At 41.5% G+C, this 137,500-nt stretch overlaps 2 protein-coding genes across 2 annotated transcripts in view; both read right to left on the reverse strand.

Annotated features, from left to right (window-relative positions):
- Positions 1-18,753: 18,753 nt before the first annotated feature.
- LOC115415928 (glutamate receptor 2-like) lies at positions 18,754-83,481 on the reverse strand. The gene is made up of 18 exons (XM_030129611.1): positions 83,213-83,481; positions 64,625-64,765; positions 58,951-59,190; positions 52,028-52,149; positions 51,806-51,880; positions 51,184-51,237; positions 48,835-48,993; positions 47,508-47,675; positions 45,525-45,629; positions 44,835-44,942; positions 41,536-41,599; positions 38,807-38,949; positions 38,356-38,571; positions 35,032-35,186; positions 31,870-32,068; positions 29,101-29,348; positions 21,077-21,191; positions 18,754-18,860 (listed from the first exon to the last, which is right to left on the reverse strand). The coding sequence occupies exons 1-18, from the start codon at positions 83,280-83,282 to the stop codon at positions 18,825-18,827; spliced, it is 2,418 nt and encodes an 805-aa protein (XP_029985471.1). The 5' UTR covers positions 83,283-83,481; the 3' UTR covers positions 18,754-18,824.
- Positions 83,482-112,254: 28,773 nt separating this feature from the next.
- Positions 112,255-137,500, reverse strand: part of LOC115415929 (glycine receptor subunit beta-like) — a 34,932-nt gene continuing 9,686 nt past the window's right edge. Inside the window, exons 4-10 of the mRNA XM_030129612.1 lie at positions 137,139-137,365; positions 125,979-126,061; positions 122,335-122,472; positions 120,414-120,566; positions 114,675-114,823; positions 113,683-113,844; positions 112,255-112,768 (exon numbers count right to left, since the gene is read on the reverse strand). Of these exons, the coding sequence (XP_029985472.1) occupies positions 112,475-112,768; positions 113,683-113,844; positions 114,675-114,823; positions 120,414-120,566; positions 122,335-122,472; positions 125,979-126,061; positions 137,139-137,365 (1,206 nt within the window). The 3' untranslated portion in view covers positions 112,255-112,474. The remainder of the gene's footprint in view (positions 112,769-113,682; positions 113,845-114,674; positions 114,824-120,413; positions 120,567-122,334; positions 122,473-125,978; positions 126,062-137,138; positions 137,366-137,500) is intronic.

Raw genomic sequence — 137,500 nt, forward strand, 5'->3', positions numbered from 1 at the left:
TGGTCTTTGTCTTTAGTGGATTCTAACAGTTTGTGGTCCATACTCGTATGGTTTCCATAAATTTGTGCGTCCAGGTGGAACCAGTCCAACTGGGTTAAATGGTGTCATACGTAGTCCACACCTATATGTGGCACTGTACACAAACACAGACAGAGCCTATGGTAGGATACACTCAAACCACAGAAGAACGCACTGAGCATGTGCAGGAGGTTCCAGAGCCTATGGCAGGATACACTCAAACCACAGAAGACAGCACTGAGCATGTGCAGCAAGTTCCGTCCTTGGTTTTCTTCTTCTGGTCACATGGTCCTATGGTCGTCATGGTATCCATACTGGTGTTGGTCCTATCCATACACCAACACCAGGGGCAGAGCCAAGACCAGGGGGGCAGAGCTTGGACATGTTTACGCTCTTGGACCCATCGACAAAAATACCGTTTCAGGCACCGACAACGCCGGTGTCATGTGACCAAAGGACCAAACCAGAGTAAACTGTAGTGGTGTTGTTCCTGTTCCTTCCTGTGTTCTGCTCATGTTTTACTCCATGTTCCTACTCATCTTAGTCTCTCTGATGCCTGATAAGCGCTTCCATGTGGTGCTAAGGCCGGTTCTAGGTCGGTTCTAGGTCGGTTCTAGGTCGGTAGTTGGATGATACTGTTCCCCTCTGGGGGTCCTTCATTCTGAGGACTGTCCAGCCCTGAGTTACCCATTCTGGTTGGACTGTCCGGTCCTGGGTTACCCACTCCGGGTGGACTTTCTGGCCCTGGTTTACCCACTCTGGGTGGTTTCCACACATTATCAGCTGGTTCATCTGTGCTTTTCCTCCTTGAACTGCCACCTTACCATGGTGGGGGAGTTTGAGCGCCCGAATGATCCCAGGAGCTATGTTGTCGGTGGCTTTATGCCCCTGGTAGTGTCTCCCAAGGCAAACAGGTCCTGGGTGACAGGCCAGACTAAGAGCAGCTCAAAATCCCCTATGGAAAAGAAACAACTAAAGAATGTGATGTCACCTGGCATGGCGCAGCCAGGGCCCACCCTGGAGCCAGGCCTGGGGTTGAGGCCAAAAGCGAGTGCCTGGTGGCTGGGCCTATGCCCACGGGGCCCAGCTGGGCCAGCCCAAAGGAGTGACATGGGCCCACCCTCCGGCAGTCTCACCATCCACCGAGGGAACCACAGGGGCTGGGTGCAATGTGGATTGGGTAGCAGTCGATGGCAGGGGGCTCAACGACCCAATCCCCGGACGCAGAGTCTAGCTCTTGGGACAAGGAATGTCACTTCGCTGGGGTGGAAGGAGCCGGAGCTTGTGAGGGAGGTTGAGAGATACCGTCTACATATAGTCGGGCTCACCTCCACACAGCTTGGGCTCTGGAACCCAACCCCTTGAGAGGGGCTGGACTCTCCACTTTTCTGGCGTTGCCCATGGTGAGAGATGGCGGGTTGGTGTGGGCTTGCTCCTAGCCCCTCAGCTCAGCTGCCATGTGTTCGGAGTTCACCCTGGTGAATGAGAGGGTCGCGTCCCTGTGCCTTCGGGTCGGGGACAGGTGCCTCACTGTTGTTTCAGCTTACGGGCAGAACAGCAGTGCAGAGTACCCGGCCTTCTTGGAGTCCCTGGGAGGGGTGCTGGATGGTGCTCCAAATGGGGACTCCATTGTTCTCCTGGGTGACTTCAATGCCCACGTGGGCAACGACAGTGAGACCTGGAGGGGGGTGATGGGGAGGAACGGCCTCCCTGATCTGAACCCCAGTGGTGTTCTGTTATTGGACTTCTGTGCTAGTCACAGTTTGTCCATAACGAACACCATGTTCGAACACAGGGATGTCCAGAAGTGCATGTGGCACCAGGACACCCTAGGCCGGAGGTCCATGATCGACTTTACTGTCATGTCATCAGACCTCCGACTGCATGTTTTGGTCACTTGAGTGAAGAGAGGGGCGGAGCTGTCAACCGATCACCACCTGGTGGTGAGTTGGATCCACTGACGAAGGAGGAAGCTGGACAGACTCGGCAGGCCCAAACGTGTTGTGAGGGTCTGCTGGTAACGTCTGGCAGAGCCTGATGTCAGCACGCTCTTCAACTCCCACCTCCGGGAGAGCTTCTCCCAGATCCCAGGGGAGGCTGGGGACATTGAGTCCGAGTGGACCATGTTCTCCACCTCCATTGTCAAAGCAGCTGCTCAGAGCTGTGGTCGCAGAATCTCTGGTGCCTGTCGTGGCAGCAATCCCTGAACCCGTGGTAGACCCCAGAAGTAAGGGATGCCGTCAAGCTGAAGAAGGAGTCTTATCGAGCCTTGGTGGCTTGCGGGACTCCCGAGGCAGCTGATGGGTACCAGCAGGCAGGCATGCTGCAGCCTGAGCTGTTGTGGAGGCAAAAAACTCAGGTCTGGGTGGAGTTTGGGGAGGCCATGGAGGAGGACTATCGGTTGACCTCGAGGAAAAGGAAGGTGGAATGTGAGATTGACAGACGGATCGGTGCAGTGTCTGCAATGATGCAGTTGCTGTATCGGTTGGTTGTGGTGAAGAAGGAACTGAGCCGAGAGGAGAAGCTCTCGATTTACCGGTCAATCTATGTTCCTCCCCTCACCTATGGTCATGAGCTGTGGGTCATGACCGAAAGGACAAGATCCCGGATACAAGTGGTCGAAATCAGCTTCCTCCGTAGGGGTGGCTGGGCGCACCCTTAGGAATAGGGTGAGGAGCTCAGTCACCAGGGAGGAGCTCGGAGTAGAGCCGCTGCTCCTCCCTGTCGAGAGGGGCCAGCTGAGGTGGCTCAGGCATCTGTTTCAGATGCCTCCTGGACACCACCCTGTTCCAGGCATGCCACTGGGAGGAGACCTCAGGGAAGACCCAGGACACGTTGGAGAGACTATGTCTCTCGGCTGGCCTGGGAATGCCTCGGGGTCCCCCCGGAAGAGCTGGAGGAGGAGTCTGGAGAGAAGGAAGTCTGGATCATTTCTGCTTCTAGGCGTTCATGGAGTGCAGTCGTCTCTTAATCCAGTTGGTATAGATCATGTCGGGCCTGGTGCTGTCCAGCTCTTCATTTGGACACTCTGGTTTGGATGTCTGTTGGGTGATGACTACTGGGTCTGGTTCTGGATGTTGGCTGTGCTCTGCCTGTAAGTCCATCATCCATTGGGCGTTAGTGTTCTGTGTTGCCTCTTTGCCCAGATACTCTTCCAGTATTGGTCAGTTCCAGTCCTGGGTGGGGCTGTTGTCCCCTTGTTACCCTGGGTGGGTCTGCTGTCACCTTGTTACCCTGGGTGGGTCTACTGTCACCTTGTTACCCTGGTGGGTCTGTTGTCCCCTTGTTACCCTGGGTGGGTCTGTTGTCCCCTTGTTACCCTGGGTGGGTCTGGGGTCACCTTGTTACCCTGGGTGGGTCTGTTGTCACCTTGTTACCCTGGGTGGGTCTGTTGTCCCCTTGTTACCCTGGGTGGGTCTGGGGTCACCTTGTTACCCTGGGTGGGTCTGTTGTCACCTTGTTACCCTGGGTGGGTCTGCTGTCCTTGTATCCTGGTGGGTTGCTGTCACCTTGTTACCCTGGGTGGGTCTGTTGTCCCCTTGTTACCCTGGGTGGGTCCTGGGGTCACCTGTTACCTTCCGTTGACAGTAGACCTTATCTGGGTTGGTAGAGAACACATTGTTTCTTCTCCTTGCCTCTGCTTCTCTTGTAGACTTCTTGGGGGTACCTAGGGCTGTGAGCCTTTGCTCAACAGTCTGCAGGTCGTCAGTTGTGGACAGTTGGTTCTATTTCTGGGCAGCTCTTTCTCAGGCTCACACCTGCTCAGTTCTGTTCAAAGGAGGACTACGACTGCTCCTGCTGTTCATCTGTAGATGACTGTTACTGCTGCATACATCAGCTGGTTGGTCTCAGTGATGGTAGTGGTAGGGATGGTTAGCAGTGTGGCGTTCAAGTCCTCCAGTAGTCTGGTCTGGTACTTTGTTGTAGCCTTGGCAAGAGGTAGTTGAGTTCTCCAGGACTTCATGATTCTGTCTCTCAGGTCAGCTGTCCTTGCATTCAGTGTCTGTCTTTGGGGCTTGGTACCCAATCTCAATATTTGGGGGTGATGGTTTAAAACCACCCCAAGCTGATGTCGTCCTGGCTCCTCCACCTCGCTGTAGCATCTTTGTACCGTGGTTGAGGTCCAACGCTGAACCTCATCGATCTCCAGCTGTGATAGAAACTTCTTATTGTGGATATTCGAACACTGAGCTAGCAGCCGTTTGTACGTCAGTGAGGAGGTGGGGTTTAAAGTGTTGAGCTGTTCTCCCACATCCTCTGCATGTACCCTCTGTCACTGGGGCAGTTACATAGTAACACACCGTCAGTACCATGTTCTCTGCCTTGTTCGGTAGTTGATTTTTATCAGGATGTCCTGGTTCCCCAAACTCGTGACGTGGACCTTGTTCCAGGTGTGGCCGGGCCGGTTTGACTATACTTATGGTATCACTCATTGTACAGCAACTGTAACATACAAGAATTTACCAGAGAGATGCAAAAATATTTGGATTCTGATTATTATAAATGATCTTCCACTCCATTTTCACATCCCCACTCATGGTCTGCTCCTGCTGACTGTCTACAAGTAAACAGGAGGATACACATGGGGAGCTATGCTGCGTTCAAGGCCGGTTTTTGACCCGTATAGTCACAACTTCAAACCACAACTCACGACTTTGTAACGTTCCAGGCAAGTCCCACCAAACTGCCTGAGCGCAAGGAATTGTGGGAGTTAGATGTAAACAAACCAGCATGGTGGACCGTACTTTATGTTCATTTATTGTCATTTCTATCATTAAATGTGTTTGTTCTTCACTTACTTGAGGGAAACAGAGGAGGAAGAACGGAGCATAAGGACAGAGAAGCTGTTCTACCTTTTATGTTCTTTGTAGATTTGGACTCAGATTTGGTTTGAATTTATTCTTTCACTCATTGGACTGAAAACTAGCTAACACTAGAACAGCTGAAGTTCTAGTGTTCTGTAGTTCAGTTGTACTGAAGTACAACTGAACTACAACTAAACTACAACTAAAGTACAACTGAACTACACTAAACTACAACTGAACTACAACTGAACTACAACTAAACTACAACTAAACTACAACTAAGCATTTAGAAAAAATGAAAACTAAAAAACTATCAAACCTGCTCTAAAAACGAATTAAAATGAACTGAATTAGAGAAAAGTCCAAAGTAAATAAAACTAAATTAGAATGAAAAATCCCAAACTATTAGAACCTTGGTCGTGCTAATGACAGCTGTGGCCTATATGTTCACTCTGGAAGAGTAAACGGTTCTGAGGAGACCTTCTCTTTTTTTGTGTTGATGATCGTCATCCAAATTGTTATTAAAAGATTCATTGTCTAGTCCAATAACTTGCCAACAGTCCAAGGTTGACATAAAGCAAGGTTCTAATAGTTTTGGGATTTTTCATTCTAATTTAGTTTTATTTACTTTGGACTTTTCTCTCTAATTCAGTTCATTTTAATTTGTTTTTAGAGCAGGTTTGATAGTTTTTATTAGTTTTAATTATTTCCTAAATGCTTAGTTTTAGTTCAGTTGTAGTTTAGTTGTAGTTTAGTTGTAGTTCAGTTGTAGTTTAGTTGTAGTTTAGTTGTAGTTTAGTTTTACTTCAGTTTTAGTTGTAGTTTTAGTTTAGTTGTAGTTCAGTTGTAGTTTAGTTGTAGTTCAGTTGTAGTTCAGTTGTAGTTCAGTTGTAGTTCAGTGGTCTCTTTCTCTTCTTCTCTGTGCTCCTATTCAATCAATCCCAGACAGGACTCTGCTGCTTTAGTCTCCATGTTTCCAGGTAGAGTGGGGACCAGAAGACGACTGGAAACCACAAGTGAACACAAGTGACGGAGCAAAAAGTGTCGTATGGAGACAGCACAGAAAACTGAGAGAGACAAAGAAATCCATTGAACATCAATCTGACATTGACAAAGACCAAAACCAAGGGGAATTGGATCCAGAATTTTGATCCGTTTTAGTTAGTTTAGTAAACACACAATAAAATTTCAGTTGGTTATGGTTTTTGTCTTTTAATTATAGTTTTTATTTATTTCAGTTAATGAAAATGTTTTTTACAACTGTAGTTTGGGTCATTTGTTTAGTTTTCGTTAACGATAATAATCTTAGCTTAAAGTCTGTAGTGTAGGTTTTTTAATAGTTTGCTGAAGCATATGTGATGAAAAAGAAGAGCTATTTGTTGTTATATACAATAAAAGTTAAATATTTAACGTCCATGACTGAAATATTTGACCAATGTACAAACTCAGAATAAATGACTGCAGCGCTAGTTCTCCATGAACTCTAAGAAAAATGGCGTGAAATGACATTATGTTGGTAAATGACCTCCCTGCTTTCAAGCAGCAGAAACCTACGGCGGCGTATTAGAGCCACGTAAGAAAATACAAAACACTGTCACTATGAGAATAATGTTGTGAAATATTGAGATAAAACCCATAATTTTATGAGAAAAAAGTCAAATACAAAAACAGTCATAATTTTTACAAGAATGAAGTCAAAATATTATGAGAATAATGTCGTAATAGTTCAAGAATAAAGCCATAAAATTAAAAGAATAACGTAATTTAAAAACAGGTGGGAAAAATATCACAATTTAGCAGAATAAAGTGGTGGTGTACCCACCGCTAGCCCTGCAGCCGACCACTTCAGTCATTTACTCCAAATCTGTTCAGTTTTTACGACAAACCCCAAACGTGTGCGAATTGTCTCCAAAGTCCTTCAATTAATGCTAATGTGCTGATGGTGGGCGGGGCTAATAGTCTCAGTATTTGGTGGGTGGTGCTAATAGACTCAGTATTTGGTGGGTGGGGCTAATAGTCTCAGTATTCAGTGGGCGGTGCTAATAGTCTCAGTATTTGGTGGGAGGGCTTAATAGTCTCAGTATTTGGTGGGCGGGGCTAATAGTCTCAGTATTTGGTGGGTGGGGCAAATAGTCTCAGTGTTTGGTGGGTGGGGCTAATAGTCCTCAGTTTTGATGGGCGGGCTAATAGTCTCAGTATTTGGTGGGTGGGGCTAATAGTCCTCAGTTTTTGATGGGCGGTGGCTTAATAGTCTCAGTATTTGGTGGGTTGGGCTAATAGTCTCAGTATTTGGTGGGCGGGGCTAATAGTCTCAGTATTTGGTGGGTGGGGCAATAGTCTCAGTATTTGGTGGGCGGGCTAATAGTCTCAGTATTTTGGTGGGTGGGCTAATAGTCTCAGTATTTGGTGGGCAGGGCTAATAGTCTCAGTATTTGGTGGGTGGGGCAAATAGTCTCAGTATTTGGTGGGCGGGCTAATAGTCTCAGTATTGGTGGGTGGGGCTAATAGTCTCAGTGTTTGGTGGGTGGGGCTAATAGTCTCAGTTTTTGATGGGCGGGCTAATAGTCTCAGTATTTGGTGGGCGGGCTAATAGTCTCAGTGTTTGGTGGGTGGGGCTAATAGTCTCAGTTTTTGATGGGCGGGCTAATAGTCTCAGTATTTGGTGGGCGGGCTAATAGTCTCAGCATTTGGTGGGTGGGCTAATAGTCTCAGTATTTGGTGGGCGGCTAATAGTCCTCAGTATTTGGTGGGTGGGCTAATAGTCTCAGTATTTGGTGGGCGGGCTAATAGTCTCAGTATTTGGTGGTGGGCTAATAGTCTCAGTATTTGGTGGGCGGGCTAATAGTCTCAGTATTTGGTGGGCGGGCTAATAGTCTCAGTTTTTGGTGGGCGGGGCTAATAGTCTCAGTATTTGGTGGGCGGGGCTAATAGTCTCAGTATTTGGTGGGCGGGGCTAATAGTCTCAGTTTTTGGTGGGCGGGGCTAATAGTCTCAGTATTTGGTGGGTGGGCTAATAGTCTCAGTTTTTGGTGGGCGGGCTAATAGTCTCAGTTTTTGGTGGGCGGGCTAATAGTCTCAGTATTTGGTGGGCAGGGCTAATAGTCTCAGTATTTGGTGGGCGGGGCTTAATCTTGATATTTTCTGACTTCCTCCTCGTAGTGACAGTGTCTGTATCTTCTTCTGTGGTCCACACACGCTGTCGTACAGATCAGTGGGTCACAGTGTGACGTACATGCGACTGTCACACATGGTTTGTGCTGGTGACTGGACATGATTCTGGTCATTTGACGTAATCGCAGTATTGTGATTATGACGACCAAGTATAAAACATGAGTACATGAAGTGTGCTAGGACAGACTTCCCCATCAGAGAGAGACGCCGAATCAGTCAAGTATTGGAAGGAACGACAAGACACAACCATCAGTATGTAGACCAACCCCCCTAAGACACACAGGTCCCTCTGGTCCATCTGTCCTAAACGGTCCCATATTTAATATTTATATAAATGTGTTCCAAACACATGTGTGGAATGTTGGTTTGTCCATTCAATCCCTGCTGTGCTGATGAGTTTCTTTAGTTGTGACATCTACCACAACTAAAGAAACTAAAGGGCTGACACTGACATCTACACTGTAAAAAAATCTGTAATTTAACAGAATTTTTACTGTTTATTTGACAGATTTTTCCTGTATTTTTCAGATACAGGAAAATATCAATGAAATGACAAAAACAGACTGTGATTTTACATGTCAAATGGAAAAGAACACGAAAAAACTGTAACTGTGAAGAACCACAAAATTTAAATTTTTTAAAAGATTTTTTTTTCTTTTTTCACAGAAAAATACAGTTCAAATACATTTGCAAATGTATCATAGTTTCACAAATATTTCTTTTCTATTTATGAGATTAAACTGTTAACTTAAAGTTTAATACTGTAAAAAAAAAACAAAAAAAAAACCATAAAATTACTGACAGTTAACAGTAACAGAAGTATTAGTTCTGTCAGTTGAACCAGACTTGTTTGTTCATTGACAAATATCTTGTGTAATTACAGGAGGTTTCACAACAAAACTGTTGAATAAATGTATTTTTGTGAATGTATAACATGTATAAGCACTGATAAACTGTCCAAATACAGTTTTTATCAGTGGATTGGACATCTGAGTCTCACTGAAAATTATTTATATATATATATATATATATATATATATGTATATAGGGAATTGGATTGTTTTAATACATGTAAATATTCGTTATTAAACATTAAAAAGTAAAAAAAAAAAAAAAAAAAAAAAAAAAAAAAAAAAGCAAAAGCTCATGTAAAGTTAGGGCAAAAAACTGTATTTGAATTATGGAAAATTACTGTATTTTTATAAGATGGTTATTTTCTGTTATTTTACAGTATTTTTTCGGCGCCCCTGCTGCCGGAGTAATACTGTTTTTAATGTTTTTTTTTTACAGTGTACCACAAGAAAGAAACTCATCAGCACAGCAGAAACTGAATGGATGAACCAACATTCCACACTAGTGTTTGGAACGCATTTATATAAATATGGGACAGTTTAGGACAGATGGACCAAAGGGACTACAGAGACACACACACACACACACACACACACACACACACACACACACACACACACACGCACACACACACACACACTTCTGTTGGTTTTCACCATCTGTGAATGTCATACACATGATCCAGTGTTCGTGTCATGAATCTAATGTACTGGTGGAGTCCTTCACATGTGAATGGAACTAGGGATGGAACCGTTACCGGTAGAACCATAAACTGCAGTAAAATCACAGTTAGTATTAGCGTTTAAATTCTAATTCTCATGATAACTGTGTTTGATTACTGCACTTTTAGGGGAAAAAACCCTCTGTACAGATCTGCTTTAATGTCAAATATTTGAGTAGAGTTTGAATTTATTACAGTTTTTATTTTCTATACCTAATATTTGGAACCAATATTCACTTTTAAAGTCTGTGAAAAGGTTCGTTAAACATCTGTGTGTTATTTACGCAATAAATTATATACATTTTTCAAATCTGATTATATATATATATATATATATATATATGTATGTGTGTTTTTTGTCCTTTTGTGTTTTTATTGTAGGTTAAAGTGAAAAAATAACAGACAGATGATGTAGATGAAGTTGTGCTGAAAAAACAGATCCAAACATGGGTATAGTAAACATTTGTTTCTATAGTATATAAAGGCCAAATCAAAAGGACTGAAAAACAGACAGAATAGACTCAGACCACAAAGGGTTAATATTGGAATGTTTCTGACACAGAAGGGACAGTGGGACTGGTATTTTATTTGGATTTTTTGTTGTTGTTTTTTTTAATCCAACTTGGTTAAATTCTTTCAGTGTGTGTATCAGTACTTTTTGAACATTCTGAGCACAATTTCAACAATACCACAATGATAATAACTGTGATAATTTTGGTCACAATAACCATGATATGAAATTTTCATATGGTTCCATCCCTAGATGGAACTAATCTGACTTTACATATATATGTGTGTGTGTGTGTGTGTGTTTCTGTTTCAGACAGAAACTGTTGTAGTCTTGGATCTCCTGTGCATGTGGAATCAGTTTGACTCTGTGTGTTCAGTGTGTGTTTAACAGACAGTTGGCTCATTCCATAGAATTTCATCCAGTGGTTCCACCTGACCCTCTCAGATTTTTCTACATTTTTACACACTTCCAGAACATTATATATGATGGAAAATCCTAAATTTCAAGGTTTAATTGTAAATAGTTCCACAGTTCTGTCCATTTGTAGTAGGTAGGGGCTACCCGACAACTGCGACCCAAATTCAGACTGTAAATGTTGGTCTGTTTTCAGCTTCTGTAACTTCTGAACAACAAGAGCCAGAGGTCTGAAATTTAAGAATCGTTTCACAGAATCTATAGTCCTAAGAAATGGGAAAAGAGTTACTTCAAATGTATAATTACATGTTACAGAGAAGGACCAAGTTGAGATCTGATCCATGGTGAACCTGTAAACTGCTCCTTTTGTCCACTCATTCCACACAAACTCCTCCTCAGACTCAGTGTAAATGTTCTGTGTTCTATCTGTTCTACTGAGGGAATGGATCTGTGCAAAATGAAGGTTCTATGTTCTGTTGTGTATGATATATGAACAGATGAAAATCAAAACTATCTGTCCGACCTTCGGATTCACAGTTCAATATCAGCATGTGGGATAGGTAGGATCGCAAAATATAAGACCCCATGTGAAAGGACAGGAAGTGACTAAATTTGGACACCAAGCACAACTGGCTTCTGTAAATCCTTCTATGTTAAATGTTCACATTAAATCTGGACGTTTTCGCCCTCATATTTCAGCCATATAACAGAAAATGTAGTGATTTTCAAGTGTTCAAATGTATGTATTTTAGATTCCAGAAGATCCTTTTATTTGGTTCAGAACATGTGTCTTCTCTTGGTTCATCAGATGGATCTTCTTCAGTCCTCTCAGTTTCTCTGGCTTTTTTTTGGCTCAACATTTTGGACAAAGCTTTGGAGCAGGTCTGATGTCCTTTCCTGTTGTAGAACTGGCCTCATGTGCTGTTATAATATCCAGTCCAGGCCAGGCCCCTGTCACAGACTAGTGTGAAGGCAGAACGGATTCCAGCAGAAGTTTAACCAGTGTTCATACTCATCAGATGAAGTTTGTTGTGGTGCAGACACAGTCATACCTGAGGTCACTGTCGTGTCCATAAGTCCACATCCTGCAAAGACCAGATCCTTTTCTTCTACTGATAATTCAGATATGTGAAGAAGGTTCTCACTCCTGCAGTTAGTTTTCTTCTGACATTTGGACTCATCAGACATGTGCTGTCCAGCTGGACATGCTGACAGTCTGCTGGCCGTGGTACAGTTAGGCTTCATTTCTCCACAGCGCTAACACTTTAATTCTACTGCACACGTGTGGCATTAAAGAAGTGGATCAGTCCAAACTGTAAATATGCATGTGGTTCTATCTGACAGTCTATGACTAAGAACTAAAAACACAAATGTTACTGAATGCTGATATTGTGTGGTTTTCCAAGAACTTTGTGGTTACAAAGATCTGATGTGGTTCTACTGTGGGTATGTCAGTCAAACACTGTTCAAAAAGTGAACTATTAGCACTGTTATACATGATACTGTTACAGAGATGCTAAAATATGAGGGCGAAAACGTCCAGATTTAATTTGAACATTTAACATAGAAGGATTTATAGACGCAAGTTGTGCTTGGTGTCCAAATTTAGTCACTTCCTGTCCTTTCACATGGTGTCTTTTATTTTGTGATCCTACCTATCCCACATGCTGATATCGACCTGTGAATCCGAAGGTCGGACAGATAGTTTTGATTTTCAGCTATTCATACACAGGGTTCTTGATAGCGTCACTGAATGTCAGGGCCCCCAACACTGTACCTGGGGGCCCCGACACTGTACCTGGGGGCCCCGACACTGTACCTGGGGGCCCCCGACACTACACCTGGGGGCCCCCGACACTGTACCTGGGGGGCCCCCGACACTGTACCTGGGGGCCCCGACACTGTACCTGGGGGCCCCGACACTGTACCTGGGGGCCCCGACACTGTACCTGGGGGCCCCGACACTGTACCTGGGGGCCCCCGACACTACACCTGGGGGCCCCCGACACTGTACCTGGGGGCCCCCGACACTACACCTGGGGGCCCCCGACACTACACCTGGGGGCCCCCGACACTGTACCTGGGGGCCCCGACACTGTACCTGGGGGCCCCCGACACTGTACCTGGGGGCCCCGACACTGTACCTGGGGGCCCCGACACTGTACCTGTGGGCCCCGACACTGTACCTGGGGGCCCCGACACTGTACCTGGGGGCCCCGACACTGTACCTGGGGGCCCCCGACACTGTACCTGGGGGCCCCCGACACTGTACCTGGGGGCCCCGACACTGTACCTGGGGGCCCCGACACTGTACCTGGGGGCCCCCGACACTGTACCTGGGGGCCCCGACACTGTACCTGGGGGCCCCCGACACTGTACCTGGGGGCCCCGACACTGTACCTGGGGGCCCCGACACTGTACCTGGGGGCCCCCGACACTGTACCTGGGGGGTCCCGACGCTGAGATTTGCCCCACTCAGCTGTCTTTCCACCAGCATAGCGGTGTTTTTTTGTGTGTATTCTGCTTGTGTGTCTATAGTGGTGTTTTCTGTGTGTATTGTGTGTGTGTGTACAGTGGTGTTTTCTGTGTGTATTGTGTGTGTGTGTACAGTGGTGTTTTCTGTGTGTATTGTGTGTGTGTGTACAGTGGTGTTTTCTGTGTGTATTGGTGTGTGTGTACAGTGGTGTTTTCTGTGTGTATTGTGCGTGTGTGTACAGTGGTGTTTTCTGTGTGTATTGTGTGTGTGTGTACAGTGGTGTTTTCTGTGTGTATTGTGTGTGTGTGTGTGTACAGTGGTGTTTTCTGTGTGTATTGTGTGTGTGTGTGTATATTGTGTGTGTGTGTACAGTGGTGTTTTCTGTGTGTATTGTGTGTGTGTGTGTGTACAGTGGTGTTTTCTGTGTGTATTGTGCGTGTGTGTACAGTGGTGTTTTCTGTGTGTATTGTGTGTGTGTGTACAGTGGTGTTTTCTGTGTGTATTGTGTGTGTGTGTGTACAGTGGTGTTTTCTGTGTGTATTGTGTGTGTGTGTACAGTGGTGTTTTCTGTGTGTATTGTGTGTGTGTGTACAGTGGTGTTTTCTGTGTGTATTGTGTGTGTGTGTACAGTGGTGTTTTCTGTGTGTATTGTGCGTGTGTGTACAGTGGTGTTTTCTGTGTGTATTGTGTGTGTGTGTACAGTGGTGTTTTCTGTGTGTATTGTGTGTGTGTGTGTGTACAGTGGTGTTTTCTGTGTGTATTGTGTGTGTGTGTGTATATTGTGTGTGTGTGTACAGTGGTGTTTTCTGTGTGTATTTTGTGTGTGTGTGTGTACAGTGGTGTTTTCTGTGTGTATTGTGCGTGTGTGTACAGTGGTGTTTTCTGTGTGTATTGTGTGTGTGTGTACAGTGGTGTTTTCTGTGTGTATTGTGTGTGTGTGTGTACAGTGGTGTTTTCTGTGTGTATTGTGTGTGTGTGTACAGTGGTGTTTTCTGTGTGTATTGTGTGTGTGTACAGTGGTGTTTTCTGTGTGTATTGTGTGTGTGTGTACAGTGGTGTTTTCTGTGTGTATTGTGTGTGTGTGTGTGTGTACAGTGGTGTTTTCTGTGTGTATTGTGTGTGTGTGTGTGTGTGTGTGTACAGTGGTGTTTTCTGTGTGTATTGTGTGTGTGTGTGTGTACAGTGGTGTTTTCTGTGTGTATTGTGTGTGTGTGTACAGTGGTGTTTTCTGTGTGTATTGTGCGTGTGTGTGTGTACAGTGGTGTTTTCTGTGTGTATTGTGTGTGTGTGTACAGTGGTGTTTTCTGTGTGTATTGTGTGTGTGTGTGTGTGTGTACAGTGGTGGTTTCTGTGTGTATTGTGTGTGTGTGTACAGTGGTGTTTTCTGTGTGTATTGTGTGTGTGTGTGTACAGTGGTGTTTTCTGTGTGTATTGTGTGTGTGTGTGTACAGTGGTGTTTTCTGTGTGTATTGTGTGTGTGTGTACAGTGGTGTTTTCTGTGTGTATTGTGTGTGTGTGTACAGTGGTGTTTTCTGTGTGTATTGTGTGTGTGTGTACAGTGGTGTTTTCTGTGTGTATTGTGTGTGTGTGTACAGTGGTGTTTTCTGTGTGTATTGTGTGTGTGTGTGTACAGTGGTGTTTTCTGTGTGTATTGTGTGTGTGTGTGTGTACAGTGGTGTTTTCTGTGTGTATTGTGTGTGTGTGTACAGTGGTGTTTTCTGTGTGTATTGTGTGTGTGTGTACAGTGGTGTTTTCTGTGTGTATTGTGTGTGTGTGTACAGTGGTGTTTTCTGTGTGTATGGTGTGTGTGTGTGTACAGTGGTGTTTTCTGTGTGTATTGTGTGTGTGTGTACAGTGGTGTTTTCTGTGTGTATTGTGTGTGTGTGTGTGTACAGTGGTGTTTTCTGTGTGTATTGTGTGTGTGTGTGTACAGTGGTGTTTTCTGTGTGTATTGTGTGTGTGTGTACAGTGGTGTTTTCTGTGTGTATTGTGTGTGTGTGTACAGTGGTGTTTTCTGTGTGTATTGTGTGTGTGTGTACAGTGGGTGTTTTCTGTGTGTATTGTGTGTGTGTGTGTGTGCAGTGGTGTTTTCTGTGTGTATGTGTGTGTGTGTGTGTGTACAGTGGTGTTTCTGTGTGTATTGTGCGTGTGTGTACAGTGGTGTTTTCTGTGTGTATTGTGTGTGTGTGTACAGTGGTGTTTTCTGTGTGTATTGTGTGTGTGTGTACAGTGGTGTTTTCTGTGTGTATTGTGTGTGTGTGTACAGTGGTGTTTGTGTGTGTATGTGTGTGTGTGTGCAGTGGTGTTTTCTGTGTGTATTGTGTGTGTTGTGTGTACAGTGGTGTTTTCTGTGTGTATTGTGTGTGTGTGTACAGTGGTGTTTTCTGTGTGTATTGTGTGTGTGTGTACAGTGGTGTTTTCTGTGTGTATTGTGCGTGTGTGTACATGGTGTTTCTGTGTGTATTGTGTGTGTGTGTACAGTGTGTTTTCTGTGTGTATTGTGTGTGTGTGTACAGTGGTGTTTTCTGTGTGTATGTGTGTGTGTGTACAGTGGTGTTTTCTGTGTGTATTGTGTGTGTGTGTGTGTACAGTGGTGTTTTCTGTGTGTATTGTGTGTGTGTGTACAGTGGTGTTTTCTGTGTGTATTGTGTGTGTGTGTACAGTGGTGTTTTCTGTGTGTATTGTGTGTGTGTCCAGCTGTAGCTCTGCAGATCGATAACAGGTTTACTAAGAAAAGCCGGACGCCCTAAACTTGTGTCCAAAGCTTTTCCTTCAGACTTCAGTGTAAAACTGAACACACAAACACAACATGTGTGACTTCTGTTCTGTGTTCCACCACATTAACAGCATTATACATTCAAATGAATGAGAAAAGACCACTAGCTCGATGCTAACATAAATGGGAAAATCCATAGACATGCTAACGATTAGCATCTTCAGATCAACCTCAGATTTCCAACGTCTTTTAATCTAAGAACAACAGTTTCCATCACAGACAGGTGTGACTGTTCATTAACACAACAGCTGAACATCAAACACTCACACACAAACGTTCTTTGTGTCCACACAAACACAATGACACACACGTGTCTGCTACTTCCTTCCATGTCTGAACTGACTACGGTAACACCCAAAGGACAAAACACACACCACTGACACTGATTACACCACCAGAGGGCCCCCTTTGACTGAAACAACACAACAACACTGTGTGTGTGTGTGTGTGTGTGTGTAGTGTGTGTGTGTGTGATGGTCCAGTGTAATGAGAACCAGATTTGAATGTGAATAAATCTATTCCTTTGTCTTGACTCAAAGCGCTGCAGACAGGAAATGACAATAGAAGCCACACCCCTTTGTGTGCCTTGGTATTGTCTGACCCCGCCCACCAACATCACTTGCCTTACGCTCATTGGCTGACAATGAGACTTCAATCAATTTATCTGATTTAAATGAACCCATCACCTGTGGAAAATTAGATCTAAACTTTAGCCTGTGTGTGTTTGTGTGTGTGTGTGTGTGTGTGTGTGTGTGTGTGTGTGTGTAGTGTAGTGTGAGTGCCCCTCCCATTATCCCGAATTTCGTGAAAGTGAATATTTTTCAACGATCACGTCTGCGTCGAAGCGTGGGAGCAACATCAAACACGAGGGGAATATTGCATCATGTTTTGGCCTCATTCCTCAAAATGTGACCCTCTAAATGCAGGAAATAGTGTTTCAGAGAGTTAGACATTTCTAAATTTTCCGGGGAAGGACGCCCCCGGACCCCCCTACAAAACTCACGCCTGCATGGTGCACCCACACTGTGAAAAAAATCCTAGTGAGAACCCTGATATATCATACACAACAGAACATAGGACCTTCATTTTCCACAGATCCATTCCCTCAGTAGCCCAGATAGAGCACAAAACATTTCCAGTGAATATGAGGATTAGTTTGTGTGGAATGAGTGGACAAAAGGAGCATTTTAGAAGTTTGCGATGGATAAAATCTCAACTTGGTCATTCTCTGTAACATGCAATTAAAAATTTGAAGTAAATCTTTTCCCATTTCTTAGGACTATAGATTCCTGTGAAATGATTCTGTAAATTTCAGACCTCTGGCTCTTGTTGTTCAGAAGTTATCGATCAGTTTCATGATGACGTAGGACGTATGCTGCTCGCTCACCTTGGAGGCAGAAAACACAGAGTTGGTACAAAGCACTGACTGTCAGTGTGAGTGATGCCGTCGTCTTGCTGTGCCGTGGGTTGTCAGAACAGAAAGAACAGAAGGATTTAAACTACTACAGAATTCCTGCTGGTAAACATCCCTTCCAGAAAAATCGGCGAAAGTTATGGTTGCAGGCATTAAAACGGGAGAACTGGTGTGAGGAGGACCTTCAGAATGCTGGTCTGTGCAGTGCACACTTCAGATCTGGAAGGACTGGACATCTACCACACAGAGGAGCAGTTAACCACAAATATTCCACCACTGACAGATTTTTTTTTTTAAGTGACGGAAAATTCTGAAGGCTGTCCGTCATTCTGACAGATTAAAATACTGAGGGTAATAGTTGTTCAGCTAATTTTAGCCTAAATTCGATGCTACTTTGCTAGCGTAAAATGTGCAGACAGCTGAGTCTCCTCAGTTCTGTTAAAGTCCAGTAAATGTGATGGAACTGATAAACATGGTGAAAAAAGAGGAACTGATGGTGAAGGATGAAAGACAAGCAGGTTCTACTGCAGTTCTGATGGCGTTTAGTGTGTTCTATGTACACATGTTCTACCTTTCATGTGTTATGGCGTCAGTTTGTGTTCAGATCTGTGCTTCACAGAACCTGAACTCTAACCCTCAGTGCATGGGACTGACACTGTGTGAACAAACACATGACAGTTTAGAATGTCTACAGAGAACACAGCAGTTCAAAGTGGAGGATAGAATGATGTGAGCAGTGATATCAGGTTGGTTTATCAGCCAGCAGCAACTACAGCTGCTGCACCACTGACATGTTTTTGAACATTAAATACTACTAAATATATCTCATTATCATTCAAAAATACACATTTGAAATGACAGATAATAATATGACGGAATTTTTACGACCCTGTCCGTCAAAATGATGGACTATTAAAATGTGTAGTACAACCTCTGCTGCCCCCCCGCCTGTGACAGTCTGCTGTTCTACGATGGGACAGTCTTTCCGATGCAGTTAAGTCAAATTATACGACCGTGAAAGAGAAGATGGGATCGGTTTATGGACAGAAACAGTTAATGGACAGTTTTAGAGCTAACGTATTTGCTCGTTCACGAGTTCCGGGGCAGAGCCTGGAGGTGTATGTGAGCCGGCTGGAGCTGGGACTGGGGTTTTTACCTCCAAGGTGCGCGCGCATCACTGTGGTTAGTAAACATGGAAACTCATCTATAGAAGCCTGAAAATAGACCAACATTTACAGTCTGAATTTTAGTTGCAATTTTCGGGTAGCCGCTACCTACTTCAAATGGTCAGAACTTTGGAACTATTTACAATTAAACCTTGAAATTTTGGATTTTCCATCATATATAATGTAATGTAAGTATGTAAAAATGTAGAAAAATCTGAGAGGGTCAGGTGGGAAATGTTCTTAAAATCTGTTGATTTCATATGGAATGACCCAGTTGGATCACGTGGAATCAGTTTGACTCTTTGTGCTCAGTGTGTTTAACAGACAGTTGGATCAAACCCACAGACAGTTGGATCAAACCCACAGACAGTTGGATCAAACCCACAGACAGTTGGATCAAACCCACACACATCAAACTAACCTTATTGGTGGAGTCCTTGAAGCCACACTCTCCTTTATCGTACCACCACTTGTTTTTCATCTTGTCTAGGGTTCCTTGCTCATTCAGTTTCAATACGGCAAGGTTTACTGGCACTCTTCAATGGGAATAACATAAATAACATCATTATCAATGTTATCTTATGTTATTAGTGGGGCAGCGGTTCTCAACCTCTGGTTTAGCGACCCATAAAGGGATCAGAGGAGTAGATCTGTCTGTAACGAGGGCTGTGATTGGCTGATAGGACCTCCTGGAGGACAGGACCAGGACTAGGGCTGTGGGTCTGCAAGAATCTGATGATATGATACAAATCCCAACACTAGGATCACAATACGATATATCACAATATATCATGATACTGTTATAAAGGCAAGTTTTTGTTTGTTCTTTTTTTAAATGATTATTTCCTGGAAGAATTGAATTCCAGCAGAAATCTGCACAAACACTAAACACATTTATGTTTGATCCCAACAGGATCTAATGTTCTATCACCAAATGTTCCAACTGTGTTCAAACTAAAATTCTGTTTTCCAGACATTCCAGTTTCAGATCCTGTTCAAATGTTCAGATTCTATTAGTTCACAACTAACATCAGAACAGGATTTGAGTTCAATCCCAACAAAGGAACTGACATTATTGAATAAGAGTGTGAAATAAGAAGAAATAAAATGTAAACAAAAAAGAAAAACAAACAAAAAAAAAAAACATCTACAATATCTGCATTTGAATAAATACCTAAAAATGTCCATACAGTACTTTTTAATATTGATACAGTATTGTGAAATGAAATATTGCGATATATTGCAGAACCCGTATTTTCTTCCAGCTCTAGTCAGGTCCTGTGTCTAACTGGACGGTGGTGGTTCAGACTCAGTTCCATGTGAAGCAGAATCCCTGTGTTTGGTCTCTAAGACAGAGGATGAGAGGCGCTGCAGCGTAAAGCCTGTCTACGCCATCAGCAGCAGAACTCCTCCAGCTTCAGAGCCGTTGATAACAGAGCACAAACTCTGCATCAACAGCCCAGAATATCCACGGTTGCTGCCATCTGGTGTGAGGTCGACTGACCCTGGTGTTGTTTCTGAACCTGTCCTGACCCCTGACCTCAACCAAACAGAGCGCAACACACACATGACAGAAGAAGAAGCAGCAGCAGAGGCGCTAACACCAGCGGTGGATCAGCAGCACTGTGGTTCTACAGAGGCGCTAACACCAGTACTGTGGTTCTACAGAGGCGCTAACACCAGTACTGTGGTTCTACAGAGGCGCTAACATCAGTACTGTGGTTCTACAGAGGCGCTAACACCAGTACTGTGGTTCAACACAGGCACTAACACCAGTACTGTGGTTCTACAGAGGTGCTAACACCAGTACTGTGGTTCTACAGAGGTGCTAACACCAGTACTGTGGTTCTACAGAGGTGCTAACACCAGTACTGTGGTTCTACAGAGGCGCTAACACCAGTACTGTGGTTCTACACAGGCACTAACACCAGTACTGTGGTTCTACACAGGCACTAACACCAGTACTGTGGTTCTACAGAGGCGCTAACACCAGTACTGTGGTTCTACAGAGGCGCTAACACCAGTACTGTGGTTCTACAGAGGCGCTAACACCAGTACTGTGGTTCTGCAGCACATCAAAACAAAACTTTTTTATTAGTTTTCGTTATTTTCTAAATGCTTAGTTGTAGTTCAGTTGTAGTTCAGTTGTAGTTCAGTTGTAGTTCAGTTGTAGTTCAGTTGTAGTTCAGTTGTAGTTCAGTGGTCTCTTTTCTCTTCTTCTCTGTGCTCCTATTCAAATCAATCCCAGACAGGACTCTGCTGCTTTAGTCTCCATGTTTCCAGGTAGAGTGGGGACCAGAAGACGACTGGAAACCACAAGTGAACACAAGTGATGGACCCTGAAATATCATATGGTGACAGCACGGAAAATTGCTCAAGCTAAATAAATCAATTTCGTATCAATCCAACGTTGACAAAGACGAAAACGAAGGGAATTTTATCCATAATTTTTATCTGTTTTAGTTAGTTTTGTAAACACACAATACAGTTTCAGTTAGTTATGTTTTTTTTCATTTAATTATAGTTTTTATTTATTTCAGTTAATGAAAATGTTTTTTTTCAGTTCTAGTTTTGGTCAGTTGGTTAGTTTTCGTTAACAATAATAGCCTTGGTTTGTTCGTGTACGTCCAGGCGTCAGCTCTTCCTGCTGGTGTTAGATCTGTGCTGCTGCTTCTTCAGTGTCTTTCATTTGATTCAACCAGTGACACCAGTGTGTGTGTGTGTGTGTGTGTGTGTGTGTGTGTGTATTAACCTTGCTCTCCCCTCCTCCGCTGCCGCATTCTCCCTTGTCATACCACCACTTGTTTTTCAGTTTGTCCAGCAGTCCCTGCTCGTTCAACTTTAACACCGCCAGGTTCACCGCATTTCTACATGAACACAGTGGCTGTTAGCGCTTCGTCAGGCGTCTGTCCGTCCGTCCGTCTGTCTGTCCTCCTGTTGGTTTGCATGTTAGCGCTATGTCTTATGTAACCCTCAGCATATATGAACAATGGATAGAGTGGAATGTTTCTCTTGTCTCGGTAAAAAAACAAAAGGGTCTGATGGACTGAAGGTCTGTACGTACGAGGATAAACACAAACACAAACTGGACTGATGACCCCAAACCAGACTGAAGCTGATCCACCAACAGGATGCACCCAGGCTTAGGGTTAGGGTCAACCCTGTTAGGGATAGGATTATCCTCGTACTCAGACCTTCAGTCCATCAGACCCTCACAGTCTTGAACTCCCTCTGAATGCATCAAACTGAGCGGACTGATGTGGAACCGACTAGAATTCACAAACATTCAGATCAGTGGGACTGGAGCACTTCTGTGGTGCAAAGGGTCTTTAGGTGGTTTACAATGTTTGTTTTCTTGTTGGTAATTTAGTTCTCTTACTATTACTTATTACAATTATTATGATTGTTTTTATTATTATTATTATTATTATTATTATTATATAGTTATTATATAGATCATTGACTACTACTATTGCTATCACTTTATTATCACTTTTATCCTGTTATCATTAAACTATGTGTGAGTATATATATATATATATACTCACAACATAATTACTTATTTATATCTATTATTATTATTATTATTATTATTATTATTATTATTATTATTATTATTACTTCCTTGCTACTTGTTGTTTCTTCTACTACTTTATAATGTACTATTGTGTGTTTTTGTCATTTTAGTCCAACAGCCCCAAGGTCCAGTGGACTACCAGAACCAGTCCCATTGGTACCAGTCCTATTGGTACCAGTCGTCGTTCATCCGTCGTTCATATACAATTTTCCTAGAATCTTTTTCTCCTAAACCTTCAGTCAGAATGAGTTCAGATTTGTTTTGGAACATCTTTACCAGGTCTACCAGGTTTGGTGAAATACTGATTTTTGATATTTTCCAAATCTCCACTGGTTTATAATAGGACACATTTCAAAGTGATAGAACTGTAAAACAGTTGAACATATTGATATAATTACTATTAGTAATAGATAGGAAGTCACATATGGGCTTTGATCTGGTGCCATGACCTTTGACCTTGAAAGGTCAAACTAATGTCAATTAATGTCTTTAACTATGCCGTTGGACTCCAGGAGCCTTGGTCCTATTTTAACAGTTACTGTTTTGTTATTTTCTTGTGTGCATAATCAGTGTTTGTGCTGCTTTTGAAACCTCAATGTAATGACGGATCTGATCAAAGGATCAATAATGATATATCTAATCTAATCTATATTAATCTAATCTATATTAATCTAATCTAATCTATATTAATCTAATCTAATCTAATCTAATCTAATCTAATCTAATCTATATTAATCTAATCTAATCTAATCTTAATCTCATGTTAATCTCATGTGCAGTCCTCTGCAGTGTCCTTGTTTGTCCAGACCCAGTGCTTCTTCAGTCAGACTGTGTTTGTGGATTCGTCTCACACAGACTTTAAAGGTGCGGCAGACTTTCGTGTCCAGTTTTTCCTCAGATCTGTCCATCCTCAGTCATATCCTCAGTATCATGACTCTGTTCGTCTGTCTGTCATTCCTCAGCTGAATCTCTTGAATTACAGTGAACAGTTTCTTAGTTCCATCCACCACAAACAAACCATGTGTTTGCATTCAGAGCTGGGAGGGAACTGGGGCATCTGAGGATTTTTTTTGTCGTGAAGTGCATTGTGGGAAATGGAGGTTTGCACTGCTGCTGCCGCTGCAGGTGGTTGCACAAGCCTCCATTTCCCACAATGCACGTCACGACAAAAAAAATCTCCAGATGCCCCAGTTCCCTCCCAGCTCTGACTCAGTGTCGTCTGTTGCTCTTTCAGACAGGGGAAGCTCAGTGTCGCTTACATAAAAAAAAAGTCCAGTTGTTTTAACATAAATTCGTCCTCCGCTCCTTTTTCAGAAAATGCTCAGTGACCTTATCGTACCAAGTAAACAAGAAAATGATGAAATTCTGTTAAATGTAGCCCAGTTAGTCCAGTGGTTGTGTTTTCTTCCAGGTCAGTAAATGAACAGTTCATTTGGTTTCTGTGATTCCACAGCAGAATGTGTGACGGTATTAAACTGAACTGTGTCAGTGAAGGAGCAGATCTGAAAACAGCTGTCAATCAAACCGCATTCAGCCTTCGGACCCGTCCTCCGATCGGCGCGCGGAAGCTCGGCGTCCGGCCCGGCCGAGCTCCGCCCACGGCTCCGTTTGCCCCCAGAGACGTCGAGCGTCCGGGGGCGGGATGACAGGTGTCATGTGTCCAGTGCTGGTCCAGTTTGTAGTGGTTTTAAAGCAGTTCCACTCAGTCCCATTGAAGTGCATGGACGCTGAGCGTCTACGACAAATGCACTGAGCAGAGATGGAATGAACAAACACAGACACGGGAATGGAGGAGAAGTGAACAACATCCAGTCCACTGATCTGGGATCAAACTGATTCTGAACCAACTGGTCTGAGAGATGAACGTGTTCCAACACATTTGGAGTCAATGAAATGAAAACAACTGAACAGATTTGAGCATTTAATGGGAGTCATTTTAGGGGAAGAGGAGCTTCCACTGCAGTCTGACACAAACACCTCTGCTCTGAATGTAAACACATGGTTTGTTTCTGGTGGATGGAACTAAGAAACTGTTCACCGTAATGCAAGAGATTCATCTGAGGAATGACAGACAGACGAACCTGAAACTGAGGATAGGACTGAGGTTGGACAGATCTGAGGAAAAACTGGACACCAAAGTCTCCCACAGCTTTAAAGTCGCTCTTGACCAAGACCAGAAACAGTCCAGCAGGAAGAGCTGTGTACATGTACATGTATGATGTGATGTTCAGATGAACAGAAGGGGAAAGCGTTCACCGCTAATGACTGGTATGTAGTTCCCAAGCAGATCAGTGAAGCCTGTCAGTGGTAGAAGCTGACTGAAACACACCTGTAGTGATGTGGTGTTAAACATGTGGTGTTAAACATGTGGTGTTAAACTGTGAGCATGGACCAGGTGTGGGCGTCACCCAGGTGTGAGCGTGGCCCAGGTGTGGGCTCAGTTCAGTGTGCAGTGGACCACAGGACGTACATTCCAGTGGGTGGGCTGTATGGTGTGAACGGTCCAAGCCGATCCTGTGGACGTGCTCTGAACTGAACCCACCGTGGACGTTGGATCGCTCATCACCCATGTGACGGCAGCAGCAGCAGCTAAAGGAACAGGTTTCATGATAAACACATGCTAGGAGCAGAGACAGCAGACAGTTTAGAGGGCTAATGCTAATGCTAATGCTAATGCTAACAGAGGCTTCCTGATGGCCTCCTCCTGGCCATGGGTCTGCATGTCTCTGGTTCTACCATGTTCCGTTCACATATACAGGCTGTTCTACAACACATCCACTGAAGGGAACGCCACATTAAGCAACAGTTCGACACCTTTAAAGGCTTAGCCAGAGTTCCAATGGGAGATATTCTTCAGACTATATTACATTTACATTTATGCATTTGGCAGACACTTTTTTCCAAAGCGACTTACAGGGGAAAACCAAAATTTAAAAAAAGAATAATAAAAAATAAAATAATATAAAATAAAATACAAAAATAGATTAAAGACATAAAGCAGCTGTACAATTAAAAACAGTGTTGTACAGAAGATTGAAAAGTAAAATATGATGACACGATATGATATATGATATGATACAATATGATATGATATATGATATCATATGCTATGATATGATACAATACGATACAATGTGATATGATACGATATGATATATGATACAATATAATGTGATATGATACGATACAATATGATATGATACAATATGATATGATACGATACAATATGATACGATATGATACGGTATGATATGATATATGATGCGATATGATATGATATGATACGACATGATACAATATGATATGATATGATACAATATGATATGATATGATATAACATGAGCTCCACATGCACATAAACCTGCATTTTCCCATCCAGACAAACCCAAACAGTGTCAGCTGATGTTAGACAGACTGGGGGTTCCATGTGTGTCAGCTCCACCTCTGGGCTTTACCCCGTCTGTCATCTGTGCAGAGACATGAGGCCTTTTTCCACCACAGGAACTTTGACCATTACCCTGAACTTTGAAAAAACCTGCTGCGTTTCCATCTAAGTTTCCCAGATAAATAACTTTCCCTCGGCCCCAAACTTTCCCTGAAGCAGTTCCTGGTAGGAGCTTGTACTTTTCAGATTACCAGGAACTCTTTGGGGCGGGGCTGTGTACTGGAGAAAACTGATTGGTGGACTACACTGACAGCGTTTACGCATTCTGTTAACCCACTACTACTGAACTCATTATTTAATTTCCACAAGCTTTGTATTTTGATTATTCGGAAAATGGACCTAAAGAGAAGCTACGACAAGTGGACGGACAACGAGGTCCAGGCTGTTCTGAGCATTACTGAGGAGGAGGGAATTCAGACGGACTTTGAATCACCGACATGAAACAGGCGAGGTTCAAGTAAAAGACCAGACCCAGGTCCAGACCCTGGTCCAGACCCTGGTCCAGACCCAGGTCCAGACCCTGGTCCAGACCCTGGTCCAGAAGCCTGAACCTTTCACACGTTTATTTCCCTTTTCATCTACAGGCACCTTGTTTTTTTACACCTTGTTTTTTTTGTATCTTTTGTTTTGTTTCAATTTTTAATAAAAAAAATTCTAACCTAATTCTGTCTGTTCATTTACAAGGCATCAAAATATGAGTATTAGTACTTTTATCAGTAATCTGCAGTTGAATAAAATGCAGGTATTTAAGTAAATGTGTGTGACTTTAGGTTGAACCTGGACTAAATCTGTAAAACAACAGAAATGAAACAGAACCATCCATCACACTGTAAGTTAGACCTGATTGAGTTTAAGGACTGAGAAGTTAAAATCCATGTTCCAGCCAGGCCAGTAGAGCCTGTGGGCCAGCTCCTGCAGCTCTAACACAAACGAACACACAACGAAACATGGACGGTTCCAGCGGCGGAACAGCAGCTCCCAGGTTCCGAATCTAACATTAGCTTCTTGTCCACACGTATAAATGACACCAGGGCCAGTCCTCTGTTACCGCAAGGCATTTTTGTTTTAAATGGATGGATTGTGCACGTTGATGTTTTATTCTTATGCATTCACGTCGACTCCCGTACATCGGAGGCTATGACTCAGCTTGTGTTTACATCACACAGCAAACTTCACGTTGTACCTACATTCATGTCACAGTGTGTCAACTTATAAGCCTGTTAAAATGGCACAGTGTGTGGGAGCCTTCAGAGATAAACTAAAGCTGCCCCCCCACCCCCACCCTGGTGTGTGCTTACTTTGTTTTTTCCAATAACAGTCATAAATTCAAAATCAGTTCAAGAAAATAACATTTAAGTAGATTATTTCAGTTGATAGTGTACTAACTGAAAGCTTTCATTTACTATTATATTATATTATATTATATTATATTTATTTATTTAATGTATTTATGGAATAAATACTGACGACCATTCAGTCAGAACAGGAGGTTCACTGGGGCCGATGAGCGGGTTTACACAGACCACAGCATGGAAGGGTTGGCATGTATATATGGAATATATGGAATATATGGAATATATGGAAAATATGGAATATATGGAAAATATGAAATATGTGAAGTATATGGAAAATATGGAATATATGGAAAATATGAAATATGTGAAGTATATGGAAAATATGGAATATATAGAATATATGAAATATGTGAAATATATGGAAAATACTAAATATATTGAATATATGGAAAATATGCTGGAATAAGCCTTATTCATCACTACAGTTTTATACCTCTATGGTGTTAAAAAATTGCTTAATGTAGCGATAACTACAGTCATAATAACAAGTCAAAAACAACCAGAAACACAACAGCATGCAGTTCAAGCACACACACACACACACACACACACACACACACAGTCCTACTATATATTTACATGAATATGGTTTCTCTTAATCCTCTGTTATACTTACATCTATATATACATATATATGTGTTACTTTGCTGTTGTTCGGATTAAAAGGCCTATTTCATGGTCAGTGTACGTCGCAGCCTTCCCATTTCCGTTTTGATATTAATAAATGAAAAATGGAAAACCACTTGTATTTCGTTTTAATTTTAAAATCGGTAAGCAAAAAATGGAAAACGGCTTGTATCCTGTTATTTGAAAAAAAAAAAAAAAAAACCCAGAAAATTGGAATTGAGAAAATGTTTTTCTCTTCCCATTTTGTTGTAGGTAGGTCTGTTTTAATGCAGTTTGTAGATGCGTGAAGACGTCCGTAGATGAATGTTCAGATTTGATGAACCCTCTGGAGTGGGACAGTGTTTGGGCTGGTTCTAAATACTTAGTGTTTCCAATGTGCTCATCATTTTTCAGACAGACTCCTGTACTTTTACTGATTTACACTAAAACAAAGACAAACTTTTGGGGCTGTCATTATTTAGAGGTTATTCTGATAGTATTGGACTAGTTCTGACCCACTTCAGATCAGATTGGTCTGAATGTGGAACCTGAACTTCATTCATAAATTCAGTGTAATTTTTGCATTTCCCAAATTCATCCCACAGGTCAGACTGGACCCTTTGGTGGGCTGGATCGGACCCTTTGGTGGGCTGGATTGGACCCTTTGGTGGGCTGGACTGGACCCTTTGGTGGGCTGGATTGGACCCTTTGGTGGGCCAGATTGGTCCCCTTGGAGGGCTGGATTGGACCCAGATCACATTTTATAACCAATGCATGTGAATTCTATTGGATTTATAAAACAAATAATGAATAATAATGTTATTCCAATTAAAATTAACGTTATTACATAAACCCTCTTTACTTCAAGAACCCCCCCCCCACATTTATGTTTGAGCTACAGAATGAAAATATTATTATCTGATTCTATTATTATATTAAAGATATAATCTAGTTCTATTATTATATTAATGATATTATCTAGTTCTATTATCATATTAAGGATATAATCTAGTTAGGTTGTCTGGAATAAAACACACACATACACACACACACACACGCAGCATAGACAGTGTTATTCCATAAACTCAGTGTATTCCTTTGCTTCAGGCCTTAAAGACTCGGTTGATCCAAAGCTCTTTCAGACCCAGATGGTCCTGGTCTGGGTTAAAGGAGTCGGTGTGACTCGTCTCTGGTACAAACAGCATTTACTCTTCACTTCAGTATAAATGCTTTTTCATTTTTGAAGAAGCATTTCTTTAAGACCTGAACGCATCAACATTAACACCCTCCCCCAAAGTCACAGCAACCACCACTAGCCAGTGGCCAGAAGTGGTCACCATGGTAACATACAAACCACTGAGATGACGTCATCAGGGTAGGTGGATTATTATAACAACGAGTTAAGCCGCCATATCCCATTCAACACACTCGCATACTGCACCATCCAGGGGGCGCTCAGGCCTGGGACCAGACTACGTCCTCCCCACAGGGTTATGGGCCGAATGGTTCCAGCCACAGTCCACACACTGACCCGTGCCCAGTCCACACACTGACCGATGCCCAGCGGAGTGGACGTCCTAGCAGCCATCTGTGGACGCTGCTGTGGCTGTGGCTGTGAACACGGAGGGAACTCTACCGTCAGCCGTCCTTGTCCTTGGAGGCTGACTCTACATTTTGTCTGTAAAGCTTTTGGAAGCTCTTGGGAGAGGGACAGTATGCTAGGCAGCAGGTTAGTAGTGTGAATGGTACATGGCAGTGCAGGTTGGCTAGCATTGTTATACTGATCCACCCACCTTAATGGGGATCCTTTGGGCGTGGCGATGCCGTAGCCTTTGGAGTCCAGGTTTCCGCCCACTTTCATGGTGTCGCAGGGTTTTCTCTGCTCGATGTATTCGTTCATGGTGGACTCCAGCAGGTAGGCGTACTTCCCTTTGGACTTCCTGACGCGCAGCACACCCTCCGACGTCTTCTTGACAAACACAGAGGGTTCTGCCGACTTCATGTACTGCCACATCTTGTCAAATAAGGCAATTTTAGAGCGCTGCGAAAATGGAAGAGACACAGATACCGTCAATATATAAAAAAACAGAACGCGTGCGCACTTGAAAACCCCGGCCTGGTTTATCAGTAGGGATGGGGATCGAGAACCGGTTCTTTTTGAGAACCGGATCCCAGTAGCTCAATTCCTTGGAATCGTTTGCCTGCCTGATTAACAATTCTGCTTATCGATTCCGCCTTCGTTGCGCATGCGCGATGACATCACATGTACGCTGCATTGTTTTAGTCAGAACGAAAACAACATGGTCTTGAAGCAGAAACAGTCCAAACAGACCACACCAGGTCTAAACAGACCACACCAGGTCCAAACAGACCACACCAGGTCTAAACAGACCACACCAGGTCCAAACAGACCACACCAGGTCTAAACAGACCACACCAGGTCTAAACAGACCACACCAGGTCCAAACAGGTCCAAACAGACGACACACACTACTGCCACCTGGTGGTCTGATCACTGTATGCCAAAGTTTTTGGACAGATGGACGGACAGATGGACAACCAACTGATGACAGTACCCTGTGGCCAGAGCTATCAAGGTAATTATATTTACAGCTCTGTAAAAACTTCAGAGCCCACTGCATTTTCCTGTGAAATCATCATGTGTGCATGTATGACAGCCACTCCATTCCATTCCATTCCATTCCATTCCATTCCATTCCAGTGTCTGTTGAATTCCAACCCAAACACACCTTCTTCTACTGAATAAACAGCTGATCCATGTCTTCTTTCAGAAGCAGAAGTAGAAACTCCACTACTGTGTCCATCACTATCTTCTTCCAATTGGCTAAAACAGTTCAATTACCACCACAAAAGTAACTGTAATCCAAAAGTAGCTGTGGAAAACTACTGGACTACTGCTTTGCCAATGTTCCCAAACTCTGAGTTGGACTGGTTCTTCTATCAGGACAAAGCTCCTGTCCTCAGCTGGGTCCATAAAGGTCCAGATGAAGACCCTGTCAGGTCCAGTCCAACCTCCAGACCTGAACCCACTGTGGAAACTTCTGGAAGAACATGAATGGACCTTTTGGACCTTCTCTGGCAGGAGCTGCATAAAGTCCTCCAACAGCAGTGGAGGACAGAGACGACACGTGGAAGCTGTCACTGAACATCAGGGTTATTCCACCAAATATGGATGTGTGACCTTTGGCCCCGGTCCAGCTGTAGTTTGGGTTGTTTACAAATGAAGATGAACTGGTTTTCTTGGGAGTGTGAAGTTGGTTTCGTTCTTGAAACCAGTTCCGAGAACCGAAAACGGAACTGGTTACGTTAATGGAATTGATCTTAGAACCAGTTCCGTTAATGTAACCAGTTCCGTTTAAGGATCATGGAACTAGTTTCGTTTGCAGAACTCAAAACCAAGCTGTGCTCCGACCTCCAAGCCCCACCTCGCACCCGCATCGAGCCCCGTCTCCTGTGGGGCTGGGGGGGGGCTCTGAGCCCATTGAACTGGGAGACCAAGCCACACCTCCACAGACCTCAGATCTAGTTCTGAATAATGCTCTCCATCAGGTCCGAGCCATAAATGAAGACACATTTGCACTCTTCTGCTGGGTATATTTTCTTTAATGTTGGCGAATATCATTTTGTTTGACTTCATTGATGCCAACTCCAACTGTCGAAGCGGGGCTTGGAGGTCGAAGCACAGTTTGGTTTTGAATTCTGTAAACGAAACTAGTTCCAAGATCCTTACACGGAACCGGTTCCATTTTCTGTTCTCAGAACTGGTTTTGAGAGCGTAACCAACTTCACGCTTCTGGTTTTCCTTCATTATTTGAGCTGTGAAAACACTGCATCTGTTTGTTATTTGGACCACGTACCATGTTCTTTATATTTTCAATTTAAGACAAACATTGTCGGTAGTTTAGAGAATAAAACACAAAAGTGTCATCCACCAGATCCATCAGAGCTGGGAGGTAACTCGGGCATCTTCAGAATTTTGTCATGACGTGCCTTGTGGGAAACGGACGCTGACGCAGCCGCCTGACAGCAGCAGCTGCTACAGACACGATGTGGAAACAGTGGGAACTCCCTTCCCTCTATGCATATTCCTCCAGCTGTTTCCACGTTTCAGACGTTTCTGCATGTTTGTTTCATCCGTATAATATCACATGGTCGCGCTGCTGCTGCTGCTGTCAGGTGGCTGCGCGAACCTCCGTTTCCCACAATGCACATCGCGACAAAATTCCTCAGATGCCTAGTTCCCTCCCGGCTCTGTTTGTAAACACATGGTTTGTTTGTGGTGGATGGAACTAAGAAACTGTTCAGCATGAGGAAGAGATTCAGAAGAGATTCAGACAGACCAACAGACGAATGGAACTGAGGATATGACTGAGGATGGACAGATCTGAGGACAAACTGCTCATGAAAGTCTCCCACAGCTTTAAGGGTTAAACCCATTCACAGACGCCCAACTTTCACCAGCAGTTTGTGGGTCATCATCATGTAAAGCAGCCAAACGCTTCAGCTCTGTGGACTGTGTGTGAGCCTGATGGTGCACTTACTCTGAAGAATTCCTTGGTGGATCCTGAGTCCAGGGTTCCATATGCTATTTCCGTTTGTTTGGCCAGGTCTTCGGCGCTCTCAATGGGAGAAACCATCCTCTCGACCGTCAGGAACGCAGCCAAGTTGGCAGTGTAGGATGAGATGATGATCAGGGTAAAAAACCACCACACACCTCCAACGATCCGACCGGACAGAGACCTGCACGTACAAACAGACCGACAGGACCACTGAGGCTCAGCTAGGTTCACTTCACCTACGTACACAGGTTCATCTGTTCGTAACGTTGTCATGTGTCTGCGCCTTCGTACTTCCATGTGTCCTGTACGTCGGAATGAACGTTTCTCAATCAGTCCACCAGAGGGCGCCACTGTTAATTAACCCTTTCATGCATACTGGTCATCACAGTGGACAGTTCTTCTCCAGCTGTTCTCTTGTATATTCATGGATTTTACTGTTTCAGTTCCATATCAGCCAACACAGTGGACACTTATGTATCATCCCATACATTACAATTTATACCATTACTGCAACTTTGCTGTTCTTGATAAACTTGATCTGCAGTAACATGCTTGAGTGTAAATCAGTTCCTTGTTATTGTTATGAGACTGTAATTAACTTTTTTTTTTTAAGTTTTTTTTTTTTTTTCTTCTGCATATTATCTCCATAAAGTGAGTAATAACAATTAGAGTATGTTAAAATGTGACAAAACATTAGATTAGCAGCAATAAAAAACATGTATTTCATAGTTTTCACACAATATATCAATAAACACCTGTTTCTTTGCTTCAAAAATCAAACTCATGGTGTCCAGCTGAGTGGATATTTTTGCAATTCCATGAAAAACAGGTTCATAAAAAAATTCAATCACTTTGTTTTTTTTCATGCCTAAAGAGGAATAATAACACTCAGGAAAAAAAATCTTGATTAAGGTTCTCAAAATTCATGCATAATAGGGTTAACATACTGGACAAATACCACGAAGAAGAAGTTTTATGAAATGATGAAGAAGAAGAAAGTCAGTAATACAGTGTTCTTCAACCTTGGGGTCTGGACCCCACGTGGGGTCGCCTGGAATTCAAATGGGGTCGTCTGAAATTTATAGTAATTGATAAAAATAAAAAAAAACAACAACTTACTAATAAAAATAGATGGTGAGTTGACAGAGACAATCCTAATCCATAAAAGACAAACTGAAGCTGAAACTGAAGCACTGTGGTTCTGTTTCTGTGTGGTTCTGTTTATCTGTGGTTCTGTTTATCTGTGGTTCTGTTTCTGTGTGGTTCTGTTTATCTGTGGTTCTGTTTATCTGTGGTTCTGTTTATCTGTGGTTCTGTTTCTGTGTGGTTCTGTTTATCTGTGGTTCTGCTTCTGTGTGGTTCTGTTTCTGTGTGGTTCTGTTTATCTGTGGTTCTGTTTGTGTGGTTCTGTTTCTGTGTGGTTCTGTTTATCTGTGGTTCTGTTTCTGTGTGGTTCTGTTTATCTGTGGTTCTGTTTATCTGTGGTTCTGTTTGTGTGGTTCTGTTTATCTGTGGTTCTGTTTATCTGTGGTTCTGTTTCTGTGTGGTTCTGTTTATCTGTGGTTCTGTTTCTGTGTGGTTCTGTTTATCTGTGGTTCTGTTTATCTGTGGTTCTGTTTATCTGTGGTTCTGTTTCTGTGTGGTTCTGTTTATCTGTGGTTCTGCTTCTGTGTGGTTCTGTTTCTGTGTGGTTCTGTTTATCTGTGGTTCTGTTTATCTGTGGTTCTGTTTCTGTGTGGTCTGTTTATCTGTGGTTCTGTTTGTGTGGTTCTGTTTCTGTGTGGTTCTGTTTATCTGTGGTTCTGTTTCTGTGTGGTTCTGTTTATCTGTGGTTCTGTTTATCTGTGGTTCTGTTTATCTGTGGTTCTGTTTCTGTGTGGTTCTGTTTATCTGTGGTTCTGTTTATCTGTGGTTCTGTTTCTGTGTGGTTCTGTTTATCTGTGGTTCTGTTGTCTGTGGTTCTGTTTCTGTGTGGTTCTGTTTATCTGTGGTTCTGTTTCTGTGTGGTTCTGTTTATCTGTGGTTCTGTTTATCTGTGGTTCTGTTTGTGTGGTTCTGTTTATCTGTGGTTCTGTTTATCTGTGGTTCTGTTTCTGTGTGGTTCTGTTTATCTGTGGTTCTGTTTATCTGTGGTTCTGTTTGTCTGTGGTTCTGTTTCTGTGTGGTTCTGTTTATCTGTGGTTCTGTTTATCTGTGGTTCTGTTTCTGTGTGGTTCTGTTTATCTGTGGTTCTGTTTGTCTGTGGTTCTGTTTCTGTGTGGTTCTGTTTATCTGTGGTTCTGTTTGTCTGTGGTTCTGTTTCTGTGTCAAATATTCACTGTGGTCAGTTTCAGATGCTGCAGCTCTTTCATAATTCATAGTTTCAGTTCTTGTTTGTTCAGTATTAATTGTCCTCCTTGTAAATCACAGCTGGACTGACTGGACAGACCCTGACCAAGGAAAATCACATTCTCCCTTTGTGCAGTAATCTACACCTGGATTTACTGCCTCTGTCCACAATAAAAGACATTATACAGACTAAATGTCCTCTAACATTAACATGTATTTGTAACATAGTATAGCAAACCATCCATCCATCCATCCATCCATCCATCATCTTCCTCTTATCCGGGGCCGGGTCATGGGGTAACAGTCTAAGCAGGGACGCCCAGACTTCCCTCTCCCCAGACTCCTCCACCAGTTCTTCTGGGGGGACCCCAAGGCATTCCCAGGCCAGCCGAGAGACATAGTCTCTCCAACGTGTCCTAGGTCTTCCCCGAGGTCTCCTCCCAGTGGGACATGCCCGGAACCCCTCCCCAGGGAGGCGTCCAGGAGGCATCTGAAACAGATGCCCGAGCCACCTCAGCTGGCCCCTCTGGATGTGGAGGGTGCAATGTGGATCGGGTGGCAGTCGACGGCAGGGGGCTCGACGACCCAATCCCTGGACACAGAGTCTAGCTCTTGGGACATGGAATAGCAAACTATTACATTATCAAAAACAAATTAATTTTAGCAAAAAAAAAAAAAAAATTAATGATATTTAATCATGATTAAGCAAAATTAATCCACAGCAACCCAGTGATTAATCTGATAAAACATTTGACAACACTAATACTATACCTATAATATAGTACCATGACCAGTGCTTCAAAAACACGTCCTGACCTGGGTGAGATGTCACAGCCCTGCCTCATGAACGCCCCCAGTGAGAACCACAGAGAGTTGAAGATCCCAAACTCATTGGTGGATTCAGTGGTCAGCGGTAAAGCTCCATCCTCTGGTTCTTCTAGAGTCCATTCATAAGGGCTGAATCTGGAAACCTACGATCAGTCATGTGCAGGAGTTAGAATGTGGTTGTCATCACTAGTCTGCTCAGATACAAGGAAACAGACGCAGGAATATGATATTCTGCAATAACCAGTCTGGAAAAACAAACCCAACACCAACAAAAAAAAAACAACACTGAAAGACTGAAAATGACAGGACACATAAATGGGTCTTTTGCGTCTGTGCTTTTGTGCTGTAGACATGAGTGGTACTGCTGTAGGCCAGGTGGAAGCATCAGCTGATGAACACACTGATGACTAGGCCTGTGTATCGGCAAGAATCTGGAGATACGATACAAATCACAACACTAGGACCACCATACGATATATCCTGATACTGTCAAAAAGGTAATTTTTTTGTTTGTTTCTTTTTTTTTTTTTAATGAATTATTTACTTGTAGAATTGAATTCCATCATAAATCTGCCCAGATCCTAAACACATTTGTATTTGATCCCAACAGGATCTAATGTTCTATCAGCAAATGTTCCAACTGTGTTCAAACTGAAATTCTGTTTTACAGACATTCCAGTTTCAGATCCTGTTCAAATGTTCACATTCTATTAGTTCACAACTAATATCGGAACAGGATTGGAGTTCAATCCCAACAAAGGAACCAACACTATTGAATAAAAGAGTGTGAAATAAAAATAAATAAAATATAAACAAAGAAAAACAAAAATGAACTTCCACAAAATCTGCATTTGAATAAATACCTAAAAATATTGATACAGTACTTTTTTTCTTTTTTTAACTTATATTTTATTGTTTCATTTTAGAAATTTTACAACACAAACATTTAGAACATAGTGTCAGCTGTCATCCTGTATATTGTCCATTTTTTCCATCGATCTTCACAAGTTTCTTGCTGTAGTCTTATGGTATAAGTAAGTCTCTCCATGTTGTGAATTTCTTCCACAATGTTTCTTCAATTATTTTTAGGGTGGGGGTGGGGGGTGGGGGGGGTCCTCTTTGCACCATTTTCATGTGATGGCTTTTTTAGACCATGCCAAGAGGATTTTAATCAAATATTTATCCTTACTTGGTTTGTCTTTTCCTCTTAAAAGATTCAAATATAACACAGAACATGTCCTTGGTAGTTCGTATCCCAGTATTTTTCCAAGTTCTTCGCTGATATTTTTCCAATATTGGGATAATTTTGTGCACTGTCTAAATACATGCTCATGACCCACATCCTGTTCACCGCACACCCTCCAACAGGACTGAGGGAACGATAGTGAAGCCTTTTGGAGCTCTGGTTTTATAAAAAATCTAATTATGTTTTTCCAGCAAAATATTTTCCAATTTGTGGAATTAGCTGTAGTCACTTGAGTTTCACATATTTCATTCCATGTGTCATGACTTCATTCTACCAACAGTTCTTTTTTTCATTTATCTCTAATATCCAGAGTTGAAGTCTTCCTGTTCGACACCAGTCCCTGATACAGTTTGGATCTCACTTTTCCTCCTTCATTCTGATACGCTTTAGCCACAGTTTCAGTCATCTGGTTTATTTAAACTGGGAGTTCTGGTCTGATCTCTTTATGATAATGGTCTCTGATCTGAAGGAACATAAAGAAGTCACCATGTTCGAAGTCAAAGTCCTGTCGTAAGTTTTGAAAGTTAATAATTTCCCCTTTTTTGATAAAAGTGTTTAATATATTTAGACCCTTATTTGCCCACTCTTTAAATTTAACATTCATAGTCCCTGGTTTGGAATTTGTGTCATAAACCGGCCAGCTGAATATTCTTATGTCCTCCATTTTACATTTTTAACTACTTTAAACCAGACCTCCAAGGTAAATTTAGTGATGGAATCCAGTTTGTTTTCATTTTCTATAAACATCTTCTTATTGGCTATCATAGCTTGTACATGGCATTCATTATTATTCAACTCTATTTCTTTCCACTTTGTAGTACAATCAGAAATACGCCAATCAATCCTGGGTGTGAGCTGTGCAGCATAGAAATATCCTGCAAAGTTTGGCAGTGCCAATCCTCCCACAGTTTTTGGTATTTGAAGGGTTGAATACTTCATTCTTGGTTTAGCCCCATTCCAAATGAATCTTGAAATCTTTTTGTCCCATTCCATAAATTGTGACGTCGATATTGGCACTAGCAAAGATTGGAACAAATATCAGACTCTTGGCAGCACATTCATCTTAATAATTTCAATTCTTGTGCTTAAATCTAACAGTAAGACATCCCACCTTTCCATATCCTTATACAGCTGATGATTTAAAGATTCATAATTCGTTTTACCCAATTTAGAAAGGTTATCTGTAAAATTTATTCCCAAATAGTGAATTGATTCCACCTAAAATTATATTTCTGTTTTAATTCTGGGGGAGGAGTGACATTTGTAGGCAGAACCTGTGTTTTCCCAACATTTAGTTTATAGTCTGAAAGGTGCCTGTAATTATGTAGTAGATTCATCAACTCTGGCAGACACTTATCTGGTTGTTTTAAAAATATTAAGATATCATCTGCAAATAGCCCAACTTTATGTTCCACTTCTCTAATTTTAATTCCTTCTATTTCCTTCTTGTGCCTTATTGCTTGTTCAAATGGCTCAATGAAAAGTGCAAAGAGGGTAGGAGACAACCCACACCCTTACCTTGTGGATTTTTGCAGACTAAACCAATTTGTGAGGTTACCATTTATTTTTATTCTTGCTCTCGGGTCCTGAAACAATGTTGTTACACATCTGACTGACTGCGGATTAAAGCCAAATTTTTCTAAACTAAGACACAGAAACTTCCAACTGACACAGTCCAAAGCTTTTTCCACATCTAGACTTAGAAACATGGCACCTTCTTTTCTCTTCTGTATTTCTTCTATTACACGTAGGGCCTTCCTAATATTATCTTGAGTTTGCTGCCCTTGAATAAAGCCCGATTAATCGAAATATTGCGATATATTGCAGATCCGATATTTTCTTACAGCCCTAGTGCTAACCACTGCAACACCACTTCCACTGGACCGAAACATCTGGATTTAATCTGTGGTAGTTTGGGCAAAAACACATGTTTAGCTTTTGAGAATATACTATATATAATATATATAGTATCATAGTATTAAATCGCACACTTACACAGAGAAACCCCAGTTTGAATGCTTGGTATGAAGTTGAATACACACACACACACACACACACACACTTACCAAAAACAGGACAACGCTGACTCCGATGTAGGCGAAGACGATGCACATCCAGATCTCATAGGCCAGAGGGTCCAGAAAAGAAAAGACTCCTGGTTTGGATTTCTGCGGCTTTTTAATCATGATGGAAATGCCCAAAGACATGAAGGGTTTGGAGAAGTCGATCACCTCTTCACGAACGAGTGTAATGGTTAAAGGAGCGACTGCAATATCTGCTTTCTGTTTAAGAAGAGAGGAAAAGGAAAGGATGAGTTTAAGAGGAAAAGAAGAGAAAAAGGATGAGTTTAAGAGGAAAAGAAGAGAAAACAATACACAAATGAGGACAGGGTTCAAAGGTGAGACTATCCAGATGTGTCTGTATGGGTGTGTGTGTGTCTCTCTCTCCCTCTCTGTCTCTTTCTCCCTCTCTCTCTTTCTCTTTCTCTCTCTCTCTTTCTCTGTCTCTCTCTCTTACCCCATACACCAGTTCTCCCACCATCCCGTTCCAGATTTTAGTTTCTGCGTCTCGTGCTCCATATTTTCCGTCTCCTACGATCTTCAGCTGGTAGCGTATCCCACAATGCTTTGCGATCTCAGCAGCCAAGTCAACACAGTAGCCTAACGTAAACATTCAAAAAGCAAAAGCACAAAACACGCACATTTGACTGAGTTTGGTAAACAAGGGACATAATTAGTACAAATACTGTATAGAATAGACATAATTAGTACAAATACTGTTTAGGATGATGTCACTGTTTCAGAAGGGGGGTTCAAATCCAATATGGCCACCAAAAACCACCCACCAATAATACAAAGTTTCATGGCTCTGACAGAAGGGCTAATACTGTCATTCTACTGTTTGGATGTGATGTATACAGACTGACATCCAATAATATGTGCAATATATACCACGAATAGAATGTTACATTTGATCAGCTTTAAAGGGTTAAAAAAAGTAAAATGAAGGATTATTTGATCTGTATGATTAGGGCTGACCTCGATTTACAAAAATAAAATCAAATTAGAGCAAAAAAATAAATCAATTTATAATATTTAATAGTTTGATTTATAGGTGTGCATTTTACGCACACTTGGTGACAGATGCTAGTATTTTTGAACATTTGACCTAGCACCAAAATAATAATGCAGATTACCTAATGCTGGAGTTAATCACTGACATATGCCAGGATGAAAAAAATCATATAATATGTGATCCCCTTTTTCTGTAGTATATTGAAAAAAAATATTTTTTGTGTTTTTTGCATCAAAAAAATGGTTTGTTTCCATTACAAACACAGCATTTAAAGGGTTAAAAAATCTGACAATTATTGAGTATTTGGTATTTTTATTTACGGCTCAAGTTGATGAAATAGAAAAACGTGTAAAAGAATTAAAAATAAACTGTAGGAAAATTTTCTTTTTTACATTATTCCATAAGTGTGCCAAAAAGGCACACTGGGTGCTTAGTAAGGGCCTTGGAGGACAGGATAAGACAACAAAATACTTAAAAAAAAAAAAAAACTCAAAATGAGAGAACTCTTCAAATGGACCCTCATGTGAGTGGGAATTCCACGTACAATACAAACAGAAACAGATTTCAACAGTTTGACATGAACTCATCGAGAACTTCCAAAAGTAGGTTATTGATAAAACGTACATGTGAGCAGAAATAAATGTAATAAATGTAAAAAAAAATAAATGTGTTATCATGTCTATTCTGTTGTTTTTAACTGTATTTTTATTTCATTGTTTTTAAGTGTGCAGCTGCTTTTATGTATCTTTTTAATCTATTCTTGTATTTTGGTCTATTATTTTGCTTTTCTTCTTCTGTACAACAGTGTTTTAATTGTAAAGCTGTTTTATGTTTTTAATCTGTTCTTCTATTTTTCTTTCCTTTTTTGTTTTTTCCCTGTAAGTGGCTTTGGAAAAAAGCGTCTGCCAAATGCATAAATGTACATGTAAATAAAGCCTTTAACTCACCACACAATGTTATGCCAATGGTAGCATTAGCATTAGCATTAGCAGCAGACACTCTCCTGGGGGGGCCCAAGTACATATGGGGGGGGGGGTCATGGGTGACGTTGGCATGTGTGTGTGTGTGTGTGTATGCGTTAGCGACTACTGTTGTACAACATATATACATACACATACCCCCCCTCCTCACCCCCCCACCCTCACCCCTGTCCCAAACATTTTTTTGGGCATGGGGGGGGGGGGGCGGGGGGGGGCACCAGTAGGCTGCTGATGCTGTCAGTGGGGCCCCAGTGCTGACACATAAGCAGCTCCTTTCCTTTCATAGCGTGTTTTTTCGAGGGTTTCTCAATCAGCTGTCAACTGTGTGGACGGCCATTTTTTATTTTTTCAAAACCTCACTTCCTGTTTGACATTTTTGGGCCTTTTTTTCCAGGATGTCTTAGGGTCACCCAAAGAACATATATGTCACCTTTCATCCTTTTATGAGGTTGTTTTTGGTGCATTTTGAATCAGCTGGCAGTTGTATGAGCGGCCATTTTGATTTTTTTTTTTTTTTTTTTTTTTTTGGGCAGCCCTTCTAGAGAACAGGGTTAGGGTCAGGGTCAGGGTTCACCCTTCCATGGACTGCAGAATGGTTTTTCTATGGAACTAAATCTGTCTCATCAGATCTTAGAATTAGAAAAGCTATTGAATTTCTAGCACAGAATTTTTTTGCTCTGAAATTAAGTTTCTGAATTTTTTTGTCTCTCAATTTTACTATGTTCATAAATTTAGAATAGAAAAATTCAGATGCAAAAATTCAGATCACACATCTGCGCTGACCGTCTTCCTGCATCGGTGTCACATGACCAACCTAATGTAACTCGATTGGCTGGCTGTCGGTTCCACTTCAGACAGAATCGACTGCTTATCCTTGGTGTTGCGGATGTGTAATCTGAATTTTTTGCATCTGAATTTTTTTATTCTAAATTTATGAACATAGTAAAATTGAGACAAAAAATTCTGATACTTAATTTCACTGCAAAAAAAAAATCACATACTTAATTTCAATGCAAAAAAATTCACTGCTAGAAATTCAGTGGCTTTTATAATTCAAAATCTGATGAGACAGATTTACTTCCATATTTTCCACTTAAACCCCCCCCCAAGGGTTCAGAAACACATTAGCCGTAGAATTAGCACTAACTCACAGACGTACACTTAAACACACAGTGGACGAACATACCGTACCTTCGTAACGGTCGTTGTCTTGAAACAACTCTGCATTCTTTTTCAGCATCACATACGGGGCTTCCTAAAAACACAGGAGCAGAAACACATCCACATTAGAGAGACTGTGCAGACGCTTCCTCTGCTTTAACAACTGTCCTTCTAGCAGTTTAAACCAGTGGTTTTCAACCTTGGAGTCAGGACCCCACATGGGGTCGCCTGGAATTCAAATGGGGTCGCCTGAAATTTTCAGTGATTGATAAAAAATTTAAACTTACTACTAAAAATATACATTATACAGCCTAAATGTTATCTCAAATTAATGTTTATTTGCAACATAGTATAGCAAACTATTACATGCTCAAAAACAAATTAATTTTAGCAAAAAAAGTATCTGTTATGAATGTCTGGGGTCGACAGAAATGTGTGATGTTAAAATAGGGTCAGGAGTAAAAAAAGGTTGGAAACCACTGGTTTAAGGACACGTTCTGGATCTGTGGGCGAAGACATGGAACACTGGTTAGAAACTGAAGGAACACAGAGCACAGCTGGCAAACATACGGGACAAAAGGGGACCGCCAAAGGGTCCAGTCCAGCCCCCCAGAGGGTCCAGTCCAGCCCCCCAAAAGGGTCCGGCCCGGCCCCTGGAATGAAAGATTCCACTGAAGGTATGAAAAGTCCAAGGTTCTAATAGTTTTGGATTTTTATTCTAGTTTAGTTTTATTTACTTTGGACTTTTTTTTCTCTAATTCAGTTTGTTTTAATTTGTTTTTAGAGCAGGTTTGATCATTTGTATTAGTTTTCGTTATTTTCTAAATGCTTAGTTGTAGTTCAGTTGTAGTTCAGTTGTAGTTCAGTTGTAGTTTAGTTGTAGTTTAGTTGTAGTTCAGTTGTAGTTTAGTTGTAGTTCAGTTGTAGTTCAGTTGTAGTTCAGTTGTAGTTCAGTTGTAGTTTAGTTGTAGTTTAGTTGTAGTTCAGTTGTAGTTTAGTTGTAGTTCAGTTGTAGTTTAGTTGTAGTTCAGTTGTAGTTCAGTTGTAGTTCAGTTGTAGTTCAGTTGTAGTTCAGTTGTAGTTTAGTTGTAGTTCAGTTGTAGTTCAGTTGTAGTTTAGTTGTAGTTCAGTGGTCTCTTTTCTCTTCTTCTCTGTGCTCCTATTCAAATCAATCCCAGACAGGACTCTGCTGCTTTAGTCTCCATGTTTCCAGGTAGAGTGGGGACCAGAAGACGACTGGAAACCACAAGTGAACACAAGTGACGGACCCTTAAATATCAAATATATATATACAGTTGAGGACTAAATTATTAGCCCCCCTACAAAAATGTCATTGTTTTAAAGGTATTTCCCGAGTGCTTTTACACAGAGCAACACATTTTTAACACAGCTTTTTTAGACATCCTAGTTTTATTTTGGATGCTTACATGATTTTAGTTTGCACACAGAAATGAAAGTATTCCACAAAAAACAAAAAGTACCAGGGTCATATTATTATCCCCCTGATCCTAACAGTCAGTTGTTTCCTTTTGCTGGATAACAGCCTGCAGTCATAGTATTTTTTTATTACCAGTCTCTGACTCTTTTTTTGAGGAATCCCAGCCCATTCTTCTTTGGCAGATCTTTCCAGCTCCTCCAGATCTGGTGGCCTTCTGGCATGGATGTTCTTTTTAGGTCACCCCCAATATTTTCAATGGGATTTAAGTCCGGGCTCTGTGCAGGCCACTCAGTTCCATTCACTTTGGTCTTCTGAAGATAGCTCTTCACCAACAGAGATGTATGTTTTGGATTGTTGTCATATTGGAAGATGAAGCAGTGACCCAGACCCAGTGTTACTGCTGACTGCTGAAGGTTTTCTGTCAGAATCTCCACATCTTTCTTCGTTCATGATTCCTTCCACCTTGACCAGATTTCTAGTTCCAGATGCACTATAGCATCCCCACAACACAATACTCCCGCCACCATGTTCCACTGTAGGGACGCTGTTCTTTGGGTTCTATGCCTCCGCCTTTTTTCTCCAAACATAAACGCTGCCTCTATGACCACAGAGCTCTAGTTTGGTCTCATCAGACCATAGGACACACTTCTAGTATGCAGAAGGTTTCTCCAGGTTGTCCTGAGCAGATTTAAGTCTGGCTTAAAGGTGTGTCTTCTTCAACAGTGGACTTTTTCTTGGTCTGCATCCTCTCAGTCCATTCCAGTTCAGAGCTCTAGTGACTGTCTTCTTACAGACTAGGATTCCTGATGTGGCCAAGTCCTTCACCAGTGTCTTGGCAGTTGTTCTGGGCTCTTTAGACCCATCTCTCACTAGTGTTCTTTCCAGGGTCTTTGAAATCTTTCACTTCCTACCTCTGCAAGGCTTGTTCTGTACTGTGGAGCTGTTTTTGAATTTCTGGATTCTACTTCTCACTCCAGTTCTTGACACTTGGAAATGCTTGGATTGCTTTGTGCATCCCTCTCCTGCTTTGTCTGCATCAATAATCCTTTTTCTCGGGTCCAAACGGATTTCTGTAGTTTTGGGCATGGTGCTTTCTCAGCTGACAGCTCAATGAGCCATACTGAGGCTTTTAGACCATGTTTGAACTTAGATGTTCAGTGAAATCACTTGATTCACCTGATCACTTTTAAACACATCACCTGTGAAGTTACAGCACATCATTGCACAAAAGTGGTTTGTGCCATGACTTCATAAATGGTCATTTCTTAAAGGGGGCTAATAATAATGTCCCTGGTTATTTTAGTTTTTTTCTAAATAATGCTGTTTTGGTGTGCAAATAGAAATAATTTGTGCCTTCTAAAGAAAACTAGTATGTTCAGAAATGCTATGTTGAAAATTCCTTGCTCTGTTAAAAAAGTACTGAGGAAAATCTTGAAGAAACTTAAAATTTCATAAGGGGGGCTAATAATTTTGTCCTCAACTATATATATATATATATATATATATATATATATACATATATATATATATATATTTCATAGCAGCTAAAATTGCTCGAGCTAAATAAATGGATTTCGTATCAATCTGACATTGACAAAGATGAAAACGAAGGGAATTTTATCCAGAATTTCTATCCGTTTTAGTTAGTTTTGTAAACACACAATACAGTTTTAGTTAGTTATTGTTTCTTTTTTTTTAATTATAGTTTTTATTTATTTTAGCTAACGAAAATGCTTTTTCAATTCTAGTTTTGGTCATTTCGTTAGTTTTCGTTAACGATAATAAACTTGGTTCACAGACACACAGACACTATTGAACAGGATGTGGGTCCCAGTGGCACCGCTGGACCTGGACCTGTTCCTGGATCTGGACCTGTTCACACATATGTTACCAGTATAGTTGTAACGATGACGGTCTTGTTTTCCATTCCCATGGTGTCGTTGGGGTACAGGTCCGATTTGGTCACCACCATCTTATCCACTTCATTCCAGTATCCGATCTAAGAAACACAAACACAGACGGGTTGACCTGAGTTCACATAGCATACGTTTTTTATCCTGAAAGATGCTGTATGTTATTATGAAAATAAGAACAAATGTCTGCAGTATTTAGTTCATTGTTTTCATTTTATTGGGAAAATATTTCATTCATAAGCAAACATTTTCAGCCTCCAAACCAACTTTTCCTCATTTTTTAATTGAATTTAACTCATTTTATTAATCATTAGCCCTTGTTAATAATAAAAAAATAGGACATTTCTTGATAGCTATGATAAGACATTTAATGTATCATCTGACATTTAATGAAATTGTAGATGAGAAATTATTTTATTTATTTATTTTTTGTATATGAATCACTGAAAACGTATTCTGTGCATATACTGATTTTCTGATTGTATTTTATTTTTATATCTATATTCTCATGTATTGTGTGTGTTGTGTTATATGTTAAATGTTTGACAATGTTGTAAATTGATATTTAAATAAAATTTAAAAAAAAAAAGAACACAGATGTGGAGTTGAGTATCCATCACACAAATCCCGCCCACCAGGCTGTCACTCACAAACTAAATATCCGTTACCTTTACGGGTCCGTTGTTTTTCAGCTCCATGACGGTCACTGAGTAGTTGACTCTCTTCCCGTACTGGTCAAACTGAATATTTCCAGTTAAACCATCGACACGCACCTAAACTCACACACACACACACACACACACACACACACACACACACACACACACACACACACACTGGAGTTACATTCATGTAAATAGCAAATACTTCTATAATTCTAAAAATGGGGTTATTTTAATCATACAGTCCAGTGGTTCCAACCTTTTGTCATGTCTGGTGTGAGGTTTTCAGTGTTTTGTCCTTGTTTGATTAGTAGGGCTGTGTGACAGCCAGAATCTGGTGATACGATACAAATCCCAATACTAGGATCACCATACGATATATCACGATATATCATACTGTTAAAAAGGTAATTTTTTTTGTCTTTTTTTTAAATGATTATTTCCTTGAAGAACTGAATTCCAGCAGAAATCTGCACAAATCCTAAACACATTTGTATTTGATCCCAACAGGATCTAATGTTCTATCAGCAAATGTTCAAACTGTGTTCAAAGTGAAATTCTGTTTTCCAGACATTCCAGTTTCAGATCCTGTTCAAATGTTCAGATTCTATTAGTTCACAACTAACATCAGAACAGGATTGGAGTTCAATCCAAACAAAGGAACCAACATTATTGAATAAAAGAGTGTGGAATAAGAAGAAATAAATAGAAACAAAAAAGAAAAAACAAAACAAAAAGGAACCTTCACAATATCTGCATTTGAATAAATACTTTTTAATATTGATACAGTATTGTGACATGAAATGAACTGACATTTTCTTACACTCCTACTGATTCATCACTTTATGTTCAGTTCGAATCGATCACATTTGCTCCTGTCTTGTACTTCCTGTTTTATTTTGTACTCATCTCTTCCCTCTTGTTTCAGACCCAGACTTTTTCCCTTTATGCGTTCTTCCCGCCAGTGTGATTGTTGGCCCCGCCCCTGACTGCTGTCACCTGTGTTCCCCCACCTCCTGTACAAACAGTCCCTGTCAACACAGACGTATGATTGTAAGCAGTGTTTCGCCCTCACGGTTGGCCCTTTCATATACAGTCGTTATGTTCCAGATCTCATCTACACATGTGCTCTGTAGTCTGTCAGAATATGTCAGAATGGCACTTAGTACGAAGCAGAAGAAACTAACAGGCAGGAATATATTCATGCGAACAGTAGCGATAAGTGCACATTCATTCTATTCTTTCACATTATAACTTTTAATAATTAAAATATTTTGAAGCAAACAACCATACAGCCTGTCATAGAAGCATTTAGCACTGGTGAAACAGGTCATTTAGCACTGATTAACAAATATTCCAGAACGTCTAATATGCATGGCTTCCTTTAATAGAAGAACTATGTTTGGAATAAATAAATTTAAAGCTTCGTTTAGCCTAGTGGGTGAAAAAATACACAATATATTTGCAAATGGATTGTTGGCAAAAACTTGATTACTAAGCAAAGACTGGATTAAAGGAAGCTATTCACATATCCTCTCTGCAGAATAGGTGTGATTTGAAAAAAAATAATAGACAGATGATACAGATGAAGTTGTGCTGAAAAAACAGATCCAAACATGGGTATAGTAAACATTTGTTTCTATAGTATATAAAGGCCAAATCAAAAGGACTGAAAAACAGACAGAATAGACTCAGACCACTAAGGGTTAATATGTGAATGTTTCTGACACAGAAGGGACAGTGGGACTGTTATTTTAATTTAGTTTTTTTTGTTGTTTTGTTGTTGTTTTTTTTAAATCCAACTTGGTTCAATTCTTTCAGTGTGTGTATTAGTACTTTTTGAACATTTTGAGCACAATTTCAACAATACTGCGATAATAACGATAACTGTGATAATTTTGGTCACAATACCCATGATATGAAGTGTTCATGTGGTTCCATCCCTAAACTGGACGTGTCTGTCTTCTTACTGGTTGGATCCACTCTTACCTGTTTGAGGGCCCGTTCGATCTCCACCCCCTGGGCCCAGGGAACCGCCGGATTGGCCAGACAATCCCCACTGTTACCACGGCGACTCATGTCTATTCTCTGCTTGTGCAGGAAGCGAAACGCCTCCGTCATCACATGGACAGCGTCGTAAGTAAGAGCTGAAGTGTACTGGAAGAAACAGACAAGAAGGAGCAGCTCAGCAGAATGGAGGAACCCTCTGCTCGTGTTGTGTTCAGGGTCTGGGCCATGGTCATGTATGAACCCTCTGCTCGTGTTGTGTTCAGGGTCTGGGCCGTGGTCATGTATGAACCCTCTGCTCGTGTTGCGTTCAGGGTCTGGGCCGTGGTCATGTATGAACCCTCTGCTCGTGTTGTGTTCAGGGTCTGGGCCATGGTCATGTATGAACCCTCTGCTCGTGTTGTGTTCAGGGTCTGGGCCGTGGTCATGTATGAACCCTCTGCTCGTGTTGCGTTCAGGGTCTGGGCCGTGGTCATGTATGAACCCTCTGCTCGTGTTGCGTTCAGGGTCTGGGCCATGGTCATGTATGAACCCTCTGCTCATGTTGTGTTCAGGGTCTGGGCCATGGTCATGTATGAACCCTCTGCTCATGTTGTGTTCAGGGTCTGGGCCATGGTCATGTATGAACCCTCTGCTCATGTTGCGTTCAGGGTCTGGGCCATGGTCATGTATGAACCCTCTGCTCGTGTTGCGTTCAGGGTCTGGGCCGTGGTCATGTATGAACCCTCTGCTCGTGTTGTGTTCAGGGTCTGGGCCATGGTCATGTATGAACCCTCTGCTCGTGTTGCGTTCAGGGTCTGGGCCGTGGTCATGTATGAACCCTCTGCTCGTGTTGCGTTCAGGGTCTGGGCCGTGGTCATGTATGAACCCTCTGCTCGTGTTGCGTTCAGGGTCTGGGCCGTGGTCATGTATGAACCCTCTGCTCGTGTTGTGTTCAGGGTCTGGGCCAGGGTCATGTATGAACCCTCTGCTCGTGTTGTGTTCAGGGTCTGGGCCATGGTCATGTATGAACCCTCTGCTCGTGTTGTGTTCAGGGTCTGGGCCGTGGTCATGTATGAACCCTCTGCTCGTGTTGCGTTCAGGGTCTGGGCCATGGTCATGTATGAACCCTCTGCTCGTGTTGTGTTCAGGGTCTGGGCCATGGTCATGTATGAACCCTCTGCTCCTGTTGTGTTCAGGGTCTGGGCCATGGTCATGTATGAACCCTCTGCTCCTGTTGTGTTCAGGGTCTGGGCCATGGTCATGTATGAACCCTCTGCTCGTGTTGCGTTCAGGGTCAGTGTGCTCCTACTGAAAGGACAGCTCTTACTCTTATCCGTGTATCCGCTCCTGGATACTCCTTTTCTTCCAGAGCCTCCCAACGCTGGTCAAACTTCGCCACCACAGGATCATCAAAATCCACGATCTGAAACCCAGACACATTTGCTCCTCCGTACTGGATTTTAGAGAGGTCACCATCGACAAAACCCTGGAACAGCAGAGGAAACAAAAAACAAAGCAGTTCAGCAGCAGCAGCTCATACACGACTGATAGAGTAGAATGGGGTTAACTCACACCTGGACTGGATACCATCTGCATAACTATTAATAATAATAATAATAATGATAATAATAATAATGATAATAATAATAATAATAATAATAATAATAATAATAATAATAATAATAATAAATTGGGAATGCTACAAATAAATCTTAAGAAAAAAATAGAAAGACCGCCAAGAATACTTGGACTCAACAGTGTGCTATAGAACTGATGGAACCTTGGACTGCACAGGATGAGCTACAGAACCAGAACCAGGATCATGGGTGGTCCACCACAGACCAGGAACTGAAGGATCCAACAGCAGTGACAGGAGCATCTGGCCCAGTTTAAACCCAGGGATTCAACCCACAAACCAGTACCAGCAGGCATCAGCACTGGGTCAGTAAGAGTCTGCTTTAGACCAGCTCCAAATGGAACGGGTCACCAGTCCGGTTTAGACCAGTCCGGTTTAGACCAGCTCCAGATGGAACGGGTCATGAGACAACTTTTGTTCTGATTTGGTGCTACATGAAAACAGTCAGATCTGATCTGATCTGCTGGTCCTCGCTCAGACCCTCCAGGTTTCCAGCTGGTGCTGTCCTGCAGATGTTCCAGTCCTCCTTCTTCTTTCCAGTGGTCCTCATCTATAAACCTGTCTAATAATACGGTGCTGGTTCTGACCCTCTGAATGGACTGGTTGTCCACCACACCTGCTCTAGTGGGTTTATTCTGACCCTTCAGACCATTTACAGTGAAGTTCTACTAAAGTCAATGTTTAGGATGAGGACTGGTTTAGGACAGTCCTGATGATGGAACAGCTGTTCGACTGTGGTCCGAGTTTGTTCAACCTGACCCTGATCATCTGTCCTACTGGGGTACATCAGTCCTCATTGGGGTAAATACGTGCTCACTGGGATTAGGGCTGCATGATTTTGGCAAAAAAAAAAATTCTGATTTTTTCCTCTAAAAACTCAATTTTCGATTTCGATTTTTGGCTAAAACTACAAAAGACAACAGAAGTCAGCATGTGGTTTTTGTGAGCAGCCCACAATCCAAGGCACTGCTCTGACCTCAAATCTGTGATGGGATCACGTGATGAACCCACAGAAGTTTATTTTTTCTTAATTAAATCTTTATTGAATGAAGTAGAGTATACACACAATGTATACAACAAGAAAATAACATAAGTTTGCCAGTGGGAATACACTATAATACAATGTCCAAATCAGAACAAATACTTATGTTTTTACAGCCTTTTTGTTTCCAGATTTATCCAACAACTTTAAATAAAGTTCAACATCTTTCAAAAAATAAATAATATTTGGTTTTGTGTTACAGAACTTACCTTTGTGAATGAAAAATTTAGCAAGTAAGAGGACTAAATTAATTATTTAAAAAAATATATATATGTATTATTATTATGTTTTTTTTTTTTCTTTCTTTTCTGGGTATCTGGGCCCACAGCAGTGATCCCAGTGTCAGTCAGTGACAGGCATCAGTCGTGTGTGTGTGGACCAGGTTAATATGAGTGATCCACATGTGGTTCTATTTAAACTGGAGGATCTGTGCGTGGAACAGACCGACCCAGGACACACTGGAGGGGTTCTATGTGTGGAGCTGGTGGATGTGTGTGGGCAGGGGGCTGTGTGGGCTCCTCTGCTGAGGCTGATGACCCCGAGACTGGTCCGGAAGAAGACAGTACGGTACGGATCCGGGACAACGTAAGATGAGTGATCCGTATGCAGTTCTATTTCAGTTGTGGGATCTGTGCGTGAAGCCACGGCTTACATTGCTATAAGTACTGTGGACTCATTAACACATTTAAAGTCCGGTCATTACACGGACTTCTGTGACAGACCGCTGTCACTGACAGGAGGAGGAGCCTACGGGAGCCCACAAGCGCGCGGCTCGGAGGCACGAGAGAGATGAAATCGATTTTACGATTTCCCTTTTTGAAAAATCGTCCTAATTAAAAAATCTGATTTTGATTTAAAATCAATTAATCGTGCAGCCCTAATTGGGTTAGATCAGTGCTCATTGGGGTAGATCAGTGCTCACTGGGGTAGATCAGTGCTCACTGGGGTAGATCAGTGCTCATTGGGGTAGATCAGTGCTCATTGGGGTAGATCCTCACCAGGTTGGCGATAATGTAGTGGTATCCTTTCACGTGTCTGCCGATGGTGATCACCTGATGGACACACAAGAACAGACACAACTGAAAGGTGTTGAAAACAGTCAGACTTCATTTTCTGTGTTTTACTGCAGATCAATGCTACATTATTTATTTTATTTCCTAAAACCTGACAGTGAAATCAAACAAAAGCACAAAGGACTTTTTTTTTACAAAAATCTAATCTACTAATGCTAGGTGCTGTGTGTGAATGTATTAGAATAGGAAAATCTAGAGAACCATTCCATAGATCGCACACGCTCCGTTCACATGCAGCCAAATGTGACCCAAATGTGACCCAAATGTGACCCATATGTGACCCAAATGTGACCCAAATGTGACCCATATGTGACCCAAATGTGACACAAATGTGACCCATATGTGACCCAAATGTGACCCAAATGTGACCCATATGTGACCCAAATGTGACCCATATGTGACCCAAATGTGACCCATATGTGACCCATATGTGACTCAAATGTGACCCATATGTGACCCAAATGTGACCCAAATGTGACCCAAATGTGACCTGGATCCCATCTGTTAAAGACTAATCTGATTTTTTTCAAATCTGACCCAGACCCACCTGTTCCATGATGTCTTTGACCTTGTCCTGCTCACAGTCCAGGATAATGCGACGCTCCTTTCGGATTTCCAGGTCCTGAAACAAATGAAACACATAAGAAGTCTGCTTCAACAAAAGGGAAGTGGACCACAGACCTGAGGACCACAGACCTGAGGACCACAGACCTGAGGACCACAGACCTGAGAATTTATGTATGACCATGTAGACCATGTAGACGTGTACCTGGAACAGGGAGCGGTAGGCTTCGTCCTTCCTCTCATCTTTCAGGTTTCCTACATTTATTGCTGTGACGACCCATTTCTTTTCTGCTGCAGTGTCCAGAATGACCTGAAGAGTAGACAGACCTGCAAAAAAAAACAAAAAAAAACAAAACTAATACTAGAGTAGACAGACCTGCAAAAAAAAACAAAAAAAACAAAACTAATACTAGAGTACACAGACCTGCAAAAAAAACCCAAAAAAAACCAAAAACCTAAAACTAGAGTACACAGACCTGCAAAAAAAACCCAAAAAAAAACCAAAAACCTAAAACTAGAGTACACAGACCTGCACAAAAAAAAAACAAAAAAACAAAACTAATACTAGAGCAGACAGACCTGCACAAAAAAACAAAAAACAAAACTAATACTAGAGTACACAGACCTGCAAAAAAAACCCCAAAAAAACAAAAACCTAATACTAGAGTACACAGACCTGCACAAAAAAAAACAAAAAACAAAACTAATACTAGAGTAGACAGACCTGCACAAAAAAAACAAAAAACAAAACTAATACTAGAGTACACAGACCTGCACAAAAAAAACAAAAAAACAAAACTAATACTAGAGTAGACAGACCTGCACAAAAAAACAAAAAACAAAACTAATACTAGAGTACACAGACCTGCAAAAAAACCCCAAAAAAAACAAAAACCTAATACTAGAGTACACAGACCTGCACAAAAAAAACAAAAAACAAAACTAATACTAGAGTAGACAGACCTGCACAAAAAAAAACAAAAAACAAAACTAATACTAGAGTAGACAGACCTGCACAAAAAAAACAAAAAAACAAAACCTAATACTAGAATAGACAGACCTGCACAAAAAAAACAAAAAAACAAAACCTAATACTAGAATAGACAGACCTGCACAAAAAAAACAAAAAACAAAACTAATACTAGAGCAGACAGACCTGCACAAAAAAAAACAAAAAACAAAACCTAATACTAGAATAGACAGACCTGCACAAAAAAAAACAAAAAACAAAACCTAATACTAGAATAGACAGACCTGCACAAAAAAAAACAAAAAAACAAAACTAATACTAGAGCAGACAGACCTGCACAAAAAAACAAAAAACAAAACTAATACTAGAGTAGACAGACCTGCACAAAAAAACAAAAAAAACCAAAACTAATACTAGAGCAGACAGACCTGCACAAAAAAAACAAAAAACAAAACCTAATACTAGAGCAGACAGACCTGCACAAAAAAAACAAAAAACAAAACTAATACTAGAGCAGACAGACCTGCACAAAAAAAACAAAAAACAAAACCTAATACTAGAGCAGACAGACCTGCACAAAAAAAAACAAAAAACAAAACTAATACTAGAGCAGACAGACCTGCAAAAAAAACCCAAAAAAACCAAAAACCTAATACTAGAGTAGACAGACCTGCACAAAAAAACAAAAAAAAACAAAACTAATACTAGAGCAGACAGACCTGCAAAAAAAAAAACAAAAAACAAAACTAATACTAGAGTAGACAGACCTGCACAAAAAAACAAAAAACAAAACTAATACTAGAGTACACAGACCTGCAAAAAAAACCCAAAAAAAACAAAAACCTAATACTAGAGTACACAGACCTGCACAAAAAAAACAAAAAACAAAACTAATACTAGAATAGACAGACCTGCACAAAAAAAAACAAAAAACAAAACTAATACTAGAATAGACAGACCTGCACAAAAAAAACAAAAAACAAAACTAATACTAGAGCAGACAGACCTGCACAAAAAAAACAAAAAACAAAACCTAATACTAGAATAGACAGACCTGCACAAAAAAAAAAACAAAAAAAAAAAAACTAATACTAGAGCAGACAGACCTGCACAAAAAAACAAAAAACAAAACTAATACTAGAGTAGACAGACCTGCACAAAAAAACAAAAAAAAACAAAACTAATACTAGAGTAGACAGACCTGCACAAAAAAAACAAAAAACAAAACTAATACTAGAGCAGACAGACCTGCACAAAAAAAACAAAAAACAAAACCTAATACTAGAGTAGACAGACCTGCACAAAAAAAAACAAAAAACAAACCTAATACTAGAGTAGACAGACCTGCAAAAAAAACCCAAAAAAAACAAAAACCTAATACTAGAGTAGACAGACCTGCACAAAAAAAAAACAAAAAACAAAACTAATACTAGAGTACACAGACCTGCAAAAAAAAACAAAAAACAAAACTAATACTAGAGTACACAGACATGCACAAAAAAACAAAAAAAAAACAACCTAATACTAGAGCAGACAGACCTGCACAAAAAAACAAAAAAAACTAATACTAGAGCAGACAGACCTGCACAAAAAAACAAAACAAAACTAATACTAGAGCAGACAGACCTGCACAAAAAAAAACAAAAAACAAAACTAATACTAGAGTAGACAGACCTGCACAAAAAAAAAACAAAAAACAAAACTAATACTAGAGTAGACAGACCTGCACAAAAAAAAACAAAAAACAAACCTAATACTAGAGTAGACAGACCTGCAAAAAAAACCCAAAAAAAACAAAAACCTAATACTAGAGTAGACAGACCTGCACAAAAAAAAAACAAAAAACAAAACTAATACTAGAGTACACAGACCTGCAAAAAAAACAAAAAACAAAACTAATACTAGAGTACACAGACATGCACAAAAAAACAAAAAAAAACAACCTAATACTAGAGCAGACAGACCTGCACAAAAAAACAAAAAAAACTAATACTAGAGCAGACAGACCTGCACAAAAAAACAAAACAAAACTAATACTAGAGCAGACAGACCTGCACAAAAAAAAAACAAAAAACAAAACTAATACTAGAGTAGACAGACCTGCACAAAAAAAAAACAAAAAACAAAACTAATACTAGAGTAGACAGACCTGCACAAAAAAAAACAAAAAACAAAACTAATACTAGAGCAGACAGACCTGCACAAAAAAAAACAAAACTAAAACTAGAGCAGACAGACCTCTACAAAAAAAACAAAAAAAACACAAAACTAATACTAGAGTAGACAGACCTGCACAAAAAAAAACAAAACTAATACTAGAGCAGACAGACCTGCACAAAAAAAAACCAAAACAAAACTAATACTAGAGTACACAGACCTGCACAAAAAAAGACCAAAAAACAAAACTAATACTAGAGTAGACAGACCTGCACAAAAAAAACACAAAAAACAAAACTAATACTAGAGCAGACAGACCTGCACAAAAAAACAAAAAACAAAACTAATACTAGAGTACACAGACCTGCACAAAAAAAAACAAAAAACAAAACTAATACTAGAGCAGACAGACCTGCACAAAAAAAACAAAAAACAAAACTAATACCAGAGCAGACAGACCTGCACAAAAAAAACAAAAAACAAAACTAATACTAGAGCAGACAGACCTGCACAAAAAAAACAAAAAACAAAACTAATACTAGAGTAGACAGACCTGCACAAAAAAAAAACAAAAAACAAAACTAATACTAGAGTAGACAGACCTGCACAAAAAAAAACAAAAAACAAACCTAATACTAGAGTAGACAGACCTGCAAAAAAAACCCAAAAAAAACAAAAACCTAATACTAGAGTAGACAGACCTGCACAAAAAAAAAACAAAAAACAAAACTAATACTAGAGTACACAGACCTGCAAAAAAAACAAAAAACAAAACTAATACTAGAGTACACAGACATGCACAAAAAAACAAAAAAAAACAACCTAATACTAGAGCAGACAGACCTGCACAAAAAAACAAAAAAAACTAATACTAGAGCAGACAGACCTGCACAAAAAAACAAAACAAAACTAATACTAGAGCAGACAGACCTGCACAAAAAAAAAACAAAAAACAAAACTAATACTAGAGTAGACAGACCTGCACAAAAAAAAACAAAAAACAAAACTAATACTAGAGTAGACAGACCTGCACAAAAAAAAAAAAAAAACAAAACTAATACTAGAGCAGACAGACCTGCACAAAAAAAAACAAAACTAAAACTAGAGCAGACAGACCTCTACAAAAAAAAACAAAAAAAACACAAAACTAATACTAGAGTAGACAGACCTGCACAAAAAAAAAACAAAACTAATACTAGAGCAGACAGACCTGCACAAAAAAAAACAAAACAAAACTAATACTAGAGTACACAGACCTGCACAAAAAAAGACCAAAAAACAAAACTAATACTAGAGTAGACAGACCTGCACAAAAAAAACACAAAAAACAAAACTAATACTAGAGCAGACAGACCTGCACAAAAAAACAAAAAACAAAACTAATACTAGAGTACACAGACCTGCACAAAAAAAACAAAAAACAAAACTAATACTAGAGCAGACAGACCTGCACAAAAAAAACAAAAAACAAAACTAATACTAGAGTAGACAGACCTGCACAAACAGATGAAAATATCAGAGGAATGAACCCTACTCTGTCCAGGACCACAGGGACACTACGTCAGTACTTTAGCTTCTGAAACGTGTCAGTATCCAGTTAAGTATCAGTGTTTTCTGTATTTAATTGTCTGATCCTGCAGATGTTCATTAAACTCAGATTCCAGTTGATGGTTCTTCTGTCAGAAACAGATCCGACTGAATAAACAGGGTCTGGTTCAGTCCAGTCGGTCCTGAACTGAACACAAACCCAGTGTGTCCATCCACTGGCACTGATCTGAAGGTGACAGTGTTTCCATGGTAACTACAGAGCCTCTGAACGTCCAAATATGGTCATATCTGATGACCATGAAAAGATGAAGAACTGTATTTGACACCAATTATTTGGGTCTGTAAGGGTTAAAGGTGCGTACCTCTGTCGCTGTTGTACAGGTAGGTCTTTAAAGGTTAAAGGTGCGTACCTCTGTCGCTGTCGTACATTTGGGTGTTTAAGGGTTAAAGGTGGCTCTTTAAGGGTTAAAGGTGTGTACCTCTGTCACTGTCGTATGTTTGGGTGTTTAAGGGTTAAAGGTGCGTACCTCTGTCGCTGTCGTACAGGTAGGTCTTTAAAGGTTAAAGGTGCGTACCTCTGTCGCTGTCGTACATTTGGGTGTTTAAGGGTTAAAGGTGGCTCTTTAAGGGTTAAAGGTGCGTACCTCTGTCACTGTCGTATGTTTGGGTGTTTAAGGGTTAAAGGTGCGTACCTCTGTCGCTGTCGTACAGGTAGGTCTTTAAAGGTTAAAGGTGCGTACCTCTGTCGCTGTCGTACATTTGGGTGTTTAAAGGTTAAAGGTGGCTCTTTGTGGGTTAAAGGTGCGTACCTCTGTCGCTGTCGTATGTTTGGGTGTTTAAAGGTTAAAGGTGGGTGTTTAAGGGTTAAAGGTGCATACCTCTGTCACTGTCGTACGTTTGGGTGTTTAAGGGTTAAAGGTGGGTGTTTAAGGGTTAAAGGTGCATACCTCTGTCACTGTCGTATGTTTGGGTGTTTAAAGGTTAAAGGTGGGTGTTTAAGGGTTAAAGGTGCATACCTCTGTCACTGTCGTATGTTTGGGTGTTTAAAGGTTAAAGGTGGGTGTTTAAGGGTTAAAGGTGCATACCTCTGTCACTGTTGTATGTGTGGGTGTTTAAAGGTTAAAGGTGGCTCTTTAAGGGTTAAAGGTGCGTACCTCTGTCACTGTCGTATGTTTGGGTGTTTAAAGGTTAAAGGTGGGTGTTTAAGGGTTAAAGGTGCATACCTCTGTCGCTGTCGTACATTTGGCTCTTTAAAGGTTATTTAAGGGTTAAAGGTGCGTACCTCTGTCGCTGTCATACATTTGGCTCTTTAAAGGTTATTTAAGGGTTAAAGGTGTGTACCTCTGTCGCTTTCGTACATTTGGGTGTTTAAAAGTTAAAGGTGGCTCTTTGTGGGTTAAAGGTGCGTACCTCTGTTGCTGTCGTACATTTGGCTCTTTAAAGGTTATTTAAGGGTTAAAGGTGTGTACCTCTGTCGCTTTCGTACATTTGGGTGTTTAAAGGTTAAAGATGGCTCTTTGTTGGTTAAAGGTGCATACCTCTGTCACTGTCGTACGTTTTGGTGTTTAAAGGTTAAAGGTGGGTGTTTAAGGGTTAAAGGTGCATACCTCTGTCACTGTCGTATGTTTGGGTGTTTAAAGGTTAAAGGTGGGTGTTTAAGGGTTAAAGGTGCATACCTCTGTCACTGTCGTATGTTTGGGTGTTTAAAGGTTAAAGGTGGGTGTTTAAGGGTTAAAGGTGCATACCTCTGTCACTGTCGTACATTTGGGTGTTTAAAGGTTAAAGGTGGGTGTTTAAGGGTTAAAGGTGCATACCTCTGTCGCTGTCGTACGTTTGGGTGTTTAAGGGTTAAAGGTGCATACCTCTGTCACTGTCGTATGTTTGGGTGTTTAAAGGTTAAAGGTGGCTCTTTAAGGGTTAAAGGTGCATACCTCTGTCACTGTCGTATGTTTGGGTGTTTAATGGTTAAAGGTGGGTGTTTAAGGGTTAAAGGTGCGTACCTCTGTCACTGTCGTATGTTTGGGTGTTTAAAGGTTAAAGGTGGGTGTTTAAGGGTTAAAGGTGCGTACCTCTGTCGCTGTCGTACATTTGGCTCTTTAAAGGTTATTTAAGGGTTAAAGGTGCGTACCTCTGTCGCTGTCGTACATTTGGCTCTTTAAAGGTTATTTAAGGGTTAAAGGTGCGTACCTCTGTCGCTTTCGTACATTTGGGTGTTTAAAGGTTAAAGGTGGCTCTTTGTGGGTTAAAGGTGCGTACCTCTGTCACTGTCGTATGTTTGGGTGTTTAAAGGTTAAAGGTGGGTGTTTAAGGGTTAAAGGTGCGTACCTCTGTCGCTGTCGTACATTTGGCTCTTTAAAGGTTATTTAAGGGTTAAAGGTGCGTACCTCTGTCGCTTTCGTACATTTGGGTGTTTAAAGGTTAAAGGTGGGTGTTTAAGGGTTAAAGGTGCGTACCTCTGTCGCTGTCGTACAGATATGCGAACTTCTCCCATTTGTAGTACTCCACTAAGGACACCAGCGGTCCTTTGATGTCCGGCCTCATCTGCAGAACAAACTGGTTCATTCCCTCTGCGGGGAAGGACGGCGTGATGAAGGACACGTGCAGGGTTTCGCAGAACGACGTGATGGTGTTGACTGACTTTTTATCGTAGAATCCAAAAATGGCGTAGACGCCTCGAGAAAACTGCGAACAAACTGGGAAACAGAAGAAAGACGTTGGATTGACTGGACTGAGTGGAGGTCAAAACGGTGTGAAGTCCACTCATGAAAAACCCTCAAAACAGAAAAAAAACAGAGAAGACAGAGCTTCAACAACAACAGACACTGACTGATTCACAAGAAGAAGAATCTAAAGAATGACCTTCAACAACAAAGACAAAGGACATCTGTTAAAGGCAGGGTTCTAAACTCCTGTTCTGTCAGGTTCCACATTCAGTCTGATCTGATCTGCACTGGACCCAACCAGGAAAAGAAGAACAGAAGAACCCAGAAAGAATGACGTCTGTGTTTGAGTGGAAAAAAAAAACCATTAAATGATGAAAATACTTACTTTTATAAACTATCCAAACATAAAAGATGTGAAGAACCTGAAAAAACGGACATTTCTTCAGTAAAATCAGTGTAATTTTCTCAGTCTTCTTCCTCCACTTCTCATTAGTCCATGTGCATTCTGGATCAGATCTCCAAAGACACTAAACACTGAGGAACAGGAAGAAAAGAGTTCAAACTGGACTGAATTTAATACAGACATTTCAGGTTGGACACATTTGTTCAGGTTAGTCACATTTTATTGGTACAGGAGAGTTTGGAAATGGAAAGAGTTTCACAATTTAATGTGATTTCTTGCACTAAAACACAGACAAAAACTTTAAGTTATTAATTCAAGATTTTTTGCTTAATTCAAGATTTTTTTTTTTGGCTCAGTTCAAGATTTTTTTTAAACTTAAAGATTTTTTTGCTTTATTGAATTGCATGAATATATCTTGCGTACAAAAATCTGCCAAATGGAAAAATGAGAATTTCACCCAAACTCGTTTTTCAAGGGAAAGTTTTTGCGAGTCCTACCAGAGGTGGTTTTTCAGGCGGAGCCAAAGAACTGTTTCGCACAAAACTCCAACGGACAGACCTTTAAGAGGAGCTAGAGTCCATGAACACACACACAATGTGTCTGCACTGGAAAACCCTCGGCCTTTGGTCCACGCCCCCCTGGCCTGGTCACTGATGATCTTCCACGCCCCCCTGGCCTGGTCACTGATGATCTGCCACGCCCCCCTGGCCTGGTCACTGATGATCTGCCACGCCCCCCTGTCTGACACCTACTGGTGTATTAGATTAGATTAAATTGTATTATATTATATTATATTATATTATATTATATTATATTATATTATATTATGTTATATTACATTATATGTTATCATATAATATTATATAATATAATATAATATTATATAATATAATATAATATAATATAATATTATATTATATTATATTATATCCTACAGTCTATTGCTGTCGTAGCTCTGTGAACCTACTCGACTGTCAAACTGTCACTATTATTATGATTTTCCAGATGATGCTGATCAGTGAAAGACAATGGATCATTTCAGAGTGTGTTTTATAAATGTGTGTTTTCTAAATGTGTATGTTCTAATCTAAACGCTACAAACGCACACAGGTTGCTTCGGTTGGTTTCTGCGTCTATATTTAGTCGTCCTACTTTAATGACCTCATTTTTTACTGTGGAAGTCCACTTTTATCCAGGTACAATTTTACAAACACAGAACACTTTATTCACAGAAATAAAAACACACATATGAACAAATGAGTCTGAGCTCTGATGTGGAACCACGAAAAAACAACAGCAGGAGTCAGTCACGTATGAGAGCATTTCTGTTCTGATGAAAGTGAGTCGAATCTGCACAGATTTAAGATTCAGTTAGAAGAACTGAAGCACAGATTTAGAACACAAGAGCCAGAACGATTCAGTTAAAGAACTGAAGCACAGATTTAGAACACAAGAGGGAGAACGATTCAGTTAGAAGAACTGAAGAAAAGATTTAGAACACAAGAGCCAGAACGAGTCAGTTAGAAGAACTGAAGAAAAGATTTAGAACACAAGAGCCAGAACGAGTCAGTTAAAGAACTGAAGCACAGATTTAGAACACAAGAGCCAGAACGATTCAGTTAAAGAACTGAAGCACAGATTTAGAACACAAGAGAGAGAACGATTCAGTTAGAAGAACTGAAGAAAAGATTTAGAACACAAGAGCCAGAACGAGTCAGTTAAAGAACTGAAGCACAGATTTAGAACACAAGAGCCAGAACGATTCAGTTAAAGAACTGAAGCACAGATTTAGAACACAAGAGCCAGAACGATTCAGTTAGAAGAACTGAAGAACAGATTTAGAACACAAGAGCCAGAACGATTCAGTTAGAAGAACTGTAGCACAGATTTAGAACACAAGAGCCAGAACGATTCAGTTAGAAGAACTGTAGCACAGATTTAGAACACAAGAGCCAGAACGATTCAGTTAAAGAACTGAAGCACAGATTTAGAACACAAGAGCCAGAACAATTCAGTTAGAAGAACTGAAGAACAGATTTAGAACACAAGAGCCAGAAAGATTCAGTTAAAGAACTGAAGCACAGATTTAGAACACAAGAGCCAGAACGATTCAGTTAGAAGAACTGAAGAACAGATTTAGAACACAAGAGCCAGAACGATTCAGTTAGAAGAACTGTAACACAGATTTAGAACACAAGAGCCAGAACGATTCAGTTAGAAGAACTGTAGCACAGATTTAGAACACAAGAGCCAGAACGATTCAGTTAAAGAACTGAAGCACAGATTTAGAACACAAGAGCCAGAACAATTCAGTTAGAAGAACTGAAGAACAGATTTAGAACACAAGAGCCAGAACGATTCAGTTAGAAGAACTGTAGCACAGATTTAGAACACAAGAGCCAGAACGATTCAGTTAGAAGAACTGTAGCACAGATTTAGAACACAAGAGCCAGAACGATTCAGTTAAAGAACTGAAGCACAGATTTAGAACACAAGAGCCAGAACAATTCAGTTAGAAGAACTGAAGAACAGATTTAGAACACAAGAGCCAGAAAGATTCAGTTAAAGAACTGAAGCACAGATTTAGAACACAAGAGCCAGAACGATTCAGTTAGAAGAACTGAAGAACAGATTTAGAACACAAGAGCCAGAACGATTCAGTTAGAAGAACTGTAACACAGATTTAGAACACAAGAGCCAGAACGATTCAGTTAGAAGAACTGTAGCACAGATTTAGAACACAAGAGCCAGAACGATTCAGTTAAAGAACTGAAGCACAGATTTAGAACACAAGAGCCAGAACAATTCAGTTAGAAGAACTGAAGAACAGATTTAGAACACAAGAGCCAGAAAGATTCAGTTAAAGAACTGAAGCACAGATTTAGAACACAAGAGCCAGAACGATTCAGTTAAAGAACTGAAGAACAGATTTAGAACACAAGAGCCAGAACGATTCAGTTAAAGAACTGAAGAACAGATTTAGAACAAAAGAGCTGGAAAGATTCAGTTAAAGAACTGAAGCTTTGTAGATCTGGTCCATCATGCACATGTAGAAATGATAAGTTGCAACTCAATAATCACCCAAATTCACCTAAAACTCACCTAACATTATGCCTATAAATAATGACAACTTCAAATTTTATTGCAAAAAATAATATTAAATTATGAAATATTTACATTTAGAGAAAATGTCAATAAAAACATGTCAATAAAGTTCAGTCCAGTTTGAACTCTTTTCTTCCTGTTCCTCAGTGTTTAGTGTCTTTGGAGATCTGATCCAGAATGCACATGGACCAATGAGAAGTGGAGGAAGAAGACTGAGAAAATTACACTTTTTTTTCCAGAAGGAATTTCAGTTTTTTCAGGTTCTTCACATCTTTTTTGTTTGGATAGTTTATAAAAGTAAGTATTTTCATAATTGAATGTTTTTTTTGCATTTAAACACAGACATAAATGTGCAGTTGTCATTCTTTCTGGGTTCTTCTGTTCTTCTTTTCCTGGTTCAGTCCACTGCAGATCAGATCAGACTGAATGTGGAACCTGACAGAACAGGAGTTTGACACCTCTGTTCCAAACCCAGTCCCAGTGGTTCATCCCAGTATAATCTAAACCCAGTCCCAGTGGTTCATCCCAGTATAATCTAAACCCAGTCCCAGTGGTTCATCCCAGTATAATCTAAACCCAGTCCCAGTGGTTCATCCCAGTATAATCTGAACCCAGTCCCAGTGGTTCATCCCAGTATAATCTAAACCCAGTCCCAGTGGTTCATCCCAGTATAATCTAAACCCAGTCCCAGTGGTTCATCCCAGTATAATCTAAACCCAGTCCCAGTGGTTCATCCCAGTATAATCTGAACCCAGTCCCAGTGGTTCATCCCAGTATAATCTAAACCCAGTCCCAGTGGTTCATCCCAGTATAATCTAAACCCAGTCCCAGTGGTTCATCCCAGTATAATCTAAACCCAGTCCCAGTGGTTCATCCCAGTATAATCTAAACCCAGTCCCAGTGGTTCATCCCAGTATAATCTGAACCCAGTCCCAGTGGTTCATCCCAGTATAATCTAAACCCAGTCCCAGTGGTTCATCCCAGTATAATCTGAACCCAGTCCCAGTGGTTCATCCCAGTATAATCTGAACCCAGTCCCAGTGGTTCATCCCAGTATAATCTAAACCCAGTCCCAGTGGTTCATCCCAGTATAATCTAAACCCAGTCCCAGTGGTTCATCCCAGTATAATCTAAACCCAGTCCCAGTGGTTCATCCCAGTATAATCTAAACCCAGTCCCAGTGGTTCATCCCAGTGTAATCTAAACCCAGTCCCAGTGGTTCATCCCAGTATAATCTAAACCCAGTCCCAGTGGTTCATCCCAGTATAATCTGAACCCAGTCCCAGTGGTTCATCCCAGTATAATCTAAACCCAGTCCCAGTGGTTCATCCCAGTATAATCTAAACCCAGTCCCAGTGGTTCATCCCAGTATAATCTAAACCCAGTCCCAGTGGTTCATCCCAGTATAATCTGAACCCAGTCCCAGTGGTTCATCCCAGTATAATCTAAACCCAGTCCCAGTGGTTCATCCCAGTATAATCTAAACCCAGTCCCAGTGGTTCATCCCAGTATAATCTGAACCCAGTCCCAGTGGTTCATCCCAGTATAATCTAAACCCAGTCCCAGTGGTTCATCCCAGTATAATCTGAACCCAGTCCCAGTGGTTCATCCCAGTATAATCTGAACCCAGTCCCAGTGGTTCATCCCAGTATAATCTAAACCCAGTCCCAGTGGTTCATCCCAGTATAATCTAAACCCAGTCCCAGTGGTTCATCCCAGTATAATCTAAACCCAGTCCCAGTGGTTCATCCCAGTATAATCTAAACCCAGTCCCCGTGGTTCATCCCAGTATAATCTAAACCCAGTCCCAGTGGTTCATCCCAGTATAATCTAAACCCAGTCCCAGTGGTTCATCCCAGTATAATCTAAACCCAGTCCCAGTGGTTCATCCCAGTATAATCTAAACCCAGTCCCAGTGGTTCATCCCAGTATCCCCATAAACAGACTCATACTTACAGCAGTTGGTGACGGCGAAGCTGTTGGCCACCTCCAGGTTATCGATGTGTGGAGTCAGTCTGAAGTCAGCCATCCCAAACTGAACCATGCCCACTCTGAACGCACTGTACTCCTGATCTGCACCCCTGGGAAATAAACCACCTGGAAATACACACACACACACACACACACAGGGTTACACAATGACACTAAGTCGTTGTCTTTCAGTCATTAGTCTCTTTGGTCCATCTGTCCTAAACTGTCCATATTTATATAAATGTGTTCCAAACACTAGTGTGGAACGTTGGTTTATCCATTCAGTTTCTGCTGCGCTCATGAGTTTCTTTCTTTGGGTAGATGTCAGTAGAAGTCCTTACCACGCAAAAAAATCTTGAATTGAGCAAAAAAATGTGAATTAAAGCAAAATAAATCTTGAATTAAGCAAAAAAAAAAAAAAAAAAAATTGATTTAAGCAAAAAATCTGCCAATGGAACAAGTGAAAATTACAAAAGCACTCAGAGAACACAGACCTCCGCCAAGGCAGATCATTGCCCCCCCCCCACCACCACCACCACCACCACCAAAATGTAATCATTTCTTCCTTGTGCCAGTATCAACATTTACTGACATTTTATCCAAATTCATCCATAACTTTTTGAATTATCTTGCACACAGACAGACAGACAGACAGACAGACAGACAGACAAACACACAGACACACAGACAGACACACAGACACATAGACACACAGACAGACACACAGACAGACACACAGACACACAGACACATAGACACACAGACAGACAGACACACAGACACACACACAGACAGACACACAGACAGACAGACAGACAGACACACAGACACATAGACACACAGACAGACACACAGACAGACAGACAGACAGACACACAGACAGACAGACACACAGACACACAGACAGACAGACAGACACACAGACAGACAGACACACAGACAGACACACAGACACACAGACACACAGACACACAGACAGACACACAGACAGACAGACACACAGACAGACAGACACACAGACACACAGACAGACAGACAGACACACAGACAGACAGACACACAGACAGACAGACAGACACACAGACACACAGACAGACAGACACACACACAGACACACAGACACACAGACACACAGACACACAGACAGACAGACACACAGACACACAGACACACAGACAGACAGACAGACACACAGACAGACAGACAGACAGACACACAGACAGACAGACACACAGACAGACACACAGACAGACACACAGACACACAGACAGACAGACACACACACAGACACACAGACACACAGACACACAGACAGACAGACACACAGACACACAGACACACAGACAGACAGACAGACACACAGACACACAGACAGACAGACACACAGACAGACAGACACACAGACAGACACACAGACAGACACACAGACACACAGACAGACACACAGACAAACCCGACACACAGACACACAGACAGACACACAGACAGACACACAGACACACAGACACACAGACAGACACACAGACAGACCCGACACACAGACACACAGACAGACACACAGACAGACACACAGACACACAGACACACAGACAGACACACAGACAGACACACAGACACACAGACACACAGACACACAGACAGACAGACACACAGACAGACAGACACACAGACAGACAGACACACAGACAGACAGACACACAGACAGACACACAGACACACAGACAGACAGACAGACACACAGACAGACACACATACAGACAGACACACAGACAGACAGACACACAGACAGACACACAGACACACAGACACACATACAGACAGACACACAGACAGACACACAGACAGACAGACAGACAGACAGACAGACAGACCAACGCTGGCAAATACAGAACCTCCTTGGTGGAGGAAACTATCTTGGTAAAATTTCTTGAAATACCATTTTCCAGACCTATTGTCTAAAAACCCAGATTGAGTCGCATGAAGACGGAATCAGACGCAGAATGAGTCGTTAGTCCCTTCGGTCCATCTGTCCTAAACTGTCCCCATATATTTGTCTTCTTCTCTGTGCTCCTATTCAAATCAATCCCAGACAGGACTCTGCTGCTTTAGTCTCCATGTTTCCAGGTAGAGTGGGGACCAGAAGACGACTGGAAACCACAAGTGAACACAAGTGACGGAGCAAAAAGTGTCGTATGGAGACAGCACAGAAAACTGACAATCTGACATTGACAAAGACCAAAACCAAGGGAATTTGATCCAGAATTTTGATCTGTTTTAGTTAGTTTAGTAAACACACAATACAGTTTCAGTTAGTTATGGTTTTTTTTCTTTTAATTATAGTTTTGTTTTGTTTTTTTTATTTCAGTTAATGAAACTGTTTTTACAGTTCTGGTTTTGGTCATTTGGTCAGCGGTAATAACCTTGGTGTCCACTGCAGGACAACTCCATTGTTCTTCCGTCACTATCAAACATTTCTTGCAGGACGAAGGCAGAGTGATTAAACTAATGAATGGGTTTTCCATCCAGACCCACATCAGCTCAGAGCGGAGGTCTGGAGTGGAGAGAGCAGAATGGGGTCAGGTTTCCTTAGCATGGGGGGGGGGGGGGGGGCTGTGGTCCCACACTGTAAAAAAATCTGTAATTTAACAGCATTTTCACTGTTTATTTGACATATTTTTCCTGTATTTTTCAGATACAGGAAAATATAAATGAAATGACAAAAACAGACTGTGATTTTACATGTCAGATGGAAAATAACATGAAAAAACTGGAACTGTGAATAACCAGAAAATTTTAATTTTTTAAAAGAATTTTTTTTTTCACAGAATAATACAGTTAAAATACATTTGCAAATGTATCATAATTTCACAAATATTTATTTTCTACTTATGAGATTAAACTGTTAATCTTAATTAAAACTTTTAAACTGTACAAATACAGTTTTTATCAGTAGATTGAACAACTGAGTCTAATTGAAAATTATTTATATATATATTTATAGAGAATTGGATTGTTTTAATACATGTAAATATTCTTTATTAAACATTAAAAAGTAAAAAAAAAAAAAAAAAAGTAAAATCTCATGTAAAGTCAGGGCAAAAAACTGTATTTGAACTATGGAAAATTACCGTATTTTTATGAGATGGTTATTTTCTGTTACTTTACAGTATTTTTGGCACCCCAGCTGCTAGAATATTACTGTTTTTTACGATTTTTTTTTTTTTTTTAACAGTGCATCAGTGGGGGGGGGGGGGGGGGGCAGTGGTCCCATCATACAGGCATGACTGCCCCCCCCCCCCCCCAGAGGAGCTTCAGTAGGCTGAAGTGTGACCATGCTCCTTCTTCTGTCATGTGAATTCAGTCTCAGTCATGACCCACAGACTGACACAGAACACCACCGACCTGCAGGGGTTGGACAAAATAATGGAAACACCTTAAAAAGTCAACAAAATATAATTTAATATGGTGTAGGTCCGCCTTTTGCGGCAATTACAGCCTCAATTCTCCAAGGTATTGATTCATACAACTTGTGAATAGTTTCCAAAGGAATTTTCAGCCATTCTTCAGTTAGAATACCCTCCAACTCTTTTAGAGACGATGGCGGTGGAAATCGACGTCTTACTTGAATCTCTAAAACTGACCATAAATGCTCAATAATGTTGAGGTCTGGGGACTGTGCCGGCCATACGAGATGCTCAACTTCATTAGAATGTTCCTCATGCCATTCTTTAACAATTCTTGCTGTATGGATTGGGGCATTATCATCTGGAGGTGAAGGTGTTTCCATTATTTTGTCCAACCCCTGTACAGCTGCACTCATGTCTGCATTTACTGTCCAACTGCAGATCAGGACACACAGAAAATACAATGAAATGTGTACATATATATATATATATATATATATATATATATATATATATATATATATATATACGAGGGCCGTTCAATAAGTTCATGGCCTCACCCAGAACAGAACAACACAGACTGATAATTTATATTTTATTTTTCAACATAATCTCCATTTACAGCAATGCACTTGGTCCATCGATGTTCAAGCGTCACTATCCCATCACGAAAGAATGTAACATCCTGTATTATAACAACCAGTATTTGTGGGTGAGGCCATGAACTTATTGAACAGCCCTCGTACAGACAGATAGATAGATAGATAGATAGATAGATAGATAGATAGATAGATAGATAGATAGATAGATAGATAGATAGATAGATAGATAGATAGATAGATAGATAGATAGATAGATAGATAGATAGATAGACAGACAGACAGACAGACAGATATGCCTCTTTGAACTGGACTGTTACCTATATGCAGTATAAGCTGTTATTAAGCCCCTGTCCAACCTGAAGATATGCAACAAATACCACCAACTGAGGGTTAGGGGTTAGGGGTTAGGGTTTGCTTTGGCATACTTGGATCTCCACACATTCTTATGGCAGGTTGAATATTTACAATACAATACGATACAATACAAATCACAACACTAGCACCATGATACAATATATCATGATTCTGTTAAAAAGGCCATTTTTTTTTTGTTTCTTTTTTAAATGATTATTTCCTTGAAGAATTGAATTCCATCATAAATCTGCATAAATCCTAAACACATTTGTATTTGATCCCAACAGGATCTAATGTTCTATCAGCAAATGTTCCAACTGTGTTCAAACTGAAATTCTGTTTCACAGACATTCCAGTTTCAGATCCTGTTCAAATGTTCAGATTCTATTAGTTCACAACTAACATCAGAACAGGATTGGAGTTCAATCCCAACAAAGGAACAAACATTATTGAATAAAAGAGTGTGAAAGAAGAAGAAATCAAATAGAAACAAAAAAAACAAAAATGAACCTCCACAGTATCTGCATTTGAATAAATACCTACCTACCTAATATCGTGATCTACTGCAGACCCTAACCCAGGACCAAGAGGCTCCAACACCCTGTGACCCCCCCCCCCCAGGCAGAGCTGGGTCCATCTCATGTTAGTTCAGGTTCCACATTCAGCCCCATTTGACCTGCAGTGTACAGAGGACTGAACCTGAACTACTGAAAACATATGTACAGAAATCTAAAAATGAGTGGATAAATGAAATATAGAAAGAAACAAGAAAAGACAAAGAAAATGGAAACAGAAAGCAACGCAGAAATACATGCAGGGATACAAATTAAAGAAGGAAAAATAGAAATAAGGACAAACAGACAAACCAACAAAAAACAGACAGACAAACAGATAAACAGACAAACAAAAACAAACAAACAAACAAACAAACACACAAAAACAGACAAACCAAAACAAACAGACAAACAAAAAAAAAACAGACAAAAAAAACAGACAGACAAACAAACAAACAAAAAAACAATCAGACACAGACAAACAAACAAACAAACAAACAACAAACAGACAAACTAACAAACAAACAGACAGACAAACAAAAACATGAGAAAAACAAACAGACAAACAAAAAAACAAACAGACAAACACAAACAAACACACAAACAAACAAACACACAAAAACAAACAGACAAACAAAAAACAATCAGACACAGACAAACAAACAAACAACAAACAGACAAACTAACAAACAGACAGATAAACAAAAACATGAGTAAAACAAACACACAAACAAACAAAAAACAAACAGACAAACAAAAACAAACAAACAGACAAACACAAACAGACAAACAAACACACAAAAACAAACACACAAACAAAAACAAACAGACAAAAAAACAAACACACAAACAGACAAAAAACAAATGGACAAAAAACAAACAAACAAACAAACAGACAGACAGACAAAAAACAAACAGACAGACAAACCCAGATGAAAACCTAACCTCCTTTGGCAGATGTAAAATTATTTATATTTATTAATCCTTTCACAATAAAATGTGAATAACTTGAACAAATGTGAAACTCCTGACATTTCCTCAGATAAACATGTGCACTTTTAACAATACAACACCTGTTCATAAATGTTGTTTTGCATTTGGATAAACTGTGTCCATAATAAGCTGCCACATAGGTGAAACTGCTTTTCTAATCTCAGTAGATATTTCAGGATGTCCATGGTTGTTCAGGTTATTCACATTTTCATTTTAAAGTTTGAAGTAATTTCCCTTTCACATTAAAACACAAACAGAACCTTGAATTCTTCTGTATCGTTAATTCTTCCTGGTTTTGTTTTTGTCCTGCTCCAGCCCCTGTAGATCCCACCCCCCTGAACAAACATGAGTTTGACCTCCTGCTCTGGACTGAGAACTGAAGAAGGAATCAAACTAACGGAGGGAATTCCACATGTCCACAGGTTCAAACTAACCCTTTCTGTGATGCTGAGGCCAGTTCCTGTCTGACTGGGTCACCTGTAGTCTGTGTTCCACCGACACTCAAACTGTGAATATGACTTTCACATCAAAACTGTCCAATAGAAAAAACTGGTCTATGACGCAAAACTGTAACGGAAAGACCAACTAGAGTCACATGACCAAAACAAAGAGATGTGGATGGACGTCAGAACAAGAGAAGAAGAAGAGTTTTACCCAAACATGTGTGTGTGTGTGTGTGTGTGTGTGTGTGTGTGTGTGGACACCACAGGAAAGCACAGAAGAATTTAGAATTTAGGAGCAGAGAGAGGAGGAAGTAGCATTCAGGATTCAAACCAACACACAACAACACACACAGAGATTCTGCTGATTTTATTGATTTCTTTTTTTGTTAATTTTCTTGATTATTTTATTCATTTTGTAGATTTTTTTTGTTCAATTTATTGATTATTTTGTTCATTTTATTGATTTTTTGTTCATTTTGTTGATTTTTTTGTTCATTTTGTTGATTATTTTGTTCATTTTGTTGTTTATTTTGTTCATTTTGTTGATTATTTTGTTAATTTTGTAGATTTTTTTGTTAATTTTGTTGATTATTTTGTTCATTTTGTTGTTTATTTTGTTCATTTTGTTGATTATTTTGTTAATTTTGTAGATTTTTTTGTTCATTTTGTTGATTATTTTGTTCATTTTGTTGATTATTTTATTCATTTTGTTGATTATTTTGTTCATTTTGTCAATTTTTTTGTTGGTTTTATTGATTTTTTTGTTCATTTTTTTTATTATTTTGTTCATTTTGTAGATTATGTTGTTCATTTAGTAAATTTTTTTGTTCATTTTGTTGATTATTTTGTTCATTTTATTGATTTTTTGTTCATTTTGTTGATTTTTTTGTTCATTTTGTTGATTATTTTGTTCATTTTGTTGTTTATTTTGTTCATTTTGTTGATTATTTTGTTAATTTTGTAGATTTTTTTGTTAATTTTGTTGATTATTTTGTTCATTTTGTTGTTTATTTTGTTCATTTTGTTGATTATTTTGTTAATTTTGTAGATTTTTTTGTTCATTTTGTTGATTATTTTGTTCATTTTGTTGATTATTTTATTCATTTTGTTGATTATTTTGTTCATTTTGTTGATTATTTTATTCATTTTGTTGATTATTTTGTTCATTTTGTCAATTTTTTTGTTGATTTTATTGATTTTTTTGTTCATTTTTTTTGATTATTTTGTTCATTTTGTAGATTATGTTGTTCATTTAGTAAATTTTTTTGTTCATTTTGTTGATTATTTTGTTCATTTTATTGATTGTTTTGTTCATTTTGTTGATTATTTGTTCTTTTTTTCATTTTTGGTTATTGTGTTTATTTTTGTGTATAGATGTGTGTGTGTGTGGACACCACAGGAAAGCACATCAGTTTAGAATTTAATAGGAGATAGAGGAGGAACCAGCATTCTAGATTCAAACCAACACAGATTTATGGAAGGACCCACACTGACATCTACCACAACTAAAGAAACTAAAGGACCCACACTGACATCTACCACAACTAAAGAAACTAAAGGACCCGCACCGACATCTACCACAACTAAAGAAACTAAAGGACCCACACTGACATCTACCACAACTAAAGAAACTAAAGGACCCACACTGACATCTACCACAACTGAAGAAACTAAAGGACCCACACTGACATCTACCACAACTACAGAAACTAAAGGACCCACACCGACATCTACCTCAACTGAAGAAACTAAAGGACCCACACTGACATCTACCACAACTACAGAAACTAAAGGACCCACACTGACATCTACCACAACTACAGAAACTAAAGGACCCACACTGACATCTACCACAACTAAAGAAACTAAAGGACCCACACTGACATCTACCGCAACTAAAGAAACCAAAGGACCCGCACCGACATCTACCTCAACTAAAGAAACTAAAGGACCCACACTGACATCTACCACAACTACAGAAACTAAAGGACCCACACTGACATCTACCACAACTAAAGAAACTAAAGGACCCACACTGACATCTACCACAACTAAAGAAACTAAAGGACCCGCACCGACATCTACCACAACTAAAGAAACTAAAGGACCCACACTGACATCTACCACAACTGAAGAAACTAAAGGACCCACACCGACATCTACCACAACTAAAGAAACTAAAGGACCCACACTGACATCTACCACAACTGAAGAAACTAAAGGACCCACACTGACATCTACCACAACTAAAGAAACTAAAGGACCCACACCGACATCTACCACAACTAAAGAAACTAAAGGACCCACACTGACATCTACCACAACTACAGAAACTAAAGGACCCACACCGACATCTACCACAACTAAAGAAACTAAAGGACCCACACTGACATCTACCACAACTACAGAAACTAAAGGACCCGCACCGACATCTACCTCAACTGAAGAAACTAAAGGACCCACACTGACATCTACCACAACTGAAGAAACTAAAGGACCCACACTGACATCTACCACAACTAAAGAAACTAAAGGACCCACACTGACATCTACCACAACTAAAGAAACTAAAGGACCCACACTGACATCTACCACAACTAAAGAAACTAAAGGACCCACACTGACATCTACCACAACTAAAGAAACTAAAGGACCCACACTGACATCTACCACAACTAAAGAAACTAAAGGACCCACACTGACATCTACCACAACTAAAGAAACTAAAGGACCACACTGACATCTACCGCACACTGACATAGAAACTAAAAGGACCCACATTGACATCTACCACAACTAAAGAAACTAAAGGACCCACACTGACATCTACCACAACTAAAGAAACTAAAGGACCCACACTGACATCTACCACAACTAAAGAAACTAAAGGACCCACACCGACATCTACCACAACTAAAGAAACTAAAGGACTGACACTGACATCTACCACAACTAAAGAAACTAAAGGACCCACACTGACATCTACCGCAACTAAAGAAACTAAAGGACCCACACCGACATCTACCGCAACTAAAGAAACTAAAGGACCCACACTGACATCTACCACAACTGAAGAAACTAAAGGACCCACACTGACATCTACCACAACTAAAGAAACTAAAGGACCCACACTGACATCTACCACAACTAAAGAAACTAAAGGACCCACACTGACATCTACCACAACTAAAGAAACTAAAGGACCCACACTGACATCTACCGCAACTAAAGAAACTAAAGGACCCACACCGACATCTACCACAACTAAAGAAACTAAAGGACCCACACTGACATCTACCACAACTGAAGAAACTAAAGGACCCACACTGACATCTACCACAACTAAAGAAACTAAAGGACCCACACTGACATCTACCGCAACTAAAGAATCTCATCAGCACAGCAGGGATTGAATGGACAAACCAACATTCCACACCAGTGTTTGGAACACATTTATATAAATATGGGAGCGTTTAGCTCAGATGGACCATGGACCAAACAACCACATGGACCACACAAAAACGACATGCCAGCTAAAACGGCACCACCACCACCCCAAATTGAAATCCAAAATCAAGTTTTTATGAGGAAAAAATTGTGGTTTTATTTTTGGCCAAAATCGTACAGTCCTAGCGTCTCATTGAGAAAGCGTATATATGTATACATGTAGCGCTGATGGTATCAGGGGCTGGGGTGTATGCGGTCTGAGCTGGTCACCAATGGACAGCACAAACGGGTCTGGCAGACGTCCTGAAACCAAACCAAGTGGTGGACTCAGAACCACCACATAAATCAAGGAGCCCGGTGCCGCTGGTACCAACGGGTCTATTCACACCTGGACGGGCCTTTGGTTCCACTTGTTTGATTCGGATCCAATGTGGATTTTATTTTTTTTGGGTCAGATCACAATTTCATTGCACTTTTTACTAGTGGACCAAACTTTGTAAACAGAAGCAGAATGTGATCAACTGCCCCAGCATTAAGGATGTAATGATTACTGGTATGATGATAAACCGCAGTATAATTCCTCACAGTTAGTATTACCGTTTAAATTCAAATTATCATGATAAACGTGTTTGATTACCGCACTTTGAAAACTAATGGTACTGCACATGTCCTGGACAAGCAGCATCTATCTATCTATCTATCTATCTATCTATCTATCTATCTATCTATCTATCTATCTATCTATCTATCTATCTATCTATCTATCTATCTATCTATCTATCTATCTATCTATCTATCTATCTATCTATCTATCTATCTATCTATCTATCTAAAACAAACTCAAACAGCTCCAACATGACCTGGAAAACAGTCAAACAATGTCCATAAGGTTCCATCTTTAATGCACATTTGTATATTTGATTGTTTACATGTTAATATTTTGTTTCTGCAACAGAAAGTACATTGTGGCTATTATTTATTTATTTATTCATTCATTCATTCATTCATTCATTCATTCATTTTTCAAAATACAACTTGGTTAAATTCTTTCAGTGTGTGTATCAGTACTTTTTGAACATTTTGAGCACAGTTTTACCAATATCGCGATAATAATGATAACCATGATAATTTTGGTCACAATAACCGTGATATGAAATGTTCATATCGTTACATCCCTAGCAGGCATTGGACAGAAAAGTTGAGGTCGGGGCCAATCAGAGACGGCAAGTGTTGGTGAAAACAAACATGGAGGTTCTACATACAGTTGTGGTTTTCAGAATCTATCTTCTATTTGTACAGACACACATTTACTAAAATACTGTGACGGGTCCAGAACAGCTGATTGGATCCAGTTTGGACAAATGGACATGTGACCAAATGTCCAGTAGATGTTCAGTGTCCTCATTGGTCCACATCTGTCCTGGGCTCATGGCTGCTGCTGTTAGCTCTGACTACCCATGATTAGGCTGAGTATTGGTAAGAATCTGGCGATACAATACAACTAACAATACTAGGATCACGATACGATATATCACGATATATCATGATACTGTTAAAAAGGCAGTTTTTTGTTTGTTTCTTTTTTTTTTAAATGATTATTTCCTGTAAGAATTGAATTCCATCATAAATCTGCACAAATCCTAAACACATTTGTATTTGATCCCAACAGGATCTAATGTTCTATCACCAAATGTTCCAACTGTGTTCAAACTGAAATTCTGTTTTACAGACATTCCAGTTTCAGATCCTGTTCAAATGTTCACATTCTATTAGTTCAAACTAACATCAGAACAGGATTGGAGTTCAATCCAAACAAAGGAACCAACATCTGCCTCTCAGACAGAAAAAAGTGCTTTTAGGAGGATTCAGATAACCAATATTTAATAAAACAGTGTTAAATAATAATAAATTAGATAAAAACAATAAAGAAAACAAAAAAACAAAAATGAACCTCCACCATATCTGCATTTAAATAAATACCTAAAAATATTATACAGTACTTTTAAATATTGATACAGCATTGTGATTAGGGATGGAACCAGATGAACATTTCATATCACGGTTATTGTGACCAAAATTATCAGTTATCACTATTACCAAGGCATTATTGAAATTGTGCTCAAAATATTCAAAAAGTACTGATACACACACTGAAAGAATTTAACCAAGTTGGATTAAAAAAAAAAAACAGCAACAACAACAAAACAAATAAAATAATCGTCCCACTGTCCCTTCTGTGTCAGAAACATTCACATATTAACCCTTAGTGGTCTGAGTCTATTCTGTCTGTTTTTCAGTCCTTTTGATTTGGCCTTTATATACTATAGAAACAAATGTTTACTATACCCATGTTTGGATCTGTTTTTTCAGCACAACTTCATCTGTATCATCTGTCTATTATTTTTTCACTTTAACCTACTATAAAAACACAAAAGGACAGAAAACACAAAAAATTACATAAAATCCAATTTGAAAAATGTATATAATTTATTGCATAAATAACACACAGATGTTTAACGAACCTTTTCACAGACTTTAAAAGTGAATATTGGTTCCAAATATTAGGTATAGAAAATTAAAATTGTAATAAATTAAAACTATACTCAAATATTTGACATTAAGGCAGATCTTTCCATCGGGTTTTTTCCCCTAAAAGTACGGTAATCAAACACAGTTCTCATGAGAATTAGAATTTAAACACTAATACTAACTGTCTGTGATTTTACCGCTGTTTATCATTATACTGGTAATCGTTACATCCCTAGTTCCACATTCAGATCAGTTCAATCTGCCGTGGGTCGGACCAGTCAAATATGATCACAATAACTCATAAATGACAACTCCAAAATTTTCTCTTTGTAAATGTTAACATTTTAATGCAATTTTACTGTATTTACACTAAAACAAACTATCATTTCTTAAACAACATGAATATCATGAACCAATATGAACATTCTGAACTGTCTTCATCTAAATCAGTTTATTTGAACCAATATTCAGCCTGTTCTTAAATGTTTGGTGTGTGTTTGTAGATCTGGACATTAGAATGAACATGTGTAAATGATCAACTGAAGCAGAATACTGGTACAATTGCACTGATTTTTCTTCAGAAATGTCAGTTTGTTTATGTTATTTACATTGTTTTACTGCAGGGCTGTCAAACATGCGTCCCCCCAAAGGTTCCAGTCCGACCCCTGGGATGAATTTACAAAGTGTATAAATTCCACAGTCCAGGCTGTGGAACTCATGTTAGTGTGGGTTCCACATCCAGACCAATCTGATCTACAGTCCAATAAGAACAGCAGAAGAACCCACACAGAAGAACCACTGCAGATTTACTACTGGGTTTGATGGAACAAATAATATGACATTATGTTTATAAATAATGACAACTGCAAATGTTTGTCTTTGTTTCAGTGCAAAAAAATCACATTAAATTGTGAAACTCTTTCCATTTCCAAACTCTCCTGTACCAATAAAATGTGACTAACCTGAACAAATGTGTCCAACCTGAAATGTCTGTATTAAATTCAGTCCAGTTTGAACTCTTTTCTTCCTGTTCCTCAGTGTTTAGTGTCTTTGGAGATCTGATCCAGAATGCACATGGACTAATGAGAAGTGGAGGAAGAAGACTGAGAAAATTACACTGATTTTTATGAAGAAATTTCAGTTTTTTTCAGGTTCTTCACATCTGTTTTGTTTGGATAGTTTATAAAAGTAAGTATTTTCATAATTTAATGGGTTTTTTTTCACTCAAACACAGACATAAATTGTCAGTTGTCATTATTTCTGGGTTCTTCTGTTCTTCTTTTCCTGGTTGGGTCCAGTGCAGATCAGATCAGACTGCATGTGGAACCTGACAGAACAGGAGTTTAGAACCCTGGGTTAAAGGACAGTTTGTAGATGTAAACATTTTCATCATATAATTTTACCTTTTTCACTCTAAAACACAGAGGAAAGTTTGCAGTTGACATTATTTATATATTATTTTGTTCTTCTTTTACTGGTCCAGCCCAGGTGGGATCAAACTTGCCTGAATGTGGCCCCTGGACTCAGCCCTGACATAATTCATACACAAACGGACAAAAGTATTGGGACACGTTGAATTCAGGTGTTTCTTTTCTTACAAGCTGTAAAGAGAGCAAATATTTCATCATTTCTGGTTCATAATATAATCTAAGGATTCAGAGATTCTGGATCAATCTCTGCACATTTTCTTAGTTGCATAACTTTTGGCACACAAAATGTACATGTACTGTAAAGTATGGAGCAAACATGTGTTTGACTGTGTGACCACCAGTGTGGTAGAATCTGTGGGGTTCAGAACAAACGTTCCATAAGCACAACGTTCTCTTCAGATCAGAACGGTCTGAGTCAAACCCAAATGGACCCCGGTCTGTGTTTGTGTTGAATCCAGGTGTTTGTGTTCTAACAGGTTCTGGGGTCCAAAACAAGAAGGACTAATGTCAGAATACAGCTGGATATTATGGGATAGATATCAGTGCATTGGTTCGTTTGGTTTAATTCTTCTCTTTGTTTCTAAAATGACTCACAAATGGTTTGGACTGAATTTAGATCAACATTGATTATTTTTATTTACTTTTTTATCCGTGACTATGATTTTAAATGTTCTACCTCTAAACTGATAACATATTATTCAGGCTATTTTGTACTCACTCAAGACACCATCACCTAAACACAAACACTACTCAAAAATCATCAAAACTCCCCAGGGCAGCTGTGGCTACAGGTGTAGTTTACCACCACCAGAGGGAGAATGTGAGAGCCAATGAAGAATGGATCAATAATGTAAAGCACTTTGGGTGTCTAGAAAAGCGCTATATAAAATCCAATCTATTATTATTATTATTATTATTATTATTATTAAAATTCACCAAAATGACCCTAAAACCACCTAAAAATTACTCTAAAACCACCTAAAAAAAAACCCACCCAAAACCCACCAAAAAATCACCTAAAAACCACCTTAAAGTTCCTCCAAAACCACCTAAAATTCCCCCTTAAACCGCCCAAAGCTGAGTGAATTAAACCTGTCAGATGAGCTGATCTGTGCATGAGGAAACTGTGGACCCCAGTCTGTAGACCCTGGTCTGTGGACCCCAGTCTGTAGACCCTGGTCTGTGGACCCCAGTCTGTAGACCCCGGTCTGTAGACCCCAGTCTGTAGACCCCGGTCTGTGGACCCCAGTCTGTAGACCCTGGTCTGTGGACCCCAGTCTGTAGACCCCGGTCTGTAGACCCCAGTCTGTAGACCCCGGTCTGTGGACCCCAGTCTGTAGACCCCGGTCTGTAGACCCCAGTCTGTAGACCCCGGTCTGTGGACCCCAGTCTGTAGACCCCGGTCTGTAGACCCCAGTCTGTAGACCCCAGTCTGTGGACCCCAGTCTGTGGACCCCAGTCTGTAGACCCCGGTCTGTAGACCCCAGTCTGTGGACCCCAGTCTGTAGACCCCAGTCTGTGGACCCCAGTCTGTGTTTCCGTTGAATGCAGGTGTTTGTGTTCTAACAGGCTCTGGGATCCAAAACAAGAAGGACTAATGTCAGAAAACAGTTGGATATTATGGGATAGATATCAGTGCATTGGTTCGTTTGGGTTCAATTATTATGTTTGTGTCTAAAATGACGCAAATGGTTTGGACTGAATTTAGATCAACACTGATTTAAAAAGAAAAAAAAAATCCATGACTATGATTTTAAATGTTGTATCTCTAAATTTATCAAATATTTTTCATGCTCTTCTGTGATCACCTAAAAACCACCTAAAACTGAAAATCACTTGGAAATCACCTAAAAACATCTAAAAATCATCCAAAAATTACCTAAAAAATCACCCCCAAACCGCCCAAAGCTGAGTGAATCAAACCCGTCAGGTGAGCTGATCTCTGCATGAGGAAACTGTGGACCCCAGTCTGTAGACCCCGGTCTGTGGACCCCAGTCTGTAGACCCTGGTCTGTGGACCCCAGTCTGTAGACCCCGGTCTGTGGACCCCAGTCTGTAGACCCTGGTCTGTGGACCCCAGTCTGTAGACCCCGGTCTGTGGACCCCAGTCTGTGGACCCCGGTCTGTAGACCCCAGTCTGTAGACCCCGGTCTGTAGACCCCGGTCTGTGGACCCCAGTCTGTAGACCCCAGTCTGTGGACCCTGTGGACCCCAGTCTGTGGACCCCAGTCTGTAGACCCCAGTCTGTGGACCCTGTGGACCCCAGTCTGTGGACATACTGAACTGGTCCAGTGTGAGTCCACAGAGTTGATATAATCCTCAGTATTTGGCTGTGGTTTAAGGGTAGATGTTTGCTCCTCAGTCTGATGGGATGACAGTAGATGGATCCATGAGGAAGAACAGTAGATGACTTTACTTTACTTTATTTTACTTTAGTTTTATTAATTCAGTTCTATTGTATTTTTAATTGTTTTTTCTTTTTTTTCTGTGTATTGTTCATTTGTGGTGGAGGTATTCACATCAGCCTCTTTTGGCTTCTAACCTCTCCTGCACCATGATGGTACTTGTTTGAATGTTGTTGTTTTACTTTTCTCTTGCTGTTTTATGATGTGCAAAGAAAGAAAGAAAGAAATTAGAATCTACAATCAGAGCAGGACAAATATTACAGACATTTACAGGAAGAACCCTGAAAATCAGTCGGGGAGAAAAACACTACATCAATCTTTGTATTGAATTTTTGTATTGTTGTATTTTTGTCTCTTTTTTTGTAAGTATTTGTGCATTTTTATTGTCCTTTGGTGTATTTATGTGTACTTCAGTGCATTTTGGCTTTTTTACATACTTCAGTGCAATGCACTGATATCTATCCCATAATATCCAACTGTGTTCTGACATTAGTCCTTCTTGTTTTGGACCCCAGAGCCTGTTAGAACACAAACACCTGCATTCAACAGAAACACAGACTGGGGTCCACAGACTGGGGTCCACAGACCGGGGTCCACAGACCCAGGTCTACAGACCGGGGTCCACAGACCGGGGTCCTCAGACCGGGGTCCACAGACCCAGGTCTACAGACCGGGGTCCACAGACTGGGGTCCACAGACCCGGGTCTACAGACCGGGGTCCTCAGACTGGGGTCTACAGACCAGGGTCCACAGACCGGGGTCCTCAGACTGGGGTCTACAGACCAGGGTCCACAGACCGGGGTCCTCAGACCAGGGTCCACAGACCAGGGTCCACAGACTGGGGTCTACAGACCGGGGTCCTCAGACTGGGGTCTACAGACCGGGGTCCTCAGACTGGGGTCTACAGACCAGGGTCCACAGACTGGGGTCTACAGACCGGGGTCCTCAGACTGGGGTCTACAGACCGGGGTCCACAGACCGGGGTCCTCAGACTGGGGTCTACAGACCAGGGTCCACAGACTGGGGTCCACAGACCGGGGTCCTCAGACTGGGGTCTACAGACCAGGGTCCTCAGACTGGGGTCTACAGACCAGGGTCCACAGACTGGGGTCCACAGACCGGGGTCCTCAGACTGGGGTCTACAGACCAGGGTCCACAGACTGGGGTCTACAGACCGGGGTCCTCAGACTGGGGTCTACAGACCAGGGTCCACAGACCGGGGTCCACAGACCGGGGTCCTCAGACTGGGGTCTACAGACCGGGGTCCACAGACTGGGGTCCACAGACCGGGGTCCTCAGACTGGGGTCTACAGACCGGGGTCCTCAGACTGGGGTCTACAGACCAGGGTCCACAGACTGGGGTCCACAGACCGGGGTCCTCAGACTGGGGTCTACAGACCAGGGTCCACAGACTGGGGTCCACAGACCGGGGTAGGTGGTTTTGGAGGAATTTTAAGGTGGTTTTTAGGTGATTTTTAGGTGTGTTTTGCGTGTTTTTTAGGTGGTTTTTGGGTGATTTTAAGGTGTTTTTTTGGGTAGTTTTTAAGTGGTTTTTAAGTGGTTTTTGGGTGGTTTTAGGGTAATTTTTGGGTGATTTTTAGGTGGTTTTAGGGTAATTTTTGTTGAATTTTGGTGATTTTTGAGTAGGTTTTGGGTGAGTAGAGTGGTTTATATCAATTTAGACTTTAAAATCACAGTCATGGATAAAAAAATACTACTAATAATAAAATAATCAGTGTTGATCTAAATTTGGTCCAAACCATCTGTGAGTCATTTTAGACACAAACATAAACTGAACCCAAACGAAGCGATGCACTGACATCTATCCCATAATATCCAGCTGTGTCCTTGTTGTTTGGGGTCCCAGAGCCTGTTAGAACCCAGACACCTGGATGGTCCAGACCGGGCTCCGTTCATGGACTCGGAGCTTCTTCTCTGTGTGGGTTCGGGTCTGTTCATGTGGATCAGACCCATATGGCAGAACCACAGTCAGCTGGACCTGACCCACACACAGTCAGTGAATGCATATTATTGTCTGTTCAGACCTCAAACACTGACACTCATGCACACTCCCGTGCGCGCACACGCCGCGGACTGCACTGGTTTCAAGGATTCACGCGCATATATGCACGTACACAAATATAAAAGATGAAAATGTTGACATAATTAGAACACTGCAGCAGAAAGAGGAGGAAAAGGAGGAGGAGGAGGAGGAGGAGGAGAGGGAGGAGGAGGAGGTGATGGAGGAGGTGATGGAGGAGGTGATGGAGGCCGCATTTATGAAGAGAACTGAAGCTCAGACAGACAGACAGACAGATGAGCCTTACAAACACCGTTAATGCTCCTCGGTACCGCGGACATAAGCGGGCCCGGTGGGACCGGAGGTGCACCGGACAGATGTCCCAGCCTTACCGATCTGCACGCTCGGTGATCCGCAGGACGCCTCGTGCCACAGGAGCGTCAGCAGCAGCAGCAGCTTCATGGTTCCGTTCTCGGTCCTCCTTCGGCAGAACACGGTCCCGTTTCTACAGCCCCTCCGGTAAAAGGCAGGGGCTCATGGCGGTTATTCCGGTTTCGGTGAGAGGCGGCTCGAGCTCTGCAGATGCCGTACCGTCTCTCTATCGAGATGCGCGTGCCACTGCCGCTGCTGCTGCTCGCTCGGCTGCGGGGGGCGCGCGCGCCGAGGATTGCCAAGGAATACCGATGAGGCACGAGAGCGTCGGCGGCTTCAAACGGAAAAGCGGCCGCGTGCTCAAAGTGGGTGATGACGTTCCGTTAAACTGACAGTAGCGCGAGGAGCAGGAAGACACGAAGAGACACGAAGAAACACGAAGAAACACGAAGAGACACGAAGAGACATTTACTGACAGACATTTAAAACATTTACAGACATTTACTGACAGACATTTACTGACATTTAAAAACATTTACAGACATTTAAAAACATGTACAGACATTTACTGACAGACATTTACTGACATTTAAAAACATGTACAGACATTTACTGACAGACATTTACTGACATTTAAAAACATTTACAGACATTTACTGACAGACATTTAAAACATTTACAGACATTTAAAAACATGTACAGACATTTACTGACAGACATTTACTGACATTTAAAAACATGTACAGACATTTACTGACAGACATTTACTGACATTTAAAAACATTTACAGACATTTAAAAACATGTACAGACATTTACTGACAGACATTTACTGACATTTAAAAACATGTACAGACATTTACTGACAGACATTTACTGACATTTAAAAACATGTACAGACATTTACTGACATTTAAAAACATGTACAGACATTTACTGACATTTAAAAACATGTACAGACATTTAAAAACATTTACAGACATTTAAAAACATGTACAGACATTTACAGACATTTAAAAACATTTACAGACATTTACTGACATTTAAAAACATGTACAGACATTTAAAAACATTTACAGACATTTAAAAACATGTACAGACATTTAAAAACATTTACAGACATTTAAAAACATTTACAGACATTTAAAAACATTTACAGACATTTACTGACAGACATTTACTGACATTTAAAAACATGTACAGACATTTACTGACATTTAAAAACATGTACAGACATTTAAAAACATTTACAGACATTTAAAAACATTTACAGACATTTACTGACAGACATTTAAAACATTTACAGACATTTAAAAACATGTACAGACATTTACTGACAGACATTTACTGACATTTAAAAACATGTACAGACATTTACTGACAGACATTTACTGACATTTAAAAACATTTACAGACATTTAAAAACATGTACAGACATTTACTGACAGACATTTACTGACATTTAAAAACATGTACAGACATTTACTGACAGACATTTACTGACATTTAAAAACATGTACAGACATTTACTGACATTTAAAAACATGTACAGACATTTACTGACATTTAAAAACATGTACAGACATTTAAAAACATTTACAGACATTTAAAAACATGTACAGACATTTACAGACATTTAAAAACATTTACAGACATTTTAAAACATGTACAGACATTTAAAAACATTTACAGACATTTACTGACAGACATTTACTGACATTTAAAAACATGTACAGACATTTACTGACATTTAAAAACATGTACAGACATTTAAAAACATTTACAGACATTTAAAAACATGTACAGACATTTACAGACATTTAAAAACATTTACAGACATTTACTGACATTTAAAAACATGTACAGACATTTAAAAACATTTACAGACATTTAAAAACATGTACAGACATTTAAAAACATTTACAGACATTTAAAAACATTTACAGACATTTAAAAACATGTACAGACATTTACTGACAGACATTTACTGACATTTAAAAACATGTACAGACATTTACTGACATTTAAAAACATGTACAGACATTTACTGACATTTAAAAACATGTACAGACATTTAAAAACATTTACAGACATTTAAAAACATTTACAGACATTTAAAAACATGTACAGACATTTACAGACATTTAAAAACATTTACAGACATTTAAAAACATGTACAGACATTTACTGACAGACATTTACTGACATTTAAAAACATGTACAGACATTTACTGACATTTAAAAACATGTACAGACATTTACAGACATTTAAAAACATTTACAGACATTTAAAAACATGTACAGACATTTACTGACAGACATTTACTGACATTTAAAAACATGTACAGACATTTACTGACATTTAAAAACATGTACAGACATTTACTGACATTTAAAAACATGTACAGACATTTAAAAACATTTACAGACATTTAAAAACATGTACAGACATTTACTGACATTTAAAAACATGTACAGACATTTAAAAACATTTACAGACATTTAAAAACATGTACAGACATTTACTGACATTTAAAAACATGTACAGACATTTACTGACATTTAAAAACATGTACAGACATTTACTGACATTTAAAAACATGTACAGACATTTAAAAACATTTACTGACATTTAAAAACATGTACAGACATTTACTGACATTTAAAAACATGTACAGACATTTAAAAACATTTACAGACATTTAAAAACATGTACAGACATTTAAAAACATTTACAGACATTTAAAAACATTTACAGACATTTAAAAACATGTACAGACATTTACAGACATTTAAGAACATTTACAGACATTTAAAAACATGTACAGACATTTACTGACATTTAAAAACATGTACAGACATTTAAAAACATTTACTGACATTTAAAAACATGTACAGACATTTACAGACATTTAAAAACATGTACAGACATTTACTGACATTTAAAAACATGTACAGACATTTACTGACATTTAAAAACATGTACAGACATTTAAAAACATTTACAGACATTTAAAAACATGTACAGACATTTACTGACATTTAAAAACATGTACAGACATTTAAAAACATTTACAGACATTTAAAAACATGTACAGACATTTACAGACATTTAAGAACATTTACAGACATTTAAAAACATGTACAGACATTTACTGACATTTAAAAACATGTACAGACATTTAAAAACATTTACTGACATTTAAAAACATGTACAGACATTTACAGACATTTAAAAACATGTACAGACATTTACTGACATTTAAAAACATGTACAGACATTTACTGACATTTAAAAACATGTACAGACATTTAAAAACATTTACAGACATTTAAAAACATGTACAGACATTTACTGACATTTAAAAACATGTACAGACATTTAAAAACATTTACAGACATTTAAAAACATGTACAGACATTTACAGACATTTAAAAACATGTACAGACATTTACTGACATTTAAAAACATGTACAGACATTTAAAAACATTTACTGACATTTAAAAACATGTACAGACATTTACTGACATTTAAAAACATGTACAGACATTTAAAAACATTTACAGACATTTAAAAACATTTACAGACATTTAAAAACATGTACAGACATTTACAGACATTTAAAAACATTTACAGACATTTAAAAACATGTACAGACATTTAAAAACATTTACAGACATTTAAAAACATTTACAGACATTTAAAAACATGTACAGACATTTACAGACATTTAAAAACATTTACAGACATTTAAAAACATTTACAGACATTTAAAAACATGTACAGACATTTACAGACATTTAAAAACATTTACTGACATTTAAAAACATGTACAGACATTTACTGACATTTAAAAACATGTACAGACATTTAAAAACATTTACAGACATTTAAAAACATGTACAGACATTTACTGACATTTAAAAACATGTACAGACATTTACTGACATTTAAAAACATGTACAGACATTTAAAAACATTTACAGACATTTAAAAACATTTACAGACATTTAAAAACATGTACAGACATTTAAAAACATTTACAGACATTTAAAAACATTTACAGACATTTAAAAACATGTACAGACATTTACAGACATTTAAAAACATGTACAGACATTTAAAAACATTTACAGACATTTAAAAACATGTACAGACATTTACTGACATTTAAAAACATGTACAGACATTTAAAAACATTTACAGACATTTAAAAACATGTACAGACATTTACAGACATTTAAAAACATGTACAGACATTTACTGACAGACATTTACTGACATTTAAAAACATTTATAGACATTTATAGACAGACATTTACAGACATTTACAGACAGACATGGACAGACATTTACTGATTCCACCGAATTCAAAATAATCCACATATGAAAATTAACACAAGAACCAAAAAGATACAAACACCCACACACACCCACACACACACACACACACACACACACACACACACACACACACACACACACACACACACACACACACACATCCGGTGATGTCATGGATTTTTTCCACAGTATTTATCCATATTTTTTACAGCCTGTTTATGTTCTAGTCGTCCTTTACATTAGTTGTTTTTGCAGCGTTCTAATGAACATGCTTATTTATTTCTCAGTCCCTTTTCTTCAGATGCAACAAGTAAATACAGTAAATCTGTGTACAGCCTTCAACCACAACAAACACAACTGAATGCAACATGAAAACATGAACTGCGTACAGATTAAACACCACTTTAAACTGGGCTGTTATCTGTACACATTATAAGCTTCTGTGTGGATGTTCACACTGCGTAAAATACCACAGGATTAGGGGATAGGTTTGGGATTAGTGGTTAGGTTAGCAGTTAGCAGTTAGGGTTAGCGATTAGTGGTTAGGGTTAGGGTTAGCAGTTAGCGGTTAGGGATTAGTGGTTAGGGTTAGGGTTAGTGGTTAGCGGTTAGGGTTAGGGATTAATGGTTAGAGTTAGTGGTTAGCAGTTAGGGTTAGGGATTAATGGTTAGGGTTAGTGGTTAGCGGTTGGTGATTAATGGTTAGGGTTAGTGGTTAGGGTTAGGGATTAGTGGTTAGAGTTAGCGGTTAGGGTTAGGGATTAGTGGTTAGGGTTAGTGGTTAGCGGTTAGGGTTAGGGATTAATGGTTAGAGTTTTTGGTTAGCGGTTAGGGTTAGGGATTAGTGGTTAGGGTTAGTGGTTAGCAGTTAGGGTTAGGGATTAATGGTTAGGGTTAGTGGTTAGGGTTAACAGTTAGTGGTTAGGGTTAGCGGTTAGGGTTAGGGATTAGTGGTTAGGGTTATCTTTAGCGGTTAGGGATTAGCGGTCAGGGTTAGCGGTTAGTGGTTAGGGTTAACAGTTAGGGTTAGGGATTAGTGGTTAGGGTTAGCAGTGAGCAGTTAGGGATTAATGGTTAGGGTTAGGGATTAGTGGTTAGGGTTAGTGGTTAGTGGTTAGGGTTAGCGGTTAGCGGTTAGGGTTAACAGTTAGGGATTAGTGGTTAGGGTTAGCAGTGAGCAGTTAGGGATTAATGGTTAGGGTTAGGGATTAGTGGTTAGGGTTAGTGGTTAGCGGTTAGGGATTAATGGTTAGGGTTAGGGATTAGCGGTGAGGGTTAGTGGTTAGCAGTTAGGGATTAGTGGTTAGGGTTTGGGTTAGCGGTTACAGATATGTAAAGCGGAGATCTTGGCGTACACTGACATGCGATCAAATGGCGCTGAATAACGTGAAAGGATGAAAATGCGTACATATAACACACCTAATGCAGTAAGAACTGGAGTGACGTACAACACGATTTCATGAGATCAGTGCGACTAAATGGGTTAAAGGTTAACGTCAGTATTTAGTGTGACCTCTGACCCCAGGACAAGAAGCAGCACAAACCTTTAGAAACATCTGGAACGTGTTGGATGGAACCTGGAATCAAACTTCAGAAAGTGAACAAAAGGATGAAAAACATGTTAAGGTCAAAGGTCACAGTAAAAACCACCACTTTGGTTTAAACCTCAGTCACAAATGCCGTCACGAAAGGCTACGAACACCGTGCAAACAATTTATGGACCATTCCGTATGACCTTCTCAAAGTGGACTTATAAGAATGGAGTGGTGGTGGAGCGATCCTAACTTCGTACCCAGGTGGATGATCCTGTCCAAGATTTTCTACGAACATACTAGGAAACTGCCTTTCGCACAGCGCACGAACGAGTGCCTAAGGAACAACCGAAGAACAACGCACGATGTTTGTGGATCAGGAGGTTTTTCCAGAACCACATGTTCCTGGACGCAGGTAGATCAGAAGAACACATGATGGTGTTATTAAGGGTCCATGAAGGAGTTCAGATGAATGAAAGTACAGACAGATCCACACGGCGTTCTTAAGGTGGACTGAAGGGGTTTATAGGAGGTAGGACGGCATTGGTGCAACATTTGTGGCGTTCTTAGAGAGGTCGAATACAAACTGTCAAGACAGAGTGAAGGACTGAACTGAAACACACAGTGCAGAGGTGTTTTATGAACAGAAGAATAAACGTGATGAAATAAACATTTGTTTTATTCTCATACCTTCTACTTCAAATGTTATGGAGCCGATTTAGGGCCATAAGTTTTGTATATGAAAATATCAAATTTGAAACTGAAAATTTAAGTTTGATCTTGAAAAATACAACAATGTATTCCAATTAAAAATAAGTGTATGAAAAGGTTTTTTTTTCAGGTTAAATATAATATTGATTCACTTTGGTAATTCTTTTGAATAAATTATTTATTTTCATTTTTCACTTTCATATATATTTTAATATTTGAGGTTTGATTTTTTTTAGTTGCATGTTTTATCTTTTCAGATTCAGATCTTATTTTTTACAGTTTCAAAGCGTATTTTTTCCAGTTTCTGATATTTTTTTCACTTTCAAATCTCTTTTTTTCGCTTGTTCAACTTTTGGCCCTGATGTGGCGTGGAGGGAGTGGCCTCAACTGAGAGGGGCGTGGAATCATGAGTGACAGCGTGACAAAAATCTTAGGGACATTCCCGACTCATGTTGCCTTCAGGGTACGTAGGAACTAAAACAATTCAGACTCAACACTTTATATCCACTATATTCACGTCACTGGTAGTGAAAAAACGGATGCCAGTGACAAACGTACATTTAAAAGCTGTTGTAGACAGAACTGAGCAGCATTTGAGGTAGAAGAGGAATAAACCGAACTGGTGCCTTAAATGGAACCGGTTCCAAGAATGGAACTGGAACGCGACTGGATCCAGTGCAGTGTCACAGCAGTGTTCATATGTTCCACCTACCGTTCTGTGGAACTTCAAAGTATCCCTCCTGTTAGATGGACTCCTTTTTCTGGCAGTTGAAGCTGAGTTTTATTATCTGTTCATTTCCTGCTGTTGTGACTGGAGCAGGAAGTTCAACCACAAACTGACTTTACCTTCACTGTACTGAGTGGAAATCAGAAATATCATGTATTTAATGTGTGGCTGTTTATCTGCACAATCTGGCATCATTTATTCCTCTTATACTTCAAATGGTGCTCAGTACTCAGTACTAAATCGGCTCCATAAAATGCCTTCATCTGATGTCTTCTTCTAACTCCTAATTTCTAACAGTGCAGCTCAGTTTTCCTGCATATTTTATAGACATGCATGATTCAGCACCACGGACAGCGCCCCATCCCAAACCCCTCAAACACACAGTCCCATTCTTTTTTCATCTAAAACACTGAAAGGAAAACAGATGAATGGAGTTTAATGTCTGAAAAGAGCGTCTGTCATCAGCTAATTATGGTGGACATCTGTAATGCTGGGATAGGCTCCGCCCCCACGACTGGACTGAGCAGTTCAGAAAATGAACAAATGAATGAATGAATGAATGAACAGTCCTGTCAGATTAAAGTATGTTCAGTTTTTTTTTTTTTTTCCAAAGGTGAAAGTGGGTGTGGCTACAGATGTCCACATGACCTTTGGTGCTGGTTGATCTCTGTTCTGGACATTAGACTACGTTCAGCTGTTGTTGGTTTTTCTGTTCATGCTTTAGAATGTCCTTCTTCTTCTTCTGCTGCTGCTCAGTGTTTGCATAAACCCCAAATGAAAGTAGAACCGCACAAAATGTTTCAGGTTCTCTGGTCAATTATGATATTTTTCCCTCCTGTTTTTAAATTACAATGTTATTCATAATGTTCTCATAATATTATGACCTCATTTTTGTAAAATGTTGACTCCTTTTGTATTCAACTTTATTCTCATAAAATTATGTGTTTTATGTGGATGTTTTATGACTTTATTCTCGTAGTGACTAGTGTTTTTATTTTCTTATGTGGCTCTAATACACTGTCATGAAGCATTTTAGCTCTGATAAAAAGTAAGGGGGTCCATCCAGACAGGTGAGGGTGGGGGAGGGGGTCCATCCAGACAGGTGAGGGTGGGGGACGGCACTGGCGGTTCTAGCTTGAATGACACCCTGGGCCAGACGCCCCTCGAGCGCTTGAATGATGGTGTTTTATTACATGTCCACAAGGACATCTAAAAATATAGAAAAAGTAACAGGGTCAGTGTGGAAAAAAAGAATCTAATTTAAATGAAGTAGGAAAATACCCTGACAGGAGCCGACTGTCATGTGATGTGAGTAAAGGGCTGCCATGGTTCCACTGGGCCGTTTCTGAACCTGTTCAATGAATGATCCTCTTTAAAAATGGGGGGGGGGGTCTTAATGTCAAATACCACATTAGCCCTGATTTTCTGATGCAACAAGATGTTCTAAGCACTCCTGTGGAATTATTTTGAAATTTTAGTCCAACCCCCCACCCCCCCACCCCACACACACACCCCTAAAATTCCTTTTTTAACTCTGAAAATCTCCTCTTTCCCAGCTCCTCCACTCTTTTGTCCAGTGCAGTGTCTAAATCTGTTCATGATGGGACAGTTCATGATCCTGTCAGTGCCAGATTGGATCATAAGAGTACTGTGGACTAGGAACAGTCTAATGTCAAGGTCATGGTGGAGGTTAAAGGTCACCAAAATGACTAGTTTTTTTTCAGAAATTCATACCATTCTGACATTTATTAAATCTGTCCTCAGTTGTGTTCCTCTGGTTTCCTGGTGGGACCCCCCAGGCCTTTGGCCCTTTACAGACACAGTACAGACTACAGATTGACACATGGACAGAACATTTGAATTTGTCGCCATTAGTGCGAAGGGAAACACTAGCACACATTTAGGAGGGAAACACTAACACTTCATTCGTTCATTCATTCATTCATTCATTTTCTGAACCCGCTTTATCCTCATTAAGGTCATGGGGGCGGAGCCTATCCAGGTGCTTATGGGTGAAGGCGGGGTTCACCCTGGACATGTGACCAGTTCATCACAGACTGAACATATAGAGACAAACACACTGTCACATTCACACCTATGGGGGATTTAGATGAACCCATGAACCTATCAGAGCATGAGTTTGGATGGTGGGAGGAGCCAGAGGACCAGAGAGAACCCATTAACTTATCAGAGCATGTATTTGGATGGTGGGAGGAGCCAGAGTACCAGAGAGAACCCGCACAGACACGAGGAGAACATGCAAACTCCACACAGAAAGGCCCCACCACCATGGACAAAAGGTCCCACCCCTGTGGACTAAAGGCCACACCCCCATGGACTAAAGGTCCCACCCCCGTGGACTAAAGGTCCCACCCCCATGGACTAAAGGTCCCACCCCCGTGGACTAAAGGCCCCACCCCCATGGCCTACAGGCTCCACCCCCATGTCCTGGTGTTGAATGGAACCCAGGACCTTCTGTCTGAGGCTCCAGGTCTGTCCTCTGCACCACCAGGACAGGTTCATGTAAATGTCAGTGCTGTCAAACTGCGTCTGTTCTGTTTTCATGTCTGTGCAGAATACACAGGAAACAGTTGTGTTGAATGTGTCTGACTGAATGTCAGTTGTCTGTGGTCAGTAGATGTGTTCTGAGGACAGAACCTGAGCCCAACATTTGGAAGAACCCACATGAACAGCTGAGTTCCATCACATATGCATTTGGACCATTTGGGTGACCTTTGACCTCTGATTGGACCTTTTGTAGTTCAAAGCACTCTGAAGACATGACATGTCTCACAAAAATACATTTCAGTTCCAGCAGGAGCAGATTGTTACACTGTACTTCATCCAAAGTGCAGAAGGTTTGAAAGTTGACAAAAACCCCATGGTTTCAGGGTTGAAGAAGTAATGTATTTTTTTTTTTTTTTTTGGGGGGGGGTTGGATGAAAATTTCAAAAAAATTACACAGGAGTGTTTAGAACATCTTGTTGCATCAGAAAATCAGGGCTAAAGTTGAATCTGAAAATTTTCCTGAAATAAGCCCCCCCCCATTAAAAAACAGTTTGCAACAGAAGTAATAAAGGCTATTGTTCTTCTCTAACTATATCAGTCAACTTCTAAGTATTTTTTTTACCTGAGGGGGTAGACGGCAGCTCATCCTGACCAGTGGCATGGGATGATCCAAAGTATTTTACACGTGCAGCTGAAATGGCATCAAAAAGCAGTAAATATTAGAGCCCGATCAATTAATCGGCCGGGATTAATCGGGCCGATTATAGTGTGTCACCAATTAATCAACATCGGCCAATATGTAGCCGACATATTAAAGGTGGGTCTGAGATCTTAGAAATACGGTTCCAGCAGCTACATTTTGAACATACTCAGTTCAAAAGTCCAAACCCCTTTTTTCAGACGTCCCTCTGAAGCCACGCCTCCAGAGTCGTGGTACGTGTAATGCTGGTTCCAGACTCTGAGGGTTCACCAGCGCTGCACAGCAACAATTCACCGGCTGCTGCTCCGGTCCACTCCGTATGCGGTCTGGACCGGGACCGGGACCGGGACCGGGACCGGGACCGGGCCCGGCCACGGCGCTGCCTCCTACACCGGCTGAGGCTCCAGCTCATGTATCCATGGATACCTCCTTCAGTCTCCTCTAACCCCCCCACTCTTCCAGAACTGATTTACCAATGAACCTAACCCAAATCCATCATCTCATCTGTATTTGCACCAACCCCATGTGAAATGACATCAGTCTGTATTTGTGGAGCACATCTGATGAACGTAGCAGCAACATTTAAATGCCCCAGACCACAACAAGTGCAGATCTATTTAGGGTCACATACACATATTCCAAATTAGGATCATGGTTTTTAATAATTCTTGTCATTATTACACGTAATATTATTATTGTGTCCACTACAAACACACAGTCATCTAGTGTAGTCCAACAGGAATGTGCATGGACAATCCAATCCAAAACAATCCATGAACCACTGGGATGTGCTGAGCATTAACCCTTTCATGCACGAATTATGAGAACCTTAATCAAATTTTTTCCTGAGTGTTTTTATTCCTCTTTAGGCATGAAAAAAACAATGTGATTGAAAATTTTCTTCTGAAAAAATAAATAAATAAATAAATACATAAATACATAAAAATTAGTTTAAAAATAAAAAAAGCATACAAAAAATTATAATGAAAAAAAAAAAAAATCTTATGAACCTATTTTTCATGAAGTTGCAAAAATGTCCACTCAGCTGGACACCACACATTTAATTTTTGACGCACAGAAACGTGTATTTACTGATAAACTGTGTGAAAACTATGGAGAGGGCTTTGTGATTCTGGGGGTTTATACTCAGAAGAGATCTACATAATGTTACCAATTCATGTCAGAAAAGATATGTAGTGTCTTAAAACTTTAAAAAAGATATGTGTAAAAAAAAACAAAACAAAACAATGAAAAGAACAACAAAACCCATGAATATACAAGAGAACAGCTGTAGAAGAGCTGTCCACTGGAGTGACCACTGTGCATGAAAGGGTTAAACAGGTCTGCTGCAGAATGGAAACAAGTTTGACTCTTCCACACGTCTCGGTTGCACTTCATTTTACTGACCACTAGATGTCCTCCTCCAGCACTGTGTCACTGGAGCCTCCAGCAGGGAACCAGGTTTGGTAAAAAGTGTCGAAGCTCCAACAAAGCCTCGTTCGGCCATCAGTAGTCTTGGTTGCACACTTGACAACTGTTCATCCATTGTTCTTTCCATAGTTCACCACCTCTCAAACTTCCATCCAGTATCCATCCCACATTCACATGTTCCGACTGTCAAACCCAATGGCTCTCAGACTTCTGGCTTATACTGCGTCCTGCGCAGTACGTGGTCCTCTGACATCCTGGTGACGTCACCGCAATGTGCCAGTTTCACACTGGTTTAATTTGATTATTTTTCCTGGCCATTTTAGAGACCCAATGTCGAAGGTATTATATATGTTGTATTTTGAGAGGATTCATCACAATCATGTGCACATGATATATTGTATGATGTTGGAGATATGACCAGTTTAGTTTGTTAATTACCTGGGGGGAGGAGCCTCAGGGTTTGAACACAGGGCCTTTGTCCATCATGAGTCAGTGGATGCTGAGCAGTTTACACAGAAGGTAGTGATGGTGAGATGAAGCCTCATGAGGCATCAAACCACTTGGGCCAGTTGGCTCCAGAAAGGGTTCATTTGTGGAAGCTTCATGTGCACATGAAACCACCTCCTGTCCATGTGTTTATCACAGGCAGCTGTGTCTGAACCACAGAATGTGGGATGCATTGAATTTCTGGGTCTGTTATGGCTCTGTGGAATGACTGCGAAAAACAAAATGTATGACCCAATAACTCCCCTACAGAAATGATCACATATGTGGATAATAAAATATTTTTGAATGTATTCTCTGTGTGTACATTTCCCCAAATGGTAGTATCATATGTGGGAGGTTGTGTAATGTTTTTTTTTTTTTTTTTGTCTCTTTAGGAAAATGTCATGGACTTAAACAGGCAGAGGACAGTGAACATGCTTATGGAACTTGGACAATGATGTACAGGATAGGGGAGATTTGATTCATTTTTACTCAGAAATAACAGTTTCTCAACAGTTTTTAGTTTGAAGTGATTTTTTTTTTTTTTTTTTTTTGACACAAGGAGTTATCAAACCTAAATATTCCCACACAGGGGAAATCCTCCTCTTCTTAGCTGGCTCCATCCTCTTACTCATCCTTCTCCCCTCACTGCCTTAAATCTTGAAATAATCTCTCTCTAAACTCTTCAAACTATCTCCAAACTATATCAACGCTATCCAAACTCTCGTATCTGAACTCTGCTCTGACCATAACTCTCAATCATAAACCCACATTTTGAACGGGGCCTGAGGACTTTCTGCTGCTGTCAGGCCTGAACCACATAGGACCACCTCTGAACCACTCCCTGAAGCAGTCATGTGGTACAGCCGGGCAGCGAGGCTGCGGACGTCATCATTTTTGGCTCCGCCCCTAAATTAAGCAAGCCTCGATACATGCTTCGTGGAAACACCCCCTCCATTACTCGACACACGCTTCGAAGCCTCGGCACATCTCCTAACATCACTACCTGAAGGGAACGCAGAGCTGGTAACACTGAAGAATTATGTGTAAAAACTGAGGCACTCAGAGTAGAGCTCAAATTAAAAAGCCTTTATTAAAGCACGGCCAAACAAATAAAAACTGTAGCCGACGTGTTGCGGCCTATGGGCCTTCATCAGGGCTGATATAGGAAGGCCGCCCATATGGATCCTCCTGTATATAGAGAGAGGTCACATGACTGGGCGGACCTTAAAGACAAAGACTGCAGAATTAAAAATTGAAACAGACAAAAAAAACAGAGCAATGCATAGTATATAAGCCAACAACAATAAGGCATTTCAAGCACTATGAGTCTTCACATTAAAGAAATCATCGGAAATAAACAGACAATAAGGGTTTTTAAGTCAGGAAGCTGAGGGGGGGCACAGATAAGCCAAGTGGGCTGGATCCCACTGAAGTCAGAGGAAAGGGGAGAAGTGGAGTTCAGCCCTCAGGCCTGGGTGTTGTGTAGTTTTCAGAGTGTATATGCAGAAGAGTTCTCTGTGCAGGAGCCGTATGAACCTGTCTCCTCCCCTAACTGAGCTGGCTGGCTGTTCTATGCCCCAGATCTTCAAGGTATGACATCTGCCGTGGTTGGTCTCCTTGTAATGTAAAGCCGTAGGATATTGGGGGGTCACCTGTCCTGATGGCATGTTTATGCTCAGCTAGTCGTACCTTCAGTTTGCATTTTCTTCTCCCAGTGTAAAACCGGCCCCACGGGCATTCCTGACACAAGCACACGGAGAACCCAAAAGCAGCACCTCAGACTTCAGTCTTTTAACAGGTTTATTATCAGACGAACTAGTAACAGACGAGGAACAGACAGCAGGTTGGTCAAAGCAGGCGGGGGTCGTGAACTGGGGAATCCAGACAGAACCAGAGGGAGCAGGCTGAGCCGTGGTCGGAAGACTGAAGGTGGGTCGAACCGTCCAGGGCAGAGACAGACAGGCTCGGTCGGACGAAGGCGGGTCGATACCGGGGCAGAGGACAGGCTGGTGTGGTCAGACGAGCGGGGGTTCGGGGAATCCGGGCCATCTGGTGAAATACACAGGTAGAAGGCAGTGGTTCTGTAGGCCCAGGCCTAATGAGCAGCAGCTGGAACCACGGGTGTAAAGAGTCGAGTAATTAGGAGGAGTGGCAGAGAGAGAAGAGGAGGTGTGACTGAGAAAGAGTGAGAGAGAGAGAGAGAGAGAGAGAGAGGGGGAGAGAGAACAGAACAAGTGGAGATGTGACATTTCCAGTCTGTACACAAACGTACTGTTGCAGTTTATGAATGATGTCATGTCATATCTGGAACCTGAAGTGACGTCTGTGAAATGATGGGCACTGATCGTAGTATCACAATGGCTGCAACTGCCACATTTGTGATTTCCTGTTGCCGTACTAAGCCATGTTTTTGGGGGAGCTGTGGTAAGATGACTCTTCACTAATTCATCACTGAGGGTGGGGGCTGGTCTGAAGCTGACAGCAGGAGCATCTGGAAGAACCTCTGGAAGGAAACTGTCACTTCTCAAAATTTCCCCGTTTCTTTGTATGATTAGTTTAATTGCATTAGTCTGATTCCCATACTGTGTCACAAAATAAACTTGATTAGAATCTTGTGTTTTTTACTTAGTAACCAAAAGTTGTTCTCTTGTGAGCTTTTCTGCTGCTTTAACACTAGTCTTATGTTTGTAACCTCTTCTCTTAAACCTGGAACTCATATCTTGAGTATGTCTCTGAAAATCTGCTTCAGAGTCACAGATTGTTTTGAGCCTTTGAAACTGACCAGAGGGTATATTTTCAGTCATCCAAGGTGGGTGGACACTGTCCGGCCTTAGTATGGTGTTACGGTCAGTAGGCTTTCTGAATATGGATGTGTGTAGATCACCGTGCTCATCTTTTGAGATCCTGAGGTCAAGAAAGTGGATTTCAGAGTGGGAACAATCAAGGCTGAGTTTGAAATTCTCATTAGTGCTATTCAGATATGAGTGAAACTGCAAAAGTTCTGCCTCAGACCCAGACCAGAGTAGAAGAATGGCACCAGTGTATCTGCCCCAGCAAATGATTTTATCTCTGTGAACATTAAGGCTAGAGTACACAAACTTGTGTTCCCAGAACCCCATGAAGAGGTTGGCATAGTTGGGTCCCAACATGCTCCCACTGCTGTACCCTTTGTCTGTTCATAGAACTGGTTCTGAAACAAAAACACATTATTATTTAAAGTCCATTCTGTGAGTAGCAAGACGAAGGCAGCAGGGGGCAGCAACTCAGGTTGTCTCTTTTCCAGGAAGAATGATCGAGCTTCTAGGCTCTCATTGTGAGCATTGTTAGTATAAAATGCTTCCACGTCCATAGCAATCAGCAGTGATGATCCGATGGTTTTTAGATCTCTGATCTTATTTAGGACATGTGTACCGTTTTGAATAAAAGAGGGCAATTCACTTACAAAGGGCTTAACGTGGAACTCTACAAATTTAGATGCCGGCTCTGTAACTGACTCGTTTCCACTCATAATTGCTCTTCCTGGTGGGTTTAGTAAGTTCTTATGAACCTTTGGAAGCAGATAAAATGAAGGGATTCTTGGATTTTCACTCAGAAGGAAATCATGTTCACTTTGTGAAATCCAGTCTTCATTCCTGGCTTCGAGTAACATCTTTGTAAGTTCAGCCTTCATTTGTTCAGTGGGATTAGACAACAGGGGCTCATAGTACCCATGGTTCTCCAGCTGTCATCTGGTCCCCCCCCCCACACCACTACTGCACCGCCTTCATCAGCTCTTTTGATTACAATGTCTTCATTTGAAGATAGCCATGGCAGGGCCTCAGCTTCCTCTTTTGAGAGGTTGTGGTGCTTTTTTGTCTTGCTTTTGAAGAGTTTGTCAACTTCGTGTGTCACTGTTTTGTAAAAGGTATTCAAAGTGGGATTATAAATGTTAGGAGTGAAAGTAGACTTTGGTTTGAAAGTTGATCTTGTGTCTGGTTGGGAGTGGGAGCGGAGGGCTGCTTGACTCGGGTTTGTATGGTACCACACTTTAAGTTGAAGATGGCGATAGAACTTAAAGAGGTCTACTTTTGTTAGAAATTCATTTGTAGTATTGGTGGGGGCAAATGTGAGACCTTTAGAGAGGACAGCGAGGTGGCTGGTTGAGAGTGGGATGGCGGAAATGTGGCTCACCTGTTCATCTTCCTCCTTTGGCTCCTGGTGTACACGCCATGGTTCCCAGCTGGACCTGGCTCTGCCTCCTCTGGTCTTTCGCCCAGTCGTCTCCTGTCCTGTTGTCTTGTTTGGGTCTGGTGTCTGAAAAGTGTTTGAGGTGTCCTCCATCCCAGAATTATCCTCACCACTGCTGGGTAGAAGGAAGGACACACTTCTTCTGCGTTGTGGCTGAGCGGCCATGTGGGCGGCCTTCCCATATCAGCCCTGATCAAGGCCCATTAATAAAGGCTTTAATAAAGGCTTTTTAATTTCAGCTCTACTCTGAGTGCCTCAGTTTTTACAAACAACTACTATTTGGATCCCAACACTGATGAGCACCAGAAGCTAGGAAAGAAGCCCGACAATACCCACGCAGCACTCCAGGCTTGTGTTCTTTTGATTTAACACTGAAGAATTATTTGGGCCTGCTGTTGTAAATGTTCTTTTTCAGACTTTGTTACTGAGCACTAATTTTTGCACCTTAGGAAGACGAGCACAATAGATCACTTAAACTCATTTTTTCGACTGCACCATTATTTTTTCCCTTTCATCCTGAGGAACCCCGTCACACAGACCCATGGTGAACTGCCTCCCCCCCGCATCACACATACCCACAGGTCAACTGCCCCCCCTTATCTTGCTGCCTCTGTGCTGCCCCATCACAGCCAGCAGGGGCGCCTGCACAACAGAGGGGGCGCTATTCTGCTAATTCCCTGGCACACCGTGAGACATGGGGATTCTTTTTTTAAGAGCTCGTGGTGGCGCCCGTCATGAAATGATGCCCTGGGTGATTGGCCACTTCACCCATATGAGAAACCGCCCCTGGGGGAGGAGCTCTAACCAGAAAGATGAGGGAGGGGGAGGAGCTCTAACCAGACAGGTGAGGGTGGGGGACTGATGAATAAAATAGACCACTGACATAATTGTGCGGTAGTACAAAATGAACAAAAAATCTACAACATAAACAAAATAATCAACAAAATGAACAAAAAAGTCTACAAAATAAACAAAATAATCATTAAAATAAACAAAATAATCAACAAAATGAACAAAATAATCGACAAAATGACTGCTGAATCCTGCATAGACTGTTACTGTATACACGGATTATAGGACAGAATAAAACAGGAACAGCACAAATGCTACTGCTAAAAAAATACATTCATTATTCAAAGTGTTTAGTCAAACAAATGAAGCCTTTTCACATGTTCCTGAGTAAAAGAGCGTTTTATTTCAATGTCTGACTTCAAGTACTTAAAGCTGCATCAACATAAACAAAGCAGAACATGTATTTGAGGAGAGGACACAACATGTGACAGCACAGACAGATGGTTCCAAACAACAGCAAATACAAGAACAGGAGGGTTCTACAGCTGTCAGCTCCACATACTGACACCTACACTATAAAAAAAATCTGTAATTTAACGGAATTTTCACAGTTTATTTCACAGATTTTTCCTGTATTTTTAAGATACAGGAAAATATCAATGAAATGACGAAAACAGACTGTGATTTTACATGTCAAATGGAAAATTACATGAAAAAATTGTAACTGTGAATAACCAGAAAATTTAATTTTTTAAAAAAGAAATGTTTTCTTTTTTCACAGAAAAATATAGTTAAAATACATTTGCAAATTTATTGTAATTTCACAAATATTTCTTTTCTATTTATGAGATTAAACTGTTAATTCAAAGTTTAATACTGTAAAAAAATAATAAAACCAGATAAAATTACTGACAATTAATGGTAACAGAAGTATTAGTTCTGTCAGTTGAACCAGACTTGTTTGTTAATTGACAAATATCTTGTGTAATTACAGGAGGTTTCACAACAAAAATGTTGAATAAATGTATTTTTGTGAATGTATAACATGTATAAGCACTGATAAACTGTCCAAATACAGTTTTTATCAGTGGATTGGACAACTGAGTCTCACTGAAAATTATACATACATACATACATACATACATATATATATATATATATATATATATATATATATATATATATATATATATATATATATATGTATATATATATATATATATATATATACATATATATATATATAAGGAATTGGATTGTTTTAATACATGTAAATATTCTTTATTAAACATTAAAAAGTCAAAAAAATATGCAAAATCTCATGTAAAGTTAGAGCAAAAAACTGTATTTTAATTATGGAAAATTACCGTATTTTGACGAGATGGTTATTTTCTGTTATTTTACAGTAATTTTTTGGCACCCCTGCTGCTGGAATAATACCGTTTTTTTTTACTTTTTTTTTTTATTTTTTACAGTGTACAGGATGTGAAAGGACGCCTGCAGGTTGACCTGTTCTAGAACACTTTAAGGGAAAGGCAGGACTGATGATGACACTTTAATGACACAGTTTTTACACAGATGTAGACACTTATGACGGATCACTAGTGGAGCACATCCAACAAATTAAAACACTGAACAAATATGATCAAAGGCCAAGGTTTTATCAGGCGAAGTGATTATCACTGATCCCTTTGGTCCATCTGTCCTAAACGCTCCCATATTTATATAAATGTGTTCCAAACACTAGTGTGGAATGTTGGTTTGTCCATTCAATCCCTGCTGTGCTGATGAGTTTCTTTAGTTGTGGTAGATGTCAGTGTGGGTCCTTTAGTTTCTTTAGTTGCGGTAGATGTCAGTGTGGGTCCTTTAGTTTCTGTAGTTGTGGTAGATGTCGGTGTGGGTCCTTTAGTTTCTGTAGTTGTGGTAGATGTCAGTGTGGGTCCTTTAGTTTCTTTAGTTGCGGTAGATGTCAGTGTGGGTCCTTTAGTTTCTGTAGTTGTGGTAGATGTCAGTGTGGGTCCTTTAGTTTCTTTAGTTGTGGTAGATGTCGGTGTGGGTCCTTTAGTTTCTTTAGTTGCGGTAGATGTCAGTGTGGGTCCTTTAGTTTCTTTAGTTGTGGTAGATGTCAGTGTGGGTCCTTTAGTTTCTTTAGTTGTGGTAGATGTCAGTGTGGGTCCTTTAGTTTCTTTAGTTGCGGTAGATGTCGGTGTGGGTCCTTTAGTTTCTTTAGTTGTGGTAGATGTCAGTGTGGGTCCTTTAGTTTCTTTAGTTGTGGTAGATGTCGGTGTGGGTCCTTTAGTTTCTTTAGTTGTGGTAGATGTCGGTGTGGGTCCTTTAGTTTCTTTAGTTGTGGTAGATGTCGGTGTGGGTCCTTTAGTTTCTTTAGTTGTGGTAGATGTCAGTGTGGGTCCTTTAGTTTCTGTAGTTGTGGTAGATGTCGGTGTCGGTCCTTTAGTTTCTTTAGTTGTGGTAGATGTCAGTGTCGGTCCTTTAGTTTCTTTAGTTGTGGTAGATGTCAGTGTGGGTCCTTTAGTTTCTTTAGTTGTGGTAGATGTCGGTGTGGGTCCTTTAGTTTCTTTAGTTGTGGTAGATGTCAGTGTGGGTCCTTTAGTTTCTTTAGTTGCGGTAGATGTCGGTGTGGGTCCTTTAGTTTCTTTAGTTGCGGTAGATGTCGGTGTGGGTCCTTTAGTTTCTTTAGTTGTGGTAGATGTCGGTGTGGGTCCTTTAGTTTCTTTAGTTGCGGTAGATGTCGGTGTGGGTCCTTTAGTTTCTGTAGTTGTGGTAGATGTCAGTGTGGGTCCTTTAGTTTCTGTAGTTGTGGTAGATGTTGGTGTGGGTCCTTTAGTTTCTGTAGTTGTGGTAGATGTCAGTGTGGGTCCTTTAGTTCCTTTAGTTTCTTTAGTTGTGGTAGATGTCAGTGTGGGTCCTTTAGTTTCTTTAGTTGTGGTAGATGTCAGTGTGGGTCCTTTAGTTTCTTTAGTTGTGGTAGATGTCGGTGTGGGTCCTTTAGTTTCTTTAGTTGTGGTAGATGTCAGTGTGGGTCCTTTAGTTTCTGTAGTTGCGGTAGATGTCGGTGTGGGTCCTTTAGTTTCTTTAGTTGCGGTAGATGTCGGTGTGGGTCCTTTAGTTTCTTTAGTTGTGGTAGATGTCGGTGTGGGTCCTTTAGTTTCTTTAGTTGTGGTAGATGTCGGTGTGGGTCCTTTAGTTTCTTTAGTTGCGGTAGATGTCGGTGTGGGTCCTTTAGTTTCTTTAGTTGCGGTAGATGTCGGTGTGGGTCCTTTAGTTTCTGTAGTTGTGGTAGATGTCAGTGCGGGTCCTTTAGTTTCTGTAGTTGTGGTAGATGTCGGTGTGGGTCCTTTAGTTTCTGTAGTTGTGGTAGATGTCGGTGCGGGTCCTTTAGTTTCTTTAGTTGTGGTAGATGTCGGTGTGGGTCCTTTAGTTTCTGTAGTTGCGGTAGATGTCGGTGTGGGTCCTTTAGTTTCTTTAGTTGTGGTAGATGTCAGTGTGGGTCCTTTAGTTTCTGTAGTTGTGGTAGATGTCGGTGTGGGTCCTTTAGTTTCTTTAGTTGTGGTAGATGTCGGTGTGGGTCCTTTAGTTTCTTTAGTTGTGGTAGATGTCGGTGTGGGTCCTTTAGTTTCTTTAGTTGTGGTAGATGTCAGTGTGGGTCCTTTAGTTTCTTTAGTTGTGGTAGATGTCGGTGTGGGTCCTTTAGTTTCTTTAGTTGCGGTAGATGTCGGTGTGGGTCCTTTAGTTTCTTTAGTTGCGGTAGATGTCGGTGTGGGTCCTTTAGTTTCTTTAGTTGCGGTAGATGTCGGTGTGGGTCCTTTAGTTTCTTTAGTTGTGGTAGATGTCAGTGTGGGTCCTTTAGTTTCTGTAGTTGTGGTAGATGTCGGTGTGGGTCCTTTAGTTTCTTTAGTTGCGGTAGATGTCAGTGTGGGTCCTTTAGTTTCTGTAGTTGTGGTAGATGTCGGTGTGGGTCCTTTAGTTTCTTTAGTTGTGGTAGATGTCGGTGTGGGTCCTTTAGTTTCTTTAGTTGTGGTAGATGTCAGTGTGGGTCCTTTAGTTTCTGTAGTTGTGGTAGATGTCGGTGTGGGTCCTTTAGTTTCTTTAGTTGCGGTAGATGTCGGTGTGGGTCCTTTAGTTTCTTTAGTTGCGGTAGATGTCGGTGTGGGTCCTTTAGTTTCTTTAGTTGTGGTAGATGTCGGTGTGGGTCCTTTAGTTTCTTTAGTTGCGGTAGATGTCGGTGTGGGTCCTTTAGTTTCTGTAGTTGCGGTAGATGTCGGTGTGGGTCCTTTAGTTTCTTTAGTTGTGGTAGATGTCGGTGTGGGTCCTTTAGTTTCTTTAGTTGTGGTAGATGTCGGTGTGGGTCCTTTAGTTTCTTTAGTTGCGGTAGATGTCGGTGTGGGTCCTTTAGTTTCTTTAGTTGTGGTAGATGTCGGTGCGGGTCCTTTAGTTTCTGTAGTTGTGGTAGATGTCGGTGTGGGTCCTTTAGTTTCTTTAGTTGCGGTAGATGTCGGTGTGGGTCCTTTAGTTTCTTTAGTTGCGGTAGATGTCGGTGTGGGTCCTTTAGTTTCTTTAGTTGCGGTAGATGTCGGTGTGGGTCCTTTAGTTTCTGTAGTTGCGGTAGATGTCGGTGTGGGTCCTTTAGTTTCTGTAGTTGTGGTAGATGTCAGTGTGGGTCCTTTAGTTTCTGTAGTTGTGGTAGATGTCGGTGTGGGTCCTTTAGTTTCTTTAGTTGTGGTAGATGTCAGTGTGGGTCCTTTAGTTTCTTTAGTTGCGGTAGATGTCGGTGTGGGTCCTTTAGTTTCTTTAGTTGCGGTAGATGTCGGTGTGGGTCCTTTAGTTTCTTTAGTTGCGGTAGATGTCAGTGTGGGTCCTTTAGTTTCTTTAGTTGTGGTAGATGTCGGTGTGGGTCCTTTAGTTTCTTTAGTTGCGGTAGATGTCGGTGTGGGTCCTTTAGTTTCTTTAGTTGCGGTAGATGTCGGTGTGGGTCCTTTAGTTTCTGTAGTTGCGGTAGATGTCAGTGTGGGTCCTTTAGTTTCTTTAGTTGCGGTAGATGTCAGTGTGGGTCCTTTAGTTTCTTTAGTTGTGGTAGATGTCGGTGTGGGTCCTTTAGTTTCTTTAGTTGTGGTAGATGTCGGTGTGGGTCCTTTAGTTTCTTTAGTTGTGGTAGATGTCGGTGTGGGTCCTTAGTTTCTTTAGTTGTGGTAGATGTCGGTGTGGGTCCTTTAGTTTCTTTAGTTGTGGTAGATGTCGGTGTGGGTCCTTTAGTTTCTTTAGTTGTGGTAGATGTCGGTGTGGGTCCTTTAGTTTCTTTAGTTGTGGTAGATGTCGGTGTGGGTCCTTTAGTTTCTTTAGTTGTGGTAGATGTCGGTGTGGGTCCTTTAGTTTCTTTAGTTGTGGTAGATGTCGGTGTGGGTCCTTTAGTTTCTTTAGTTGTGGTAGATGTCAGTGTGGGTCCTTTAGTTCTTTAGTTGCGGTAGATGTCGGTGTGGGTCCTTTAGTTTCTTTAGTTGTGGTAGATGTCGGTGTGGGTCCTTTAGTTTCTTTAGTTGTGGTAGATGTCGGTGTGGGTCCTTTAGTTTCTTTAGTTGTGGTAGATGTCAGTGTGGGTCCTTTAGTTTCTGTAGTTGTGGTAGATGTCAGTGTGGGTCCTTTAGTTTCTTTAGTTGCGGTAGATGTCGGTGTGGGTCCTTTAGTTTCTGTAGTTGTGGTAGATGTCAGTGTGGGTCCTTTAGTTTCTGTAGTTGTGGTAGATGTCAGTGTGGGTCCTTTAGTTTCTGTAGTTGTGGTAGATGTCAGTGTGGGTCCTTTAGTTTCTTTAGTTGTGGTAGATGTCAGTGTGGGTCCTTTAGTTTCTTTGGTTGTGGTAGATGTCAGTGTGGGTCCTTTAGTTTCTGTAGTTGTGGTAGATGTCAGTGTCAGTCCTTTAGTTTCTTTAGTTGTGGTAGATGTCAGTGTGGGTCCTTTAGTTTCTTTAGTTGCGGTAGATGTCAGTGTGGGTCCTTTAGTTTCTGTAGTTGTGGTAGATGTCAGTGTCAGTCCTTTAGTTTCTTTAGTTGTGGTAGATGTCAGTGTCAGTCCTTTAGTTTCTGTAGTTGTGGTAGATGTCAGTGTCAGTCCTTTAGTTTCTGTAGTTGTGGTAGATGTCAGTGTCAGTCCTTCCATAAATCTGTGTTGGTTTGAATCCAGAATGCTGGTTCCTCATTCATCCTGTTTTCAGAGTTTGTTTCTTCTGTTTTGTGTTCTTGCTTATTTCTACATGTAACCGACAGAATCCTGAATTCCAGACTCACATCTTGTCCAGTGAATTCACTGGTTTTGAGTCCATTTTTCCTCAGATCTAATGTTTTTATCTGGTTTTAAGACCCCCTCTGTTACAGTGTACAGTGTGGAACTGAAGCGCTGACTCACCTGAAACCACATCTGAATATGAATAAGGAATCCTATTGGAGGCGTTCCTCAGGGATGTGTCTGTGGCCTCCTCGTAGACAAACACCACTGTCGTTCTTCTTCATGGGGCGGGCCTTTCCTCTGTGGGCGGGCCTTTCCTCTCTGTACCACATGTTGGAGTGGTTGTGGGCGGGCCTTTCCTCTGTGGGCGGGCCTTTCCTCTCTGTACCACATGTTGGAGTGGTTGTGGGCGGGCCTTTCCTCTGTGGGCGGGCCTTTCCTCTCTGTACCACATGTTGGAGTGGTTGTGGGCGGGCCTTTCCTCTGTGGGCGGGCCTTTCCTCTCTGTACCACATGTTGGAGTGGTTGTGGGCGGGCCTTTCCTCTGTGGGCGGGCCTTTCCTCTCTGTACCACATGTTGGAGTGGTTGTGGGCGGGCCTTTCCTCTCTGTACCACATGTTGGAGTGGTTGTGGGCGGGCCTTTCCTCTCTGTACCACATGTTGGAGTGGTTGTGGGCGGGCCTTTCCTCTGTGGGCGGGCCTTTCCTCTCTGTACCACATGTTGGAGTGGTTGTGGGCGGGCCTTTCCTCTGTGGGCGGGCCTTTCCTCTCTGTACCACATGTTGGAGTGGTTGTGGGCGGGCCTTTCCTCTCTGTACCACATGTTGGAGTGGTTGTGGGCGGGCCTTTCCTCTCTGTACCACATGTTGGAGTGGTTGTGGGCGGGCCTTTCCTCTGTGGGCGGGCCTTTCCTCTCTGTACCACATGTTGGAGTGGTTGTGGGCGGGCCTTTCCTCTCTGTACCACATGTTGGAGTGGTTGTGGGCGGGCCTTTCCTCTCTGTACCACATGTTGGAGTGGTTGTGGGCGGGCCTTTCCTCTCTGTACCACATGTTGGAGTGGTTGTGGGCGGGCCTTTCCCCTCTGTACCACATGTTGGAGTGGTCATTTCATACCCAGAGCCGTCTGTTTCTTACACATGCTCAGTTTAAGGCTGTAAATGTCACCTCAGGAGCGTTGTTTCCTGAACATAAAGTGCCACTAGTGTTCATTCCTCAGTAAAAAGCATTTATTCCAGTTCACAGCCTGATTTCATGAAGTAAATAAATGTAGAATACTGCCCTTTATTGAGCACATGCAGCGCCAACTAAATGCATTATCAGAAGGGCATATGGGGGGGGGTCATTTATCGTTCTTTCAGGGGACTGCATCGATACCTTTATGCTTCTACAGCGATGACAATATTAGTTACACAGGTGTATATTCACTTTATGAATGTTCCAGTCCATCTGTCACTGCTTTAATGCCACTGGTTCGGTTTACATGCACTGGGATCCTGAATGTTTGGTGTATCCTGCTTCGGATCGTGGTTGTGATGTGTTACAAATCCAGTTTTTCCTTGTACGTAACATGAGTATCCTGCTGATTACTGCGTGTGTCATATACACAAACCTGACACTATTGAACTGTGTGCTATTTAAAAGGAAGACACTGTGTCATATAGTAGCACGTCGTTATCGTAGAATGTGTGAATCCAGGTGTTTGTTCTAACAGGCTCTGGGATCCAAAACAATAAGGACTAATGTCAGAATACAGTTTTATATTATGGGATAGATATCAGTGCATTGGTTTGTTTGGTTCAGTTATTATCTTTGTTTCCAAAATGACTCACAGATGGTTTGAACTGAATTTACATCAGCATAAATTATTTTAATTTGGTTTTATCCATGACTATGATTTTAAATGTTCTACCTATAAATTTATCAAATATTTTTTATGCTCTTTTGTGATCACCCAAAAACCACCTAAAACCAACTGAAAATCAGTCAGATAACACCTAAAACACCCACAGAACCACATTTGGACTAACAGACCCTTCCCTTAGAACCTCCATCATTGTAGTTCTAGTGGTTCCATGTGAACAGCCGGATCAGTCCAAGTATGGATCAGAGGTGTTTGTGTCAGACTGCAGGTGAAGCTCATCTTCTCCTAAAATGACTCCCATTAAATGCTCAAATCTGTTCAGTTGTTTTCATTTCATTGACTCCAAATGTGTTGGAACACGTTCATCTCTCAGACCAGTTGGTTCAGAATCAGTCTGATCCCAGATCAGTGGACTGGATGTTGTTCACTTCTCCTCCATTCCCGTGTCTGTGTTTGTTCATTCCATCTCTGCTCAGTGCATTTGTCCGTAGACGCTCAGCGTCCATGCACTTCAATGGGACTGAGTGGAACTGCTTTTTTCATTGACTCTAAACTGGACAATAATTGGATAAATGACACTGTGTTGTCCCGCCCCCGGACGCTCGGCGTCTCTGGGGGTGAATGGAGCTGTGGGCGGAGCTCAGCCGGGCCGGACGCCTAGCTTCTGCATGCCAATTGGAGGACGGGTCCAAAGGCTGAATCCCGTTTGATTGACAGCTGTTTTCAGATGTGCTCCTTCACTGACACAGTTCAGTTTAATACCGTCACACATTCTGCTGTGGAATCACACAAACCAAATGAACTGTTCATTTACTGACCTGGAAGAAAACACAACCACTGGACTAACTGGTACACTGGACTGAAGGGACACGTTTACTTGTTTAGTTGGTACGATAAGGTCACTGAGCATTTTCTGAAAAAGGAACGGAGGACGAATTTACGTTGAAATAACTGGACTTTTTTTTGATGTAAGCGACAGTGAGCTTCAGCTGTCTGAAAGAGCAACAGACGACACTGGTGTGGAACTGTAGGACTACAGCTGAAACCCAACAGAACAGATGGATCAGCTGGAAATGGATCCAAACACCAACACAGACCAAAGAAAACAGAATTTACAACAGAAATGACACTGATACAGGAAATAGACTGGACCAGTGGAAAGATGACCATATCCGATCACCTTAGAGCTGGAGTTGGTCAAGATTCTAATAGTTTTAGATTTTTCATTCTAGTTTAGTTTTATTTAGTTTTTACTTTTTTTCTCTAATTCAGTTCATTTTAATTCGTTTTTAGAGCAGGTTCGATAGTTTTTATTAGTTTTCATTTTTTCTAAATGCTCAGTTGTAGTTTAGTTGTAGTTCAGTTGTAGTTCAGTTGTAGTTTAGTTGTAGTTCAGTTGTAGTTTAGTTGTAGTTCAGTTGTAGTTCAGTTGTAGTTTAGTTGTAGTTTAGTTGTAGTTCAGTTGTAGTTCAGTTGTAGTTTAGTTTTAGTTCAGTTGTAGTTTAGTTGTAGTTCAGTTGTAGTTTAGTTGTAGTTCAGTTGTAGTTCAGTTGTAGTTCAGTTGTAGTTCAGTGGTCTCTTTTCTCTTCTTCTCTGTGCTCCTATTCAAATCAATCCCAGACAGGACTCTGCTGCTTTAGTCTCCATGTTTCCAGGTAGAGTGGGGACCAGAAGACGACTGGAAACCACAAGTGAACACAAGTGACGGAGCAAAAAGTGTCGTATGGTGCTAAGAGCTAAAATTGCTCAAGCTAAATAAGTCAATTTTGTATCAATCCAACATTGACAAAGATGAAAACGGGAATTTTATCCATAATTTTTATCAATTTTAGTTTGTTGTGTAAACACACAATACTGTTTCAGTTAGTTATGTTGTTTTTTCCTTTTAATTATTGTTTTTATTTTTTTCAGTTAACGAAAATGGTTTTTCAATTCTAGTTTTGGTCATTTTGTTAGTTTCCATTAACAATAATAACCTTGGAGTTGGTAGATCAGCACAAATACAAATGAATGGGTTGAGACGGTGCCATACTCAGTGTTTGGAATTATTGGCCCCTCCTCCAGAACCAGGAAGGACGTCCATATTTGGTCCGCCATTTTTTACAGTGGGAGTCTATGGAAGTGTTGTAACTGTGTTTTCTCTACCGCTCTGGTTTTTGTGGCGGCCCAGAGGTGCAACAGGCCAAGAAATTATCCACTATAAGAAAAAAAGAGAACAGCCCCAAAAATTATCCACTATAAGAAAAAAAGAGAACAGCCCAAAAAAATTATCCACTATAAGAAAAAAAGAGAACAGCCCAAAAAATTACTAACTTTACAAACTATATGGGCTACTTCCTTAGCATTAGCCACATTAGCTGAAGGCCTTAAAAATTTTCAGCCTATGCTTTGATTTTTTGTGGCGGCCTTAATTTTAAACAGCGCCCCCTTATTTTGAAAAAGTGGATGATGTTTGTTTTTTTTCTTATAGTGGATAATCTTTTGGGCTGTTCTCTTTTTTTTCTTATAGTGGATAATTTTTTAGGCTGTTCTCTTTTTTTTTCTTGTAGTGGATAATTTTTGGGGCTGTTCTCTTTTTTTTCTTATAGTGGATCATTTTTTTGGGCTGTTCTTTTTTTTCTTATAGTGGATAATTTTTTTGGGCTGTTCTCTTTTTTTTCTTATAGTGGTTAATTTTTTGGGCTGTTCTTTTTTTTCTTATAGTGGATAATTTTTTTGGGCTGTTCTCTTTTTTTTCTTATAGTGGTTAATTTTTTGGGCTGTTCTCCTTTTTTTCTCATAGTGGATAATTTTTTGAGCTGTTCTCTTTTTTCTTACAGTGGATAATTTTTTTGGGCTGTTCTCTTTTTTTCTTATAGTGGATAATTTTTAGGGCTGTTCTCTTTTTTTCTTATAGTGGATAATTTTTAGGGCTGTTCTCTTTTTTTCTTATAGTGGACACTTTTGGGCTGTTCTCTCTTTTTCTTACAGTAGATAATTTTTTGGGCTGTTCTCTTTTTTTCTTATAGTGGATAATTTTTTGGGCTTTTCTCTTTTTTTCTTATAGTGGATAATTTTTTGGGCTTTTCTCTTTTTTTCTTATAGTGGATAATTTTTAGGGCTGTTCTCTTTTTTTCTTATAGTGGACACTTTTTTGGGCTGTTCTCTTTTTTTCTTATAGTGGATAATTTTTAGGGCTGTTCTCTTTTTTTCTTACAGTAGATAATTTTTTGGGCTGTTCTCTTTTTTTCTTATAGTGGATCATTTTTTGGGCTTGTCTCTTTTTTTCTTATAGTGGATAATTTTTTGGGCTTTTCTCTTTTTTTTCTTATAGTGGATAATTTTTTGGGCTTTTCTCTTTTTTTCTTATAGTGGATAATTTTTGGGGCTGTTGCCCTCTGGGCCACCATAGGTTTTCCCTTTTTAAAAAAGCCCAGTGGTTCTTCCTAGAGTCCTTCCTTTGACAGTTGTTTAATAGAAGGTTTTACCATCAGACCCAGTTGTGTTTGGGGTCGATGCTTCTGTTGGTTTATGTGCACGTTCATGTCCTTCTATCTCCTATTTTTTTTTTATTCTAAAGCAGGATTAGTGCATCACCTGATCTGTGAAGGTGGGGGAACATGAGGTGTACGTTTGCAAACCCAGAAACAGGATACTTCCAAACCCTTAAAACCATCCAGGATACTCCGGTCCACGTAAACCCAGCCCGGGGGTTGTGAGTTTGACTCCCCTAGGCCTCGGCGTCACAGGTAGACCGACCAGTAGACCACGTTAAAGAACAGGAAGGAGAAGGGGAACAGAGCGCGTGCGTAGAGGTCGATGCGTTTGGCGGCGGCGGGGATGACGGGTTTGGGGGGCGGGGGCTTCTTGTTGGCTTTGCTCTGGGACTTCAGGGCCCCCGTCACCTCCACCGGTTTACCGTAACAGTCGAAGTTCGACAGCTCAAAGTCCCGCGGTAAAGATCCCACGATGCTGAAGTCGTTGGAGCGCAGGTCGGATTTGGACGTGCAGACTTTTTTACAGCGAGTTTCAACCACCTGCAAAAAAACGAGCAAACGCACAGATTTAAGAACAGACAGCTTTGACATGAGTTCAGTCCAGCTCCGGAGTCCGAAGTCCAGGTTTTACAGCAGCAGAAAAGGAGGAACAGGGCATGGAAATACAAACAGGGCATGGAAATACAGACAGGGCATGGAAATACAAACAGGGAATGGAAATACAGACAGGGCATGGAAATACAGACAGGGCATGGAAATACAGACAGGGCATGGAAATACAAACAGGGCATGGAAATACAGACAGGGCATGGAAATACAGACAGGGCATGGAAATACAGACAGGGCATGGAAATACAAACAGGGCATGGAAATACAAACAGGGCATGGAAATACAAACAGGGCATGGAAATACAGACAGGGCATGGAAATACAGACAGGGCATGGAAATACAAACAGGGCATGGAAATACAGACAGGGCATGGAAATACAAACAGGGCATGGAAATACAAACAGGGCATGGAAATACAGACAGGGCATGGAAATACAAACAGGGCATGGAAATACAAACAGGGCATGGAAATACAGACAGGGCATGGAAATACAAACAGGTTGACTAAATAAAAACAGGGTGTGTAAATAAAAACAGGGTGTGTAAAAAAAACAGGGTGTAAAAAAAACAGGGTGTGGACTCATTTTCATCAGAAATGCTGAAGTGAAAGTTGGGGGTACTCCGATTAAAAAACTGTTCATTAATTTAATGTGTATTTAATAAAAGAAACTTTCAAACCTTTATTTTTTGGAGTTCCTCAGATGTTTGGTGTAAACTTGTGTGTTTCCAGTGTAGTCATGTTCAGGACACGCCCCCACCTCCAGGTCCAGCCCACTGGGACTGGACGGACGTGTGTGTGTGTGTGTGTGTGTGTGTGTGTGTGTGCAGGTGCTGTCCATGGTACCTGCAGAGTGTTGACATGTATAGGTGTTCCTCCAGTTCCGTTCACTGTGTTGTTGTTGCTTTTATTGGAGGCCTTCTTTCCTTCCTGCTCCTTCAGTGCTTTCTCTCTGGTCACCATCTTGGCTTTTTCCTCCTCGATCAGTTTGGGACTGTTCAGTATGACCTGCACACACATGGGGGGTCAGGAGGGGTCACTGTGGGGTCACTGTGGGGTCACTGTGGGGTCAGAGGGGGTCACTGTGGGGTCACTGTGAGGTCAGAGGGGGTCACTGTGGGGTCAGGGGGGTCACTGTGCTCCACCATCAGGTCCACTCCACACACAAACCCAACCTAAAGCAGGGCTGTCAAACATGAGGGCCGTGGGCCAAACCTGGCCCACCAGAGGGTCCGGTCCAGTCCGTGGGATGAAACCAGTTCCACTGAAGGTCTGAACCATCAGTGTCAAAGTGGGTTTAGTTCCAGTTCCACAAACACACCAACGGGATCAAATAATAACATCATTTTAAATAACTGACAACTACAGATTTTCTGCTTGATTTAATGTGAAAAAAAACACAAAACTATGAAAATATTTACATTTACAAACTGTTATGTAACAATAAAATATGAACAACCTGAACTGTCTGAAGAACATTCAGTGGAACTGTTCCAATATTCTGTCTGTTAGTTCATGTTTGGTTCATTTGTAGAGCCACTGGATCTGGACATTATGTCAAATATCCTTTTATTATTATTATTATTATTATTATTATTATTATTATTATTATTATTATTATACTTTTATTGCTTGTATATGATTCTTATGACTACTATTACTATTATCCCTTTATTACTTTGTTACAACTATATTAAATTATATACATATATATCCATCATGCCATATATTAAAATATATAAAAAAATATTCATATATAAACTACAGTCCACTGCGTACAACCCAGATCAGACAAAGTTCGGCTGATGTGTAAAGTTGAAGTGAACATGAGAACTGACCTGCACCACTGCGTATTCCACCAGAGATGAAAACCCAAAGAGCAGACAGGCGATGAGCCAGATATCGATGGCCTTTACGTAGGAAACCTTGGGTAACTCTGAGGCCAACGACATACTCTCACTGGACAGAGACAGAACCGATAAAATACCTACAACACAAAGGACACCATGTTATCAGTGCATTCCAAGGCCTCCATCTGAAGTCAGTCACATTCTGTTTATGTAAAGAACAGAACGGAACTGAAGTGAGATCACAGTAGTGGACTATAGGCCAGTGTGGTTCAACCCTGGGGTCGGGTCCCCGAGGGGGTCACCTGGAATTTCGACTAATTGAAAAGAAAAAGAAAAATGACTAATAAAAAATATATTTTAACGATTCCATATATATTTCATTTTAATGAAAACACCACAGACTTTTCCTATAAAAATGCAGGATATAATATCTGAGAGGTCAGATCTGGATTGACCCGATCCTGCGTTCCTACGCTTCAACCTGTTCAGACTCAGTCACAGTCAGAAAACTGGACCCAACACAGAATGGACAGACCTCTACACCTGCCTGTCCACGCTGACACATCTAATGCCACATTTCCACTATGTGGTATCAGCTCAACTCAACTCCACTCCACTCGGCCTTTTGCATTTCCATTACGAAAAAGGACCTGGTACCTGATACTAGTTTTTTGGACTCTGGTACCTGGTACTAGTTTTTTGGTACCTCCTCCTCTGAGGTTCCAGGACTGGGGACCAGATCCTAAAGGTGACACTGTGTAAACACTGCAGACCTCTGATTGGTCAGAGTGGTGTGTGTGCCCCGCCCTTTTCCAGTAAATCTGTCAGTAGGTGAATCCACATGATGACAGTCTGTAAAACTACACCATGGTTTGTCCAGGAGGTTCAGACGCAAACATTCAGCAGGAGTTTGACCAGACAACAGGCAACCAGTGAGTTTATCAGCAACTGTGAGCAGAGCACACAGAAGGAACGCACCGCATCGCTATGACGACCAGGGACTGGAAAGAGGGAGGGTCTGGAATGGAAAGGGTCTGGAATAGGACCTGGTACCAGAGTGGACCTGGTCTGGAATAGGACCTGGTACCAGAGTGGAAAGGGTCTGGAATAGGACCTGGTACCAGGGTGGAAAGGGTCTGGAATAGGACCTGGTACCAGAGTGGAACCGGTCTGGAATAGGACCTGGTACCAGAGTGGAAAGGGTCTGGAATAGGACCTGGTACCAGAGTGGAACCGGTCTGGAATAGGACCTGGTACCAGAGTGGAACCGGTCTGGAATAGGACCTGGTACCAGAGTGGAAAGGGTCTGGAATAGGACCTGGTACCAGGGTGGAAAGGGTCTGGAATAGGACCTGGTACCAGAGTGGAACCGGTCTGGAATAGGACCTGGTACCAGAGTGGAAAGGGTCTGGAATAGGACCTGGTACCAGAGTGGAAAGGGTCTGGAATAGGACCTGTACCAGAGTGGAAAGGGTCTGGAATAGGACCTGGTACCAGAGTGGAAAGGGTCTGGAATAGGACCTGGTACCAGAGTGGAAAGGGCCTGGAATAGGACCTGGTACCAGAGTGGAAAGGGTCTGGAATAGGACCTGGTACCAGAGTGGACCTGGTCTGGAATAGGACCTGGTACCAGAGTGGAAAGGGTCTGGAATAGGACCTGGTACCAGAGTGGAACCGGTCTGGAATAGGACCTGGTACCAGAGTGGAACCGGTCTGGAATAGGACCTGGTACCAGAGTGGAAAGGGTCTGGAATAGCACCTGGTACCAGGGTGGAAAGGGTCTGGAATAGGACCTGGTACCAGAGTGGAACCGGTCTGGAATAGGACCTGGTACCAGAGTGGAAAGGGTCTGGAATAGGACCTGGTACCAGAGTGGAAAGGGTCTGGAATAGGACCTGTACCAGAGTGGAAAGGGTCTGGAATAGGACCTGGTACCAGAGTGGAAAGGGTCTGGAATAGGACCTGGTACCAGAGTGGAAAGGGCCTGGAATAGGACCTGGTACCAGAGTGGAAAGGGTCTGGAATAGGACCTGGTACCAGAGTGGACCTGGTCTGGAATAGGACCTGGTACCAGAGTGGAAAGGGTCTGGAATAGGACCTGGTACCAGAGTGGAACCGGTCTGGAATAGGACCTGGTACCAGAGTGGAACCGGTCTGGAATAGGACCTGGTACCAGAGTGGAAAGGGTCTGGAATAGGACCTGGTACCAGGGTGGAAAGGGTCTGGAATAGGACCTGGTACCAGAGTGGAACCGGTCTGGAATAGGACCTGGTACCAGAGTGGAAAGGGTCTGGAATAGGACCTGTACCAGAGTGGAAAGGGTCTGGAATAGGACCTGGTACCAGAGTGGAAAGGGTCTGGAATAGGACCTGGTACCAGAGTGGAAAGGGCCTGGAATAGGACCTGGTACCAGAGTGGAAAGGGTCTGGAATAGGACCTGTACCAGAGTGGAAAGGGTCTGGAATAGGACCTGTACCAGAGTGGAAAGGGTCTGGAATAGGACCTGGTACCAGAGTGGAAAGGGGCTGGAATAGGACCTGGTACCAGAGTGGAAAGGGCCTGGAATAGGACCTGGTACCAGAGTGGAAAGGGTCTGGAATAGGACCTGTACCAGAGTGGAAAGGGTCTGGAATAGGACCTGGTACCAGAGTGGAAAGGGCCTGGAATAGGACCTGGTACCAGAGTGGAAAGGGCCTGGAATAGGACCTGGTACCAGAGTGGAAAGGGCCTGGAATAGGACCTGGTACCAGAGTGGAAAGGGTCTGGAATAGGACCTGGTACCAGAGTGGAAAGGGCCTGGAATAGGACCTGGTACCAGAGTGGAAAGGGTCTGGAATAGGACCTGGTACCAGAGTGGAAAGGGCCTGGAATAGGACCTGGTACCAGAGTGGAAAGGGCCTGGAATAGGACCTGGTACCAGAGTGGAAAGGGTCTGGAATAGGACCTGTACCAGAGTGGAAAGGGTCTGGAATAGGACCTGGTACCAGAGTGGAAAGGGTCTGGAATAGGACCTGGTACCAGAGTGGAAAGGGCCTGGAATAGGACCTGGTACCAGAGTGGAAAGGGTCTGGAATAGGACCTGGTACCAGAGTGGAAAGGGTCTGGAATAGGACCTGGTACCAGAGTGGAAAGGGTCTGGAATAGGACCTGGTACCAGAGTGGAAAGGGCCTGGAATAGGACCTGGTACCAGAGTGGAAAGGGTCTGGAATAGGACCTGTACCAGAGTGGAAAGGGTCTGGAATAGGACCTGGTACCAGAGTGGAAAGGGTCTGGAATAGGACCTGGTACCAGAGTGGAAAGGGCCTGGAATAGGACCTGGTACCAGAGTGGAAAGGGTCTGGAATAGGACCTGTACCAGAGTGGAAAGGGTCTGGAATAGGACCTGGTACCAGAGTGGAAAGGGTCTGGAATAGGACCTGGTACCAGAGTGGAAAGGGCCTGGAATAGGACCTGGTACCAGAGTGGAAAGGGTCTGGAATAGGACCTGGTACCAGAGTGGAAAGGGCCTGGAATAGGACCTGGTACCAGAGTGGAAAGGGTCTGGAATAGGACCTGGTACCAGAGTGGAAAGGGTCTGGAATAGGACCTGGTACCAGAGTGGAGTCGAACCCGTTCCACGTAGTGGAAACGCAGCATAAGAGAAACTGAGACCCAGACACCAAAAGGGGACATTAAACACATGATACAGACTAAATGTCCTCTAAAATTAACCTGGGTTTGAAACAGGATAGAAAACTATGACAGGATCCAAAACAAATGAATTAAAGAAAAAAAGTCTGTTTTGAATGTGTGGGGTCGACAGAAAAGGTTGGAACTAGTGCTGTAGGAGGTGCACTGACGTCAGAACCATCAGAACCATCAGAACCCAGACTGACCCAGGGAGACTTTAGTGGCAGTTCCAAATTCATTTGTCTCTATATTTAACCTTTCATTTATCTTTTATTTTATCCTCTGTGCTCAGTATAAATCTTGTATTTTCTTATATTCGCTGATCAGGTACATGTTCATTAAAGTACCAGTGCAGAATAAACAGTGTCAGTTTCAGTCCAGTCTGTCCTGAACTGAACACAAACCCAGTGTGTCCATCCACTGGAACTGATCCAACTGCATGGGTTTGACTGGACAATCAATGTTTACATTTTTTTATTCATTTTGTCCATTTTTTACTTATTTTTTCCATCATTATTTATTACGTACATTTTGTTACCCGTTTTTGTTCATTTTGTTTATTTATTTCATTATTTTACTTGTTTTTGTTCATTTTGCTGCCCGTCTTTCAGTTTTTTTCTTAAATTTTGTTCAGTTTGTGACTTATTTTGTTCATGTTTCGTATTGTTTTGCTGATTTCTTATTCATTTCTGTTCATTTTATTCATCACTTTCATCGTTTTTGTTCATTTTGTTGCTTATTTTATCCTTTTTTAAAAAACTTTATTTTAGTACCTTTTTTGCTTATTTTTTTTCCCACAAGATATATTATTTTGTTGTTGTTTTTTTAAATTCATTTTTGTTCATTTCCATCCGCTGGCATTGATCCAACTCCATGGGTTTGACTGGGGAATCAGTGTTGGAGAAGATGACGGTGTTTCCATGGTAACTACCGAACCTTTTTTTTTGGTTTGACTTTCTGATGAAGGCTTGAAGCCAAAATGCGCTGAAGTGTTTTTTGAAGGTCTGCACATGACCATGTGACCATGTGTGAGAATAAAGGCATTTGAATGCTTCGAGTGCCTTGGAGTTAGTTTCTGAATCCCTTTTCCAAAGAACATTTCAAACACATTGTTTTTTTTTTGAGTCCTAGAAGCATTCCTTCCCATGATTTTTGAACCTTTTTTTTGTTTTTTTGAAATTCTTTATTCAGTCATCACATAATAATACACCCAGTGTCAACAACAACACCACAAACATTCCAAACATTACCAACAGGTTAAGGACTGAACAGGCCCAGGCAGAAGCAGAAGGCTTCTGTTAAAGCCTGTCCTACAGAACACATTCAGCTCCCCAGCATCCAATAGAGGAAAAAGAAAAAAATCCAACAACGCATACAAGCAAACAAACAAGCAAAAACATAAAAAGGTGAAAATAAACCTGAAAAATAGAAAACTTAACCCACCAAATTAATGGTAATTTAATGTAGAGTCAAAAATAAATTATTTACCAATTACTTATTAGATCTTAACAATTGTATCCTTCAAAAATATCCCTACGTACCACTTTTTTTACATATCCAACATGGGCTCCACATTCTTAAATCCATGCTGGCCTCATTCCAAAGTTGAACTCCAACAACACATATACATCTGCTTTTAGTCTGTTTTTTAGCTTTTTGTTCAACAAATTTACAAACATCTGGTAAATCCTAATTAGACTCATGTGTTGAGAAGAATCTCACTTCAATTTGGCTTTATACATTTTTTTGCATTATTTTATAGTAAACCAAATCATTAAATTCCATGATATGGGATTTCATAAATAGTTCATTAGTATGTTCATAGAAACTGTCCTTATTAATAATCCATATGGCTGTTTTTTGTGGGAGGACTCTAGTATTTCCAGTAGTTTTATATGTCCAGCCCCACACTAACACACAGTAGGACACAGAAGGAAGTAGAAGTGAACAGTCATATGGAGCGCCTTATGGTTGAGTATGTTTCTGGACTTGTACAAAATGTCCAACCTTAATAGTGTTTATTCCAAATGGATTAATTCTGCGTTAACGGTACTCACCCAGCGGAACCCTGGCAGCCGAGGCATCAGGGTTTATCCAGAAAGACAACCAGGACAGGACGACGATCAGCAGAGTGGGAGCGTAAACGCCCATCATGTAAAAACCCACTTGTCGACGCAGTGTGAAAATCACCTCAACACAGGTGTAGTACCCTACAAGAACAGAAAGGAGGAAATGTTGGTTCAGTGCTCAGTGAGGACCTGATGGACTGAAGGTGTGGACGAGAATAAACACACACACACTGGACTGATGAGCCCAAACCAGACTGAAGCTGACCTACCAACAGGACACACCCAGGGTTAGGGTTAACCCTAACAGGGTGGAGTCTGTCCAACGGACCAAAGAACTGATCCAACACATTTAGAGCCTTTGACTGGATGAATGAGAAATACGGACGTATTTGGAGTAGATGGAAATATTTATTTAGTGGAATGTGACGGACCAAACCTGAAACTGATTACAGAGGCTGGTTTTGTGTCTTCATTGATGGGAGTGTGACGTTGGTTCTGTAAACGGAACCAGTTCCATTTTCGGTTTGAGGAACCGGTTCCGTTTAAGGATCTCGGAACCAGCTCCCTTTAAGGATCCTGGAACTAGTTTGGTTTACAGAACTCAGAACCAAGCCGTGCTCCGACCTCCAAGCCCCGCTTCATCCGCATCAAGCCCTCCAAGCCCCGCCTCCTGTGGGGCTGGGAGCGGCTCTACACCGTGGTGAATCGGGAGACCAAGCCACACCTCCACGGACCTGGGATCTAGTAATGTAATGTAAACTACTAATGATCTACTTCATTAATGCTAACCCCAACTCCCACACCCCTGCACTGTACCCTGAAGGAAGCCGGGCTCCGGTCGGGTTTACAGACCGCTGCACTAAGGCCACGTTTCCACTACGTGGTATCCACTGGACTCGACTTGGCCTTTTTGTGTTTCCATTACAAAAAAGGACCTGGAATCTGGTACCTGGTACTAGTTTTTTGGACTCTGGTACCTGGTCCTAGTTTTTTGGTACCTCCTCCTCTGAGGTTCCAGGACTGGGGACCAGATCCTAAAGGTGACACTGTGTAAACACTGCAGAGCTCTGATTGGTCAGAGTGGTGTGTGTGCCCCGCCCTTTTCCAGTAAATCTGTCAGTAGGTGAATCCACATGATGGGGAGTATCTGGAATGGACAGGGTCTGGAATAGGACCTGGTACCTGAGCTGAGTCGAGCTGGTTCCATGTAGTGGAAACGCAGCATAAGCGGCTGTGAGCCGGTACACCACGCCGCAGTACAGACCGCCACGCTCCAGGCTTTTCATCAGCTACGTTTAACTGAAACAGACCAGTTCTATGCTGGTTCTGAATAAACTTTCTCAGATCTGCTTATTTGGAACCAGTTCCGTGGAAGGATCTCGCATTCAGCACAATGGACAGCGCACGATTCATTCCTTATATCACATTATAGAATTTTTTTCCCTTTAACTTTAAACATGTTGTACAGTTCTATAATCAATGAAAATATGACAGTGACACAATAACTGTATTCAGCCCTTACAGACCCAGACCACCACAGTCCAAAAGCATCTACTGGTCTGTGTTTAAGAACTTCTGAACCACTAATCCTATCAGTCCATGCAAATAACTGGTGTCAAATGCAGTTTGTCATCTTTTCATGGTCAAAGTGGAGCTTCCAGTCCGGCTTGGTTGTGAGTTCTGTGAACCAAAACTGTTCTCAGAACTGGATCTGTGCCCCGGGTCACGGACCTCAGTTCTGTACTGGTTCTGAAGAAGCTTTATTTGGATCCGCTTACACAGAACCAGTTCATGTTTCTGTGTGTGTCTGTCTGTGTGTGTTTGTGTGTCTGTGTGTGTTTTTTGTGTTTGTGTGTTTTGTACATGTGTTTCTGTGTGTGTGTGTGTGTGTGTGTGTGTGTGTGTGTACCTGTTCCTTGGTAGTATTTGGTGCAGTTTCCATATTTGATGTCTTCTTGTTTGATGTCGAACTGGGGCAGTGCGATCTCGTCCATCTGAACAGGGTCAGACTGCCACATGAACACCAGGTCACTGGTGGTGTATCCGACTACAAACCACAACAACACACTGACCTGTCACTGCTGCAGCGTTCACATTCATATGTTCACTGTCAACACGCCCACATCCACCAGACAGATGGACACGCCCACATCCACCACACAGATGGACACGCCCGCATCCACCACACAGATGGACACGCCCACATCCACCAGACAGATGGACACGCCCACATCCACCAGACAGATGGACACACCCACATCCACCAGACAGATGGACACGCCCACATCCACCAGACAGATGGACACACCCACATCCACCACACAGATGGACACACCCACATCCACCACACAGATGGACACGCCCACATCCACCAGACAGATGGACACGCCCACATCCACCACACAGATGGACACGCCCACATCCACCAGACAGATGGACACGCCCACATCCACCAGACAGATGGACACGCCCACATCCACCAGACAGATGGACACGCCCACATCCACCAGACAGATGGACACGCCCGCATCCACCACACAGATGGACACACCCACATCCACCAGACAGATGGACACGCCCACATCCACCAGACAGATGGACACACCCACATCCACCAGACAGATGGACACGCCCACATCCACCAGACAGATGGACACACCCACATCCACCAGACAGATGGACACGCCCACATCCACCAGACAGATGGACACACCCACATCCACCACACAGATGGACACGCCCACATCCACCACACAGATGGACACGCCCACATCCACCAGACAGATGGACACACCCACATCCACCAGACAGATGGACACACCCACATCCACCAGACAGATGGACACGCCCACATCCACCAGACAGATGGACACACCCACATCCACCACACAGATGGACACGCCCACATCCACCACACAGATGGACACGCCCACATCCACCACACAGATGGACACGCCCACATCCACCAGACAGATGGACACGCCCACATCCACCAGACAGATGGACACGCCCACATCCACCAGACAGATGTGGAACTGTGGACACGCCCACATCCACCAGCTGTTGGAGGGCTGTATCCATGAGAGCATCAGTGGAACGGTGAAAGACTGGCCGACTCTGGAGAAAGGTTCTAATAGTTTGGACTTTTTAATGATAGTTTAGTTCTATTTAGTTTAGACTTTTTCTTCTGTAATTCAGTTCATTTGAATTAGTTTTTAGAGCAGGTTTGCGAGTTTTGATTAGTTTTCATTTTTTTTAAATGCATAGTTTTACTGTAGTTTAGTTTTAGTCTTAGCTTTAGTTTTTTTCATGTATTTTATCTTCCTCACCATCACATTCAAAGAAGTTACTGATGCGTGGGTCAGTGGGTTACCCTGGACACTTTATTTGGGGGTCAGTTTGGGGCCGGTCATTGACTGAGTGGAACGCACCGCCCTCAGCAGTGCTAGTATTTCTGTTTGTAGTTTGTGTTCATTTCCTGTTTTGTTTTGGTGAGGGGCTTTGTTCGTCTGTGTGCACTGTCTGCTCTGCGTCCTCCTTTTTCCCTGATCGTCTTCACCTGGGGCTCATTTCCTGTCCATCCTTTATATTCTCTCCTCTCCTTGTGTCTGTCGTCAGTGCATCTTTTGCGTTTGTCAAGGACAGAACTCCCTCGGCCTTCCCTGTGCTGCTCGAGACATTTTGTAAGTTTTTTGATTCCACATCTTGTGAAAAATTTGTGTTGTACTTTGATTCCTCAAATGAGAAGATTTTTGTGTTAGATTTTTTATATACCACCTTTGTGAAGACTTTTGTTAATATTTTCACATACTTTGTTTGAGAAGATGTCTTTGTTAATTTTTTGTTTCCACACTTGTGAAGAACCTCTTGTTAGTTTCTTAATTCCTTGACTGAGAAGATTTTTGTGTTAACTGTTTGTGTGAAGATTCTTTTGTACCTTTTTATTTGAGTAATAAATACTCAAACTAAGTTTCTGTGTCAGTCTCGTGCATTTGGGTCCATGCCTTGTGGTCTCATAATAGTGAGCAGAGACACAAACATATGTACAGCACGATGGATAAATTCCTTATAGCAGGTTGAAATATTTAGTAACATACAGCCTGTTCTATTTCATCTGATCTGATGGTTCTGTGCTGGTCCGCTCTGGTGGAGCGTCCCAGTCAGACTCCCATCACACCCACCTGCTGCTCATGCAGCCTTTTCATTAGGGGGTACAGAAGGTTCTTTTCTGGGCCTGGACCATTGGACCTCATCACACACAATAACTCAGACTTCTTCATTTCCCCCCTGACTCTGACTACTGACCAGGTTCGTCTGTTTGGTCTAACCCAGGGGTCTGCAGCCTTTATCAGTCAGAACCATTTTGCCCCCTCCTCTGCCAAAAAATAGTCTGGAGCTGCAAAAAATAACAGAGCTTACAAACTCTTAAAAGTTAATTTTTTTTTTTTTTTTTTTTTTACATTTTATCTGTTACAACCACTGAATACTACAACAGAAGTGCAGTGTGGAATGGATTCTGGAGTATAATTACTCTAAAAGTACACAGTAAAAGTGTTTAGTAGTATTTGTGCAATAGTAAATGAAGTACTTATACCAAATTCATGAGGTACTTTTTGGAAATCATAATTTTAGTCATCATTGAATTTAGTCTTAAAGCCTATTTCAGATGAAAACCACTTTTGTAACTTGGAAGGCTCTGTATGCACATGCAGCTCTGGAGCCGACCCCTGGTCTAACCCTAACCCAGACTTCTACCGTCCTGTACCACTGGACGCGGACTACTGCACCTGGTTTGTCTTTGCTCCCCTTTCTTTCTTTGTTAATAAATCTGTCTCGGTGCATTTCAGTCCTATCATTCACACCACATGACAGGCTAGTACTAGTGATGCACAGATCAGCAGGTTTTTCAGGGGGTTACCTGTGGGGCGGGTCAGATAATTCCACAAAAGCAGGACCTGGGTTGAAAAAAAAAACCTGACCCACACATCACTAAAGTAAATCCCAGACAGGACTCTGCTGCTTTAGTCTCCATGTTTCCAGGTAGAGTGGGGACCAGAAGACGACTGGAAACCACAGTGAACACAAGTGACGGAGCAAAAAGTGTCGTATGGAGACAGCACAGAAAACTGAGAGAGACAAAGAAATCCATTGAACATCAATCTGACATTGACAAAGACCAAAACCAAGGGAATCTGATCCAGAATTTGTATCTGTTTTAGTTAGTTTAGTAAACACACAATACAGTTTCAGTTAGTTATGGTTTTTTCTTTAAATTCTAGTTTTTATTTATTTCAGTTAAAGTAAAGTTTGTACAAATCTAGTTTTGGTCATTTCGTTCATTAACGATAATGACCTTGGTCTGCAGAGGGTTAGGGCCCTTTGACTGGTGAACACAGGTGTGCTGTGTAAAAGTCCACCTGCCTCACTTCTGTTCCTCTGTCTGTGGAAATCAGACAGAGGAGGAAAAAAGGTGGGATCACCATCTGACCTTTGACCTGGATCTGTTTAAAGTGTCTACTGTGTGTGTGTGTGTGTGTGTGTGTGTGTACTCACAGCTTTCCAACTGCATCTTACAGAGCTGAGTGTCCATGGGGAAGAGCGTCAGATCCAAGGGACAAGACAGGGTCACCGACAACCTGCAGACACACACAGAGGGAAGGTTCACGGACGCTTACGTCTGTCAGAACCCGTTTACGGACGCTTACGTCTGTCAGAACCCGTTCACGGACGCTTACGTCTGTCAGAACCCGTTCACGGACGCTTACGTCTGTCAGAACCCGTTCACGGACGCTTACGTCTGTCAGAACCCGTTCACGGACGCTTACGTCTGTCAGAACCCGTTCACGGACGCTTACGTCTGTCAGAACCCGTTTACGGACGCTTACGTCTGTCAGAACCCGTTCACGGACGCTTACGTCTGTCAGAACCCGTTTACGGACGCTTACGTCTGTCAGAACCCGTTCACGGACGCTTACGTCTGTCAGAACCCGTTCACGGACGCTTACGTCTGTCAGAACCCGTTTACGGACGCTTACGTCTGTCAGAACCCGTTCACGGACGCTTACGTCTGTCAGAACCCGTTCACGGACGCTTACGTCTGTCAGAACCCGTTCACGGACGCTTACGTCTGTCAGAACCCGTTCACGGGACGCTTACGTCTGTCAGAACCCGTTTACGGACGCTTACGTCTGTCAGAACCCGTTCACGGACGCTTACGTCTGTCAGAACCCGTTCACGGACGCTTACGTCTGTCAGAACCCGTTTACGGACGCTTACGTCTGTCAGAACCCGTTCACGGACGCTTACGTCTGTCAGAACCCGTTTACGGACGCTTACGTCTGTCAGAACCCGTTCACGGACGCTTACGTCTGTCAGAACCCGTTCACGGACGCTTACGTCTGTCAGAACCCGTTTACGGACGCTTACGTCTGTCAGAACCCGTTCACGGACGCTTACGTCTGTCAGAACCCGTTCACGGACGCTTACGTCTGTCAGAACCCGTTCACGGACGCTTACGTCTGTCAGAACCCGTTTACGGACGCTTACGTCTGTCAGAACCCGTTCACGGACGCTTACGTCTGTCAGAACCCGTTTACGGACGCTTACGTCTGTCAGAACCCGTTCACGGACGCTTACGTCTGTCAGAACCCGTTTACGGACGCTTACATCTGTCAGAACCCGTTTGAGCTGTTACTTATGGAGGACGTAGGATGCACGATGATGAAGGGCCTTTGAACAGGCACTTATTTTGGATTTTTGGGGTAGGGCAGGCATGACAATGAGTTTTCCTTCACAGCTACAGTCACTGTAAACCCAGACTTCGTATTCACTAAAATACTTTAATTCCAATGGACTTAAATAATTTCAGTTTGATTCCATTACAATAAAATGTTCAGTACATTCTACTAATTTGTAAACACAGTCCAAAGTACAAAAACAGTTTCAGTTTAATAGATTTAAATCCCTCAGTTTGAGTCCTGACCACACCTGTTTTATCTGTGCAGTGCATTGTGGGTATTGTTGCTGTAGTTGTAAATGTGTTGTTTTTCTGCATGGTTCAGTGGGTTGTGCTGTTAGTGTTCATGTGGACTGAATGTGTGTGTGTCAGTGTGTATTGTCCTTTTCGTGTTTGTTTGTGTATTTTTGTCCAGCTGCACCAGGAGTCACAGCCACAGGAACAACTGTGGGTTTACTGTTCACATAAGATCGGTCTTATATTTAAAGAAAATCTTAATGTTTAGCCCCATTAAAAGCACTTCCTGTACTGCTAAATTACACTGAGCTAACTTCCTGTTTAACTTCCATCTATGCTACAATATATTAAGTTGAATAATTATACAAAGCAATTTATATTACAAAATATTTTATTTTAAATCAACTTGGAATTGAATAAAATGAACTGATGATATTCAATCTAATGATTTTACAAAACAACTGACACTGCAACAAATTTAAAGTTAAATTAACGTTCAGTGTGTTGGACTTAAAATAGTAACTCCATTCAAATCAAGCATTTCAGTTTAATACATTCAAGTTTTCATTACTCATTACTTACATTTTTTAAGGCAACAAGTTACCTGAGATTTTTTAAGTAAACTCAACTTATCCGGTCTGACAGTGTGTGTAGAATACTAATAACACCAGTCCAAAGCTAGAACAGACTTGCATGTACAGACCAGACTGACTGTACAGAATCCTCACATGAACAGACCTGAGCCCATACAGACCTGAACCCATACAGACCTGAACCCACACAAACCTGAGCCCATACAGACCTGAACCCATACAGACCTGAACCCACACAGACCTGAACCCATACAGACCTGAACCCATACAGACCTGAACCCACACAGACCTGAGCCCACACAGACCTGAGCCCATACAGACCTGAACCCATACAGACCTGAACCCACACAGACCTGAACCCATACAGACCTGAACCCACACAAACCTGAGCCCATACAGACCTGAACCCATACAGACCTGAACCCACACAGACCTGAACCCATACAGACCTGAACCCATACAGACCTGAACCCACACAGACCTGAGCCCACACAGACCTGAGCCCATACAGACCTGAACCCATACAGACCTGAACCCATACAGACCTGAACCCATACAGACCTGAACCCACACAGACCTGAGCCCATACAGACCTGAACCCATACAGACCTGAACCCATACAGACCTGAACCCACACAGACCTGAGCCCATACAGACCTGAACCCATACAGACCTGAACCCACACAGACCTGAACCCATACAGACCTGAACCCATACAGACCTGAACCCATACAGACCTGAGCCCATACAGACCTGAACCCATACAGACCTGAACCCATACAGACCTGAACCCACACAGACCTGAACCCATACAGACCTGAACCCATACAGACCTGAACCCACACAGACCTGAGCCCATACAGACCTGAACCCATACAGACCTGAACCCACACAGACCTGAACCCATACAGACCTGAACCCATACAGACCTGAACCCACACAGACCTGAGCCCATACAGACCTGAACCCACACAGACCTGAACCCATACAGACCTGAACCCACACAGACCTGAGCCCATACAGACCTGAGCCCATACAGACCTGAACCCATACAGACCTGAGCCCATACAGACCTGAACCCATACAGACCTGAACCCATACTGACCTGAGCCCATACAGACCTGAACCCATACAGACCTGAGCCCATACAGACCTGAACCCATACAGACCTGAACCCACACAGACCTGAACCCATACAGACCTGAGCCCATACAGACCTGAGCCCATACAGACCTGAACCTACACAGACCTGAGCCCATACAGACCTGAACCCATACAGACCTGAGCCCATACAGACCTGAACCCACACAGACCTGAACCCATACAGACCTGAGCCCATACAGACCTGAGCCCATACAGACCTGAACCCATACAGACCTGAGCCCATACAGACCTGAACCCATACAGACCTGAGCCCATACAGACCTGAGCCCATACAGACCTGAACCCACACAGACCTGAACCCATAGAGACCTGAGCCCATACAGACCTGAGCCCATACAGACCTGAACCCATACAGACCTGAACCCACACAGACCTGAACCCATACAGACCTGAGCCCATACAGACCTGAACCCACACAGACCTGAACCCACACAGACCTGAACCCACACAGACCTGAACCCACACAGACCTGAGCCCATACAGACCTGAACCCATACAGACCTGAACCCATACAGACCTGAACCCATACAGACCTGAACCCACACAGACCTGAACCCATACAGACCTGAACCCATACAGACCTGAGCCCATACAGACCTGAACCCATACAGACCTGAGCCCATACAGACCTGAACCTACACAGACCTGAGCCCATACAGACCTGAGCCCATACAGACCTGAACCCATACAGACCTGAGCCCATACAGACCTGAACCCATACAGACCTGAGCCCATACAGACCTGAGCCCATACAGACCTGAACCCATACAGACCTGAACCCATACAGACCTGAGCCCATACAGACCTGAGCCCATACAGACCTGAGCCCATACAGACCTGAACCCACACAGACCTGAACCCATACAGACCTGAACCCATACAGACCTGAGCCCATACAGACCTGAGCCCATACAGACCTGAACCCATACAGACCTGAACCCATACAGACCTGAACCCACACAGACCTGAGCCCATACAGACCTGAACCCATACAGACCTGAGCCCACACAGACCTGAGCCCACACAGACGTGAACCCACACAGACCTGAACCCACACAGACCTGAGCCCATACAGACCTGAACCCATACAGACCTGAACCCATACAGACCTGAGCCCATACAGACCTGAACCCATACAGACCTGAGCCCACACAGACCTGAGCCCACACAGACCTGAGCCCATACAGACCTGAACCCACACAGGCCTGAACCCACACAGACCTGAACCCACACAGACCTGAACCCACACAGACGTGAACCCACACAGACCTGAACCCACACAGACCTGAGCCCATACAGACCTGAACCCATACAGACCTGAACCCACACAGACCTGAACCCATACAGACCTGAACCCACACAGACCTGAACCCATACAGACCTGAACCCACACAGACCTGAACCCACACAGACCTGAGCCCATACAGACCTGAGCCCATACAGACCTGAACCCATACAGACCTGAGCCCATACAGACCTGAACCCATACAGACCTGAACCCATACAGACCTGAGCCCATACAGACCTGAGCCCATACAGACCTGAACCCATACAGACCTGAACCCATACAGACCTGAACCCACACAGACCTGAACCCATACAGACCTGAGCCCATACAGACCTGAACCTACACAGACCTGAGCCCATACAGACCTGAACCCATACAGACCTGAACCCATACAGACCTGAGCCCATACAGACCTGAGCCCACACAGACCTGAGCCCATACAGACCTGAGCCCATACAGACCTGAACCCATACAGACCTGAACCCATACAGACCTGAGCCCATACAGACCTGAACCTATACAGACCTGAGCCCACACAGACCTGAACCCATACAGACCTGAGCCCATACAGACCTGAACCCATACAGACCTGAGCCCATACAGACCTGAACCTATACAGACCTGAGCCCACACAGACCTGAACCCATACAGACCTGAGCCCATACAGACCTGAATCCACACAGACCTGAGCCCATACAGACCTGAGCCCATACAGACCTGAACCCATACAGACCTGAGCCCATACAGACCTGAACCCATACAGACCTGAACCCACACAGACCTGAACCTACACAGACCTGAACCCATACAGACCTGAGCCCATACAGACCTGAACCCATACAGACCTGAGCCCATACAGACCTGAACCTACACAGACCTGAACCCATACAGACCTGAACCCATACAGACCTGAACCCATACAGACCTGAACCCACACAGACCTGAACCCATACAGACCTGAACCTACACAGACCTGAACCCATACAGACCTGAGCCCATACAGACCTGAACCTACACAGACCTGAGCCCATACAGACCTGAGCCCATACAGACCTGAACCCATACAGACCTGAGCCCATACAGACCTGAACCCATACAGACCTGAACCCATACAGACCTGAGCCCATACAGACCTGAGCCCATACAGACCTGAACCCATACAGACCTGAACCCATACAGACCTGAGCCCATACAGACCTGAACCTATACAGACCTGAGCCCACACAGACCTGAACCCATACAGACCTGAGCCCATACAGACCTGAACCCATACAGACCTGAGCCCATACAGACCTGAACCTATACAGACCTGAGCCCACACAGACCTGAACCCATACAGACCTGAGCCCATACAGACCTGAATCCACACAGACCTGAGCCCATACAGACCTGAGCCCATACAGACCTGAACCCATACAGACCTGAGCCCATACAGACCTGAACCCATACAGACCTGAACCCACACAGACCTGAACCTACACAGACCTGAACCCATACAGACCTGAGCCCATACAGACCTGAACCCATACAGACCTGAGCCCATACAGACCTGAACCTACACAGACCTGAACCCATACAGACCTGAACCCATACAGACCTGAACCTACACAGACCTGAACCCATACAGACCTGAACCCATACAGACCTGAACCCATACAGACCTGAGCCCATACAGACCTGAACCCATACAGACCTGAGCCCATACAGACCTGAACCCATACAGACCTGAACCCATACAGACCTGAGCCCATACAGACCTGAACCCATACAGACCTGAACCCATACAGACCTGAGCCCATACAGACCTGAACCCATACAGACCTGAGCCCATACAGACCTGAACCCATACAGACCTGAGCCCATACAGACCCAGTGGTACTTTGGGTCAGTTCCCAAAGGAATTTTCCTCCATATTTAACCTTTCTTCAGTTAATGAAGATCAGTGTCCTGTATCTATGTACAGTATATCTATAGCTCTATATATCCATATCTCTATATATCTCTATCTAGAAACTACAACATTCCCTACTGGACTGTTGACTCTGTCCTTCTGCTCTCTCCTCATATATTCTAGACCACAGGTGTCAAACATGCGGCCCGGGGGCCAAAACCAGCCCGCCAAAACTTTCAATCCAGCCCGCAGGATGAATTTGCAAAGTGCAAAAATTACCCTGAAGATATTAACAGTCAAGGGCAAAAAACTCAAAAATAATGGCATAATAACCTAGAAATAATTACTCAAAATGTTCTTCTTTAACATGGGGAAAAAAAAGACATTCCTATAAATAATGGCAACACCAATGTTTTCTCTTTGATTTATTGCAAAGAACATTAAATTCTGATATCCTTTAACCATAACATGTCAATAACTGGAACAAATATGAACAATCTGAAATATCTAAAGAAAACTAAGTGTAATTTTGACAATATCCTGCCTGTTTTGTGCCTTGGTAGATCTGATCTGTAATGAACAAGGAGAAATCATAAGTTAAGGCAGAATATTGATAAAATTGTGCTTATTTTTCTTCAGAAATTTCTGTTTTGTTTTTTTTTTTAGATTATTCACATCTTTTTTGTTTTGGATAGTTTGTAAAATGTAAAAATTTCATAATTTAATGTTCTTTTTTTACACTGAAAAATATGAAGTTGTTATTTATCAGTTATTCTGTTATTATTTTACTGGTCCGGTCCACTGCAGATCCAGTTGGGCTGAATGTGGAACCTGAAAGAACATGAGTTTGACAGCCCCGCTCTAGAGTTATTGAAGTTGTTTTGAACTTCAGAGTCTCTTCACTATTGGTTGTGGGTCTTGGATTCATCTGTACTGTTTTCTTTTGTCCATTTTTCTTTTGTTGGGGTTTGTTTCGTCTCTGTTTTCATCTGTTGGGGCCTCTTCTTGCCAGGTCATCATTGTAAATGAGAAACTGTTCTCAATTGATTTTACCTGGTCAAATAAAGGACCTAGAAAAGCACTCGGAGAGCTCAGACCTCCGCCAAGGCAGATCAGTGCCCCCCCCCCCATCACCACCAAAATGTAATCATTTGTTCCTTGTGCCAGTATCAACATTCCCTGAAAACTGAGTTATCTTTAGGGCTTCCCATTTTTGGGACTTCTTTTCCAATCCAGCTCTTAATTTGACCAGCTAATCTCTTATATTTCAGTAACTCCCAAAAAAATTTTGCCCCAAACCGTACAGTTTTAGACCCCCCCCCCCCACACACACACACACACACACACACACACCTCCATCTTTAGGGTGTCCGTCAGCCCAGTGCAGAAAACCCATTTTTCAGTGGAAAATCCTGCATTTGTGGGTTAGTTCTGCCATATCTGCTCATGCAAATGTCATATTAGAGGTTTGGGGGATGGAACTGTCATTTATGAAGGTCTACAATCATGTACAGGTCAAAGGTCACATGATCTTAGACCAGGTCAAGGTCATTTGACACTGAAAAATGGGTCCAATCCCAGGTGTTTGCAGATTTCTTTCTGTCCTAGTCTTATTTCACAGATGTGCACTCAGGGCTTTGACTGGAGAACATCTGATCCTACAGTACCCATCTGGTACCCTCCCTTTAATGCACTTCAGCAGGTACCAGGTTTCCTTTTCCAGAGAAGGGTCACACATTTTCAGAGTAAATCTGCCCAGTCATCCTGAAGGCCAAACACCCAAGAGTAGTGAAGAGAAGAAGGTGAAGCCCCCTGGGGAAGGAAAGAGAGAAGGAGGAACTGCAGATGAATGGGACCAAGTGACTGGTCCAAAACTGAATGCTGTTCCAGCCACTCACCTTCAAGGGTACAGATCACTGCGACCTGGTCTAAAATCATGTGACCTTTGACCTGTACATGATTGTAGACCTTCATAAATGACAGTAGCATCCCCCAAAACCTCTAATATGACATTTGCATGAGCAGATATGGCAGAACTAACCCACAAATGCAGGATTTTCCACTGAAAACTGGGTTTTCTGCACTGGGCTGACGGGCACCCTAAAGATGGAGGGGGGGGGGGGTCTAAAACTTTACAGATTGGGTGGACATTTTTTTGGGGAGTTACTAATATATAAGAGATTAACCGGTCAAATTAAGAGCTTGATCAGAAAAGAAGTCCCAAAAATGGGACGCCCTAGTTATCTCGCTAACAGACAAACAGACAAACTCTGATGAAAACATGACCTCTGCCGTTCCACTCAGCAGAGGTCATAATAATAATAACCAGTGTCTATTATCTTTATCTCTGTATAACTCTATCTCCCCAGTACTCTGATGTCTTCACACATGTATACAGGTTAATCTGATTGATTTATTTTTACATCTGTGCATGTGTAGAAAATCTATATAAATGGAAGTTCCACAGCCAATATAGATAAACAATGAAATGAAAGGAAGGATAATCGCAACATGTGACCTATTCTGTAGTCTTATTAGCTCCTCCCACATTAGGACAGCTAACGCTGACACTGTAGGTGTTGCCATGGTAACAAGATAAGACCGCATGTTTAGAAAATGACGAAGTGTACGTCTGACGTCATAACATACGTACGTACTCTGAAAGAACTCAAATAATGGACGTAAACATGTCAGCTTTTCCCATGATCACATTTCTGAGGTGACTGTAAACGCATCACATCTGATTATGGTTATTATGGGATTAGTTCAGTTATGGGATGTCTCTGGTCGTGTAAAGGGGCTCAATGACTGTGTCCAGACCAAGGTCCTAATAGTTTTGGATTTTTCATTCTAGTTTAGTTTTATTTAGTTTGGACTTTTTTTCTCTAATTCAGTTCATTTTAATTTGTTTTTAGAGCAGGTTTGATAGTTTTTATTAGTTTTTGTTATTTTCTAAATGCTTAGTTTGAGCATTGATTTTAGTTTAGCTGTAGTTTAGTTGTAGTTCAGTTGTAGTTCAGTTGTAGTTTAGTTGTAGTTCAGTTGTAGTTTAGTTGTAGTTTAGTTGTAGTTCAGTTGTAGTTCAGTTGTAGTTTAGTTGTAGTTTAGTTGTAGTTCAGTTGTAGTTTAATTGTAGTTCAGTTGTAGTTCAGTTGTAGTTTAGTTGTAGTTTAGTTGTAGTTTAGTTGTAGTTCAGTTGTAGTTTAGTTGTAGTTTAGTTGTAGTTCAGTTGTAGTTTAATTGTAGTTCAGTTGTAGTTTAGTTGTAGTTTAGTACTCTTAAAATGACTCCCATTAAATGCTCAAATCTGTTCAGTTGTTTTCATTTCATTGACTCCAAATGTGTTGGAACACGTTCATCTCTCAGACCAGTTGGTTCAGAATCAGTCTGATCCCAGATCAGTGGACTGGATGTTGTTCACTTCTCCTCCATTCCCGTGTCTGTGTTTGTTCATTCCATCTCTGCTCAGTGCATTTGTCCGTAGACGCTCAGCGTCCATGCACTTCAATGGGACTGAGTGGAACTGCTTTTTTCATTGACTCTAAACTGGACAATAATTGGATAAATGACACTGTGTTGTCCCGCCCCCGGACGCTCGGCGTCTCTGGGGGTGAATGGAGCTGTGGGCGGAGCTCAGCCGGGCCGGACGCCTAGCTTCTGCATGCCAATTGGAGGACGGGTCCAAAGGCTGAATCCCGTTTGATTGACAGCTGTTTTCAGATGTGCTCCTTCACTGACACAGTTCAGTTTAATACCGTCACACATTCTGCTGTGGAATCACACAAACCAAATGAACTGTTCATTTACTGACCTGGAAGAAAACACAACCACTGGACTAACTGGTACACTGGACTGAAGGGACACGTTTACTTGTTTAGTTGGTACAATAAGGTCACTGAGCATTTTCTGAAAAAGGAACGGAGGACGAATTTATGTTGAAACAACTGGACTTTTTTTTGATGTAAGCGACAGTGAGCTTCAACTGTCTGAAAGAGCAACAGACGACACTGGTGTGGAACTGTAGGACTACAGCTGAAACCCAACAGAACAGATGGATCAGCTGGAAATGGATCCAAACACCAACACAGACCAAAGAAAACAGAATTTACAACAGAAATGACACTGATACAGGAAATAGACTGGACCAGTGGAAAGATGACCATATCCGATCACCTTAGAGCTGGAGTTGGTCAAGATTCTAATAGTTTTAGATTTTTCATTCTAGTTTAGTTTTATTTAGTTTTTACTTTTTTTCTCTAATTCAGTTCATTTTAATTCGTTTTTAGAGCAGGTTCGATAGTTTTATTAGTTTTCATTTTTTTCTAAATGCTTAGTTGTAGTTTAGTTGTAGTTCAGTTGTAGTTCAGTTGTAGTTCAGTTGTAGTTCAGTTGTAGTTCAGTGGTCTCTTTTCTCTTCTTCTCTGTGCTCCTATTCAAATCAATCCCAGACAGGACTCTGCTGCTTTAGTCTCCATGTTTCCAGGTAGAGTGGGGACCAGAAGACGACTGGAAACCACAAGTGAACACAAGTGACGGAGCAAAAAGTGTCGTATGGAGACAGCACAGAAAATTGCTGGAGGGAAATAAATCAATTTTGTATCATTCCGACATTGACAAAGACGAAAATGAAGGGAATTTTATCCATAATTTTTATCCGTTTTAGTTAGTTTTGCAAACACACAATACAGTTTCAGTTATCTTTTTTTTTCTTTTAATTCTAGTTTTTATTTCAGTGAACGAAAATGTCTTTGCAATTCTGTTTTTTTTGTTAGTTTTGGTTAACGATAATAACCTTGTTCCATACCTCATGCTGATCAGGATGTCTCCATTTCTGAAGATGAACAGGAGGATGTTGTCCTGTGTAACATCATGGAAGTTTGCATTTTTCTCATTAGCAAAGAAAAGGTCTGGTTTCCACAAACACTGGAACATCTTGGGATCAATAGTTAGAGAGTCACTCTTAAAATCAGCAGGAAGTCGTAAACGAGGATCATTCCATCTCTGACGAAGAAATATATTCACTCTGTAGTCCTGTAGAGACATAACAACTATTAGAACGTCAGCATAAGTGATATGACATCACAGTTAATTACAACTGTACATGTGCTGGGAGGTAGTCCCACAACACTGGGACATCAGTATATGAAGATGATGAGGATGAGGATG

This window comes from Sphaeramia orbicularis, unplaced genomic scaffold, assembly GCF_902148855.1.
Source record: "Sphaeramia orbicularis unplaced genomic scaffold, fSphaOr1.1, whole genome shotgun sequence".
Taxonomy (NCBI): domain Eukaryota; kingdom Metazoa; phylum Chordata; class Actinopteri; order Kurtiformes; family Apogonidae; genus Sphaeramia; species Sphaeramia orbicularis.

What these genes read in the sequence shown, in the direction of transcription:
- LOC115415928 (XM_030129611.1), bottom strand. Translation starts at nt 83,282, where the DNA reads ATGAAGCTGCTGCTGCTGCTGACGCTCCTGTGGCACGAGGCGTCCTGC. An exon ending in ATCACCGAGCGTGCAGATCG is followed by an intron (nt 64,766 to 83,212) that starts GTAAGGCTGGGA and finishes GTGTATTTCCAG; the next exon opens with GTGGTTTATTTCCCAGGGGT. An exon ending in TCGAACGGGCCCTCAAACAG is followed by an intron (nt 45,630 to 47,507) that starts GTAAGAGTGGAT and finishes GTGTGAGTTTAG; the next exon opens with GTGCGTGTCGATGGTTTAAC.